The sequence below is a fragment of the Salvelinus alpinus genome, chromosome 1 (assembly GCF_045679555.1).
Source record: "Salvelinus alpinus chromosome 1, SLU_Salpinus.1, whole genome shotgun sequence".
NCBI classification, from domain to species: domain Eukaryota; kingdom Metazoa; phylum Chordata; class Actinopteri; order Salmoniformes; family Salmonidae; genus Salvelinus; species Salvelinus alpinus.
In genome coordinates, this window is record NC_092086.1 from 37,707,379 (window position 1) to 37,827,727 (window position 120,349).

Sequence of the window (120,349 nt, forward strand, 5' to 3'; positions counted from 1 at the left end):
CCTAACCTTAACATTTTACCCTAACCCTAACTTCTAGACTAGACGTTAGCCACCTAGCTAACATTAGCCATAACAAATTGGAATTCATAACATGTCATAAGTTTAGCAAATGCTTTACATATTGTACGAATTGCAATTTGTAACATTTTACGAATTGCAATTTGTAACATATCATACGAATTGTAATTCATAACATATACGAAATGGATGATGGACATCCACAAATTAATACATACCATAGGAAACGTAACATATCATACTAATTGGAGTGTCAGGATTTACATTTACTATGTTACATCTACCCATGAGTCCAGGTTGCATCCAGAGGAGCCTATCAGCACCAGGCCTGACGATTGCCTGTCTACCAGAAAGCTGGGGAAAGATGACACTGGTGCACATGAGAGTTGGAATCTTCAAGAATGGAATCTTATGAGTTTGTTGCTTTGCTTTAAAAAGGGATTTAAGAAAATGCATAAACAAGTCCATACTGTAGTTTCTAGATGAAACACTGTTTTGGTGTGTGATCAAATTGGATAATTCTGTTACAGAACATGTCTACCAGCAAAAGTGAGCGGTATATTGATGTTCTATGTGAGGAGATCAAATGTTTCCTGTCCAGCTCATATGCTTTAACTTCCCCACTCACACACACATTGGGTAGTGGGTAATACAGGGTCCCATGGAGGTGTGTATATTATCAGCATACAGCCATGTTCATAGCACCAAAGCCTCTCAATATTTTCTATGTATTTATTTAACCTATATTTAACCAGTCAAGTCAGTTAAGGACAAATTCTTATTTACAATGACGGCCTACCAATATATATATCAATATACCAATATACACTGCTCAAAAAAATTAAGGGAACACTTAAACAACACAATGTAACTCCAAGTCAATCACACTTCTGTGAAATCAAACTGTCCACTTAGGAAGCAACACTGATTGACAATACATGTCACATGCTGTTGTGCCAATGGAATAGACAACAGGTGGAAAATATGCTTCCTGGCTGATGTTTTGGTCACTTTTGAATGCTGGCGGTGCTTTCACTCTAGTGGTAGCATGAGACGGAATCTACAACCCACACAAGTGGCTCAGGTAGTGCAGCTCATCCAGGATGGCACATCAATGCGAGCTGTGGCAAGAAGGTTTGCTGTGTCTGTCAGCGTAGTGTCCAGAGCATGGAGGCGCTACCAGGAGACAGGCCAGTACATCAGGAGACGTGGAGGAGGCCGTAGGAGGGCAACATCCCAGCAGCAGGACCGCTACCTCCGCCTTTGTGCAAGGAGGAGCACTGCCAGAGCCCTGCAAAATGACCTCCAGCAGGCCACAAATGTGCATGTGTCTGCTCAAACGGTCAGAAACAGACTCCATGAGGGTGGTATGAGGGCCCGACGTCCACAGGTGGGGGTTGTGCTTACAGCCGAACACCGTGCAGGACGTTTGGCATTTGCCAGAGAACACCAAGATTGGCAAATTCGCTACTGGCGCCCTGTGCTCTTCACAGATGAAAGCAGGTTCACACTGAGCACATGAGCACGTGACAGAGTCTGGAGACGCCGTGGAGAACGTTCTGCTGCCTGCAACATCCTCCAGCATGACCGGTTTGGCGGTGGGTCAGTCATGGTGTGGGGTGGCATTTCTTTGGGGGGCCGCACAGCCCTCCATGTGCTCGCCAGAGGTAGCCTGACTGCCATTAGGTACCGAGATGAGATCCTCAGACCCCTTGTGAGACCATATGCTGGTGCGGTTGGCCCTGGGTTCCTCCTAATGCAAGACAATGCTAGACCTCATGTGGCTGGAGTGTGTCAGCAGTTCCTGCAAGAGGAAGGCATTGATGCTATGGACTGGCCCGCCCGTTCCCCAGACCTGAATCCAATTGAGCACATCTGGGACATCATGTCTCGCTCCATCCACCAAAGCCACGTTGCACCACAGACTGTCCAGGAGTTGGTGGATGCTTTAGTCCAGGTCTGGGAGGAGATCCCTCAGGAGACCATCCGCCACCTCATCAGGAGCATGCCCAGGCATTGTAGGGAGGTCATACAGGCACGTGGAGGCCACACACACTACTGAGCCTCATTTTGACTTGTTTTAAGGACATTACATCAAAGTTGGATCAGCCTGTAGTGTGGTTTTCCACTTTAATTTTGAGTGTGACTCCAAATCCAGACCTCCATGGGTTGATAAATTTGATTTCCATTGATAATTCTTGTGTGATTTTGTTGTCAGCACATTCAACTATGTAAAGAAAAAAGTATTTAATAAGAATATTTCATTCATTCAGATCTAGGATGTGTTATTTTAGTGTTCCCTTTATTTTTTTGAGCAGTGTATAAGGCTCTGCATAGCACTATGGAGTGATGTATGGTGTCAAGGACAGAATATATCACAGGCCACAGATAGCCAAACCAAAATAAATGAGGAAAAGTGAGGATGGCCACATGGGATAGAGGAAAGGGGGGATACTAGACAAATGAGAAAGAAGGTAGAGGATAGAGTGAGTGAAGGGTGAAGAGAGTAAGATAAATCTTACAGACCAATTGGGCTGCCGCCTGCATGCCGGTGGTGCCACATAAATCTCTGGGTTCCCTGTCGCTAAGAAACCAACAATGACACCGTGCGTGGGCAGGGACCCCCGGTTTGGGATATCCTGTGATTACGGAGTATTATGTGGTTTATGTTGCTCTGGCGCAGCTATAGGGAAAACATATTTAGTGCAAACATCTTTAATATCTTTAATGCTGGTTAATGTTTACCTTGTCTGTACCCCTGCTCTGTAAGCACAATGTGGAATACCAAGTCCTATTCCTTCGAGGGCCTACTTAGTCAACTGTTTGTAACTCATGTATACACGGTACACCATGGGGCGGTTTCCCAGACAGTGAATCTCCATTGAAAGTGCGTTTTAGTCCAGGACTAGGCTTAACCTATGCCTGCGAAAACCGCCTCTGTGTATTTATGAGAAAACGTTATCATATATAAGTCATGAACAACAATTCTTATACATTACATTAGTACATGTAGCAAACTATGTAATCATTTTTACAAGAAGTGTATTAGCCATTGCTTAAATTCAGCATTAACAAGCTTGGTAAAGTTCACGTACGAGCTTCATTGCATTTGGGGGTCCTGGGTTGCCAGTGTAAGCAGAGTCACCTTCCAAGTTGCTGGAAAGGTTGCGAAGTTCGTACTGACCCAAAAGCACACATAGAAAAACAGCCACCATGAGAAACGTGAGAGGAGGAAAACACCTGGCTTTTCAATCAGCTGGTAACAGGCTCCTAACAGGACGTCAAAAAAGGGAAATGATCGCAAGGGCATATAAAGCATTACAGTCCCACATACAACTATGCTTCTAAATCTATATGGTACAGTGTGCGTAGTGCGCCATTATTTTAGTCATTTCACCATACCACTATATCATTATCATAACTCGTAACAAATGGAATAAAACACTAGCTATCAGATAACTCAGTGAGTGGACATGCTCCTGTATGGAATATACCGTGGTGGTATTAGTCTATATAATAATGATGCATAGCAACCCTGGGAGTACTGAAAGATCTTCGTGTAATACTCTTTAAGTCCACACACTGACATCGCTGTGGGTGTTGAATGCTGATGTTTATTAGCATACCACATACTCAACATATCTGGTCTTCTGGTGGCCAGCACGAAGCAGGCACTTACACTTCATTAAAATGCCTCTTCTAATAGCTAGATGTCCCCGAACACAGTGACCCAATGAAACACTGTGTCCTGTCAGGAAGTTATTTTGTTACAGAAATACAGAAATCCTCCTGTTTGAAATGATTTGGAGGCAGGTAAGGTGCACCTTCCCAGGCAGTATCTGAGGATGCCGACAGCATGGCTTTTGACATTACAAGCTAGAACACTTCAACACAAGCCCGCAGCCCAAGAATCATACAGTATCTGCAAGGGCAATGCAATCGTCATTCAATAGCTCCGCATTTAGCTCCACACTACACATTCACAATATTCCATCACCTTTCTATAGGCTAGGCCTACTATATTTTTTTCTCAACTTTCTTAATATTAAGCACATTGCTTAACTTTACAACAGGAGATTAGCCTACCTGGCTGTCATGAAAATGAACCACAGGAAAAGCGGTTTCGAGAGAGAGAGAGGTCCATGATATTGGTCCATTCTAAATCAAAACAAATTTCACACATATACACTACCGGTCAAAACGTTTAGAACACCTACTCATTCAAGGTTGTTTAAAAAAAAAACATTCTACATTGTAGAATAATAGTGAAGACATCAAAACTATGAAATAACACAGTTGTAACCAAAAAAGTGTTTAAAAAATCAAAATATATTTGAGATTTGAAATTATTCAATGTAGCCACCCTTTGCCTTGATGACAGCTTTGCACACTCTTGGCATTCTCTCAACCAGCTTCATGAGGTAGTCACCTGGAATGCATTTCAATTCACAGGTGTGCCTTGTTAAAAGTTAATTTGTGAAATTTATTTATTTCTTAATGCATTTGAGCCAATCAGTTGTGTTGTGACATGGTAGGGGTGGTAAACAGAAGATAGCCCTATTTGGTAAAAGACAGAGTCCATATTATGGTAAGAACAGCTCAAATAAGCAAAGAGAAACGACACTATATCATTACTTTAAGACATGAAGGTCAGTCAATCCGGAAAATGTCAAGAACTTTGAAAGTTTCTTCAAGTGCAATCGCAAAAACCATCAAGCACTATGACTAAACTGTCTCTCTGTAACGTCCTGACCAGAGTTATTATGTGTTTTGCTTGTTTAGTGTTGGTCAGGACGTGAGCTGGGTGGGAATTCTATGTTGTGTGTCTAGTTTGTCTGTTTCTGTGTCCAGCCTAATATGGTTCTCAATCAGAGGCAGCTGGTAATCGTTGTCCCTGATTGAGAATCATATATAGGAGGCTTGTTTGGTGTTGGGATTTTGTGGGTGATTGTTTCCTGTCTCTGTGTTTGTCTGCACCAGATAGGTCTGTCTCGGTTTTTTCACATTTGTTATTTTGTATGTTGTTTGTAGTGTTTCACTTGTTCTTTAATTAAACATGTTGAACACTAGCCGCGCTGCACTTTGGTCCTCTCCTTCACCCCTGGAAGAAAGCCGTTACAGAATCACCCACCAAACCCGGACCAAGCAGCGTGGCAACGGGCAGCAGCAACAGCAGCAGCGGTACCAGGAGGAATGGTCATGGGAGGAAATCATGAACGGAAAAGGACCCTGTGCTAAGGTTGGAAAGGATCACCTCCCATGGGAACAGCTGGAGGCAACCGGAGAGAGGAACTGGCGTTATGAAGGTACACGGCTAGCATCCGTCTGCCACGAGCCTTCAGAGCCGCCCGTCTGCCACGAGCCTTCAGAGCCGCCCGTCTGTCCCGAGCCATTAGAGCCGTCTGTCAGTCAGGAGCCGCTAGAGCCGTCTGTCAGTCAGGAGCCGCTAGAGCCGTTTGTCAGTCAGGAGCCGCTAGAGCCGTCCGTCAGTCAGGAGCCGCCAGAGCCGCCTGCCAGTCAGGAGCCGCCAGAGCCCCCAGCCAGTCAGGAGCCGCCAGAGCCGCCAGCCAGTCAGGAGCCGCCAGAGCCGCCAGCCAGTCAGGAGCCGCCAGAGCCGCCAGCCAGTCAGGAGCTGCCAGAGCCGCCAGCCAGTCAGGAGCTGCCAGAGCCGCCAGCCAGTCATGAGCTACCCTCCAGTCATGAGCTGCCCTCTAGTCATGAGCTGCCCTCTAGTCATGAGCTGCCCTACAGTCATGAGCTGCCCTCCAGTCATGAGCTGCCCTCCAGTCATGAGCTGCCCTCCAGTCATGAGCTGCCCTCCAGTCATGAGCTGCCCTCCAGTCATGAGCTGCCCTCCAGTCATGAGCTGCCCTACAGTCATGAGCTGCCCTACAGTCATGAGCTGCCCTACAGTCATGAGCTGCCACTCAGTCCGGAGCTGCCACTCAGTCCAGGACCTGCCACTCAGTCCGGAGCTGCCACTCAGTCCGGAGCTGCCACTCAGTCCGGAGCTGCCCCTCTGTCCGGAGCTGCCCCTCTGTCCGGAGTTGCCTCTCTGTCCTGAGCTACCTCTCTGTCCTGAGCTACCTCTCTGTCCTGAGCTACCTCCTAAATCATGTGGGGGCCTTGGGGAGGATTCTTAGGCCAAGGTCGTGTGCGAGGGTCGCCACTCAAAGGACGCTAAGGAGGGGGACAAAGACAGTGGTGGAGTGGTGTCCTCGTCCTGCGCCGGAGCCGCCACCGCGGACAGATGCCCACCCAGACCCTCCTCTTGAGTTGTAGGGGTGCGTTCGGAGTCCGCACCTCAGGAGGGGGGTACTGTAACGTCCTGACCAGAGTTATTATGTGTTTTGCTTGTTTAGTGTTGGTCAGGACGTGAGCTGGGTGGGAATTCTATGTTGTATGTCTAGTTTGTCTGTTTCTGTGTCCAGCCTAATATGGTTCTCAATCAGAGGCAGCTGGTAATCGTTGTCCCTGATTGAGAATCATATATAGGAGGCTTGTTTGGTGTTGGGATTTTGTGGGTGATTGTTTCCTGTCTCTGTGTTTGTCTGCACCAGATAGGTCTGTCTCGGTTTTTTCACATTTGTTATTTTGTATGTTGTTTGTAGTGTTTCACTTGTTCTTTAATTAAACATGTTGAACACTAGCCGCGCTGCACTTTGGTCCTCTCCTTCACCCCTGGAAGAAAGCCGTTACACTCTCATGAGGGCCGCCACAGGAAAGGAAGATCCAGAGTTGCAGAGGATAAGTTCATTAGAGTTACCAGCCTCAGATTGCAGCCCAAATAAATGCTTCACAGAGTTCAGGTAACCCACACATCTCAACATCAACTGTTCAGAGGAGACTATATGAAACAGGCTTTCATGGTCGAATTACTGCAAAGAAACCACGACTAAAGGACACCAATAATAATAAGAGACTTGCTTGGGCCAAGAAACACGAGCAATGGACATTAGACCGGTGGAAATCTGTCCTTTGGTCTGATGAGTCCAAATTTGAGATTTTTGGTTTCAACCGCTGTGTCTTTGTGAGACGCAGAGTAGGTGAACAGATGATATCCACGTGTGGTTCCCACCGTGAAGCATGGAGGAGGTGTGATGGTGTGGGGGTGCTTTAATGTTGACACTGTCTGTGATTCACTCATGCTGCCAAACATACCCTTGTAAAACTGACCATCCTACCAATCCTCGACTTCGGTGATGTCATTTACAAAATAGCCTCCAAAACCCTACTCAATAAATTGGATGCAGTCTATCACATTTACATTTACATTTAAGTCATTTAGCAGACGCTCTTATCACAGTGCCATCCGTTTTGTCACCAAAGCCCCATATACTACCCACCACTGCGACCTGTACACTCTCGTTGGCTGGCCCTCGCTTCATACTCGTCGCCAAACCCACTGGCTCCAGGTCATCTACAAGACCCTGCTAGGTAAAGTCCCCCCTTATCTCAGCTCGCTGGTCACCATAGCAGCACCTACCTGTAGCACGCGCTCCAGCAGGTATATCTCTCTGGTCACCCCCAAAACCAATTCTTCCTTTGGCCGCCTCTCCTTCCAGTTCTCTGCTGCCAATGACTGGAACGAACTACAAAAATCTCTGAAACTGGAAACACTTATCTCCCTCACTAGCTTTAAACACCAGCTGTCAGAGCAGCTCATAGATTACTGCACCTGTACATAGCCCATCTATAATTTAGCCCAAACAACTACCTCTTTACCTACTGTATTTATTTATTTATTTATTTTGCTCCTTTGCACCCCATTATTTCTATCTCTACTTTACACTTTCTTCCACTGCAAACCAACCATTCCAGTGTTTTTTTTTTTTACTTGCTATATTGTATTTACTTCGCCACCATGGCCTTTTATATTTTTATTTATTTATATATATATTTTGTTTGCCTTCACCTCCCTTATCTCACCTCACTTGCTCACATTGTATATAGACTTATTTTTCACTGTATTATTGACTGTATGTTTGTTTTACTCCATGTGTAACTATGTGTTGTTGTATGTGTCGAACTGCTTTGCTTTATCTTGGCCAGGTCGCAATTGTAAATGAGAACGTGTTCTCAATTTGCCTACCTGGTTAAATAAAGGTGAAATAAATAAATATTTTTATTTATTTAGAATTCAAGGCACACTTAACCAGCATGGCTACCACAGCATTCTGCAGCGATACGCCATCCCATCTGGTTTGGGCTTAGTGGGACTATCATTTGTTTTTCAACAGGACAATGACCCAAAACACACCTCCAGGCTATTTGTGTAAGGGCTATTTGACCAAGAAGGAGAGTGATGGAGGGCTGCATCAGATGACCTGGCCTCCACAATCACCCGATCTCCACCCAATTGGGATGGTTTGGGATGAGTTGGACCGTAGAGTGAAGGAAAAGCAGCCAACAAGTGCTCAGCATATGTGTGAACTCCTTAAAGACTGTTGGAAAAGCATTCCAAGTGAAGCTGGTTGAGAGAATGCCAAGAGTGTGCAAAGCTGTCATCAAGGCAAAGGGTGGCTACTTTGAAGAGTCTAAAATCTTAAATATATTTAGATTTTTTGGTTACTACATGATTCCATATGTGTTATTTCATAGTTTTGATGTCTTATTCTTATTCTTAGTCTTATTCTACAATGTAGAAAATAGTACAAATTAAGAATAACCCTTCAATGAGTAGGTGTGTCCAAACTTTTGACTGGTACTGTATGTAAAAGGAGTATAGTGTTTGTGACATACTGTACAGTGTGTGTTTGCTTGTGTTTTTTGCGCTCTAGAAAGGTTTACTAGGGTTGCAGAAGTTTCAGATGACAGGACCAACCCTTCGGTAACTCCTTACATCCAACTAACCTTCACCAGACACCCCTCATCTCCCAACCTGGGCACCTCCTGTCCTGACCCGTCACCCCCTCCCCATTCTCCCTGAGGAAATAAAAGTGTTCATGGAGAGAGGATCAGCCACTATCTCTGCTGAAGACCATAGGGTACCATGCCATTGCCAAACTACGCTCCAAGCAGTAACGAAATCATGCCTGTGCCAAAGAAAGCAGGTAAGGGTTCATGATCTACTCTGTGAGCTTGCATGTGTCAATACATTATGTAATTGAAAGCGGACAAAAACCCTCTCCCTCTCAGTTGAACAGATTTTTAAAGCAAATGTAATAATCAGTCAATCAGTATTACATTAATATAAAATTTTATTGGATTTCCCAATAAATTATAGAAATTACCATTTTTAATGTATATTCCACATTTTTATAAATTAGCATTCATAATTAATATTCACATTCTCATGAATACATGTTTTGCGTTTTGTTGTGTTATAAATGGTTTTACTTGATCAAACACCAGGCAAATAATGAATCATTTTGGATTGTTTTACTTTATTGACATTGTATTGTTATGTCTCAAATGATTCATTGTAGTTTGTCAGTAACTCAACTAAATAATAAATAGGAAATAATTTCATTACCATTGTGTCATTTTTTATAATACTTTTGAGATGACATTGTACCTAGTGAATAGGGAAATTAGGATTATTGTGGCTGATGTATTTCTGAAAATCAAGTTATTCAAGTTCCTATGCCTTCCTCTCACTGAAAACTACATCCAAATATGGAGTAAGTCCAGTGTCGTACTGTGCAATGATGCCAGTGTTGTTTTTTCCTGACAACCTCAGTTGCAAAAGGCCAGTGCCTCCAGGCTTTTCTGGGCCGCAGGATTAAGAAACGAGTCGTTGTTTTAAGTTAGTGGTGTAGTCTATATGTAGGCTATGGGGCATGGTGGAGTCTATATGTAGGCTATGGGGCAGGGTGGAGTCTATACGTAGGCTATGGGGCATGGTGGAGTCTATATGTAGGCTATGGGGCATGGTGGAGTCTATATGTAGGCTATGGGGCATGGTGGAGTCTATATGTAGGCTATGGGGCATGGTGGAGTCTATATGTAGGCTATGGGGCATGGTGGAGTCTATATGTAGGCTATGGGGCATGGTGGAGTCTATATGTAGGCTATGGGGCATGGTGGAGTCTATATGAGGTTATGGGGCATGGTGGAGTCTATATGTAGGTTATGGGGCATGGTGTAGTCTATATGAGGTTATGGGGCATGGTGGAGTCTATATGTAGGCTATGGGGCATGGTGGAGTCTATATGAGGTTATGGGGCATGGTGGAGTCTATATGAGGTTATGGGGCACGGTGGAGTTTATATGTAGGTTATGGGGCATGGTGTAGTCTATATGTAGGCTATGGGGCATGGTGGAGTCTATATGAGGTTATGGGGCATGGTGTAGTCTATATGAGGTTATGGGGCATGGTGGAGTCTATATGTAGGCTATGGGGCATGGTGGAGTCTATATGAGGTTATGGGGCATGGTGTAGTCTATATGAGGTTATGGGGCACGGTGGAGTCTATATGAGGTTATGGGGCATGGTGGAGTCTATATGAGGTTATGGGGCAGGGTGGAGTCTATATGTAGGCTATGGGGCACGGTGGAGTCTATATGAGGTTATGGGGCACGGTGGAGTCTATATGAGGTTATGGGGCATGGTGGAGTCTATATGTAGGCTATGGGGCATGGTGGAGTTTATATGTAGGTTATGGGGCATGGTGTAGTCTATATGAGGTTATGGGGCACGGTGGAGTCTATATGAGGTTATGGGGCATGGTGGAGTCTATATGTAGGCTACTGTGTGTACTCTGATATTCACACCCTACTTCTTACAGTAGCATTTCTGTGTAGGTTCACTATTATAAGAGTGTTGTTAAGCTACTTGGAATCTTAAGTGTTAACTACTGTTTTGGCTTATGGATTTTATTATAAGGCTAGCTAAGGAGAGAGACAGACACACAAAAAATTACAGACAGAGAGAGAGAGACAGACAGGCAGACAGATAGACAGTGCTCATCACTGGGTGTTTATTATGAATGTATGATGTCGATAACATGTTGTTTATTGGCCACCAGTTACAAGCTGTATCATGTTCTTTTGACAGTCCCACTTTGCCAAGTACCTCTCTCCGCCTGTCTTGCTGCCCAATCTCTCCCCCATCTCATCAATCAGCTCATCAAACTGTTTCCCCCTCTTCTGACATCGTCTCTCCAGACCACAATGTTCCCACCGGATCAAATCCATTCTTTCAGCAGTCAGCTCTCACACAGCCTCACTGGCCCGTTGGCCATGTCAGGTCTCACACCTCATCTCTGTCTGTCACTTTGCTCCATGAAACTAACCTCTCTGAATGCTGCCAATGATCCCGTCCACTTTTTTTTATATATTTCTATATTTCTCATCTTCTTTCTCCCTCTCCAGTTTCCACTCTGTGCTTCTCCATATATCCCTCTGTCCATCGAACCCTGCTATGGATCCTTCACATGTATACAGTCTCAGCCCAGTGTGGCCTCAATGTCCCATCACTCCCTTCTCACTGCCTATCACTGCCATCCTCTGGCTCCCATGGTAATGAAGTGTGAAGTCATGAACAGTAACTCAAGTGCCTGGCTGTGACACACAAAGTTTTATTCATGGCAGTTGGATTCTGTGAAAATCTGACCGCTGAGGTTCGTATCTGATTGCTTCAGTTATATTTCTTCAGATTGACAGATTTAAATTTAGACAGTTGCATTGCTTTTCATGACAATGTACAGCTAAACATTAATTATTACAAAATCAATTGGAGCTAGGTCTTCACGGGTCCGAGTGGATCCGATATACCCGATTTCGGACCAGAGCCTGATCGGGTTCGGGTCTGAAATTCTAACTTGTCCCTCAGGTCCGGATTGGGTCCTGTTTGATTGGACCCGGCCACGGCTCTGCATAGCCTCTAGCATATTTATTTTACGCTAATAAGGTGAATTTATTGACTTATAGAAGGCCTAGCCAACATATACTGTAAAGACCTATTTGTTAACCAGAAGAACAACTTGGCTGATAAACAGGGTTTTTTTGTCACTCGGACCAGTTAGGGTACGGGTTGGGTCTAGGTCGAGTTGTCCTTGGGTCCATTCTGGTCCTGGTCCAACTTTTTAGACCAGTGAAGACCTTTAATTGGAGCCCATCACATTTCATCTCATGTTGAGAACCTCCCAATGACTTTCTACTTCTTTTTCTTCAAGAATGCTGTCATGTATCCTCCTGTTGGTTTGTACATCTTTCTGTCCATACTTTTCCCATCCATCTCCATTTCATCATGCAACACAGCAAGTTTTTTTTAGACACTTCATAACAGAGGGCAAAGGGATGGGTCTGAGCTTTGGCCAGCCCCCTTTACCTCTCTCCGTCACATCTCGTGATCTCCCTATCAGTGGAGATCCCGCTGTTCCCGAACCCGATCCAGGCAGAGAGCTCCATCTCATCCAGGGGGGTCGCGCAGACCACCGACGAGCACGTCCAACATAAGCAGCTTATTTTCTACCAGAGGGGTCATCGTCCTGGCCTCTGAAAGGCATCTACAGATGTCCTCAACATTGCCGACTGGCTTTCCTCCAATTACCAGGGAGGAGTCTTCATTTCATTCTCCGATTAGCTTCTGTCCATCCGCAGCACACCTATCATATGTCCTGAATGTCGTTGCTACTGTGAATAAACATCATACTCATCTTCAAAAACATCTCTAGAAATTGACAAATGTTGGTTAAATGGACAAACTTTTCCAAGATCAGAAGAAATCTATTCAAATGCTGTCCCCAATACTATTGGACTTCCATTCCAATCCTTCCCCTGCCAATTCAATCCTATGATTTCGCAATTAGATTTATGGTTCAATGGATTCCAATGCATTTGACCCGCATGTTTGACCTGAGGTAGCAACCTCCCTTGTTTGTCATTTTCTGCCACTGTCTCTATGTGCCTGAACATTCATCCACCCGTTTTCTCTTTCTTTAAATGTCTCTATCTCTGTGTCAACTTATCAATCTCTCTGAGTATCTGTTTATCCATCTGTCAATCTGTCCGGGGCTTTGCTGGTGACCCCACTGAGAGCAGCAGGATATCTGGCTGGGCTTATCCTCCACAGGGGAGCCAGAGCCCACTCATATCCCCCCACCGGGCCCCGCTCATAATAACCAGCCAGGGTGATGTCTCTGGATGTCTTCTGGATGTCAGAAACTATTCATACCCTTTCCCTTTTTGCAAAAATTTCTAAAAACCTGTGTTTGCTTTGTCATTATGGGGTATTGTGTGTAGATTGATGAGGGGAAAAAACGATTTAATCCATTTTAGAATCAGGCTGTTATGTAACAAAATGTGGAAAAAGTCAAGGGGTCTGAATACTTTCCCGAATGCACAGTATACTGCCTGTGTAACATTCTCTTCAAATGAGGATCAGACACTTTTCAAATAGCAAGATTGCCTGTCAAATGCTCCATCACATTACTGTGCTAGCAAAACATTTTAGCAGCCCCCCTCTTGACAGCGTTTTAGAGTTAAGTTCGTGCAATTCCACACATTTTGACACGGGGCGTAGAGAAAATGTTGACGTTTTAAAGCAAGTTTGCTGCAATTCTACACATTTTACCATGTGGCAGAGAGACGATTTAGCAATTTTATAACTCATTTCATGTAATTGTACTCATTTTGACATGGGGCGGAGAGAAAATATTGTCTGTTTGACAGCTAATTTCCTACAATTCTATACAGTTTTCCAAAGGGTGCAGAGAAACGTTTGCAGGTTTTATGATTTCTGAGTGAGACTGACTAACAAAATCACTTACTAACAAAATCAATGGGGGCCCCCCAGACAATAATTCGACCATGATTACTAAGTAGATAGCTGGCCGCTAGACTAATTTGCCAATATACAAATGTTTTGCTGACATGGGCTAATTGAGTGACTATCAGTGTCTGACATAACAAGAGAAAAACTGCTGATGCACAACCAAATTTCAAAATTGCACCTTGTGTATTCTACTATTTTAACTTGCAACAGTAAGGCTAATTACATTTTTTGGGGGGGAGCTGCCAATTGCCCATCCCTGCTTTAAAATGTATATTTAAATCTCTCTACCCTCGCAATGATTCTCCTGAATCCCTTGGTGACACCCTCCATCAATGTCTTACTTTTGCCATCTACTAACTATCCTTGGTTATCCCATTAGCCGACTCTTGCTATTTTTCTCTGTGTCCCTCCCTCTCCCATCGCTCTGTCCCTATAAGGGAGGATTCCGGGAGAGTATGGGGAGGGATGACGGATTAAGTGACCTGTCATCAACCCTTTTCCTTCCTACTGCCCATGTCCCGACTCCCGAGATCAGATGTCCTTCTCCCTTTCTCTCTTGCCAAACCTTCCCTGATCATTACTTCTACTTGTTGTTCAGCACAGTATACATTATATGCATACCTTTCCGTCAAAGTCATTTTAATCTCTTTTGGGCAGTGTGCAGCTGTTCAGTCTTCAGGACAGATACAGTGGAGTGTAAGTCACAAACATGGAAGCTTGATTGGAAAGACCAGTGGATCAGAGTTCAGCCAACCACGATGGGAAGTTGTTGAAAGACATCATAACCTCTAAACTGGGCATACAGTAATGTGGCAGCTTCTTTGGTACACACGCTTCAAGCAAGGAAGATAGTGAAGTTCTCAGCCTTATTCTTCCTTTGCTCATCCTCCCAGTTTCGCTTGGCCTCTACTGATGTTCTAACAAGCTCACATTTACCTCATGGTCATCATCCTGTCGGCTCCCTTTCCGCCACTGGGCAGACACATCGCGAAAGCTGGAGAGTTAGGTTTCCCTCAGACAGGTGCCAGCATGGACTGTCCTGCGCAAAAGAGCTGGGCTAAAAGGACAGACTGGCCAATCCTTCCAGCAATGTGTTGGCAGGGCCACCGTGATCAATGACCAGTTGACCACCTGTCCTCTAAAAAGTAATCCATTGGTGTTAGCAAAGGCCCTGGCTTCCTGCAATGGTGCAGACTGTCAGGAAGAACAATTAAGACATATCGCTCACGCTCTCTGCTATCCTCTCCATCACTGAAAGTTTGCTATCCAGCGACATCCTCAAACACGCATTTGGGGCATTTGAGAGCACGTTGGCATCGCAATGGATGTAGAAAAGAAATGGAAACGCTCACTCTATACCTAGTTCTCACGTGGGTGAGTGTGTAGGGGTACACGTGCGTACCGGTATCCTATGTGTGCATGTGTGTGTTATGTAAAGGAGAAAAAACCCAGTATTTTGGAATTCTGCGATTCTGCATATTATACGAGGGGTTGCAAATTTGACCAATCACCACACTGTTACTGTATAAAACAGTCAAATCACAGCAATATTACTGCATAAAACTGTTCAATGACCACACTACAAAAAGAAGGCCCGAAATTCTTACAAATCCCAACACTTTTCCCACAAAAAATGGTTCAATCAAGCCACATAACAAATACCGCTATGCCCTCAGACGAACCATCAAACAGGCAAAGCGTTAATACAGGACTTTTATGCTTGCTTCGAGGCAAGCAACACTGAAGCATGCATGAGAGCACCAGCTGTTCCAGACGACGGTGTGATCACACTCTCCGTAGCCGATGTGAGCAAGACCTTTAAACAGGTCAACATTCACAAAGGCGCGGGGCCAGGTGGATTACCAGGACGTGTACTCAAAGCATGCGCGGACCAACTGGCAAGTGTCTTCACTGACATTTTCAACCTCTCCCTGACTGAGTCTGTAATACCTACATGTTTCAAACAGAACACCATAGTCCCTGTGCCCAAGAAAGCGAAGGTAACCTGCCTAAATGATTACCGCCCCGTAGCACTCACGTCGGTAGCCATGAAGTGCTTTGAAAAGCTGGTCATGGCACACAACACCATCATGTCGGAAACCCTAGACCCACTCCAATTCACATACCGCCCCAACAGATCCACAGATGACACAATCTCAATCGCACTCCACACTGCCCTTTCCCACCTGGACAAAAGGTACACCTACAGTGGGGCAAAAAAGTATTTAGTCAGCCACCAATTGTGCAAGTTCTCCCACTTAAAAAGATGAGAGAGGCCTGTAATATTCATCATATGTACACTTCAACTATGACAGACAAAATGAGGGACAAAAATCCAGAAAATCATATTGTAGGATTTTTTATGAATTTATTTGCAAATTATGGTGGAAAATAAGTATTTGGTCACCTACAAACAAGCAAGATTTCTGGCTCTCACAGACCTGTAACTTCTTCTTTAAGAGGCTCCTCTGTCCTCCACTCTTTACATGTATTAATGGCACCTGTTTGAACTTGTTATCAGTATAAAAGACACCTGTCCACAACCTCAAACAGTCACACTCCAAACTCCACTATGGCCAAGACCAAAGAGCTGTCAAAGGACACTAGAAACAAAATTGTAGACCTGCACCAGGCTGGGAAGACTGAATCTGCAATAGGTAAGCAGCTTGGTTTGAAGAAATCAACTGTGGGAGCAATTATTAGGAAATGGAAGACATACAAGACCACTGATAATCTCCCTCGATCTGGGGCTCCACGCAAGATCTCACCCCGTGGGGTCAAAATGATCACAAGAACGGTGAGCAAAAATCCCAGAACCACACGGGGGGACCTAGTGAATGACCTGCAGAGAGCTGGGACCAAAGTAACAAAGCCTACCATCAGTAACACACTACGCCGCCAGGGACTCAAATCCTGCAGTGCCAGACGTGTCCCCCTGCTTAAGCCAGTACGTCCAGGCCCGTCTGAAGTTTGCTAGAGAGCATTTGGATGATCCAGAAGAAGATTGGGAGAATGTCATATGGTCAAATGAAACCAAAATAGAACTTTTTGGTAAAAACTCAACTCGTCGTGTTTGGAGGACAAAGAATGCTGAGTTGCATCCAAAGAACACCATACCTACTGTGAAGCATGATGGTGGAAACATCATGCTTTGGGGCTGTTTTTCTGCAAAGGGACCAGGACGACTGATCCGTGTAAAGGAAAGAATGAATGGGGCCATGTATCGTGAGATTTTGAGTGAAAACCTCCTTCCATCAGCAAGGGCATTGAAGATGAAACGTGGCTGGGTCTTTCAGCATGACAATGATCCCAAACACACCGCCCGGGCAACGAAGGAGTGGCTTCGTAAGAAGCATTTCAAGGTCCTGGAGTGGCCTAGCCAGTCTCCAGATCTCAACCCCATAGAAAATCTTTGGAGGGAGTTGAAAGACCGTGTTGCCCAGCAACAGCCCCAAAACATCACTGCTCTAGAGGAGATCTGCATGGAGGAATGGGCCAAAATACCAGCAACAGTGTGTGAAAACCTTGTGAAGACTTACAGAAAACGTTTGACCTCTGTCATTGCCAACAAAGGGTATATAACAAAGTATTGAGATAAACTTTTGTTATTGACCAAATACTTATTTTCCACCATAATTTGCAAATAAATTCATTAAAAATCCTACAATGTGATTTTCTGGATTTTTTTTTCTCATTTTGTCTGTCATAGTTGAAGTGTACCTATGATGAAAATTACAGGCCTCTCTCATCTTTTTAAGTGGGAGAACTTGCACAATTGGTGGCTGACTAAATACTTTTTTGCCCCACTCTATGTGAGAATGCTGTTCATTGACAACAGCTCAGTGTTCAACACCATAGTGCCCACAAATCTCATCACTAAGCTAAGGACCCTGGGACTAAACACCTACCTCTGCAACTGGATCCTGGACTTCCTGACGGGCTGCCCCCAACGATGAGACAGTCTATAGGGAGGAGGTCAGAGACCTGTCAGGACAACACCCTCTCCCTCAATGTGAACAAGACAAAGGAGCTGATCATGGACTATAGGAAAAGGAGGGCCGAACAGGCCCCCGTTAACATCGACGGGCTGAAGTGGAGCGGGTCGAGAGTTTAAAGTTCCTGGTCATGGTCTAAACACATCAAGGCAGTTGTGAAGAGGGCATGACAACACCTTTTCCCCTCAGGAGAATGACAAGATTTGGCATGGGTCCCCAGATCCTCAAAAAGTTCTACAGCTGCACCATCGAGAGCATCCTGATGGGTTGCATCACCGCCTGGTATGGCAACTGCTCAGCATCTGACCATAAGGCGCTATAGAGGGTAGTGCGTACGGCCCAGTACATCACTGGGGCCAAGCTTCCTGACATCCAGGACCTATATACTAGGCGGTGTCAGAGGAAGGCCCCAAAAATTGTCAAAGACTCCAGTCACCCAAGTCATAGACTGTTCTCTCTGCTACCGCACGGCAAGCGGTACCGGAGTGCCAAGTCTAGGACCAAAAGGCTCCTTAACAGCTTCAACCCCCAAGCCATAAGACTGCTGAACAATTAATCAAATGGCCACCCGGACTATTTACATTGACTCCCTCCCTTTGTTTTATACTGTTGCTACTTGCTGTTTATTATCTATGCACAGTCACTTTACAAATTACCTCGACTAACTGGTACCCTCCCACATTGACTCAGTACCGGTACCCCCTGTATATAGCCATGTTATTGTTATGTAATTTTCTTGTGTTACTTTTTGACTCAAATTATTATATATTTTTTAACTTTATTTAGTAAATATTTTCTTAACTCTATTTCTTGATCTGCATTGTTGGTTAAGGGCTTGTAATTAAGCATATTACGGTAAGGTCTACACCTGTTGTATTCGGCGCATGTTACAAATAAAATTGGATTTGATTTGACATGTCAACAAACTTTTACCCCAGTCAGTGCATTTTCAAACCTATGGTTGACTTCTTCTGAGCCCTAGTACAGATAACATGAATTTGTGTGTGAATGGGTCCCTTGAGAGATACTGGTAGATGAAAAGTAAGAGTCCACAAAACCCAGTGAACTTGAAATAAATGAAGAACAGGACTCAAGTATCTGAGAACACCCTTGTATTGTAAGCCATCACAAGGTATCACAATAAATATTTGGACCAATCAAAATGACATGAACAAAGCCACATTTAGCATAACTTTGGACCACATTTGCAACAACTTCCGCTTTACTGTTTCATTGACATTTCGCAATGAGTTATCTAAGTAAACAAACCATTTACCGCAAATCAAGCATATACCTGATGACCAAACTGTCAACCGCTGGCATGTCAAAGAGGTACAGTGCCTTGCAAAAGTATTCACCCCCTTGGTGTTTTTCCTATTTTGTTGCATTACAATGTATTACATTGGATTACATGTAATGGACATACACAAAATAGTCCAAATTGGTGAAGTGAAATGAAAAAAAGAATTTGTTTCAAAAATAAAAAATAAAATAAAAACGGAAGTGGTGTGTTCACCCCCTTTCCTGTGAAGCCCCTAAATAAGATCTGGTGCAACCAATTAACTTCAGAAGTCACATATTTAATTAAATAAAGTCCACCTGTGTGCAATCTAAGTGTCACATGATCTCAGAATATATACACCTGTTCCGAAAGGCCCCAGAGTCTGCAACACCACTAAGCAAGGGACACCACCAAGCACCATGAAGACCAAGGAGCTCTCCAAATACGTAGGTCAGGGACAAAGTTGTGGAGAAGTACAGATCAGGGTTGGGTTATAAAAAAATATCTGAAACTTTGAACATCCCACGGAGCACCATTAAATCCATTATAAAAAAAATGGAAGGAATATGGCACCACAACAAACCTGCCAAGAGAGGGTCGCCCACCAAAACTCAGACCAGGCAAGGAGGGCATTAATCAGAGAGGCAACAAAGAGACCAAAGATAACCCTGAAGGAGCTGCAAAGCTCCACAGCGGAGATTGGTGTATCTGTCCATAGGACCACATTAAGCCGTACACTCCACAGAGCTGGGCTTTACAGAAGAGTGGCCAGAAAAAAGCCATTGCTTAAAGAGAAAAATAAGCAAACACGTTTGGTGTTCGCCAAAGGGCATGTGGGAGACTCCCCAAACATATGGAAGAAGGTACTCTGGTCAGATGAGACTAAAATGTAGCTTTTTGGCCATCAAGGAAAATGCTATGTCTGGCGCAAACCCAACACCTCCCATCACCCCAAGAACCCCATCCCCACAGTGAATTATGGTGGTGGCAGCATCATGCTGTGGGGGTGTTTTTCATCGGCAGGGACTGGGAAACTGGTCAGAATTGAAGGAATGATGGATGGCGCTAAATACAGGGAAATACTTGAGGGAAACCTGTTTCAGTCTTCCAGAGATTTGAGATTGGGAAGGAGATTCACCTTCCAGCAGGACAATGACCCTAAGCATACTGCTAAAGCAACACTCGAGTGGTTTAAGGGAAAACATTTAAATGTCTTGGAATGGCCTAGTCAAAGCCCAGACCTCAATCCAATTGAGAATCTGTGGTATGATTTAAAGATTGCTGTACACCAGCGGAACCCATCCAACTTGAAGGAGCTGGAGCAGTTTTGCCTTGAAGAATGGGCAAAAATCCCAGTGGCTAGATGTGCCAAGCTTATAGAGACATACCCCAAGAGACTTGCAGCTGTAATTGCTGCAAAAGGTGGCTCATCAAAGTATTGACTTTGGGGGGGGGAATAGTTACGAACGCTCAAGTGTTCCGTTTTTTTGTAATTTCTTGTTTGTTTCACAATAAAAAAATATTTTGCATCTTAAAAGTAGTAGGCATGTTATTTAAATCAAATGATACAAACCCCCCAAAAATCTATTTTTATTCCAGGTTGTAAGGCAACAAAATAGGAAAAATGCCAAGGGGGGTGAATACTTTCGCAAGCCACTGTATATCAAGGAACTTTAATGTGAACCTTGTTGAGGCAATTAAAACAGATTAAGTCTGATAGGTGAAAATGAGCGATGAGCTGAAACAATGGAAGACCCTGTGAAAATCAAGTAATTTGAGCTAATGTCGCCCATAGACGAAAGGAGACTGACGGACGGTGACAGTCCGAGTGGAAACAGCAATAGCACCCAGTTCTCTGAGAAAGTGAGATGACAAATGAATGGACAGGAGGGAGAACCAGAGATTAAACAACAGTCGGAGTACTTCAGCAGCAGAGACAAACATGCTGTCAGTGTCGTGAAATAACGTCCATCACACACAACTTGTAATCTTATAATGGCCTGACCCCTGGTGTCAGCGGCTGTGATGTGTGTCCTTAGCGGATGTAAAGCCGTAACCCAAACCTGGACTGGTATGGGTAAACTACATTAATCAGTACTAAGAAAAAAGACTCAGAATAGCATACACACTCCAAAGTGATATATGGCATTCAGGCAAATAGTGGGAGGGAGGGGGGGTGAAGGGAGAGAGTGACAGGAGCAGGGAGATAGAGGCAAGGGAAGGAGAGATGAAGAGAAGGAAGGGAGAGAAGTAATCATGGACAGTAACTGCACCTAGCACAACCTCTACAAACTGCACCTAGCACAACCTCTACAAACTGCACCTAGCACAACCTCTACAAACTGCAACTAGCACAACCTCTACAAACTGCAGCTAGCACAACCTCTACAAACTGCACCTAGCACAACCTCTACAAACTGCAGCTAGCACAACCTCTACAAACTGCAACTAGCACAACCTCTACAAACTGCAACTAGCACAACCTCTACAAACTGCACCTAGCACAACCTCTACAAACTGCAACTAGCACAACCTCTACAAACTGCAGCTAGCACAACCTCTACAAACTGCACCTAGCACAACCTCTACAAACTGCAGCTAGCACAACCTCTACAAACTGCAACTAGCACAACCTCTACAAACTGCAACTAGCACAACCTCTACAAACTGCACCTAGCACAACGTCTACAAACTGCACCTAGCACAACCTCTACAAACTGCAACTAGCACAACCTCTGCAAATGCACAGTGAATAAATACATAACACCAATCTGACACAAGATAATTTTCTATTTGGGAAAGATAATTCATTTTTTGCCTCTTTTCTGTAGGAAGAAAATCCCAGGCAGCTCCTGCAGGTATGGTTTCTGTAATACTGAATGTATAAGTACTGAAAAGCCTTTGTAAATCCTGACTAACAATGGCATCCCAGGAATTACATTAGACCGGTGATGTAATTCAAACTGGATTATCTCATCAGTATACCGTTAATGGATTTCACACTTTATCTCTCTCTCTCCTCATAACAGAGGTGCCGCCGGTGTACGAGCCCAATATTCATGATCCCACCACCAGGACTGACCTCATGAAATGTAAGGCCATGTAATTGGCTCTTTATCACTTTGGGCCTCACTCTCTGTAAAGCATTTGATGCTAAATCCTGCTTGCCCACAGCCTATACAATGTTGAAATGCACAATTATGACCTGGCTTACAGTATATCCGCTTTACGGCCTACACACAAGAGATTGTACATATCTCATTAATATCACAGTACTCATCTGACCTTATCTGTTTTCCGACCCTTTCATCTCATCCATATTCATCCAACCACTCAACTCAATTCCTCTCTCTTTACCTCATCGTTTCTCTTTCTCCCCTCAGACTGGATCCCCCTCTCCCTGGATGACAAGACGGCCCAGAAGCTGCTGTGGATATCCGAGAGCAACCTCAAGGTGTTGCGTATGTCAGAGGAGGTGTGTCCATACCCCATGAGACCGGAGAGATATGAGCATTCGCCACAGGTTGGTCTGCCATCCTCAGTTACAGGGCACACATCATAGTGCCATTGTGTAACTAAAGTGTGCCCACTGTTTTGGACATGCCATCAGCGCATGCCTGGCTCTAAAACATCTCTAATCTACCCTTTCTACTATCCACTCTCTACTCTGTGCAGGTGCTGTGTAAGGAGGGTCTGTTGGGGCAGAGAGGGTACTGGGAGGTGGACTATGGCGGCTGGGTGGTGATTGGAGCAGTGTACGAGAGCATGGGCCGGAAGAATGGGCCATGTGGGCTGGGGGAGAACGAAAGCTCATGGGGTGCAGGCTGGGCCGGCTCCTGCTACCACGTCTGGCACAACGGGGAGAACGTGGAGGTCGAGCTCCCTTTGTGCAACACCATGAGCATATACCTGGACCAGCCCGCTGGCATCATCAAATTCTTCATCGTGGAAGGAGAAGGGGAGGCGGAGAAGGCGGTGCGACTGATACACAAGTTCAAAACTGACCTCAAAGAGAAGATTCTGCCTTGTTTCTGGGTTGGCAGTAAATCCTTCTGTTGGATCCGGAAGAAAGAGGGACAGTAACAAGAAGGGTGTAGGAAAGGAGAGATGGAATAACAGGTCAGGGATTTTGTAAGAGAGGGAGGTAAAGTGAACGAGAAGATATATGTTTCTAATATTTGGAGAACAAGCACTGGTGTCAGAATGCAGAATTGAAGCAGAGAATAATGGAATCTTCACAACATGAAATTAGTTGTAATCTGTAAGATTCACATCATGTCTATGGTTTTAAGTGTTGCTGTTATCCCTCTGTTGCATGAGGACAACATACATATGAATTACTAGGTTATATTATAATATTTAGAATGACAATTATATTGACTATTTCTATTTATTAGTACTGTCAGTAGTTTTTGTTCCAGCACTAGTTTGTTAGTGTTAAAGTAGGGTGTGTAGTTTAAATTCATAGCTTGTATCATTTTATATCTGATTGAACCATGGTCATGTATGAATGTGATGAATAAATACAACTGTATAACAATAGAGTTCAACTATTTATAGTGAAAAAATATATAAACACAACAAGCAACAATTTCAACAATTTTACTGAGTTACAGTTCATATAAGGAAATAACTCAATTGAAATAAATTCATTAGGCCCTAATCTATGGATTTCACATGACTGGGAATACAGATATGCATCTGTTGGTCACAGATACCTTAAAAAAAAGGTAGGAGTGTGGATCAGGAGGTATCTGGTGTGACCACCATTTGCTTCATGCAGCGCGACACATCTCCTTCGCATAGAGTTGATCAGGCTGTTGCTTGTGGCCTGTGGAATGTTGTCCCAATCCTCTCCAATGGCTGTGCAAAGTTGCTGGATATTGGCAGGAACTGGAACACGCTGTCGCACACGTCGATCCAGAGCATCCCAAACATACTCAATGGGTGACATGTCTGGTGAGTATGCAGACCATGGAAAAACTGGGAAATTTTCAGCTTCCAGGAATTGTTTACAGATCCTTGTGACATGGGGCTATGCATTATCATAATGAAACATGGCTGTGGATGAATGGCACGACAATGGACCTCAGGGTCTCATCACAGTATGTCTATGCATTCAAATTGCCATAGATAAAATGCAATTGTGTTCATTGTCCGTAACTTATGCCTGCCCATACAATAACCCCACCATGGGGCACTCGGTTCACAACGTTGACATCAGCTCATCCACACGACGCCATACACACTGTCTGCCATCTGCCTGCTATAGTTGATACCGGGATTCATCCGTGAAGAGCATACTTCTCCTGCGTGCCAGTGGCCGTTGGAGGCTAGCATTTACCTACTTTAGTCAGTCAGGTCAAGACCCTGGTAAGAATGACAAGCACGCAGATGAGCTTCCCCGAGACGGTTTCTGACATAAATTATTCAGTTGTGCAAAGCCACAGTTTCATCAGTTGTCCGGGTAGCCGGTCTCAGACGATCCCGCAGGTGAAGGAGCCAGATGTGGAGGTCATGTGCTGGCGTGGTTACATGTGGTCTGCAGTTGTGAGGCCGGTTGGATGTGGTTACATGTGGTCTGCAGTTGTGAGGCCGGTTGGACGTGGTTACATGTGGTCTGCAGTTGTGAGGCCGGTTGGACGTGGTTACATGTGGTCTGCAGTTGTGAGGCCGGTTGGACGTGGTTACATGTGGTCTGCAGTTGTGAGGCCGGTTGGACGTGGTTACATGTGGTCTGCAGTTGTGAGGCCGGTTGGACGTGGTTACATGTGGTCTGCAGTTGTGAGGCCGGTTGGACGTACTATCAAATTCTCTAAAATGATGTTGGCAGCGGCTTATGGTAGGGAAATTACGATTAAATTCTCTGGCAACAGCTCTGGTGGACATTCCTGCAGTCAGCATGCCAATTGCACGCTCCCTCAACTTGAGACATCTGTGGCATTGTGTTGTGTGACAAAACTAAACATTTTAGAGTTGCCTTTCACTGTCCCCAGCACAATGTGCACCTGTGAAATGATATTGCTGTTTAATTATCTTCTTATGTCACACCTGTGGATGGATTATCTTGTGTACACAAAATGAGAGAAACTTTTTGTGCGTATGGAAAAATTTTGGGACCTTTTATTTCAGCTCATGAAACATGAGACCAACACTTGACATGTTGTGTTTATTTCTGTTCAGGATAGTTCTTAATCTGATACTGCCCTCTCTAGGACAGCCATTATACTGCATCCAAATAATATTCAGTGTCAGAACCAACAGCCTGATTCACGGATGTTGCTCCATAATTTAAATCATACAGCTACTCAAATTAAAACATTTATCTGCTTTTGAAAAGTTGGGAGATGATAGATACATCTCTGTTCGCCTCCTCCGCTTTCTCTCGCTCTCACAGTCAACACATTTGGAGGACATTATTATTATAATAGTGTCAATATCAGAGATTGTACACTTACTATCGTTCTACCAGTCAGTCATTCATTGGCAAGGTAGAAGTACAAAAGGCATGTTTCATGGAGACATGGTGCCCTTCACTCACAATTTGAAAAGCTACAGGCTTCATGTTAAAAAGCCCCCTAGAGCAAACCATTTCTAGAAGGGTGACCCATCCTCCACGAATCTACTTGGCAAAGTCCCACAACAGTCAACACCTGTGTCAGTTAGAAACATTTCAATATGTTAGTGTCCATGTTGGTCCGTACAGTGGGTCACTATGAGCACATTTGAAGTTAAGTTGTGTGTAGTGAGTTGTCTTGTAGTGTTTAAGTGTGTACGGGTGTAATGTAATGTGTTGAAAATGATCTCAGTGTGTATACGAGCATATGTTATGTCAATTAATCCTCTCTGGGTTCACTGTTGTTACTACCAAATTTGGGGTTAGTGATTAGCTAATACACAGGGGTACTTTTCTGCCTGCCAGCCAATCAATTGGCTCTCTTTCATCCACAGACACTCTCTCACTCCTTCATCCCCTCACTTTCTTTGGCTCTCTCAGTGTTTGAGGGAGAAGTCTCCCGTGTTGAGGCGAGGGCGAGGTAGTCCTCCAAACATTTCTGTTCCGTCGTTGGCTCCAGGGGCCAACAGGGCCTTCATGCTGGCAGCAATATGATCCAGGTCAGCTACACCAGCCTGCAACACAGAGACAGTTAGTGGGTATGTGTGTCAGAATGACTGACTGACAGAGAGAGCTGTATGTTTTTAAATAAAGGTTGACTGACCCGTTCCCCACTGTGGCCTTCTCCCTGGTGGGGTCTGTTGCCCTTGAATCCCCACACAGGAACAGACACGGGGAGGGAGCGGGCCATGTTCATGGGGTTGGGGTGTCGGGATGAGAACGACTGCCCCATGGCCATGCTGCGCGGGGGAGGAGGACAGTCCTCACTTAACGAGCCTGGAGCAGAGAGGAGGCACATATTAAGAGCATTAGATCATCATTAACTCATATTACTACACACATACACTCACCATCAGTGCTCTCCTCCTCTCCATCGGACTCAAAGAATGGTTCACAGTCACGAGACAGCGAGTCCTCATCCATGGAAAACACTCCTGAAGCAGAGAGAGATGAATATTTACAAAGTCATTCAGACCTGGAGATAAAAAAAATAGTCCCACAGAGCTGTGCTCACCTGCAGTCTCATTCAGATTACGGCTCCTTTCGTCCATGTCCTCCTCTTCCTCACACTCTTCCTCCAAGTCCCCAATTCCAGGAATGTCTCTCCCTCGTCCAGCCTCCTCTATCATCACAGCCATTTCTCGCTCCCTCTCTCCATTCCCATGCTGCCCAGCAGCTTGGCCAATGACAGCCCCTGAGTGGTAGATTGATGGGTAGCTTTGCGAATAGAGTGTGGTATTGGGACTGATGGTTCCCACCCCACCCTCACCTGTTAGGCCCTGTGGAAGAGAAGTTCAGAACTTTACGATCACACACAGCACTATGAATGACAGTCACATTGAATGGAACAAAATGACTGACAGTCAGTCTACTCACCGCCCTGTCAGTGGGCATGTCCACTACCAGTTTAGCTCCTCCGTCTCCTGCACTTAGACGTGTATATCTATGCGCCGTTAGCATAGATGTGGAGTGCAGCACCGCAATGTCGTCCATGTAGCGCCGCGAAGACTCAGCCAAAGCCCCCTGACCCCACACGTGATAGGAGAAATCCCACTTCCGGCCTCCGGCAGGCAAGCCACTTTCCCTTTTCCTCTCATCTCCCTCCACTACAGATGGCCAGAACTTCTTACAGGCTGTAAGAATAGCCAGGTCGCAGCCTGACTTCTGACAATATCCCTCCGCTGCGGCAAGTAGTGCCAGCCAGCTCTCTTTGTGGTTGTCTGGGATCTCGGGCTCAGATGATTGGGTGATGGAGGCCATGATGGGTAAACAGGACTGCCAATGACTGTTGGATGTGTTTAATTTATTAGGGCTAGCTTTTATGGAACGTATAGATGCTTTGTAACTGTTTTTATTGATCAATAGCTAAAATGGTTTAGGTTAGTGTAATCAGGCACCTGTAGGACTCAGCCAGCAGTTTGATATGAAATACTATATATTTTTGTTAACAAGTCTTGTGATAAGTTTACCTTTTTTCTCACTGGAATGTAGGCTGTAGTGTTGATGTGTTTTTGGAATCTGCTTTTGGCTAATCTGAGGAAACGTTAGGATCCTTTTTCTATTGCTGGTTTGGTTTAAGCTAAGAATAAAACTATCCTTAGTTGTTATAAAGCAGGTTTGAGGCACAAGGTGATTGTTTAATATTATTAATGTCAGTGTGCCTGAGAGAACTAGGGGAGAGATAAATGAAAATGTTGCTGGTTTTACCTGGAAAAAACAAAATGGAGAAATAAAGCTTGAGTTGCTCGAAAAAAAAAAAGTTTGCATTGTTAGTCATTATAGCAATATTAGCTGATGTCACTAGCTAGGCACTATTTAGATTATCACTAAACCAGAATTCAGATAATCTCATAAAATTATGCATGTTGAAACTTCATGAAATTAGATTACACTAAACTCAAGCATAGAATTTGTCAAATGCACATGATCCAAATACTGTACATACATTTCAATTCCATATAACTTTTCTGACGTCAGACTGCCTTGTTGCATGACTTGAGTTCATGGTCAATATCTTAGTGGTCAATATCTCAGTGGCAGGTTGAGGATGTTCCAAAATAGACCTATGCTAACCGTGGGAAGACGTTGTCCACCTGTCGTTACGTCTCGCGAACTGTCGCAGTTCAACGTCGTCGTCCCCCCTTCCTCAATCTCGTGCATTCGTTAGCATACGAACTAGCTCTGCCAAAACCTTGTGGGGTGACTGCCTGTTCTAGACTTACCCAGCTCGTTTCTAAATGTCATCCCTGTGATTATTACTACCAGGAAAGCACTTAAATGAAAATGCAATTTTCATGACTGCGGATTGTTTGTGCTTGTTTGTTTGCTAACATGCTAGCCAACTGGTCTCCTGTGCACTCTCCTCCCAACATGAACACATTTCACCTCCATTTCTCGCATTTGCAGAGACACTAGCACACACAGACACAAATAAACAGAAAGAACAGAAGTCAGCTTACACATTCAGTTCCTTATTTCGTCTGTTGCAAGCGTTTTTCTAGTTCTAACTGTTTCTTTATCCCTCTTTGTCTGATTCTTCATCTCTCAAGAATAGTCTCCCCTAGACTCCGACGTTGCTGTTTAGAGACGCTAGACGAGACGCACGTTTTACACGTGACTGTGGGCGGGCTCGTACTCGTCTTGTTTTGGACGCGCTTTTGGACGAGGCTTGGGGCTGGCTGCATCTCAATAGTTTATCATGGTTTCTTCTACTGGTATAATTTACTTCATCCTCACCGATCTGACATGATGGAGAGCTTGACAGGTGAAAGCAAATGCTTTTGGTAGGCTTTTCAATCTCTATATTATTCCCGCCTAATCTGTCTTCTAATTTTGCAGTGCAGATGAAGGAAAGAGAGGAGAGTAAAACGTTACATTTTTATTTAACTAGGCAAGTCAGTTAATTAAGAACAAATTCTTATTTACAATGACAGCCTACCCCGGCCAAACCCTAACGACGCTGGGCCAATTGTGCACCGCCCTATGGGACTCCCAATCACGACCGGTTGTGATACAGCCTGGAATCGAACCAGAGTCTGTAATGACGCCTCTAGCCCTGAGATAAAATCAAATGTATTTATATAGCCAGATGCAGTGCCTTAGACCCCCTGTGCCACTCGGGAGTCCTAAAACTGGGATGCAACTTTGAGAAGACAGACAACAACAACCACTTGCTGCCTTCATCAGCCTCCCTGTCTAAATTATCTCTGTCCTAACCACTTGTTTTTCAGTGTGATTTTTCTGTTCTTTGCTACATTGGTGGCAGCACCAGGATACTCACTGTCACTCATACATTTGTTAGAAGTGTTTCACTATACGCATTGGGGTTTTAATTACCACCACTGATGCCTAATAAACTGCCATTTTCATAATTACATGAAACTGACAAATATTGCAAGAATAGAGCCCCACAGTGGAGGTGTCATAACAGTAGTAGGCCTGATTACCCACAATAAGGAGACAGCCTACAAGGAGGAGGTGAGGGCCCTGGCGGAGTGGTGCCAAGAAAATAACCTCTCCCTCAACATCAACAAAACAAAGGAGTTGATCGTGGACTTCAGGAGACAGTAGAGGGAGCACGCCCGCATCCACATCGACGGGACTGCAGTGTAGAAGGTGAAAAGCTTCAAGTTACTCGATGTACACATCACTGATAATCTGAAATGGTCCACCTACACAGACAGTTTGGTGAAGAAGACGCATCAGCATCTCTTCAACTTCAGGAGGCTGAAGAAATTTGGTTACGCTCCTAAAACCCTCACAAACTTTTACAGAAGCACATTTGAGAGCATCCTGTCGGCTGTATCACTGCCTGGAATGGCAACTGCACCGCCTGCAACTGCAGGGCTCTCCAGTGGGTGGTGCGGTCTGCCCAACGCATCACCAGTGGCACGCTGCCTGCCCTCCAGGAAACCAACAGAATCCGATGGCACAGGAAGGCCAAAAAGATCATCAAGGACATCCACCACCCGAGCCACGGCCTGTTCGACCGCTATCATCCAGAAGGCGAGGTCAGTACAGGTGCATCAAAGCTGGGACTGAGAGACTGAAAAATAGCTTCTATTTCAAGGCCATCAGACTGTTAAATAGCCATCAATAGCTGGCCTCCACCCAGTACCCTGCCCTGCGCCTTAGAGGCTGCTGCCCTATGTACATAGAATCACATGTCACTTTAATAATGGAACACTGGTCACTTTAATCATTTTTACATACTGTTTTATTCATTTCATATGTATATAATGTATTCCAGCGGTTTAAGGCACTGCATCTCAGTGCTTGAGGCGTTACTACAGACGTCTGGTTCGAATCCAGGCTGTATCACAACCGGCTGTGATTGGGAGTCCCATAGGGCGGCGCACAATTGGCCCAGCGTCGTCCGGGTTTGGCCGTCATTGTAAATAAGAATTTGTTCTTAACTGACTTGCCTAGTTAAATAAAGGTGAAAGAAAATATAAAGAAATAAAATCTAGCCAATGCCACTCCGACATTGCTCGTCCTTATATTTATATATTTCTTTATTCCATTATTTTACTTTGAGATGTGTGTATTGTTCGATACTACTGCACTGTTGGAGCTAGGAACACAAGCATTTCGCTACACCCGCAATAACATCTGCTAAATATATGTATGTGACCAATACAATTTCATTTGAATACCCATAAAACCTAGTTGTCAAACAGAGAAATGGTTCCAATCGTTTTTCCACCATACATTTTTCCCATATGGGATTTCAGAAACACATAAGGGCTGTGTTCGTGTATGCTTACCCTGGTGTGACGTTTTGATAATCATGTAAATCTCGTACAAGTTGACTTATCAGTATATTCGGCTCTATTTACTCTCAGATTCGAAAATGCTAATTAGCATCAAGGTGGACATCATGCAAAACTACAAATCCCTGCAAGCTCCTGCACATCATCGCTAGCTGACACCCTTGTTAACAGCTATTGTGTCAATTTAAAACTTGCACAAGACAGTTCACAATATTGTCCATTTAAAGAAATTTAGCCAATTTATTCATTACTACATTTAGATAGTTAATCCAGAGATTTTTACCTTTGCCTCAATTCAGCAGTCTCATCCAGATTATCATGGCATTTGTAGTTCTTTATAATAGCCTCATTAGCGTTTCCTTTTTGGGGGGTAAATACAGGCGAAAATATTGATAAGTCACCTTGTCCTAGAGAGATTCACGCAGTTATCAAAACGTCACACCAGGGTAATCCTAAATGAAATACAGGCCTTGTTTTAAGTGTTTCTAAAATCCCCAATGGGAAAAAAATTATGGTGGGAAAAAGATTGGAACCATTCTTGCCACGTTAAAAACAACTGGGAAAATACGTCAAATCCTGACGTCGGTGAGCTCTGATCTTCAGGTCGGAAAGTCGGAGCTCTAGAAAGAGGCCCGACTTCCCGAGTTGGAATTCCGAGTTGGATAACTGTTCTAATCGTTTTTTCCGAGTCGGAGCTCGTTTTTTCCGAGTCGGAGCTCGTTTTTTCCGAGTCGGAGCTCGTATTTTCCGAGTTGGAGCTCGTTTTTTCCGAGTTCCCTGTTGTTTTGAACGCACTGAAGTCGGAAGTCGGAGATTTCTGATTCCCCAGTTCTGAGTTCCCCGTTGTTTTGAACGCGGCATCTATTCCAATTTAGACGTGCCACCACCTATGATTGCTTGATGTTCCTGACCACCTGACTGACGTATAACGTAGACGGTGCAGTATATGAAGGCGGAAGTCTTCTCCTGACGACATTTGTTTTGGGAAAAAGGCTAGTGGAAGAAAAATGGAGCCAAAGGCTGAGACTAGTCACAAGGTAAGCGCAATGTATTGAAGTTTAGATTTCGTCTTCGTCTGATTCGGTCTGTATTAAAGGGCCGCCAACTAAATAAACTCTTATCACCATTGTAGCTAGACTATCACCTTCACAACAAAGTCGTGTGATATTTGGGGACGCTGACGTAACTACAGTAACAGTTAGCTAGCTAACGTTATAACAACAAACAAACAAGCTAGCTCCATAATTATTTCCAGATTAAATTGATATTTGCTGCCGTGATATATTACTTGTTCAATAAATTGGTCACGAGAAATATCATCATAGCTGTGCTATTTTCCACGGCAGACTTCAATATGTAAAGCAATATGCACTGCTGGTTCTCTAACAGCTACTAATAGTAGTTAGACCTGTTTACAGTGAAGAAAGGGTCCGGAGGCCGAGGATCCCCATTCCATAGAATTAGCATTGTAAACGTCCCTGTGAATGTGATTACGGTATCTAGCTAACTAAACGTTTGAGCAGTTCGTTGGTGGAGGATGGCTTATGTAATATTTCACCGGAATTGATGTCACAGCTGTCAAATTATTATTGATTATATATTCAGGATAGATATGATGGTATATTGTATTTGTATGGAAGCTAGCTAGATCTATCCATTTGGGTTCAGTCAGTTTAAGTCCAGTAGGGTAATTCGATTCTGAGCTGCAGTAGACACAAATCAAGTGTTATTTGTCACATGCGCCGAATACAAATGGTGTAGACTTTACCGTGAAACGCTTGCTTACGAGCCCTTCCCAACAATGCCGAGTTAAAAAATATAATGGTAACACGAGGAAAAAAATACACAGGAATGGAGCTATAGACAGGGAGTACCAGTACCAGACACTACCTGGGAGAAACCCCTGGCAGGCACACAGGTGGAATCACTGTGTGAGTGACTCTATTTTGAGTGTTCATGTGACTCTATTTTGAAGGCTACAGTAAAGTCAGCTAACTCATCCTCTTTGGGATGTCATATGATTGTCATTCCCCACCCCATTCCCACTCGATCACACTTTCTGATTCATTGCACTGGAATCCATGACATGACATTTTGCCATTAGTTTTCACAGCAAATTATATTCTATTAATAGCATATGTTGTTTTGTCACACAGCTGGTGTTTGAGAAGGAGGGGGTGTACCTTCACACCAATGCCAAGAGGAGCAACCAGGACACCACAATCCCAGGATTCATCCGTATAGTGGAACGGGTAAGTTGGGCTTCTCCCATAGACACCATATTTACAGTGAGCTCCAAAAGGGGTGGGTATAATTTGTGGAACGTTCCAAAAGGAATCTGTCCAAAAACTAAGTAAAGTACAAGGAGGTTGCCAACAAACAATGCATACAAAGTAGCATGATCAATTCACCTAGCTAACTATCTGCCGAATAGGCATCAGCTCACCACGTAGCGTATTCTTAATGTTTGTCCATAGACTACCAGAGTGAGGACAGACATTTTTTGTAAAAAACGTGGTAAGTGAAAAACGTAATGAAATGGCCCACTCCCTACCCGGGCATCTTATTCTGCCGCTATACAACTTTGTAAGCGTTGTTTGTTGGCAACTTTGTTATTTACAACGTTTTTGGGAAGATTCCTGTTGGAACGTTCCACAAATTATACCCACCCCTCCAAAAGTATTGGGACAGTGACACATTTATTGTTTTGGCTCTGTACTCCAGCTCTTTGGATTTGAAATGATACAATGAAAATGAGGTTAAGGTGCAGACTCTGTCAGCTTTAATTTGAGGGTATTTTCACCCGCTTAGGAGTTACAGCACTTTTTTTAGGTGACCAAAAGTATTGGGACAAATTCCCTTATGTGTATTAAAGTAGTCAACATTTTAGTATTTGGTCCCATATTCCTAGCATGCAATCATTACATTAAGCTTGTGAACCTACAAACGTATTGGATAGATTTGCTGTTTGTTTTGGTTGTGTTTCAGATTAGATTCAGATTTTGTGCCCAATAGAAATTTATGGTAAATAATGTATTTTGTCATTTTGGAGTCACTTTTTTATTGTAAATAAGAATACAATATGTTTCTAAACACCTCACATTATTGTGGATGCTACTATGATCACGGATAATCCTTAATGAGTTGTGAATAATGATGAGTGAGAAAGTTAGATGCATAAATATCATATCCCCTCAAAAATGCTAACATCTCCTGTTACTGTAATGGTGAGAGGTTAGCATGTTTTGGGGGTATGATAACTTTCTAACTCATCATTGTATCATTTCAAGTCCAAAGTGCTGGAGAAGAAAGCCAAAACAACAACAAATTGTCACTGTCCCAATACTTTTGGAGCTCACTGTATATGAAAATATTGCCCCCAGAGTGGCAAAGCAATCTAAGGCACTGCATCGCAGTGCTAGTGGCGTCACTGCAGACCCGGGTTCGATCCCAGGCTGTGTTGCAGCCGGCCGTGACCGGGAGACCCATGAGGCGGCGCACAATTGGCCCAGTGTCGTCTGGGTTAGGGGAGGGTTTGGCTGGCTGGGATGTCCTTGTCCTATCGCGCTCTAGCGACTCCTTGTGACGGGCCGGGCACATGCGCACTGACATCGGTCGCCAGCTGGACGATGTTTCCTCCGACACGTTGGTGAGGCTGGCTTCTGGGTTAAGCGAGCGGTGTGTCAAGAAGCAGTGTGGCTTGGCGGGGTCATGTTTCGGAGGACGCATGGCTCTCGACCTTCGCCTCTACCGAGTCCGTACGGGAGTTACAGCGATGGGACAAGACTGTAACTACCAATGTATATCACAAAAAAGGGGTACAAATAAATAAAAATATGACTATTGGTTGATCGAAAACCAATTCTAGTCATATTCAAAGTGTACTCATCCCTGTGGTGGAAGTCTTTGTCATCAGTAACTTTGTTTTGCTTCCTTTAGTCAAACACATAGGCCTATAGATCACATACAGTATGTCCTTTCTTCTTAGCTTTAGGCTATCACACATTATTCTGGACTAGACTAAGGTGTTTGTCTATGTTTACAGGGTGGGGAGCCAGCTTTGGAGTGGAGCGCACTAGAGGACGAGGGCCGCAATGCGGCTGCTGTATTCTACACTAAAAAGGTGAGCGCTTGTTTAATACACTAGTGACACACATCACTCTGTTTTCTTCATGTTCTTTATATACAGCCTGTCTTCCTGTTAGGATGGAGAAGGAGGGGTGGAGGACACCAACTTTGACCCTGGCTACGAGCCAGACTGGGCAGTCATCAGCACAGTGAAGAGAGACCGAATCAGAGAGCACCCCCCCGTCAAAGAGACAAGTACGTAGACTTTTATAACTTGCCTTCTGCGTTTGTAGTTCTCATACTAGGCTATACTCACAAGTGTGGTGCAGCAAGTGTATAGTGCTATTGTTGATGTCTCCATCTCTGTTCCCAGGCCAGTGGTCGTTCTCCCTGCCTCTATCGGAGCTGTACTCTCTGCGACGGTCCCGTTTCTCCCTGGGCCGTAACTTCCTGGTTTTTACCAGCAGGGGTGGCCACCCCCTCCCTCCTCTGCACTTCCACAGGGGGGGTACCAGGGAGCTGTTGAGGGCCCTGCAGCGTTACATCATCCTGGCCCCGTGAGTACCAGCAGACAGCCAGCTCTCCCTCTCTCTCTCAGATCAATGCCTCGGAGGAATTCAAGGCATTTCACTGGGATTTAACTGGACTCTGAACAGTAGAGTTTAGCAGCTGTTGTACCCAACCCCTTACTACATATATTTTGAAGCGTCTTTTTCATACTATCTCTCTCTTTCTTTCTTGCTAGCGTTTTCTTTTATTCTGAGCTTCTATATCTTCTCTGTCGCTGTCTGTGTCTCTTACTATCTGCCTGACTGTGTTTTTCTCTTGTTTTAGATCACCTGTAGATGGTCGTCTCTTCCTAGCGTATCCCCATGAATCTGGGGCTCTCTCTCAGTCCTTTGATGAGCTGCACCTCTTTGACGATGGAAGCTCCGACCTCGTCTCTGTAAGTCTTGTGTTTTGTGTGTGCTATTCTTTGAGAAGGTGTAATGTGTGTGTTTATAATTTTATTAATCTCTTTGTTCCCAGCGGTTTATTCAGGACCCTTATGCCACCACCTTTGGGGGATTCTCCAAGGTCACCAATTTCTTCAGAGGGGCTCTACGACCACCAGATTCCCCCTTCCACCCCCGTGGCCCTCAGGACCACCATGGGCCCCCCTCAGCTGACGACGAACCAGGCTTTGAGCTCATCACCTGTGTAAGTGGGGGGGGTGGGGGTGGAGATGTAAACTCATCACTAGCCCTGACATCTGTGGAGTAGATGGAGAAGAGGACCTCACTTTATAGCATCCAGATGTTGTCTGTAACCTACGGATGGCGATAGCATCCAGATGTTGGCTATAAATTACAGATGGCGATATCAATGGTGAGTTCTCTTTTTGGTGGCACCAGGGGGTGGAGCTTGGCCCTAAACCAGACGTAACCAGGGGACAGCCTCTCGACAAATGGGAGGAGTTCCTGGACCCAGAGGGGCGTGTGAAGGACCCACAGCAAATCAAAGAGCTGGTCTTCAGGGGGGTAAGACCTTACAGTATAATTCCTCTCTTGTAAAAAACACCTGACACCATCTTCCATCCAAATGTGTTTTGCTGTACAGTGTCTACACCATGTCATTCAAACCATCCCTCCTTTCCCTCTCCTAGGGTATCACACCATCCCTGAGGAAGGACGTGTGGAAGTTTCTGCTGGGTTTCTATCCCTGGAATAGTACCGTGAAAGAGAGGGAGGACATTCTGAGGATGAAAACGTTAGTCTCTTATTATCTCCCTCGCTTGTTATGGCTCTCTTACCACAGACTGGGACTGTTGTCTAAACGGGAGTGTGTAAATTAATCTCAACGCCTCTGTGTTTCTCTGTCTTCAGAGATGAGTATTTCAGAATGAAGGTTCAGTGGAAGTCAGTCAGTGAAGAGCAGGAGATGAGGAACTCCCTCCTCAGAGGATATCGCAGCCTGATAGGTCGGTGTTGCTGTCTGTTAAACATGATCTCACGCGTCATTGGTTGACACACATTTTATGATTTGTTACTTATCTGTTCATGTTGTTTTGATTGGACAGAAAGGGACGTGAGTCGGACGGACAGACACAACACCTTCTTCTCTGGCAACGACAACCCAGGCCTGACTCTTCTCAATGACGTGCTGATGACATACTGCATGTTCAACTTTGATCTGGGTAAGCCACTCCCCTTGTCCTTACACTTGAAAGTAAAAAGCCAATGTATCACATTTCAACTGTATTTATTATCAATATCTCACACCTGACTCTCCTCTCTCCTTGTGGTTCCTGTTGTCTCTCTCTTTCTCTCCCTGCAGGCTATGTCCAGGGGATGAGTGACCTCTTGGCTCCTCTCCTTTTTGTCACTCAGAACGAAGTGGAGTCCTTCTGGTGTCTGACAGGTTTTATGGAGATGGTGGTAAGCACCTTACTCTCTTGTTAAATACTCATATATTACCACATAAGAGTGTTAAAACATAACATTATACATTTATACACTCTTTTAATGTTCTCTCTCTCTCCGGCCCTCAGCACCAGAACTTTGAGGAGTCTCAGGAGGCCATGAAGCTGCAGCTCCTTCAGCTCAGCCTGCTGATGAAGGCTCTGGACCCTGAGCTCCTTGACTACCTGGGTAAACAATGACTATCACTCAGTTACTGTGTTTCTCTCACACTTCACCATAACCCAAACGTGTTATTACTCAGTGAGGTAGACATTCATCATGCAGTCAATTCTCCAATCAGCCAATTGGTTATATTTGACCTTAACTCAAGGTGTGTTATGTAACTACCTGGATGCGTAATCCATTGACATAGTCAAATCTTCACATTGTTATGTTATTATGTTGTCTCTCTTTCAGACTCCCAGGACAGTGGCTCTCTGTGCTTCTGTTTCCGTTGGTTACTGATCTGGTTTAAGAGAGAGTTCTCCTTCGAGGACATCCTGTCCCTTTGGGAGGTGAGTGGGTGGATACTACTCAACACACAACACTCATTAGAAACACTTGCATGTAGCCTAGGCTCTACACACTATATGGAAAAAACACCCTTCTTTTTACAGTATATGTAAGTAAACACACAGTGAACGCACTGTTCTGTACTAGGTTCTTTGGACTCGTCTGCCCTGTGAAAACTTCCATCTGCTGATGGCCGCTTCCATTCTGGAATCACAGAGGGGGGAGTTTATCGGCTCTGACCACGACTTCAACACTATTTTGAAGGTTTGTTGGAAATGTTTGAAGTTATTTTTCTTAATGATGTCTATTTGTTTGTGTGTACAGTACTAACGACTGTGTATGTTTCTCTATGTGCAGCACATCAATGAACTGACCATGAAGCTGGATCTGCAGACAGTCCTACGAGGAGCAGAAGCTAACTACCTACAGCTGGCCTGCTGCAAAGTAGGGAATATCTTAGAGGAGGATACATTCATTTGGACATGATATATTTAACATATTGTGTATTGTCATCTAACTGATCTAACCTCTCCTCTCTCCATTCCTTCTCTGTCTCTCAGGAGCTGCCGGTGAAGGTGCAGGAGGTCATTGGTCTGTACGTTCCCCCCAGCCCTGATGACGAGACGAGCCCAGAATCAGAGTCACACGAGACACAGCAGCTTCTCAGCCAATCACAGGCAGCAGCTACGGAAACGAGCCAGTCAAGTAACAGCACTGCTGCTGCAGCAGCACGCCCTCGCCCTACCTACCCGTAACTCTGAACGACAGGGTGATTGACATGAGGAGAGAAAGCCATTAACCAATGTGAGGTGTTTCATATAGGAAGATTACGCCCAATGGCCAGGTTTTTAAACATTTTTTTTTATATTTTTTTTAGGTACACCCATCTAGTACTGGGTTGGACACCCTTTTGCCTCCATAACAGCTTGAATCATTCGGGACATGGACACGTTGCTCAATTGATATCAAGGGACCTAACATGTGCGAAGGAAAACATTCCCCATGCCATTACTTTACCCGCCACCAGTCTGTACCGTTGACACCAGGCAGGATGGGTCCATGGACTCCCGCTGCTTACACCAAATCCTGACTCTGTCGTCAGCATGATGCAACAGGAATCGTGATTTGTCGGACCAGGCAATGTTTTTCTACTCCTCAATTGTCCAGTGTTGGTGATTGCGTGCCCACTGGAGCCGCTTCTTCTTGTTTTTAACTGATAGGAGTGGAACCCGGTGTGGTTGCAATAGCCCATCCGTGACAAGGACCGACGAGTTCAGCGGTTCAAGATGCCGTTCTGCACACCGCTGTTGTATTGCGCCGTTATTTGCCTGTTAGCTTGCATGATTCTTGCCATTCTCCTTCGACCTCTCCTCAACGAGCTGTTTTTGCCCACAGGACTGCTGCTGACTGGATGTTCTTTGTTTGTCGCACCATTCTCGGTAAACCCTAGACACTGTCCTGCACAAAACGCCCAGGAGGGTGGCCGTTTCTGAGAAACTGGAACCGGTGCACCTGGCAACAACGGTCATACCGCACTCAAAGTCGCTTAGGTCACTTGTTTTGCCCATTCTAACATTCAATGGAACAGTAACTGAATGCCTGTCTGCCTGCCTGCTTTATATAGCAGGCCATGACACTCACTGTCTGTAGGAGCTAACCATTTTTTTGAATGTGGTGGTGTACCTAATAAACTGGCCACTGATTGTATATTGGATGATATGGGGCATAGGAGAGAGAGTTTGATAATGTACTGTAGTACACGATGAGGGTTGCAGACTGTTACCATCTCTGACAGACGGGGCATTATCCAGTGAACGGTGAGAGCTTGTTTTTTCATCAATGTAACTATCCCAAAATATTGAAATGGTCTATATATGCAGTGCTTTGTCTTTATATAAATACCGCAATACATTTTTTTGTTTCCCTGAACTTGGATTCACACAAAATACTTATGTCCAGTCATTTATATTTCCATTTGTGTACCTGTCTCGTGAGAATTTCTTTGTCTTTAAAAAAAGATTCTTACAAATTCTTCTTTGTGTGAAATGCTTCCATTTTTAAATTGTCTGTTAGAAAGACAGGGATAAAACAATTTATCTCAGCACATTTGTCTATTTTTAATGGTGTATCATTGTGGTCCAAACTGCATTAGTTCTCCTGTTCCTTCCTTCTATCCGTGCTCTCCTCTCTATTACTGTCCTTCTCACGCTAAGTCATTCTAAATATAATATGAAGAATAATCTTACTGACAGAGCATTACAAGTACTATAAAATGCCTGCCTTAGAGTGTTATACATGCAGTACTATAATGTTTAAGGTTTTTAACTACCGGTATTATGTCATAATATTTTCACTTACCTGAAATTGCTGAATCTTACCAAATAAAGGGTACAAAAACAATCAATTACTGGTGAAATTGACCATTTCTTTCAAATGTGGTTTACTAGTCATATGTTCCCACCAGACAGTGTGACCCCCCCCCCCCCCCCCAATTCTGTTAACCCTCCACTACCCTCCCAAACTATTCATCCTAACACTCCCATGAATCTTAATGCATGACTGGTCCATGCCCTCTCCCTCATCTCAGTTCCATATGAAGTTTTAGATGTGGAAATGCTAGTACGTATAAGAGAGAGATCGAATTGCAAACAATGAAAGATTTACCGGAAACCTAAAATACAAGTATTTATTTGAAGTGGGGTAACTGTTTGTTGGGGTAACTGTTTGATTGTATTACTATTTATTGATTGCATTTCATATTTTAATAATGGTATTTTATGTGTTCTGCAGGGCTCATTTGGAAAAGAGGCCTGTATCTTAATGACTTCCTGTTGAAGTAAAGGTTCATTCAAATATTGTCTTGTCAGATGGTCTGTGAGTTTTGATACTATTGTTGTTTACACTGTAGTTATTGTTGTAAACTAATAAAGTTAAGTTTAAAACACAGCTCATTTGCCAGAAATGTGTCAAAAGCACCTAGTTGGTTGACTTAGTTCTGAGTGATAAAGTGTTGTTAATCAGTTCTGTAGGATGGTTTATGCACTGTGTTAACTGAGTGAGCAGACCCCCTTCCCCTCCCTGTCAGCAGGTGTCTGTGAGGTAAAAAGGGATCTCTGTCCTCCACTGTCCCGGGCAATGAGGTGGAAAATGAGGGGCGGAGAAACACACCCCCCTCTCAAGACCGACTGGGTCGTCCATGCGTCTCTCCGTCCCCCTTTCTCCCTCCTTCCCTCTCCTCTGTCTCAGTTTGAATACAGCTGCAATGTATGAATTTAGCAGGGTACTTAAACAGGCGGGCAATCTGTCACTCTGTTTCTTTTCCCCACGCCCCTCTCTGCCCTCTCTCTCTTCTGACCTGACCTCTTCTGACTCCCACAGCCAAACTCACTCTGGCTCTCATTCAAACTCAATCTGTTTTCAGTGCTAATCCAATCACTGTTTATGGATGATGTCTCTCTCAACAGCCATCATCCCCTCTAATTCTACAATGGTCCCAGTGTGTTGGGGTGATAATCTCTCTTGTTGTGATTGTGTTACCGCTTGGAAGGGTTTTTATCTGGAGTGTTTGAGACCTCAGAGGAGATAAAGTCTGTGGTTTAAATCTCAAGTACCAGATAAGTGTGCTCTTACTAAAGAAGAATGCCTTTTGCGTTCTTCTTGGGGTTTTCCAGCAAATGTGCAGCCATGAATAACACACACACAGATGACTAATGATTAAGAAGGATAGAGGAATATTTCAGCAATGAAAATCTCTTGACTTCGAAGAGATTCAACAAAAGGACTCAGAAATTATGCTTTGACTTTCCACAGTAAATGTTAGTGAGAAACAGAAAATACATTCCAGCTAAACATTTGCATTAAACAGATACTATTTTAAAGGAAAACAAGTCTATTACAACATATCTATTTGAAGGTCTGATCATAGCGATTGATTTAAAGTGGCAATCAGCAGTTGAAACGGTAAACTCCCCGCCCCTGTTTTGGTAAAAATCTAAGGGATGGGGCTGAAAAAATGTAACAACTCTCAAATTCAAAGACAGAGCTATGGATGCAAGGACTGACCATCCATGATATCAATATGATGGGTTTTAACCATGTTTGTTTGCATTTACTTTGTTTACAACCATTGGGATAAAACAAGCTAATATTTTGGGTTCTGATGTGAAGATTTCCCCTTTAATCAAGTAAAAATACAAGCTAACCTTCATTTATGCTTTTGTCTTATGATATTTTAAGGCTGATTCAAGAGGTGTGTAATTGTTTCATTTTCAGTGCTTCCCAAATGTCTCTGTGAAACATAAGCACTCATGTGTCCCTTAAACCACCTGTAGTGACTCACTGTGTCAAATAGAATCTGAATTCACTACTCGTAAGTGTGACCCCATGGTGACCGTCAGGGGAGTCCCTGAGGAGCATGCGAGAGTGTGTCTGCTGTCCAGTGAATGTGTGAAGGGTGTGTGTCAGAGAGAGAGAGAGAGGACCAAGCAGAAGGCCAGGGGCTGGTGTCTGACACTGATTTGTAAAGGAGACAATACGACTCATTGACCTGCCTGCTCTACTGTCTGTTGCTCATACCTCACCCTGTCCTCCCCAGTGGATTCACTGCTCTTTAAACAGGGGGAGCAGATTGCCACAGGCCAGGAAGGGGTGGGGTGGGGTGGTAGAGTAGAGTAGAGTGACGGGACACAGGTTGCTTTGACAATGAGATTCCTCAGAGAGTTCTGGGCACTAGAGAGAGAGAGTTTCATGCCAAAAGTTAGACATTTAGAGGCCGGAAATCTTTATACATATATATTAGTTTGTAGCACAATAAATACTGTATAGCTACAAACAGGACAGGGCAAAAAGATTTATAAAAGGATTTTGTAAAAATGCAACCATTCAACACAGCATAAACCCTCACGTTGCTTTTCCAATTATCCGCAATTATTATCTCTAATTTCTCTATACAGTTTATATTATTTAATGGGAAAGAATTTGGAACTTTCAGTTTGAGAAGATATATTTCCATCTTTTCTCTTTCCCCCTCTATTATTGTAAACAAACAACCTACTCCTCATGTTATCCATTCCCATTGTCAGAGTTTGGAGATGACCTTTTCTCTCCTCCCTTTTCTCCCTTTCTCTTTTTCACTGTTGGGGGCAAGCTGTTGCTCTGTCCCTGCGGGCCCCTCCCTCTCTTGTCTGCACCCTCTCTCCTCCCCTCCCTCTCTCTCCTTCTCTATTTTCTCCCTCTCTCCACCTGTTGATGCCATTGTTGTACAGACAGCATTGTTGTCTTTTTATTATTTTATGTCAGTCACTATGTTACCACCCTCTTTTTCTTTCATTCCCTCTTCAGCACACCCTCTCTGTCACTCTCTTTCTCTGAGGGCTATAAAACCCAGCCAGAGGAGGTTCGGGCTAAGATTCACACCAGCGCCACACAGGAACACACACATACAGAGGGGCGAGGAAATAAAAGGACATCCAACATAGCAGTGACAAGAAGAGAGTTCAATTGAGTTGGATTAGTTGCAGATTTTCAGCACACATATTGGTCCTACATTCTCTCTCCTTACACTGACAGAGTAACATTGACTTGTTGTATCCCACTTTCTGGACCGAGAGGAACACAAACCCACCTAGGTAGTTGTGTGTGTGGGCTGAGCTGAGGGATGTCTGTGTCTGTGTCTCTGTGGTGTGAGGAGGAAGTCCGAGGCCAGCAAGGCCAGGGAGCCCAGCAGGGCCAGGCCAGGGGCCAGTCACAGCTCCGGGCCCCCTGGGACCCCAGCGTGTCTGGGCAGCGGATCATCCAGAGGCTGCTACAGGTGGAGGAGAGATATCTGCCCTCCGGCCTCTACGTCGCCCTCATCCAGAGAGAGCCGGAGCGCAGAGAGGAGCTCGCCAAGTGGGCTATGGAAGTATGAACTTTCATTCTCTGGATTCCATTTTCATCTCTTTTTTCCCCACATTAATGTCTTTGGTATACTGTGATGAGGCACTAATTGATTCTCCTGTTGGTCTCTCTACTAGGTATGCTGTGAGCGTGGCTGTGACGAAACAGTGTTTCCCCTGTCTGTTTCTATGTTGGACCGCTTCCTGTCTGCCTCCCTGTCTCTCCCTGTCTCACCCTACTGCCTGGCTGCAGCCTGCATCCTCATCGCCTCCAAACTAACAGAGTGTGACACAATCTCTGCTGACTCTCTTTGTGCTGCAGCTGAGTACAGCTTCCTGCCCTCCAACATACGGGTAGGTCACCATTTTGATATAGAGGAGAGACACTTTCAAATCTCTATGTGACAATATGGTGGACCTTGTGAATGTAAACCATCTCTGTATTATTATATGCATTGTATTCAGTGGGCTATATAAACAAATGTTTTTACACATAAACACATGTATATTGATGTTCTTGCCCTTTCATCATAAGGAGATGGAACGTGTCATCCTTGCGACTCTTCGATGGGACGTTGCTGCGGTAACCCCTCAGGACTTCATTCCACATTTCCTTCCCCCTGTAGGGGAGAGGAAGGATGGAAAGACAGACACAGAGGAGTTCTTCTCCACACTGCGTCGGCATAGTGACACCCTGGTTGCCATGTGTGTCTGCGACTACCGTTTCCTGGGAGCCCCTCCATCTCTGGTTGCTGCGGCAGCGCTGAACTCTGCCCTCCGGGGGTTGGGCAACAAGGGTCCAGGTCATCTGGGTCATATGAGTGCTACACTGGCAGAACTGTGTCAGACTGACCTGGTGAGTGCCTAGCAGTATCTCTAATATCTCTACATAAAATATCTCACCATATCGGTTGTATTACAGCCAGGAGCTGCAGTTTAACTTTATTCAATAGCAATGCTGAGTGAAAGACTGATTTAGAGGTGAAAATGGGACTGGAAAGAAAGGACCACAGAACTAAGTGTTTGAGTTACAGATTGGTTGTGAACTAAGTGTTTGAGTTACAGATTGGTTGTGAACTAAGTGTTTGAGTTACAGATTGGTTGTGAACTAAGTGTTTGAGTTACAGATTGGTTGTGAACTAAGTGTTTGAGTTACAGATTGGTTGTGAACTAAGTGTTTGAGTTACAGATTGGTTGTGAACTAAGTGTTTGAGTTACAGATTGGTTGTGAACTAAGTGTTTGAGTTACAGATTGGTTGTGAACTAAGTGTTTGAGTTACAGATTGGTTGTGAACTAAGTGTTTGAGTTACAGATTGGTTGTGAACTAAGTGTTTGAGTTACAGATTGGTTGTGAACTAAGTGTTTGAGTTACAGATTGGTTGTGAACTAAGTGTTTGAGTTACAGATTGGTTGTGAACTAAGTGTTTGAGTTACAGATTGGTTGTGAACTAAGTGTTTGAGTTACAGATTGGTTGTGATATGGTTAGTGTGACTGGAAGGAACTAAGTGTTTGAGTTACAGATTGGTTGTGAACTAAGTGTTTGAGTTACAGATTGGTTGTGAACTAAGTGTTTGAGTTACAGATTGGTTGTGAACTAAGTGTTTGAGTTACAGATTGGTTGTGATATGGTTAGTGTGACTGGAAGGAACTAAGTGTTTGAGTTACAGATTGGTTGTGATATGGTTAGTGTGACTGGAAGGAACTAAGTGTTTGAGTTACAGATTGGTTGTGATATGGTTAGTGTGACTGGAAGGGTACTGGTTTTAATCCTAATCTGTGTTTATCTTTCTTCTTTGATCACAGATGGTGTTGCAGTGTTACAGTGAATTGATAGAAGCTGCCCTCAAACAACGGCTCAGAGGTGGACTCCAAGACAGTGCCATGGAGAAGGATGGAGAAATAGAGGATGAAAGAGCAGGCACTCCTACTGATATGAGAGAGATTGATTTCTAAACACTAAATTGTGTGAGGCAAGTGCGAATCAATCAAAGTCCTGCATGTAGCTCATCAGTGAAACTGATATCAACTCTTTATGACCTCAAATGCTCTACAATTTATTATCATATTTTGAAATTACTTTAATTGAATATTGTTTATTTATTCATTGTGTTTCTTGTGCCATATTTATTATCTATTTCATGACTGTGATTCTTTGTCATTATGTTGTTGATAGTATGTCCTTAATCTATTATTTATCAATTTATTTATTATGTGCAATTACATAATGTTAATTTATTTCAATTCACAATTGTTTGTGTTTGTATGTGAAGCGACAAGGTAATTGATTAAATAATATACATAGCTATCTATTTTAATTAAATAAATACATACTTTTTACCTGTTGGAATTTGATATTTTATTTATTTTCTCTTTATATGTGATGTGTGTGATGGACAAACATCCTTATGGAAATAAGACACCCTTACAATGTAAATGAAATACAATTTCACTTATTTATTTATTACCTTATTTAACTTCAAAACAATAACTGTACTTCGCATATGTGGGTGTTTTTCATAAGATAAGGAATAAGGAAGGAAAGGAAATAAGGAAATGTACGTTTTTTTGTATTGGATTGAGACCAAAGATGATCTATTATATTGACAAGACTGACCATTCTAACAACTGAAACATATGTCATCAACGATGGAAGGCAGGAGAAATCAGGTGAGACCATTTTAGCCAATGAGAGGGCAGATACGCGTGTGACCAACAGGCACAACTAAGTTGTTTTTCTCAAAGTTACCGGAATGCCACGTGAATCAAATTCTATAAGTACATTTGTAACGGCCTAAACATGACAAAACTTCTATTCGATTTCGACACCCTCTCATAGCCCTCCATGCAAAAAAGGGCTTATCTCACGCGGACATATTTTGGGCGCAGTAAATCCTCTCGCTTCGCCTCTTCCTCTCTGACGAGACCACTGAACTACAGGATGGGGACGCTGAGGTATAACAATGCCGCGTTCATGTCATAGTCGGAACTAGGAAACTCGAAACTAGCAAACTCGGAAATTTACGAATGTCCTAGTTCCGAATAGTAGTTGAACGCGTTATAAGAACGGATGGGACCCATACAATCAGTCACACATAGTCGCTTCTTTTTGACGTCATTTTCGGCCGCGACGCAAAAATTCATTTCGGAAAGCTTTCGGTAAAGGAAGTAACGTTAGCTGGCTAATACAACGGGCAAGAATTAGCCACCGATCAACAAGTAACGGTAAGCGAGAATCCCTCATGTCACACCGAGTGTACATAATACTACATTTGGCCTGTTGGCATTGCCAGACGTTTTCTAGAGGGATTCGCGCATTTAATATGAAGGGGGGATGCAAGATGGATGGAAGCCTCTCTCTCTCTCATCCGTAGCTAGCTAACGTTAGCCAGCTAACTTGCTGTTGTTCAAGAGGGCGGTAGTGTCTTTGCTGTTGCGTATTGTTGCGCTTTCTATTGAAAAGCTGTATATTGTCACGCGAAATCAGAGCGTAGACCTTTCATTCAGCGTGGTTTCGCGTTAGCCCACAGTGCGTCACTAGCCCGCAGTATCTGATGGTCAGTCTGCCAGTTCCCATATAACGTCCATGCAACAGGATACGCCTCCTGTGATGTGCCTCTGTCTGTCAGATGTCAGCCGTCAAACATCATTCAGTTGATGTTCAGTACCAAGTGACAGATAGCTGAATAATGTCTGAATATATAATTGACATAGACAGATCTTATATGTTCATACTTCTCTTGCAGGAGGATGAACCTGGATCCTGGCTGGCTGCTGCTCCTATCCATGTCTCTGGAGGTTTGGTCAGTGCCCCTCGACCGCAATGCAACCCCCCAGGAAGCACAGCCTCCCCAGGAGGACAAACAGGAGGATAATGTGGTACGCCTTTGTTCTCTGTCTGTCTGTGTGTGTTGTCTGTGTGTGTATCCATGTGTGATGTGTGATGTGTGATGTGTGTGTGTGTGTGTGTGTGTGTGTGTGTGTGTGTGTGTGTGTGTGTGTGTGTGTGTGTGTGTGTGTGTGTGTGTGTGGTTGCCTGTCCGTTGCAGGACACAGGCCTATACTATGACCGGTATCTGAGAGAGGTGATTGAGGTGCTGGAGACAGATCCCCACTTCAGAGAGAAACTCCAGACTGCCAACACAGAGGACATCAAGGTCTGTCTCTCTCTCTCTGTTGTTTTCCCCTTGTCTTATATTTTCTGACCTTAGTAGTTTTTCAAAGTATTAACTCACTAAGTACCCCCTCACCTCCTTGTGTAGTACCTATAATGTTACACAAGTCATATATAGTAGGGATTGGCACGGGTTATTCGAATATTTGAATGAACGTTAGTATTTGATTACTTAATGGTCTATTTTAACAATGAAAATGCTTGGTCTAAAATTTCATAAAAGTATCTATGTGACATTGCTACATAGCCTACAAGGATAGACCATTACATAAAACATTTTAATAACACAACAGTTTTATGAGCGGCCCATAAAAAAGATGCTCCGGTAGCCTTCACACGTGTAGCTTGTTGTTATTGTTGGTCAATCAAAGCGGTGTTACAGTCGGAGGCTCAATGTGTAGCAAAGGAAGTGGGAGATTTCTAATCGATGCAAAATAGAATAAAAATTACGGAATGAAGTTGGCTAAATGAGAAGGAGTAGGCTACAATGATCAACCAACAGGTAGGCTGTTGTTTCATATGAATGGAGTTGTCGTAGACAATTACGAGGAGTGCTGCAAAATAGCCTCAATTAGCCTTTCTGCTTTAGCTTGCTAGCTGACTAACTCAACTGGCTACTGTAGCCAGCTAGCTTCTTTACAATGATTTGGTTCAGTCAAGACCAGTACTACCAGATAGTATGATAGATAACTTGTTGCTGCCATAGGTTTTCTAACTAGCACGAGTCGGTTTGTCTACTTTTTCTCTCTCCCTCTGTGCCACACACACCGGCCCCTGCTCCTCTCTTGCACCTCACTTACCCTTCTGCTGAAACGCGTAGGGTAACGTTTTATTTAAAACATGTATTTCTACAATCCAGATATCTGGAAAAAATATCATATTTGAATAGTGAAATAATTTCAAATGCCCATCCCTAATCTATAGTGTACATACTGTATGTCGAGTGTGTAAATTCTTTGTCTATACATTCTGTCTGTATTCTGTCTGTTTATTGTGGCAGCATCAAGTCACTGGGTCAAGTTCCTGGTACATGTACAGTAAATGTCCTGGCGAATAAAGGTGAATCTGATATGCGTCTGACTGACTGTCCATCTTCTTCAGAATGGTCGTCTCAGTAAGGAGCTGGACCTTGTGGGGCACCATGTTAGAACTCGTCTGGATGAGCTGAAGAGACAGGAGGTGTCTCGCCTCAGGATGCTGCTCAAAGCCAAACTGGACAGCACCAACACACAGAGTGAGGGTTTCTAAAGGCCTGGGAGACCAAGATTATATATGTTTTCTCAGTCACTTGTTAAAACCCCTCTGTTTATCCCCAAGGTTTACAGATGGACCATGCCTCTCTGTTGAAGCAGTTTGAACACCTGGATCCACACAATCAGAACACCTTTGAGGCCAAAGACCTTGAGCTGCTCATCTCAACGGTAATGCAGTGAGCATAGAGTCCAGGGCCTGTATTTTTATTCATAGAACATCTAAGAGTAGGTGCAGATCTAGGATCAGTTTAGCCTTTTCAAATCAAATTTTATTGGTACACATACACATATTTATTGTGTACACACACATATTTATCAGATGTTATTGCGGGTGTAGCAAAATGCTTGTGTTCCTATTTCCAACAGTGCAGTAGTATCTAACAATACACAACAATACACACAAATCTAAAAGTAAAAGAAGGGATTGAAGAAATATATAAATATTAGGACGAGCAATGTCAGAGTGGCATTAACTAAAATGCCATAGAATACAGTATATACATATGAGATGAGTAAAGCAGTATGTAAACATTATTAAAGTGACTAGTGTTCCATTATTAAAGTGGCCAGTGATTCCATGTCTATGTATATAGGGCAGCAGCCTGTAAGGTGCAGGGTTGAGTAACCGGGTGGCAGCCAGCTAGTGATGGCTATTTAACAGTCTGATGGCCTTGAGATAGAAGCTGTTTTTCAGTCTCTCAGTCCCAGCTTTGATGCACCTGTACTGACCTCGCCTTCTGGATGATAGCGGGGTGAACAGGCTGTGGCTCGGGTGGTTGATGTCCTTTTTGGCCTTCCTGTGACATCGGGTGCTGTAGGTGTCCTGGAGGGCAGGCAATGTGCCCCCGGTGATGTGTTGTGCAGACCGCACCACCCTCTGAAGAGCCCTGCGTTTGCGGGCGGAGAAGTTGCCATACCAGGGGGTGAAACAGCCCGACAGGATGCTCTCAATTGTCCATCTGTAAAAGTTTGAGTGTCTTAGGGGCCAAGACAAATTTCTTCAGCCTCCTGAGGTTGAAGAGTAGTTGTTGCTCCTTCTTCTCCACACTGTGTGGGTGGATCATTTCAGATTGTCAGTGATGTGTACGCCGAGGAACTTGAGGGTACTATGGTGTTGAAAGCATTGTTCCGTAGGTATTCCTCTTGTCCAGATGGGATAGGGCAGTGTGCAGTGCGATGGCGATTGCATCGTTTGTGGATCTATTGAGGCGGTAAGCAAATTGAAGTGGGTCTAGGTTGTAAGGTAGCGGTGATATGATCCTTAACTAGTCTCTCAAAGCACTTCATGATGACAGAAGTGAGCGCTACGGGGAAATAGTCATTTAGTTCAGTTACCTTTGCTTTCTTGGGTACAGGAACAATGGTGGACATCTTGAAGGAAGTGGGGTCAGCAGACTGGGATAGGGAGAGATGGAATATGTCTGTAAACACTCCAGACAGCTGGTCTGCACATGCTCTGAGGACGCTTCTAGGGATGCGGTCTGGGCTGGCATTCTTGCGAGGGTTACCACGCTTAAATGTCTTGCTCACGTCAGCCACGGAGAATGGGAGCCTACAGTCCTTGAAAGCAGGCCGTGTTGGTGGCACTGTTATCCTCAAAGCGGGCGAAGAAGGCGTTTAGTTTGTCCGGGAGCAAGACGTCGGTGTCCGCGACGTGGCTGGTTTTCCCTTTGTAATCTGTGATTGTCTGTAGACCCGCCCACATACGTCACGTGTCTGAGCCATTGAATTGCGACTCCACTTTGTCTCTGTACTGACGTTTTGCCTTACGGAGAAAATAACTACACTGTTTGTATTCAACTATATTCCCAGTCACCTTGCCATGGTTAAATGCAGTGGTTCGCGCTTTCAGTTTTGTGCGACTGCTGCCATCTATCCACGGTTTCTGGTTTGGGTAGGTTTTAATAGTCAGTGGGAATAACATCCTCTATACACTTCCTGATGAACTCAGTCACCGTGTCTTTGTATACGTCAATGTTATTCTGAGGTTACCCAGAACATATCCCAGTCTGCTTGATCAAAACAATCTTGAAGCATGGATTCCGATTTGTCAGACCAGCGTTGACTAGACCTTAGCACGGGTACTTCCTGTTTGAGTTTCTGCCTATAGGAAGGGAGGAGCAAAATAGAGTCGTGATCTCATTTGCCGAAGGGAGGGTGGGGGAGGGCCTTGTAGGCATTTCGAAAGAGTTACAGTGGTCGAGTGTTATCAGAGCGAGTACTACAGCCAATGTCTTGATAGAACTTCGGTAGCGTTTTCCTCAAATTTGCTTTGTTAAAGTCCCCAGCTACAATAAATGCGGTCTCAGGATATGTGGTTTCCAGTTTGCATAAAGTCCAGTGTAGTTCCTTGAGGGCTGTCGTGGTATTGGCTTGAGGGGGAATGTACACAACTGTGACTAGAACCGGAGAGAATTCTCTTGGGAGGTAATACGGTCGGCATTTGAATTTGAGGTATTCTAGGTCGGGTGAACAAAAGGACTTGAGTTCCTGTATGTTATCACAATCGCACCATGAGTAGTTAATCATGAAACATACACCACCGCCCTTCTTCCCAGGGAGTTCTTTATTCCTGTCTGCGCAATGTACTGAGAACCCAGCTGGCTGTATTGACGGGGACAGTATATCCCGAGAGACTCTGTTTCACAGAATCATGGCTATGTTACAGTCCCTGATGACTCTATGGAGGGGGATCCTTGCCCTGAGCTCATCTACTTTGTTGTCCAGAGTAATATACTTGGAAGCGGTGGAGGGTGTGCAAGCCTCCTGAGTATTCTGGAAAGTTGTATTCCTGGTCGTAATGCTGATGAGTTACCGCTGCTCCGAATTCCAAAAGTTATTTCCGGCTGTATGTAATAACACAAAAAACATTCTGGGCTAATAATGTAAGAAATAACACACAAAAAAACGAAATACTGCAACGTTGCTTACGCGCCAGAAGCAGAGCTGCCATGTATGTCTGTCGGCGCCATCTTTTATCATAATTAATGCGATTATATTGGGTGCTAATCCTAGATCAGTATTCCTACTCTGGAAAGCGTTATGAATACGGGCCCTGATTCTTATCATAACACTGGTGTTGATGTACTTCATTATCCCCTCGTCCTTGTCCTCTGCCTCCCTGCTAGGCCGATGTACTTCATTATCCCCTCGTCCTTGTCCTCTGCCTCCCTGCTAGGCCGATGTACTTCAGTGTTCCCCTCATCCTTGTCCTCTGTCTCCCTGCTAGGCCAATGTACATCAGTATACCCCTTGTCCTCTGCCTCCGTGCTAGGCCAATGTACAGTACCAGTCAAAAGTTTGGACACACTTACTCATTCAAGGGTTTTTCTTTATTTAAAAAAATATTTTCTACATTGTAGAATAATAGTGAAGACATCAAAACTATGAAATAGCACATATGGAATCATGTAGTCACCAAAAAACGGTTAAAAAAAATCTAAATATTTTAGATTCTTCAAAGTAGCCACCCTTTTCCTTGATGACAGCTTTGCACACTCTTGGCATTCTCTCAACCAGCTTCATGAGGAATGGTTTTCCAACAGTCTTGAAGGAGTTTCCACATATGCTGAGCATTTGTTGGCTGCTTTCCCTTCACTCTGTGGTCCAACTCATCCCAAACCATCTCAATTTGGTTGAGGTTGGGTGATTGTGGAGGCCAGGTCAACTGATGCAGCACTCATCACTCCTTCTTGGTCAAATAGCCCTTACACAGCCTGGAGGTGTGTTTCGGGTCATTGTCCTGTTGAAAAACAAATAATAGTCCCACTAAGCGGAGGGCGTATCGCTGCAGAATGCTGTGGTAGCCATGCTGGTTAAGTGTGCCTTGAATTCTAAATAAATCACAGACAGTGTCACCAGCAATGCACCATCACACCACCTCCTCCATGATTCACAGTGGGAGATCATCTGTTCACCTACTCTGCGTCTCACAAAGACATGGCGGTTGGAACCAAATATCTCAAATTTGGACTCATCAGACCAAAGCACAGATTTCCACCGATCTAATGTACATTGCTCATGTTTCTTGGTCCAAGCAAGTCTCTTCTTTTTGGTGTCCTTTGGTAGTGGTTTCTTTGCAGCAATTCAACTATTTAGGCCTAATTCACGCAGTCTCCTCTGAACAGTTGATGTTGATGTGTCTGTTACTTGAACTCTGTGAATCATTTATTTGGGCTGCAATCTGAGGTGCAGTTAATTAATGCTAATGAATTTATCCTCTGCAGCAGAGGTAACTCTGGGTCTTCCTTTCCTGTGGCGGTCCTCATGAGAGCCAGTTTCATCATAGTACTTGATGTTTTTTCCGACTGCACTTGAAGAAACGTTCATAGTTCTTGAAATGTTCCAGATTGACTGACCTTAATGTCTTAAGGTAATGATGGACTGTTGTTTTCTCTTTGCTCAAATGCATTAAGAAGGAAAGAAATTCCACAAATTAACTTTTAACAAGGCACACCAGTTAATTGAAATGCATTCCAGGTGACTACCTCATGAAGCTGGTTGAGAGAATGCCAAGAGTGTGCAAAGTTGTCATCAAGGCAAAGGGTGGCTACTTTGAAAAATCTCAAATGCATTTTGATTATTGTTTATCACTTTGTGGTTACTACATGATTCCATATGTGTTATTTCATAGTTTGTCTTCACTATTATTGTACATTGTAGAAAATAATTAAGGAGTAGGTGTATCCAAAATGTTGATTGGTACTGTACATCAGTATCCCCCTTGTCCTCTGTCTCCCTGCTAGGCCAATGTACATCAGTATCCCCCTTGTCCTCTGTCTCCCTGCTAGGCCAATGTACATCAGTATCCCCCTTGTCCTCTGTCCCTGCTAGGCCAATGTACATCAGTATCTCCCTCATCCTTGTCCTCTGTCCCTGCTAGGCCAATGTACATCAGTATCTCCCTCATCCTTGTCCTCTGTCCCTGCTAGGCCAATGTACATCAGTATCTCCCTCATCCTTGTCCTCTGTCCCTGCTAGGCCAATGTACATCAGTATCTCCCTCATCCTTGTCCTCTTGTCTCCCTGCTAGGCCACTAAAGACCTAGAGAACTACGATGCAGAGAGACATGATGAGTTCAAACGCTATGAGATGCTGAAGGAGCACGAGAGACGGGAGTACCTCAAGGGTCTAGACCAGGAGAAGAGAGAGAAGGAGGAGAAGAGGATGGAGGAGCTGAAGGATAAACACCGCAAGCACCCTAAGGTCAACGCTCCGGTGAGAGAGAAAGACGGAGAGAGCGAGTAAGATGGAGGGAATGCTTTTTGTATGCGAGACCAGTAGAATGGAATCTCTCTTTTCTATCTCTCCATCAGGGCAGTGTAGCTCAACTGCGTGAGGTATGGGAGGAGACGGATGGACTGGACCCAACAGAGTTTAACCCAAAGACCTTCTTCAAACTGCATGGTCAGTTAAGTTGCACTCTACTATTACATGATGATGACGATTGTATGTGTTCAAATAATGTTTATTTTCCTCCCTGTAGATGCAAATGGAGATGGTGTTTTAGATGAGCAGGAACTAGAGGCCCTCTTTGCCAAAGAGGTAACGCACATTCTTCTCACGTGTGTGTGTGTCCGTGCGGTATAGTAACAGCTCTCTCCTGCCCTCTACCACCAGCTGGAGAAGGTCTACGACCCAAAGAATGAGGAGGATGATATGATGGAGATGGAGGAAGAGAGGCTGAGGATGAGGGAGCATGTCATGAAGAATGTTAGTATTATTTGGATTTCTGTCCTTCTCTGTTTTAACCCTCCATTCATGTTTTTACTTGTTTTTTGTGTCTTTATCCCTCTCTCCTCTCTCTCTGTTCACCTCTCATCCGTTCACTCTCTGTCTGTTCACCTCTCATCCGTTCACTCTCTGTCTGTTTACCTCTCATCCGTTCACTCTCTGTCTGTTCACCTCTCATCCGTTCACTCTCTGTCTGTTTACCTCTCATCCGTTCACTCTCTGTCTGTTCACCTCTCATCCGTTCACTCTCTGTCTGTTCACCTCTCATCCTTTCACTCTCTGTCTGTTCACCTCTCATCCTTTCACTCTCTGTCGGTTCACTCTCTGTCTGTTCACCTCTTCCGTTCACTCTCATCGGTTCACTCTCTATCGGTTCACCTCTCATCCGTTCACTCTGTCGGTTCACCTATCATCCGTTCACTCCCTGTCTGTTCACCTCTCATCCGTTCACTCTCTGTCGGTTCACCTCTCATCCGTTCACTGTCTGTCGGTTCACCTCTCATCCGTTCACTGTCTGTCGGTTCACCTCTCTTCCGTTCACTCTCTCTGTTCACCTCTCATCCGTTCACTCTCTGTCTGTTCACCTCTCATCCTTTCACTCTCTGTCTGTTCACCTCTCATCCTTTCACTCTCTGTCGGTTCACTCTGTCTGTTCACCTCTTCCGTTCACTCTCATCGGTTCACTCTCTATCGGTTCACCTCTCATCCGTTCACTCTGTCGGTTCACCTCTCATCCGTTCACTCCCTGTCTGTTCACCTCTCATCCGTTCACTCTCTGTCGGTTCACCTCTCATCCGTTCACTGTCTGTCGGTTCACCTCTCATCCGTTCACTGTCTGTCGGTTCACCTCTCTTCCGTTCACTCTCTCTGTTCACCTCTCATCCGTTCACTCTCTGTCTGTTCACCTCTCATCCTTTCACTCTCTGTCGGTTCACTCTGTCTGTTCACCTCTCTTCCGTTCACCTCTCATCCGTTCACTCTCTATCGGTTCACTCTCTATCGGTTCACCTCTCATCCGTTCACTCTCTGTCGGTTCACCTCTCATCCGTTCACTCTCTGTCGGTTCACCTCTCATCCGTTCACTCTGTCGGTTCACCTCTCATCCGTTCACTCTGTCGGTTCACCTCTCATCCGTTCACTCTCGGGCTGTTATCTATTACTTTTTTCAGCTGTTTTCTGTTTTGACAGGTGGACATCAATCAAGATCGACTCGTCAGCCTGGAAGAGTTCCTTAAATCAACAGACAAGAAAGAGTTCAACAACCCTAAAGAATGGGATGTAAGTGAGTGAGGGACGTTGGGTCATTTTATAGTTTGTGTTTTGAGTCATGTTAGACTCGTCTTCCCCATCCCTCCAGACTTTAGATGACACCAAGCCGGTGTTCACAGAGGCTGAGCTCCAGCGGTTTGAGGCGGAGCTGCGGACCAAGGAGGAGGAGCTGGGTAGGAGGGCGGAGTCTCTTCGTCAGGAGCAGGATCTGCTGAAGGAGAGGGGCAAGGCCCTGGAGGCCCAGAGACGAGAGTACCAACAGGTAGACAACCACCACTTACTCTGCACAGTGGTATGGAGGACAGCCATACTATGAACAGACAAATACTGCAGAATAAGCCATACTGTCGCTATAGCGATTATATCTTCAATGAAATATGAAACTATGAGTAGCCATATGATGAAATGTTTGTCTGATTCTGTCAGGCAGTGCTAGAGATGTCTCAGAGGAAGGTGAAACAGGCAGTGGAGGGGCAGCCTCCTACGGGTCCTAACGGAGAACTACAGTTCCACCAAGAGATGCAGAAACTGGAAGATCAAGGTAAACGGGATAGACGAGATAAAAAGGGCGGGGATGGAGTGAGTTGGGGACATTTTTGCTTTTGTCTCCTCTGAGGGGTTCTTTCAGTAATGGAATGTTCTCTGGCGCTCTCATTCAGGTGCTAAAGCTCCTGTTGAACAAGAAGTCCAAGAGGCCCAGAATAACCTGCCTGTAGAACCACCACAGAACCTGCCCATACACACCTAATGCAGTACCCTGATACACATAGGGTTGCAATGGGAGGGTATATTACTGGACACTTTCTAAGTTTACCAGTAAACTACCAGAATTTGTGTAACTTTCAAGGAATATATGGAATTTTATCAGATGACATCTAGTGTCTTTTTTTTGGTACTTCAGATTATCACAGGTGTTTGTGAGCATGGTTACATGCGCACCATAATTTGATTTTGTTTAAAACATTTACATGCTTTGCAAGAAGAACGATTTCCCTAACAATCCTGTTTACGTCGGAAATCAGGCTACTGATGGGACTGCAGATAAATTCCAAAAATCAGCAATCTAAAAAATATGTTCGACCACAGTGGCCAAACTGTTTTGCAAAACTTTTTGATTCTGAGTTGGGACATATAAAGTTTGTATGTGAAAACAATTTCTAATATGCATACTTTGTTTTTCCAAATTCACGCATAAGAGGGAGTCTTGTGCTACCGGTGCTGACGCAAATCAAATACACAGCTAGAATGCAGTAATATGAAAGATTGCCTAGAAAACCAGATGTTTTAATCGGCGTATAATAACTTAGATTTTGACCGTACGCAGATTTAAGATAAGCAAAGTAAGGTGTTCACATGACTATTTCCATACTTGGCCTACTGCCATAATCAGTTTAATATCGAATTATTAGTGTGCATGTAAACATACTCATGAATTATCTCTGGCCCTCTGTGTGGCCTTATCAGATGTAAAATATATACAATAATTAAATGAGATGACAAAGGTGTAAAACATCCTAAATATAAACCATCAACGTAGTGAATGTCATTGGTGTTTTAATATGAGGGTTTCAGAATAAAATAGCCTTTGTATCTTACAGACTTGTTTATTTTACTATGTCAATATGTCTTTGTTGTAAATATTTAGGGGTCAAACTGGTGGCAGTTGTGAAAAAATACAATAGTTTGAAAGGTTTGTGGAGTGAATTGAAAACAATGCAATTGTTGATTAGATGCTTTCCCAAAATTATTTAGGCTATTTTTCTCTTGAACCATATAGTCTATCCACTAGAAACTCATGGACATTATGGTCACAGATATAAAAAATGTTATACTATATATGAATAACATTTTTTTTTGTTCAAGTATAAATCACCAAAGTTACCATAGATTACCTGTTATTTACCAAAATTACGGAGGATTCCAGTAACTTTGGTAAAATAGTGGTAGCTGTGCAACCCTAGATACATACACGCTCTCGCAGGAACGCATCTCTTTCACTGACACACATATCCAGATGGGTACAGCAGATGACATCATACAGCACAAACACACAACCCCAGTCAGTCAAGCACATCGTATCGTCCCCTGGCACAGTCCTGGTGTTTACCTATCTCTGTGGTTTACATTTGATCTCAATAAATTATTCAACTCACTGGACCTAGCCTTCTTCATTTTTAAATTCTCTGTCATGCCTGTGAAATGACTGTCTATAGATATTCTGCCCTTATGTTGTCTGTCTGTGTTGTATACCTAGCTTACTATTTCCACTGTTTTCCCCCAAAAGTCACATTTCTGATTTGTGACCCCTAACCCTTTCCCAGATGAGGTACATTGTTTGAATATTTAATTCCCAATCTCTTCTGCCTTCACACTCCTAGTTGACCTTTGACCTCTCCTGCCAGTAACTCATTTGTCTATTGGTCACTGGGATCTTGCATGCTTCTGTACATTGTTGTTATTCCAGCCGTGTCCCTTCTGACATCACCCTTCTTATTTTAAATGTATTTTAAACATTCTGTTGTAGTAATGAATCCCTTCGGTGTCTCTGTACTGTGCTCTCTCTTTTCCTCTGCTGTTGTCCAGTGGTATGGTTCCCTGGGGAGTATGTGCTCATCGTTGTTGTCTCCCATGGAATGGGTCCCCTGGCACACAGTGCATTCCTACCCTGCATTCCACTCACCCCCTGACCCCCGGTGACCTCACTGATGACCTCACTGCCCCTTCTTTCTGGGTGGCGATACAGCTGTTAGCTGTCAATCACTCCGCTGCTGGTGATGTCACTGCTCAGGGATGGACATATCTGTGTGTTTAGCAACATCGGCACTGTCATTTTTCTTCAAAATGTAATATTTTTTATTCTCAGTCTGGCAGTAGGTGAGACAAGTAAGTGACAACATAAAGGAGAGACAGCTGGATGTAATCTCAAGTTATGAGCAACATAAGTTTTATATGTGACTGTTTTGAACATCTATATGGTTGGACAACATGCAGTACCAGAGCAACACAGCAGAGGATGGTAGACACTGATCAAACTGAGTGTCCCTCACACAGAGTTATGTAACTGTCTTTCCTTTTTTATCTATAAAGGAATCATCTTTCAGCTTTGATATTTACAGCTCCTCACCTCCATCTTGGAGTTTGGGGGGGTGGTTACTTCATGAGTTGTTTATGGTGGTGACCCGTGTTACCTTGTTCTTATGTGTCCAATGTCCATAGCCTGAGGCACAGCACAGCCTCTGTTCTCATGTGTTAGTTCTCTGGATAGAACAACTGACTGTCTCTCTGCCTGTGACCTTTGGAACCCCCAATGAACCCCCTGGAACCTGAAGGAATCACCAGATAATAATAGGAAATGATACCATTATGGAATGATCCTATTATTAGATATAGTGCTGATGCTGCTGACACATGTCTTCTTCACCATCATCTCCAGATCAGAGACTCTGTCACATTTTCAACCTCTCCCTGTCTGAGTCTGTAATACCAACATGTGTCAAGCAGACCACCATAGTCCCTGTGCCCAAGAACACTAAGGTAACCTGCCTAAACGACTACAGAGCCTTACCACTCACGTCTGTAGCCATGAAATGCTTTAAAAGGCTGGTCATGGCTCACATCAACACCATCATCCCAGAAACCCTAGACCCACTCCAATTTGCATACCTTCCACCTATGATGGATCCACCTATGATGCAATCACTATTGCACTCCACACTGCCCTTTCCCACCTGGACAAAAGGAAAACCTATGTGAGAATGCTATTAATTGACTACAGCTCAGCGTTCAACACCATAGTGCCCTCAAAGCTCATCACTAAGCTAAGGACCCTGGGACTAAACACCTTCCTCTGCAACTGGATCCTAGACTTCCTGAAGGGCCGACCCCAGGTGGTAAGGGTAGGTAACAACACATCCGCAACGCTGATCCTCAACACTGGGGCCCCTCAGGGGTGCGTGCTCAGTCCCCTCCTGTACTCCCTGTTCACTCATGACTGCACGGCCAGGCACGACTCCAACACCATCATTAAGTTTGCTGATGACACAACAGTGGTAGGCCTGATCACAGACAACGATGAGACAGCCTATAGGGAGGAGGTCAGAGACCTGGCCGTGTGGTGCCAGTACAACAACCTCTCCCTCAACGTGATCAAGACAAAGGAGATGATTGTGGACTACAGGAAAAGGAGGAACGAGCACACCCCCATTCTCATTGACGGAGCTGTCGTGGAGCAGGTTGAGCGCTTCAAGTTCCTTGGCGTCCACATCACCAACAAAGTAACATGGTCCAAGCACACCAAGACAGCCGTGAAGAGGGCACGACAAAACCTATTCCCCCTCAGGAGACTGAAAAGATTTGGCATGGGTCCTCAGATCTTCAAAAGGTTTTACAGCTGCACCATCGAGAGCATCCTGATGGGTTGCATCACTGCCTGGTATGGCAAGTGCTCGGCCTCCGACTGCTAGGCTCTACAGAGGGTAGTGCGTACGGCCCAGTACATCACCGAGGCCAAGCTTCCTGCCATCCAGGACCTCAGATGTCAGAGGAAGGCCCTAAAAATTGTCAAAGACTCCAGCCACCCTAGTCATAGACTGTTCTCTCTGCTACCGCACGACAAGTGGTACCAGAGCGCCGGTACTAGGTCCAAGAGGCTTCTAAACAGTTCTACTCCCAAGCCAAAAGACTCCTGAACATCTATTCAAATGGCTGCCCAGACTATTTGCATTGCCCCCCCCCCCCCCCCCCTCTTATACGCTGCTGCTACTCTGTTATTATTTATGCATAGTCACTTTAATAACTCTACCTACATGTACATATTACCTCAATTATCTCGACACCGGTGCCCTGCACATTGACTCTGTACCGGTACCCCTGTTTATAGCCTCGCTACTGTTATTTACTGCTGCTCTTCAATTATTCGTTATTCTTATCGTTTACTTTTTTTGTGTATTTTCTTAAACTGCATTTTTGGTTAAGGGCTTGTAAGTAAGCATTTCACTGTAAAGTCTACACCTGTTGTATTTGGCGCATGTATTTTTATTTTATTTTATTTGTAATTAGGCCATGGTGCAGTATCCATATTTACCTGCAGAGGGAGACATTGAGTCAGTGCAGAAACAGCACAAATGTGGAAAGATATGGACACAGAGTTCTTTCTGTCATTTGCCTCACTCTCCTATTGAGAGCTTTGTAGAAAAACACCCATACCTTTGGGCTGTTTACCAAACCAATATGCCTACAGATCAATACAATTTAATTCTGTCCAGTTCTGCACTTTAATCCTGCAAATGGGCTTTCTGTTAGACATTGTGCTGAGCTTTCACTAATAGACCATTCAGATAAAGGTAGTTTAAAAAGCACATACATTTTCCAATTCCCAGTGTGTGGGTGAACTTCTCATCTGGTCTGGTGTCTTCTGAGGGGAGGCATCAGTGTCAGCCAGTCCTCTCCATGCAACAGCAAGGTATAAGACAGAGAGTTGCTGAAACCTGTTATGTCATATGTGTCCTATCCATTGTCACTATCTGCACACTGTGGAATCTCAGAGAGCAAGTCTTTGGAATAATAACAGTATTTGTGATTTGGCATGAGTTGGATGAGGGATTTAAATGTTGATAATGGGCAGGCAGATCAAGTGTCTTTTCAATAAGGTCTTTGTCATCTCCCGTCTGGATTACTGCAACTCGCTGTTGGCTGGGCTCCCTGCCTGTGCCATTAAACCCCTACAACTCATCCAGAACGCCGCAGCCCGTCTGGTGTTCAACTTTCCCAAGTTCTCTCACGTCACCCCGCTCCTCCGCTCTCTCCACTGGCTTCCAGTTGAAGCTCGCATCCGCTACAAGACCATGGTGCTTGCCTACGGAGCTGTGAGGGAACGGCACCTCCGTACCTTCAGGCTCTGATCAGGCCCTACACCCAAACAAGGGCACTGCGTTCATCCACCTCTGGCCTGCTCGCCTCCCTACCTCTGAGGAAGTACAGTTCCCGCTCAGCCCAGTCAAAACTGTTCGCTGCTCTGGCACCCCAATGGTGGAACAAACTCCCTCACGACGCCAGGTCAGCGGAGTCAATCACCACCTTCCGGAGACACCTGAAACCCCACCTCTTTAAGGAATACCTAGGATAGGATAAAGTAATCCTTCTAACCCCCCCCCCCTTAAAAGAGTTAGATGCACTATTGTAAAGTGGTTGTTCCACTGGATATCATAAGGTGAATGCACCAATTTGTAAGTCGCTCTGGATAAGAGCGTCTGCTAAATGACTTAAATGTAATGTAAATGTCTTTGGCCAAAGAGTGGTGGATTACGAATGTATCTTAAGGAAAGAAGAGAAAGGGCATCATGGGAGACAGGGACTGAGGATCTGTTTGGCTCTCTATGAGGTCAGACTGCTGCCACCTCTGGTCTGACCCTGACCTTAGTCTGACCTGGAAGGAGAGAGGGAGAGATGTGCATGTTTTATATGATAAACTATGCAATGGACTCACTTTTCTGTCTGACAATTATTGTTCTTGACATCACATCTGTACTTATCTGAAGTGGGGACCCACAGACTTACTCAGACTATTAACACATTCATTCTACTAAGTGTCTCGATGATGCAATAGCTTTCTGTCTCTTCTCCAAAGGAAAGAGTATTGCCTATTTGAATGCTCTCTCTGTGCATTACAATGACATCATCCTCGAAGAGAAAATTACGTCATCCCTTCCGGGACCCTTCTTACCGCCCCAACCAATTGAGCTGAAACCAATTTAAATGTTTTCTATTGGCCCTGCCAGTTCCAGAAAACGCCTTCTATTGCCTTCGGTTGGTTGAAGTGTAACCGATGCCCTGTGGTGATTGGTGCCAACTGCACATCTGTCTGTGCGTCCGACCATGAGAAGAATACAGAGGTGGAGATGACTAGCGGGTAATTTGGTTTTGACATGTATAGACGATTTGCATTTCTGTAGAAATACGTTCAAAATCCATGATATACACAGTTGAAAATGGAAAGATCTGAAAATAACACATTATTTTATCATAAACCATATTTAGGCCTAAACATTTAACGACCCACTTTGCACAACAAAACATTAAAAGGTGAAATATGTTGAAGACAAAAAGGAATATTTGTGATATACATAGTTTATTATGGGGGGTCACGGTCAAAAAGCCAGTGTGAGCAATAAGTGAGTTTTGAGCTGTGAATGACGCAGTTCTCATACTAGACACCAGAGGGGGAGAATGTTTCACTGTAGCCTACAATATGAGGCTATATTAGTCATTCTCTGATTTCCATACATGCCGGGTCTAACATTGAATGTGAGTGTAATTTTAATGTGTGTCAATGTAAAATGAAATCACAACTGTGCCCTCATGAGTGTGTGCGCGCGCGCTCCCATGCATGATCAATTAATTGTATAGCCCCGCGTGCGTGAGTGGGCGCGTGATAGCTGCGAGTTTGTTTCTTAAAGACCCAGCACCTTTTTATCCGAGGGAGGGAGGGATGGATGGAGAGAATGAGGAGAGAGAGAAAGACGGGGGTTGTTTATGGTGAGGTGTAACGTCGCTCGCGCCCAGTGCCATCGTTTACATGTGTGAGAAGGGAGAGGGGAGGGGGTTGCTTGCTGGCTGGCTGGCAACTGGGTTTTCACGGCGATACGACTTTTAACCGGGAGATGCCCGGATGGGGTAAATGGGAATTATGTATGTTTTGCTTTCGACGATGACCAGGGTGAGATAAGAATATTAATACAACATTGGTATCTGACATTTATTGAATGTTGTGAGATGGAGCTGTGCATGATCTGCCAGCTGTTTTTGAGGAGGGGGATGGAGAGGGGGCGAGGCGGTGGGGTGTAACGCCTAACATTGGGTGTAACGGGATGCTTCATTGCCTACAATATAATTGGGGCATTTAAGAATAGAAGAATGCATAATCTTTCATTTTGTGCGTATAGCCTTTATTTCGTTTTCAGAATGATTTGCAGAGGCCATTGGAAGGGAATCGGATGGGAAGAGGCTATAGGCTACATAGCCTAAATACATGACATCTTCTGTTTTATTTTATTCACGTCGCTTTTCTGTTGTGACTGTGGTTTTCATTTATTAGGCCTAACATAGACCCTTCTCGCTAAATATATTTTCAGATTGTAGCATACATGACAGTGTGAGACAGAGGTTATTATGAGACAGAGATATATACCCTTCTACAGACTACACATAGTCCATAATTACAATGATGACAATTTAAATTCAAATACGTTATGAGACTGCCCCGCATAAATACATGTCTGTTTGTCTATCTCTGTAGACTATTAAGGGATACATCCGGCTCGCTTATTTTACCCATGATCCCCCTACTGAACGAGATGGCCAGGCTAAGGCTACAGCGTAACCCTCCATGACTCTCATTTCCGTGTATAACGCGCATCCATGATTAGCATTATGACTAATCGGCTGTATGGACAGATAAGAGCAGAGCCCGATGGATACATAGCTTCAGACAGACGTGTGCAACGGAGTAGGTTGCCGTGGATGCCGGACAGAATTAATGCAATAGGCTCCAACTATGTATTCTCCTGATTAGTCATTGTGGTGGAACAGAGATAGGTGTGTGTGTGTTTGATGTCCAATGAATGTGTGAAGTGTGTGTGAGAGAGATGAGAGAGAGCGAGCGTTTGTTTGTGTGCATGCCTGCATGCGTGTGGAGGTTGATTAAACAGATTTTATTTCATCAAGTCAAATGCTTTCATTGTGCAATACATAAACTACAGTAGGTGTCATAATTGTCTGGCCTGCTCTGTAAACAGCTGCTTCCAACTGGCTATGACAGATTTGATTGAGTCATTATCATCTGGTTTTGTGTCTGTACTGGCCACTCCATCATCTCACCTGGTCCACCCACATCTCAGAAAAGGGGTTCTCCACTTCCTCCTCTTCCGGCCTGGATTGTTTTTATGATGTTGGTTACTAACAAACTGTTCTCTAAAATCTGTTGCATTATTAGATCCAAGGATGAGGCTCTTTCAACTTGTCAATTACAATTATATAAGTTGATTGAGAGCCTTGAGAGTTTAGTGGAAAACAAAATTTCTCTCTTCCTTTCCCCTGTTTCTCTATTATTGTCCCCTGTTTCTCTCTTCCCTTCCCCGGTTTCTGATCATCTTGTTCTCTATTTTCCAGCTGCTTCTCTCATCTGTCTGAAGACCACCCTGGTGTGTCTGAGGCCCTCCACTACACCTGCCCTCCCTCTTGCCCCTTCCCTAAACTCTTAGACACCCCCATGGACTCCTCCTAACTCGTCCTACCACTCTAGACCTTGCCTTTTGAAACCTAACTGCACCCCACCCAAAGACACACACCGCACCCCAAAGGTACCTCACAATTACCTGGGCCCTGTCACTCAGCCAGACTCACTGAGACAACCAATCAGTTGTTATCACCACAAGCAGAGAGCCAATCAGGTGTTTGCCAGACACAGCAGAGCTATTCCTATTGTAGCAATACATCCAAAGGAGCTAATTCGGTGAAGCCAGGAAGTAGAGATGAGGAAGTAGCAAGGTACAGAGTGACAAGCCGTTAACCAACCAAACACAGGCCTGTTAGTGATGACTGTGACGTCTTATTCATAGAGAGGTGAGGTACAGAGGAGAGAGAAGGGTAACAGAGTGCCACCATTCTGCTTGCCTCTCTACCAACCTCTCTCACATAGTAACAGGAGAAAAGGACAAGGACACAAACAAAAGAGAGAGACCAAGGGCCAAAGCTAGGCAGAGAGAAATAGAGAGAGAGAGACAAAAGAGAATAGAGTGCCCTTCACACCTTACCTCATACAAGCATACACACTTGAAAAAAAAATCTGTGGGCTCTTTGAAGCAAATTCTCCCAGAACAATCCCACACTCTCCACCGACACCCACCAACTTTCAGCTAACACCCCACACACTCTCCGGCCTCAAGATGATGTGCGAGGTGATGCCCACCATCTCTGAGGATGGGCGTGGCGGGAGTGGGGGAGGGCCTTCCTCTCCGGGAGGGAGTGGCGGGGGAATGGGAGGCGGTATGGGGGGTATGGGGGGTGGGTACGGGGGCAGAGGAGAGCCCCGGGGCGGAGGTGACGAGGGGGGCAGCACAGGGAATCTGGAGTCTCTGATGGTGAACATGCTGACGGAGAGGGAGAGGCTGCTGGACAGCCTGAGGGAGACCCAGGACAGTCTGGGGACAGCCCAGCTTCGACTCCGAGACCTGGGCCATGAGAAGGACTCCCTCTCGAGACAGCTGTCCATCGCCCTACCACAGGTACACACGGGGAGGGGGTGTGTATCTGTGTCTGTGTGTGTGTGTGTGTGTACATTCGTGCGTCCGTGTCTGCATGTGCACTTGCGTATGTGGCTGCCTGTGTGTGTGTGTTTCTGTGTGTGTTGTATGTGTGTTTACATACTAAGTGTGAGATCTGGACAAAGAATCTATAGAGACCTTCCTGTTGCCTGCAAACACGTTGTGAGTGTGAACAAGAGAGAGTGAGTGTATACTGTGCATTCGGAAAATATTCAGACCCCTTGACTTTTTTCACATTATGTTACCTTACAGCCTTATTCTAAAATAGATTAAATTAAATATTTCCCTCATCAATCTACACATATCTCATAATGACAAAGTGAAAACAGGTTTTTAGAATAAAAAAACTGAAATACCTTATTTACATAAGTATTCAGACCCTTTGCTATGAGACTCCATCCTGTTTGTTTGGGCTCAGGTGCATCCTGTTTCCATTGATCATCCTTGAGGTGTTTCTACAACTTGATTGGAGTCCACCTGTGGTAAATTGAATTGGACATGATTTGGAAAGGCACACACATGTCTATATAAGGTCCCATAGTTGATAGTGGCCTCCATCATTATTAAATGGAAGAAGTTTGGAACCATCAAGACTCTTCCTAGAGCTGGCCGCCCGGCCAAACTGAGCAATCGGAGAAGGGCCTTGGTCAGGGAGGTGACCAAGAACCCGATGGTCACTCTGACAGAGCTCCAGAGTTCCTCTGTGGAGAAGGGAGGACCTTCCAGAAGGACAACCATCTCTGCAGCACCACCAATCAGACCTTTATGGTAGAGTGGCCAGACGAAGCCACTCCTCAGTAAAAGGCACATGACAGCCCGCTTGGAGTTTGCCAAAAGGCACCCGAAAGGACTCTCAGACCACGAGAAACAAGATTCTCTGGTCTGATGAAACCAAGATTGAACTCTTCGGCCTGAATGCCAAGTGTCACGTCTGGAGGAAACCTGGCACAATCCCTACGGTAAAGCATGGTGGTTGCAGCATCATGCTGTGGGGATGTTTTTCAGTGACATGGACTGGGAGACTAGTCAGGATCGAGGGAAAGATAAACAGAGCAAAGTACAGAAAACCTGCTCCAGAGCGCTCAGGACCTCAGACTGGGGAAAAGGTTCACCTTCCAACAGGACAACGACCCTAAGCACACAGCCAAGACTACGCAGGAGTGGCTTCGGGACAACTCTCTGAATGTCCTTGAGTGGCCCAGCCAGAGCCCGGACTCGAACCTGATCGAACATCTCTGGAGAGACCTGAAAATAGCTGTGCAGCGACGCTCCCCATCCAACCTGACAGAACTTCGGATGATCTGCAGAGAAGAATGGGAGAAACTCCCCAAATACAGGTGTGCCAAGCTTGTAGTGCCATACCCAAGAAGACTCGAGGCTGTAATCGCTGCCAAAGGTGCTTCAACAAAGTACTGAGTAAAGGGTCTGAATACTTATGTAAATGTTATATTTCATTTTTTTATGCTCAGATTTTAACATGGTTCTGGTTTTATGTTGCTTCTCTTATTCATACTGAGCTATCCTGCTATCTACTGGACTCACCAATGAGCTGTTCAGTTTTTTACTGAGTTGTTCCATCTGTACTTAGCTGTTCCGTCTGTTCTTGTTGGTATGTGGTTGTTCCTGCTCCTACGGACCACTTCTGGTGCATACTGAGCAGGGCTGTGGCTGAATCATGACTTAGACATGATGACAGACTGTTACATATTATTGGCGGTTCCATTCGATTGAGTAAAGACCTCTATAATACCCAGGCCAATATTAGCCCACATCCTTATGCCCGTGGCGGAATCATTCTAGTGTGACTGACGCCACTGAACATGCGAAAAGGACTCCATCTTGGATTTCAGACAGGCAGTCTCCCATGATGCCTAAGGGGAGTGATGCGGTTTATTTTGTTAGAACCCATATGTTCTCTGAACTATTGAAAGCAATAACAGATGTGATAGGACAATGTGTTCTTACTGAGAATGACTGGACATTAAAGGGCCATATTACCTCACTGAGAGGGGGATCAATATGGTGCACACATCTACGGACACACACATACACACATGATGCGAGCAGCACAGAGCGCTGTGATAGATTCAACACTAGGGCTAGCAGCACAGAGCGCTGTGATAGATTCAACACTAGAGCTAGCAGCACAGAGTGCTGTGATAGATTCAACACTAGGGCTAGCAGCACAGAGTGCTGTGATAGATTCAACACTAGAGCTAGCAGCACAGAGCGCTGTGATAGATTCAACACTAGAGCTAGCAGCACAGAGCGCTGTGATAGATTCAACACTAGAGCTAGCAGCACAGAGCGCTGTGATAGATTCAACACTAGAGCTAGCAGCACAGAGCGCTGTGATAGATTCAACACTAGAGCTAGCAGCACAGAGTGCTGTGATAGATTCAACACTAGAGCTAGCAGCACAGAGCGCTGTGATAGATTCAACACTAGGGCTAGCAGCACAGAGCGCTGTGATAGATTCAACACTAGAGCTAGCAGCACAGAGCGCTGTGATAGATTCAACACTAGAGCTAGCAGCACAGAGCGCTGTGATAGATTCAACACTAGAGCTAGCAGCACAGAGCGCTGTGATAGATTCAACACTAGAGCTAGCAGCACAGAGCGCTGTGATAGATTCAACACTAGAGCTAGCAGCACAGAGCGCTGTGATAGATTCAACACTAGAGCTAGCAGCACAGAGCGCTGTGATAGATTCAACACTAGAGCTAGCAGCACAGAGCGCTGTGATAGATTCAACACTAGAGCTAGCAGCACAGAGCGCTGTGATAGATTCAACACTAGAGCTAGCAGCACAGAGCGATGTGATAGATTCAACACTAGAGCTAGCAGCACAGAGCGCTGTGATAGATTCAACACTAGAGCTAGCAGCACAGAGCGCTGTGATAGATTCAACACTAGAGCTAGCAGCACAGAGCGCTGTGATAGATTCAACACTAGAGCTAGCAGCACAGAGCGCTGTGATAGATTCAACACTAGGGCTAGCAGCACAGAGCGCTGTGATAGATTCAACACTAGAGCTAGCAGCACAGAGTGCTGTGATAGATTCAACACTAGAGCTAGCAGCACAGAGCGCTGTGATAGATTAAACACTAGCAGGGTTCATTGAGTGCGTATGTTCAGAGTGTGCCGCCACTGCCGAGAGAGAGAGAGAGGGAGAGTGGAGAGACAGATTGATAGAGAGGGCTGCAGAGTGAGAATAAGAGCATGGTACAGAGAGAGAACTGGTGGTATGAAACACACACACAGACTAACGAATCAGGCCAATTTGCATATTGCTGCATACTAATGATGGAGCTTCTGGCGTCTATTCTTAGGTGTTCTGGGTTATCACATGGAGAGATAGAGATGGATGAAGGATTGTGAGGATGAGAGCGAGTAGGCCATGTGAGAGGATGAGAGGGAGAGATGGAGGCTTGGTACAGTCGAGAGACACCTTGAGGTAGTTTATGATCACATTGTGTCTTGGACTGTGGAGGGGGAGTGAGACAAGGATAGAAAGAGAGAACTCTAGAGAGAGAAAGCATATAATTGTGGGATATTGGTGCCAAAAGCTGTCTTTTCAGCTAGAATCAATCCCAGAATTCCACATTTCTATGGGTCTGCTGTGTACTATCTGTACATGACTCTCCCTTTTCCTCTGTCTTCTTTTTCCCTTTTCCCCTGTCGTCTTTTTCCCTTTTCCCCTGTCGTCTTTTTCCCTTTTCCCCTGTCGTCTTTTTCCCTTTTCCCCTGTCGTCTTTTTCCCTTTTCCCCTGTCGTCTTTTTCCCTTTTCCCCTGTCGTCTTTTTCCCTTTTCCCCTGTCTTCCTTTTCCCTTTTCCTACTGTCTTCTTTTTCCCTTTTCCCCTGTCTTCCTTTTCCCTTTTCCTACTGTCTTCTTTTTCCCTTTTCCCCTGTCGTCTTTTTCCCTTTTCCCCTGTCGTCTTTTTCCCTTTTCCTACTGTCTTCTTTTTCCCTTTTCCCCTGTCTTCTTTTTCCCTTTTCCCCTGTCTTCCTTTTCCCTTTTCCTACTGTCTTCTTTTTCCCTTTTCCCCTGTCTTCTTTTTCCCTTTTCCCCTGTCGTCTTTTTCCCTTTTCCTCTGTCTTCCTTTTCCCCTTTCCCCTGTCGTCTTTTTCCCTTTTCCCCTGTCTTCCTTTTCCCTTTTCCTCCTGTCTTCTTTTTCCCTTTTCCTACTGTCTTCTTTTTCCCTTTTCCCCTGTCGACTTTTTCTCTTTTTCCCCTGTCTTCCTTTTCCCTTTTCCTCCTGTCTTCTTTCCCCCCTTTCTCCTCTATCAGTAGTTACCACTGATGTGCACACTGACAGCCCAGTCCCTATTATTCCTACCAGTCCACTGAACACAATAATCAACAGTGTTATGTTATAATGCTCCAGGGCATGTAGAATTACACCATATACTGGAAGAGCTGGACTGAGCACCAATGCCTCTCAGTGGCTTGTGGGAACGCCCATGATTCAGTCTTCACATGCTCCAGGACACGGGCGGTTGCATGCCTTTCCTTACTGTGACACTGATAGTGAATGTGTGTCACGGCTTGGTCACGCATGGGTAAAGTCCATCTGAGCCAAGATGGCCGACAGAACAGAGGATGGTACAGTGTCATATGTGGCCATATGTCAGCCTAGCCTACACAACATGGCTGGCCCCGCCATGGCCACAACAGAATGGCCATGAGGTGTTCACTGGAGGGTTATGAGCAACCCAGACCAGGAACATAGACATTATCTGCTCCCAGATATACGTAGTTGGAAACTCAATGTCATACTATAGTCGACTCAGTGATGGGGGGGTCAGTGGAGGCTGGTGGAAGGAGCTATAGGAGGACGGGCTCATTCTAATGGCTGGAATGGAATGCATGGAATGGAGTCAAATGTGGTTTCCATATCTTTGTCTGTGATCCCCTTCTATTTATCCCATTCTAGCCATTACAATGAGCTCGTCCTCCTATAGCTCCTCCCACCAGCCTCCACTGTGTGTGTATGTGTCACACCAGTGTGTCACAGGTCTGTAATTTAAATGTTTGTTTTTTCTTGTTGAAATGTTTTTGTGCTTAATTGTGTCTTGTTGAACTGTTTGTAATTGTGCTGTATGTATGTGTGCTAATGTACTGTATATGATTATGGCTACATACAGTGTATCGTGAGTAACGCCGCCCCCTTGTGTCTCTGCAGGAGTTTGCAGTGCTGACCAAAGAGCTGAATGTCTGCCGGGAGCAGCTGCTGGAGAGAGAGGAGGAGATAGCAGAACTCAAGGCAGAGAGGAACAACACACGGGTTAGGCTGTTTCTCTGTGTGTGTGTGTGTGTGTGTGTGTGTGTGTGTGTGTGTGTGTGTGTGTGTGTGTGTGTGTGTGTGTGTGTGTGTGTGTGTGTGTGTGTGTGTGTGTGTGTGTGTGTGTGTGTGTTGAATTGTGGGCTTGAGTGTACGTCTTTGTGTCTATTGATGTGTACATGTCTATTCATGCATATGTTTACGCTTGAGTATGTCTGTATACCTATATGTTATACAGTTCAGTTTGTATTTGTATTTATTATGGATCCCTATTAGCTGCTGCTTTGGCAGCAGCTACTCTTCCTGGGGTCCAGCAAGATTAAGGCAGTTTATACAATTTTAAAAACATTACAATACATTCAATGTTTGTTGCTTCACAGTCCCCGCTGTTCCATAAGGTGTTTTTTTAATCAGTTTTTAAAATATAATTTTGCTGCTTGCGTCAGTTACTTGATGTGGAATAGAGTTCTATGTAGGCATGGCTCTATGTAGTACTGTGTGCCTCAAATAGTCTGTTCTGGACTTGGGGACTGTGAAGAGACCTCTTGTGGGGTATGCATGGGTGTCCGAGCTGTGTGCCAGTAGTTTAGGCTGACAGCTCGGTGCATTCAACATACCTCAATACCTCTCATAAATAAAAGTAGTGATGAAGTCAATCTCTCCTCCACTTTCAGCCAGGAGAGATTGACATGGATATTATTAATATTAGCTCTCTGTGTACATCCAAGCGTCAGTCGTGCTGCCCTGTTCTGAGCCAATTGCAATTTTCCTAAGTCCTTTTTTGTGGCACCTGACCACACGACTGAACAGTAGTCAAGGTGCGACAAAACTAGGACCTGTAGGACCTGCCTTGTTGATAGTGTTGTTAAGAAGGCAGAGCATCGCTTTATTATAGACAGACTTCTCCCCATCTTAGCTACTACTGCATCAATATGTTTTGACCATGACCGTTTACAATCTAGGGTTACTCCAAGCAATTTAGTCATCTCAACTTGCTCAATTTCCACATACAATATTTAGTTGAGGTTTAGGGTTTAGTGAGTGTTTTGTTCCAAATACAATGCTTTTAGTTTTAGAAATATTTAGGGCTAACTTATTCCTTGCCACCCGCTCTGAAACTAACTGCAGCTCTTTGTTGAGTGTTGCAGTCATTTCAGTCGCTGTAGTAGCTGACGTCTATACTGTTGAGTCATCTGCATACATAGACACTCTGGCTTTACTCAAAGTCCGTGGCATGACATTAGTAAAAAATTGAAAACAGCTACCCGGGGGAATTCCTGATTCTAACTGGATTATATTTGAGAGGCTTCCATTAAAGAACACCCTCTGGGTTCTGTTAGACAAGTAACTCTTTATCCACATTATAGCAGAGATGTAAAGCCATAACACATACGTTTTTCCAGCAGCAGACTATGATCGATAATGTCAAAAGCTGCACTGAAGTCTAACAAGACAGCCCCCACAATCATTTTATCATCAATTTCTCTCAGCCAGTCATCACTCATTTGTGTAAGTGCTGTGCTTGTTGAGTGTCCTTCCCTATAAGCATGCTGAAATTCTGTTGTCATGTAGCTCAGATCCTTATTCCAAGTGGCCCCTGCTCTCTGTGTGTCTAGCTGCTGCTGGAGCATCTGGAGTGCCTGGTGTCTCGTCATGAGCGCAGTCTGAGGATGACAGTGGTGAAGAGGCAGGCCCAGTCTCCTGCTGGGGTCTCCAGCGAGGTGGAGGTCCTCAAGGCCCTCAAGTCCCTGTTCGAACACCACAAAGCCCTGGACGAGAAGGTGTGTGTGTGTGTGTGTGTGTGTGTGTGTGTGTGTGTGTGTGTGTGTGTGTGTGTGTGTGTGTGTGTGTGTGTGTGTGTGTGTGTGTGTGTGTGTGTGTGTGTGTGTGTGTGTGTGTGTGGTAAAGGGCTGGACAAGAAGGACAGTCTGGGTGCTAAATGGAGGAGTGAGTGGGCTGGCTCCACAGGATTTATTCTTAACCTTCTGTACTAACATCGACCTCTCTCTCTCCCCTTCACTCCCACTCTCTTTCTCTCTTTCCACTGTCTCGTCTTTCTCTCCCCCTTTGTCTGTCTGGGACTTCCTTAGGTGCGAGAGAGGTTACGTGTGGCTCTGGAGCGAGTGACTGTTTTAGAGGAAGAGCTGGAGTCCTCCTCAAATGAGGTGAGTTATCCTCCTCTGCTCGTTCTCCTTTTCCTCTCTCTGCAGATAAAGCATATTTTCTAAACCTTTCTGTTCTCCATCTCTACCTAGTGCCATTCTCTACGAGACCAAATCAAAAGACGCCAACAAGGCTTAGAAAATGGGAAAGAGGTGAGGGGATTTATGCTGTATTGGCTGAAGTAAATGTTGAAGTATTAGTGTCTTATGTGCTGCATAGTTTGCTTGGAGTTTAAGGAGCATCACATTTCCATCTTTACATGATATTGTCTTTTCCTTGTCGTTTTCCTCTCCTTCTTCCTTTCACAGCGGCTGCCCAATGGACCCTCTTCCATCCTGGAGGATGGAGAGATTGACAGAGAGAAACAGAGAGAAACAGAGATAGAGCGGCAGAGAGCAGAGCTGGCCCAGCTGAAAGAAAGACTGGCCCTCATGTGCAGACAGGTGAGTGACAAATAGAGATAACTAACAGTTTGAGTCATACATACACCAGACATACATGTGTTTTAAGGAATAGGACTTTCATAGATGTGATACTGACCCAGATGGTGGCTTCTTGTGTGTAACTATTATGTCACCCTCCAGGTTGGGGATATCGAGGAACAGCTGACTGCAGCTAGGAGGGAGGTGACCAAGTCAGAGGAAGCCAATCAGAAACTGCAGAGGGATGTGAAAGAGGTGAGCTCTACTTTTCAATTGGTTGAAAATACACGTGTGTGTCAGCATCTCATTGCGCTAGAGAGAAATTTGTGTCTGTTTTCCCTACTCTATTAGAGAAATGTAACAGTTTCCTGTGGCAAAAGAGCCATTTTCCTACTTGACAGCAATAACTGCAACTGTACTGTACTGTATGTGTGAGACTTGCCCTGTAGCCATGGCGACAGTATCACTAGTAAACAGGCAAGCGCGTGGATAGAAGCTGGCGCTGTCACTCACACAGCTGATTGGTGGCTTGGGACTGGGAGGAACTTTGGGACTAGTGGTCCCAGAGCCACCCAGTCACCACACCCCCTACCACCTCCTCCCTCCTCCTCTCCCTCCCATTCCTCCTCCTCCTTCTTCCCTCCTCCCCCCCTCCTCTCCCTCCTCTCCCTCCTCCTCCCTCTTCCTCCCTCCTCCTCTCCCTCCCATTCGTCCTCCTCCTTCTTCCCTCCTCCCTCCTCCTCTCCCTCCCATTCTTCCTCCTCCTTCTTCCCTCCTCCCCCACTCTTCTACCTCCTCTCCCTCTTCCTCCCTCCTCCTCTCCCTCCCATTCCTCCTCCTCCTTCTTCCCTCCTCCCCCACTCCTCTACCTCCTCTCCCTCCTCCTCCCTCTTCCTCCCTCCTCCTCTCCCTCCCATTCCTCCTCCTCCTTCTTCCCTCCTCCCCCACTCCTCTACCTCCTCTACCACCTCCTCCCTCCTCCTCTCCCTCCCATTCCTCCTCCTCCTTCTTCCCTCCTCCCCCACTCCTCTACCTCCTCTCCCTCCTCCTCCCTCTTCCTCTCCCTCCCATTCCTCCTCCTCCTCCTTCCCTCCTCCCCCCTCCTCTACCTCCTCCTCCCTCTTCCTCCCTCCTCCTCTCCCTCCCAATCCTCCTCCTCCTTCTTCCCTCCTCCCCCACTCCTCTACCTCCTCTCCCTCCTCCTCCCTCTTCCTCCCTCCTCCTCTCCCTCCCATTCCTCCTCCTCCTTCTTCCCTCCTCCCCCCCTCCTCTACCTCCTCTCCCTCCTCCTCCCTCTTTCTCCCTCCTCCTCTCCCTCCCATTCCTCCTCCTCCTTCGCCCCCCCAGGACTTGTGCAATAACATCTGTCACTTGGCAGAGACATGTTTCCTCTGTCAACAACTTCCTTCAACTAACCATTATCATACTTCAGCTACAGTTATAGTGGTTTAGCCAGCAGCGCCAAGTCCCTTTGATCATGCCCGACTTTTATGTTATTTTCTCCCTGTTTCTATTTATCTCTTTTCCTCTGTCTGTCTGTCCCTCCCCCTTTCTCCTCTCTATCAGGCTCTTTGTCAGAGAGAGGACATGGAGGAGAGAATAACTACTTTAGAACGCAGGTAAATACAACTGTCTATCCACCCCCCCTGAATACACCAGGGAATGTCTTTTGCCATAGGCAATTGTGTCTGTTGTGTTCAGTTGTAAGACACTGCCTTCAAAATGTGTCTGCTATATGTCATTGTGCTGTGTGCCTGCAGGTACCTAAGTGCCCAGAGGGAGGCGACGTCTCTCCACGACATTAAAGACAGGCTGGAGAATGACCTGGCCAGTAAAGACTCCCTCTACAGGCAGGTGGGTGAAGCGACCTGCTTTCTCCTGGTTTTTTCTGCTAGTGGAGAGGATTGGTAGTTTAGCAATGATAAAAGCTCTGCATTTTGCGTTCAGGGTTAAGAATTATTTTTGTTACTGACTGTGAGGGTCAATTCCTTCTTCTCCTCCTCTTCCTCCTCATCTTACCTCTCCCTCTTCCTCCTCCTCCTCGTCCTCCTCCACTCCTGCAGAGTGAGGAGAAGAACAGGCAGCTCCAGGAGCGTCTAGACGATGCCAAGCAGAAGCTGCAGCAGACCCTGCAGAGGGCCGAGACGCTGCCTGAGATAGAAGCCCAGCTCGCCCAGAGAGTGGCTGCACTCAACAAGGTACACCACCTCCACTGTGTGTGTGCGTGTGTGTGTGCGTGTGTGTGTGTGTGTGTGTGTGTGTGTGTGTGTGTGTGTGTGTGTGTGTGTGTGTGTGTGTGTGTGTGTGTGTGTGTGTGTGTGTGTGTGTGTGTGTGTGTGTGTGTGTGTGTGCGTGAGTACATCCAAGCGTGCATTTGTGTGTAAAATTGACAGCACGCTCAAATCAAATAAATATCAAATCTGAAATAAATAAATAGCTGCTACGAGCCCTGCATGATAATGGATGCGACTTCATCACACTATTCATCATACTGTTCACATTGTAGTTCAGCCTCAGGTGCAGAACATGTCAAGAGCTGTATGATAATTAATTGCTTGCATCATAAAGCTGTCATTTATTATAAACATGATTGTCAAGGAGATGTAAATGTCTCAATCATCAGCATAACCCTAAAGAACCAATTATGTAGTACTTGTTGAGGCAAGATGGCTGAAATGTCACTCCAAATAAGATTCATGTACACTGACATCAGTGGAGGCTCCTCAGAGGAGGAAGGGGAGGACCATCCTCCTCAGTGAATTTCATAAAAAATAAAAATTGTAAAACATTTAAGTTATCATTTTTAGATAAAACTATACTAAATATAATCACATGTCACCAAATAATTGATTAAAACACATTATTTTGCAATAACATCACTCTGTAATGTAGCACCATGGTGTAGCTGGGGGACAGCTAGCTTCTATTTTCCTCTGGGTACATTGACTTCAATACAAACCCCCCAAAATGGTTCTCACCCCCTTCCATAGACTTACACAGTAATTATGACAACTTCCGGAGAACATCCTCCAACCTATGAGAGCTAATTGCCACCGGGGCCCGCCGGTGTAACATTACTGCATGATTGTAGCGGGTTTGCTATTGTGTTAGTTGTATTAGCTATGTTGACTATGTTACTTTAGCTAATATGGTGACAACATGTAGGCTATGAGTAGCGGTTATGATATGGTTTGGCTTGGAAAGGTTTTTTCGCATGGTCACATAGGGGGACAAGGTGCGAGGAGGAGAGCGCATGGATGCAAGAAGGAATACAAAGTGGCTGCTATGAAAGTGAACTGTGTTTACGCGTGATCAGGGGTGTATTCATTCCGCCGATTCTGTTGGAAAATGGAACCAAACCGGGATGAACATACCTGAATTTGTTCAATAGGAACTCTTGTTTGCAACTGTTGGACTAATGATTACACCCTAGATCAGCTAGATGCAGGCAAGAGTGTGGAAGGCAGTATTGAATGTGTCACTGTCTGTCCATGTGTCACTGTCTGTCACCTCAACATTTTCTCTCGACCTGTGTGCACCTACGTTGTAAACTTTCATTCATAGGCTAGGTTGTAGCAACATCATGATGGGTATAGGTAAAATGTGAGTATCCTATAGTAGCCTAAACCTATCGCTGTTACATTGAACTGGCTAAATGGAATATGAATGACAGTCATCCAATATGCTGTAATAGAAATAAGGCCATGCTCATGAAAAACTCAATCTTAAACAGCACTGACAGCCACTGACTGACATCTGCAAACAGATCAGAAGGGAATGTGTATGCTAGAAAACATCCTACTGTGTTTGACTATCTGCACAGACAGGGGCTCACTTAAATCAAAAGGTTGACCCAACCCAAGGTTGCGCAGTCATAATTATGTTCTATCAACATTCTGACATGCTGCCTGTTTTGACTCCCCACCCTCCTCCTCTTGCATCACAGGCTGAGGAGCGTCATGGTAACTTTGAGGAGCGACTGCGACAGATGGAGGCGCAACTAGAGGAGAAGAATCAGGAGTTACAGAGGGTGAGTCATGCTCGCTCTCCCTTTTTATTTTTCTCCCTTCCACCCCCTCTTTCATACCATTCCTTTATCACTCTTTACTCTACAATGGCATACTAATTTTCTAAACCCTCTATTTGTCAGTCTGTATTCAGATCCCAATCTCCTTCTCTCTCTCTCTCTCTCTCTCTCTCTCAGTCAAGCAGAAAGGTCGCTGGTAACTCTCCTTCCACCCTCCGTCCTTCCATTTTTCTATTTTACTCTCTCCCTGCCTCAGGGCAAGGGAGGCACACAGAGTTTCCCAACTGGAGAGGCCTTGTCCAAGATGGTAGCAGGATCAACAGTAGAAACAATAACAGACATGAAAATACCTCACTATTTAGCTCCCTAATCTCTTTTCTCTTTCTCTTTTTTTTCTCTCTCTCTCTCTCTCTCTCTCTCTCTCTCTCTCTCTCTCTCTCTCTCTCTCTTTCTCCTTTCCCTAGGCGAGGCAGAGGGAGAGGATGAATGATGAACACAACAAGCGTCTGTCTGACACGGTGGACAAGCTGCTGTCTGAGTCTAACGAAAGGCTTCAGCTCCATCTCAAGGAGAGGATGGCTGCCCTGGAGGACAAGGTACTACTTACCGGCCCACTCACACCCACTCACACGTCTTCACACTTAGCATATTTCCCACTCAAAACAGTCAACACTTCAACCAAAACCCATACCCCTTCATTTCACACACACCTGAGTTCCCACTCAAAACTGTCAACACAATCCTCTTCATCCAGTTTCTATTCAAGACTGTTGTCACTTCAATATTAAACCCACTCTGGCTCTAAACAGCTACTATGGAATACAGTTCGGACCTCATGGCATTGATAATGTGTAATTACAGATTACAGATATGCAGTAGACCTAATAAAGTTTTTTTTAATGGTGATCCTTTCAGAATGCTCTCTCTGAGGAACTTTCTAACATGAAGAAGATCCAGGACGACCTTCTAGCAAACAAGGTATATCAAGAGATAATTCAATTTTTACATACTTTAATTAAATATTTCAATTGTATTAACTTATTCTCTCTTTCTTTCCCTGTTTCAGGACCAGCTGATAGCCGAGCTGGAGAGGATTCAGCTGGAGTTGGACCAGCTCAGACTGAGACCCGGCGGGTCCTGCTATTCCAGGTCTCCCTCCCTTCCTCAACACACCTCCTACACATCAACCTACACACCTCCAACACACCTCATACAGCTGCTGCCTATGAATGTGGCTGGCAGTATTGTAACCAAGTAGTATAAGTGGTTTGCAGTGTTATGTGCTTCCTATAACCTCTCTCCTAGTCTCAGTATAGGTCCAGGTGTGGCCTATACATATGGAGCAGAGAGGCTGGATGAATGTACATTCCAGTTATCTCTCCCACTCACTGTCTATATCAGTCTATCTTTCTCTTCTCTCTCTCTCTCTCTCTCTCTCTCTCTCTCTCTCTCTCTCTCTCTCTCTCTCTCTCTCTCTCTCTCTCTCTCTCTCTCTCTCCCCTCCCCTCCCCTCCCCTCCCCTCCCCTCCCTCTCCCTCTCCCTCTCTCCTTCCCTACCTCTCTCAGGTCTCTCCCAGGCAGTGCCCTGGAGCTGAGGTACTCCCATGGGGGCGGCTCCCTCCCCACGGGCTCCACCGCTCACCTGGATCACTACGGTAACGCCAACACCGTGGCCGTGGTCAGGCGGACTCACCGCGGGCGCTGGAGCACAGCCCGGGAGGACACCAGCAAGGTCAGAGGTCACATGATCACATGATCACCTTTGACGTGTCTAATATTGATAATGATATAGTCACATTGATATAGTTGATATAGTCACAAGCATCACAACCCAACAAACTGAACCTTCTCTGTGTGTATGTGTGTGTGCATGCTTGCTTGCATGTGTGTGTGTGTGTGTGTATGTGTGCAGTACGGGGACTGGGACAGTGGGTCAGCGCTGCTGAGGACCGGGTTTGAGGGGGGTGTGGACCACGGTTGCTCTGACGATGAGGACGACAGAGAGACACTGTTTGGCTCGGAGCTGTTGTCTCCCAGCGGACAGACTGACGTCCAGACACTGGCCATCATGCTGCAGGAACAACTAGAGGCAATCAACAAGGAGATCAAGTAAGGGAGGTGGAGGAAGGGATGCAGGTAGAGAGGGTGCTGTGATTGTGTACAAGCAGTTTAGGTCAAATGCAGGTGGAGAAGATTCATCTGAGGTTTCTTTTCATTTTCTCATTCAAGACCAACATTCATTGGTCTTCCGTCTGACATGCTCCTAAATCTCCCGTCTTTCCCTCTTCTCCCCTTTTCACTTTCCTCTGTTTACCCTCTCTCTCTCCGACCCATTTGTTTGTCTATCTCTCTCTCTCCCTACCTCTTTCCCTGCCCCCCCCCCCCCCCCCCCCTCTCTTTGTCAGGTTGATCCAGGAAGAGAAGGAGAGTACAGAGTTGCGGGCGGAGGAGATCGAGAGCAGGGTTAGCAGTGTGGCTCTGGACGGTTCCCCCATCCCACCCTCCTCCCTGGGGAGGGACAGTATGGGGCGCGGCTTCATCCCTCAGTCCCTCACCTCCTCCACCCTGGCCTCCCCTTCTCCCCCCAGTTCTGGGGTCTCCACCCCTCGCCTGTCCCACTCCCCTCACCGCGAGACAGATAGACAGGTACAGCTGCTCTGTCTGTGTGTCTGTCTGTGTGTGGGTGTGTTGGGAATGTGTGAGTCTTTGTGTGTGTGTGTCAGTGGAGGCTGCTGAGGGGAGGACGGCTCATAATAATGTCTGGAACAGAGTGAATGAAATGGCATTAAACAAACACATTTTTGATAACATATTTACAGTACTTAACTTTTTAATGTGTATAGTATTGCTTACTAGGTGTTGTCTAATGAATGCTGTAACCACTCCCTCTTTAAATCAGGGTTTATTGGAAAAAGCTGTTCAAAAGAGGACATTGTATTATCATTTCTTTGTACTCCCTGACGAAGGCCATGCAGCCGAAACGCATCAGAGTTTTTCAACTTTGTTTCCATTGAACATGCCATACAAATAAAGGCATTTTAATTAATTATATGAAGAGTGCCTTGGTCCTCCTTTCTTTTTGATGACCCATTTACCCCTTTTACCAAAGAGCACCTTCTGTCTACCAAATGTACTATTGTGTACTTGTACCCTTCCTCCTTTTTCTACATAGAAACCATGCTTGGAAGTATTTGATATCATTCCACTCATTTCGCTCCAGCCATTACCACAAGCTCATCCTCCCCAATTAAGGGGTCACCAACCTCCTGCGGTGTGTGAACATGCGTACAGTATACATACTGTATAAGGCCCCTAAATGTGTTCCAACTTTACCCTCCAGAACAACAAAGAGGATGATCGGTCCCTTGCCCTTCTTGACTCCACCCCTCCACCCACCCCCCGAGCGCTGCGACTAGACAGGATGACCCTCACCCACCCAGGGGCCATGATGGACGACCCCAGGGAATTCCGCAGGTATGACAGCCAATCATCATCGAGGAAACCCTGTAGTGCTCGTATTGTTCGTTCCTTCCCTGTTTCTCTTATTCCTTCTGTCTCTTCTGTCTCTCAGTCTGTCAGCAGACGGCAGCAGTTCCAACAGCAGTCAGGACTCTCTCCACAAAGCCAGTAAAAAGAAAAGCATCAAGTCTTCCATCGGCCGCCTTTTTGGGAAGAAGGAAAAGGGAAGGATGGGCCCGGCTGGGCGAGAGTCTGCCTCTCTGGGTGAGAGAGAGAATTGAAATTATACTCGAAAAACTACATATCCCATGACTTTGCTTTAAATGTGTTTGAACTGCAACAGGTCAAAGTCCACCTGGTGTTGACACCCATATTTGTAGTCTTTGTAACCCCTGACCCCCTGTGTCTCTCAGCCTCTACGCCTTCTGAGGACCTGGGTACTGGGGATTCTATGGGACTGACCAAGGGAAGCATGACAGGAACTGTTGACAACCGCCGCAGCAAAAAGAAGTGAGTCTCAGGGAATATCACCCTCCGATTCATTTCTCTCCTGAAGTCATTTCTCTTTCCACTCTCTGTTCCACTGCTTTTCTTCCACTCTTTCAGAAAGCACTTTTCCTTTTATGGTTATTCAACCTTTGTTTCCCCCGGTCTCTCTCTCCCAGACATGAGCTGCTGGAGGAGGCGTGTCGTCAGGGTCTTCCCTTTGCATCCTGGGATGGACCCACTGTGGTCTCCTGGCTAGAGGTAATCATAGATGTTTGATAGATAGATGGGAAACCTTTATAGCCATATAAACCCTCACGATCACTACATTCTAGCCAATCTGTTTCTAGCTCACCTCTTTCCCTCTCTACTCCAGCTGTGGGTGGGAATGCCAGCGTGGTACGTGGCAGCCTGTCGTGCCAACGTGAAGAGTGGCGCCATCATGGCCAACCTGTCTGACACAGAGATCCAGAGGGAGATTGGCATCAGTAACCCCCTGCACCGCCTCAAACTGAGACTGGCCATCCAGGAGATGGTGTCCCTCACCAGCCCATCTGCCCCGGCCAGCAATCGCTCTGTTAGTAGTCTCACTAGTACACACTCACAGAACACAAACCATGTAGACACAATTATAGAGGTACACATGATACTATATTGATATACACACATATACAGTGGGGAGAACAAGTATTTGATTCACTTGCTGATTTTGCAGGTTTTCCTACTTACAAAGCATGTAGAAGTCTGTAATTTTTATCATAGGTACACTTCAACTGTGAGAGACGGAGTCTAAAACAAGAATCCAGAAAATCACATTGTATGATTTTTAAGTAATTAATTTGCATTTTATTGCATGACATAAGTATTTGATCACCTACCAACCAGTAAGAACTCCAACTCTCACAGACCTGTTAGTTTTTCTTTAAGAAGCCCTCCTGTTCTCCACTCATTACCTGTATTAACTACACCTGTTTGAACTCGTTACCTGTATAAAAGACACCTGTCCACACACTCAATCAAACAGACTCCAACCTCTCCACAATGGCCAAGACCAGAGAGCTGTGTAAGGACATCAGGGATAAAATTGTAGACCTGCACAAGGCTGGGTTGGGCTACAGGACAATAGGCAAGCAGCTTGGTGAGAAGGCAACAACTGTTGGCGCAATTATTAGAAAATGGAAGAAGTTCAAGATGACGGTCAATCACCCTCGGTCTGGGGCTCCATGCAAGATCTCACCTCGTGGGGCATCAGTGATCATGAGGAAGGTGAGGGATCAACCCAGAACTACACGGCAGGACCTGGTCAATGACCTGAAGAGAGCTGGGACCACAGTCTCAAAGAAAACCATTAGTAACACACTACGCCGTCATGGATTAAAATCCACAAAGCCATTTTTCCAGCCAAAGAGAGGAGTCACAAAAAGCAGAAATAAAGATAAAATGAATTACTAACCTTTGATGATCTTCATCAGATGACACTCATAGGACTTCATGTTACACAATACATGTATGTTTTGTTCGATAAAGTTCATATTTATATGCAAAGATCTGAGTTTACATTGGCGCGTTACGTTCAGTAGTTCCAAAACATCCGGTGATTTTGCAGAGAGCTACATCAATTTACAGAAATACTCATAACAAACATTGATAAAAGATACAACTATTATGCATGGAATTATAGATACACTTCTCCTTAATGCAACCGCTGTGTCAGATTTCAAAAAAGCTTTACCGAAAAAGCACACCATGCAATAATCTGAGTACAGCGCTCAGACAACAAATCAAGCCATACAGATATCCGCCATGTTGTGGAGTCAACAAAGTCAGAAATAGTATTATAAATATTCACTTACCTTTGATGATCTTCATCAGAATGCACTCCCAGGAATCCTAGTTCCACAATAAATGTTTGATTTGTTCGATAAAGTCCATCATTTATGTCCAAATACCTCCTTTTTGTTCACGCGTTTAGCCCAGTTATCCAAATTCATGAGGCGCGATCACTAGGTGCAGACGAAAAGTCAAAAAGTTCTGTTACAGTCCGTAGAAACATGTCAAACGATGTATAGAATCAATCTTTAGGATGTTTTTATCATAAATCTTCAATAATGTTCCAACCGGAGAATTCCTTTGTCTTCAGAAATGCAATGGAACACAAGCTAACTCTCACGTGAACACACGTGGTCAGCTCATGGCACTCTGCCAGACCCCTGACTCAAAGAGCCCTCATTCCCCCCTCCTTCACAGTAGAAGCATCAAACAAGGTTCTAAAGACTGTTGACGTGGAAGCCTTAGGAAGTGCAATATGACCAATATCCCACTGTATATTCGATAGGCGATTCGTTGAAAAACTACAAACCTCAGATTTCCCACTTCATGGTTGGATTTTTTTCTCAGGTTTTTGCCTGCCATATGAGTTCTGTTATACTCACAGACATCATTCAAACAGTTTTAGAAACTTCAGAGTGTTTCTATCCATATATACTAATAATATGCATATCTTAGCTTCTGGGACTGAGTAGCAGGCAGTTTACTCTGGGCACCTTATTCATCCAAGCTACTCAATTCTGCCTCCAGCCATAAGAAGTTAACTCAGGAACCACACCTGTGTGGTAGCACCTGCTTTCAATATACTTTGTGTCCCTCATTTACTGAAGTGGTTCCATTATTTTGGCAGTTACCTGTATATACACATTTACATTATGTGCAGAGATTAACATACAAATGTTACATGCATTCACAGCAGACTCATAAACACACAAACAATTTAAAAAAATTGATGATCATGTTTTCTTTCTTTCCTGTCTTGTGACCACAGTCGACCAGTAACGTGTGGATGACCCATGCTGAGATGGAGTCGTTAAACGCAGCCACCAAACCGGTAAGTATGTCCTGTTATGTTAATGTCTCAACATTTTCGAGACATTTAACATTAACGTTCATCTAACATTGACATATATCACAGGAGGTTGGTGGCACCTTAATTGAGGAGGACGGGCTCATAGTAATGGCTGGAACGGAATGAGTGGAATGGTGTCGAACACATCAAACACATGTTTCCATGTGTTTGATACCATTCCATTTACTACATTCGTCACATTATTATGAGCAGTCCTCCCCTCAGCAGCCTCCTGTGATCTACAGTGCATTCGGAAAGTATCCAGATCCCTTCACTTTTTCCACATTTTGTTAAATTACAACCTTATTCTAAAATGGATTAAATTATTATTTTTCCTCATCAATCTACACACAATACCCCATAATGACAAAGCGAAACAAGCTATTAGAAATGTTTGCAAATGTATTAAAAATAAAAAACTGAAATACCTTATTTACATAAGTATTTAGACCCTTTGCTATGAGACTCGAAATTGAGCTCAGGTGCATCCTGTTTCCATTGATCATCCTTGAGATGTTTCTACAACTTGATTGGAGTCCACCTATGATAAATTCAATTGATTGTACATGATTTGTAAGGGCACACCTGTTTATGTAAGGTCCCACAGTTGACAGTGCATGTCAGAGCAAAAACCAAGCCATGAGGTTGAAGGAATTGTCTGTAGAGCTCCGAGACAGGATTGTGTCGAGGCACAGATCTGGGAAAGGGTACCAAAACATTTCTGCAGCATTGAAGGTCCCCAAGACCACAGTGGCCTCCATCATTATTAAATGGAAGAAGTTTGGAACTACCAAGACTCTTCCTAGAGTTGGCTGCTTGGCCAAACTGAGCAATGGTCAATCTGACAGAGCTCCAGAGTTCCTCTGTGGAGATGGGAGAACCTTCCAGAAGGACAACCATCTCTGCAGAACTCCACCAATCAGGCCTTTATGGTAGACTGGCCAGACGGAAGCCACTCCTCAGTAAAAGGCACATGACAGCCCACTTGGAGTTTGCCAAAAGGCACCTAAAGGACTTTCAGACCATGAGAAACAAGATTATCTGGTCTGATTAAACCAAGATTGAACTCTTTGGCCTGAATGCCAAGCGTCACGTCTGGAGGAAACCTGGCACCATCCCTAAGGTGAAGCATGGTGGTGGCAGCATCATGCTGTGGGGATGTTTTTCAGCAGCAGGGACTGGGAGTCTAGTCAGGATCGAGGGGAAGATGAACAGAGCAAAGTACTGAGAGATCCTTGATGAAGACCTGCACCAGAGCGCTCAGGACCTCAGACTGGGGTGAAGGTTCACCTTTCAACAGGATAACAACCCTAAGCACACAGCCAAGACAATGCAGGAGTGGCTTCGAGACAAGTCTCTGAATGTCTTTGAGTGGCCCAGCCAGAGAAGAATGTGAGAAACTCCCCAAATACAGGTGTGCCAAGCTTGAGGCTGTAATCGCTGCCAAAAGTGTCTGAATACTTATGTAAATGTGATATTTCAGTTTTTTATTTGTAATAAATTTGCAAACATTTCTAAAAACCTGTTTTGATTTGTCATTATGGGGTACTGTGTGTAGATTGACGAGGAAAAAAAACTATTTAATAAATGTTTGAATAACCTTGTAACGTAACAAAATGTGGAAAAGGTCAAGGGGTCTGACTACTTTCTGAATGCACTGTACATATATATTGCTCTACAGTTATAACTTATACTGCTCAGTTAGGAGTCAAACTCTTTTTCTCTCTCCCTCTGACCCTCCCTCTCTCATTCTCTCTCTCTCTCTCTCTCTCTCTCTCTCTCTCTCTCTCTCTCTCTCTCTCTCTCTCTCTCTCTCTCTCTCTCTCTCTCTTTCTGAGTTTGTGGGACTACTAGGCCTTGGTGTTGAGCATCTTCTTCTCTCCCTCTAGTTTCTGTTTCTGTGTAAACTGCTTCACACTAATGACCCGTTCACTAAACTGCTTCACACTAATGACCCGTTCACTAACACACTCTCCCTCCCTTTGTCTTCTCCTACCTGTTTACTCTCTTCTCCCCTCCTCCCTCTGCTTTTCCTCCATCCATCTGTCTTGTCTGCTCCCCCTATCCTGCTCTGCCTCTGTTCTCTCGGTCTTTCTGCCCATGTCTCTCTCTCCCCTGTCTATCTGCTGCATCTAAGGAGCTGAAAGAGATTAGCTGGGATCAGGTAAGGAATGGAACCACTGTATTAAATGGCATCAACATATAACACACTAATTACACTATTGTATGTGACCATTGAAAAACAAATGATTCATACAGAAAAGTACTATAAGTAATAGTCGAACTACAACTGAAACAAATGAGACACTAGTGAAGGAGTCCTCTTCTGCATCTCAGATCCTGGCCTATGGGGATATGAACCATGAGTGGGTGGGTAATGACTGGCTGCCCAGCCTGGGTCTGCCCCAGTACCGCTCCTACTTCATGGAGTCCCTGGTGGACGCCCGCATGCTGGACCACCTGACCAAGAAGGAGCTGAGGGGACAGCTCAAAATGGTGGACAGCTTTCATAGGTACGTATGGCCTGCTCTCGTCTGTCTGTCTCTCGCTCTCACTCTCTCTCTTTCTGTTGCTGTTATTAACCTCGGCACCTGGGTGGGTAGGCGTTTTCTGCCTCGAGGGGGTGGTGAAAAGCAAATAGACAAAATTCCAGTTTCTGCAAATGAACAATGAATTCTTCTTCTGCAACTGTTTCCCACTCCCACTTCACTCACTGCCTTTCCTTTTCTGTCCGTCATTCTTTCTCTCCCTTCCTCTGTTGACACACTAGCTCTCTCTCTGGTGTGTGAGTATGTGTGTTCATGGCATGGGAAACGTGCAGGTGTTAAAGGATATGTTGAAAGATTTCCTGCTGTTGAGACACTCTCACTCTGCAGGTGTGTCTCCAGGCCTTCTCAGGGTCAAAGACACCGGAGTGCTCAAATACTTTCTCTGAGTACAGGTGAGAGTCAGTCGCCATGCCCTCTATTAACCGCCTGACCTTTTGACCTCTCTTGACCTTTCTCAGGGTTAGTTTGCATTATGGCATAATGTGTCTGAAGCGCTTGAACTACGACCGCAAAGAGCTAGAGAGGAGGAGAGAAGACAGCCAGCACCAGAACAAAGGTGTGTTCCTCCTCTCTGACATTAAATCCTTTGTTCCAATTTAGTGCTTCTCATCCATCCATCCAACCTCCATCCATCCATCCAACCCTCCATCCATCCATCCAACCCTCCATTCAGTAACAATCAAAGCCTCGGTTGATGGTTAGTAGAATCAGGTGTTTCACTGCTTGGCTTGAGCAAAAGTCTGCACCCACATTGGCCCTGTCAGTGTAAGATCCAGTCACCCTGTGGGTTTCTTTGAGTGAGAATCAGGTGTTTTCTGACAGATGTCTTCGTTCCACTACCCCTCTGTGTAGATGTGATGGTGTGGTCCAACGAGCGTGTGATGTGCTGGGTGCAGAACATCGGGCTGAAGGAGTACGCTGACAACCTGACAGAGAGCGGGGTCCATGGGGCCCTCCTGGCTCTGGACGACACCTTCGACTACACCGACTTGGCCCTGCTGCTGCAGATACCCAATCAGAACACACAGGTACTCACCCATCTAACCAATCAGAACACACAGGTACTCACCCATCTAACCAATCAGGACACACAGGTACTCACCCATCTAACCAATCAGAATACACAGGCATGCACAAGCCTCACCCCACCCACTAATCAGAAGTGATTAAATGCCTTCCCCTGCTCAGATGTTGCATGCAACAACCGATGGTTGCTGTAATATATGATGTGGTTAGCAGATACTTCAAAATAAAAGTTTATTGGTCACGTACACAGATTTGCAGATGTTATCGCAGGTGCAGCGAAATGCTTGACACACTTAAAATACCTATCCAGGCATTGTAATATATGTCATGCGTCAGCAACGCCTGGACAGAGAAACACGTCCATAAATTGGATTCTTACTGCACCTGTATCTCAGTAACAGTGTCCCCAGGCTAACTGCTGGCTGGTAGATGACAGTTGTATCTCAGTAACAGTGTCCCCAGGCTAACTGCTGGCTGGTGGATGACAGTTGTATCTCAGTAACAGTGTCCCCAGGCTAACTGCTGGCTGGTGGATGACAGTTGTATCTCAGTAACAGTGTCCCCAGGCTAACTGCTGGCTGGTGGATGACAGTTGTATCTCAGTAACAGTGTCCCCAGGCTAACTGCTGGCTGGTGGATGACAGTTGTATCTCAGGCATGCAGGTGAAACTGATAGTAGTGTATATCAAATGAAGTGACTTGCCTGATTCTAATCTGTACTCCCCCCTCTCACATCTCTCCTCTAGGCCAGACAACTCCTAGAGAAGGAATACAACTCCCTCATCTCTATGGGAACAGAGAGAAGACCAGATGAGGTATTAAAGAACACAGTACGCTTAGTTCAGAAACTATGTGAAGACCGCATTTTCCACCTCATTCAAGTCATTCTTTGTAACTTGACAGTTTGACAATGTTGACAGACATAATTTATTTTTTCTCTCTCTCTTTTTCTCTCTCCCTCCCCCCTATTTTCTCTCCTCATTTCCCCCCTTCTCTCTACCCCCCCTCCATTAGGATGGGACTAAGACGTTCACCCGCTCCCCTTCCTGGAGGAAGATGTTCAGGGAGAAGGACCTTAGGGGGGTGACCTCGGACTCATCGGAGAACCTGCCTGCTAACTTCCGTGCCTCCGCCATCTCCACGCCCTCCGTGACCCTGAGAAAGGTTCAGAGTGACGGTGAGAAGGATGAACTCTCCCCCTAACCTCTGACCCCTCCCTTTGGCCACGCTCTCAGATTCTTATTTGTTACGCTTCTTACACCTCCAGGGCTATTCTTCTATTATCACACAGAAGGTCACGCTTTGGACAATTTATGACCCCTTAAAACCCTGGATAACACATATTTACTATGGGCTAGTCATACTGATTTATTAATCGAGAAAAACAACTACATTTGTCTTGAAGCGGTTTGTATGTTACGTAAGAGAAGAAATGTAAGACCAGTGTCACATGCGAGTATGTTCCGATGTACCCCATTCATAGAAGCTTACTAACTTTTGCGATTGATGATAGTATTTTCTGTCTAGGGAAGTTTTGTTAAAAGCCCTGACGCTTGCTCTAAACGTTAACACGCATCGCTTGCGGTAAAGTTTTGGAAACATAAGGAAATTGTCTTTCATATCAGCGAGAAATAATTTTCTAAAAACAAAAGGTTAAATTACTACACACATTTATAGGGTTCCCACACGGCCACATTTCCAATGTTACAGCACTTGACAGAGAAGACTAACTAGACTACCTGTGCTAATTAGCATTCGGCGTCTTAGAACAACTGTGTGTAAAAGGAAAACGGACGCCACAAACGTGTTGTCACTGAAAGATACTGTCGGCTCAACTGTTTTAAAACCAGTTAAAATAGTCTACAGTAAGTGTATATTTAGCATTTGTGAAATAATTTTGATGTGACATGAAAGTAGAGGGCGTTGTGTTTCTAAAATCTTATCACAATTGAGAGTCAAATCACGTTTAGATGAAGTATTTTGCCTATAAACAGAACATGTAAGGTCCTAGGACTATAAGGAGTAACATTAGGCTCCTTTAGTCCATTATTGGGCTAGTTCCAACACTGATGGCATTAGCTTGGATATTCATATGCAAAACCTCCAGTGGCTCGCTCCTACAGGACACAGCAGGTTCAGAGGGCAAGACTACCACAATTTCCTCCTCCCACAACTTTATAATAGTACATCATGGAAAAGTTCTATGCTATTTAGTCGTTATTTTGATAATGTTTCTCTCCTTCTCTCTTAGTGAACTCTGGGCCTCGCGGTGAGGCAGCCTCAGTCAGGACATACTCTTGCTGAAAGACACGGAGGTGAGAAGCCCTCAACCCACACATTAAACACACACGTAGCTAGTTAGAGTTCTCTCATGGTTTGATTTGCAACAAAACCTTCAGGCATGCCAGATAGCTTGCATGTGTGCATATTGAAGTGGTTTGACTTGTTTTCAAGCTACATTGTTTGTTGTGGTGCTGTGTTCTGAGCTTTGGTTATATCATTGTTTGTGGGTGAGGTCTATAGCGGTGGGCTTGGTTCATTGGTTGGTGGGGATTTGGTTTGAGTGAAGTCAGGAGGACAGTGGTGTGTGTGAGTAATCCTGTTTCTCCTCAGGGCCATGGTGACTGGATCACGACTGGACTGCCCTCCTCTCATTCATTCACAGGAGGGGAAAGCAGCAGAGAAGCAATGAATATATACATTTATTAAATATAAATCTATTGGTCTGACCATTCTGCAATAACAGAGATAAAGAAGAAATGACGAAGATGGAGAAACAACAAAGGGAAAAGGACATGAAGAATGTATGAAATATTGAGAGGATATATACTGTACGTACATGGATAGAAGGGTAGGATGAGGCAGGACGACTGTTTTATCTCTCTCTTTGTTCTGTCTCAATATGTGACTGTGCGATGTGGAGTTGTGCGCTGAGGAGGAGGAGACTGATATCCAATGTCACCCATTGAACTCTCTATCTGTTAGCTTCTATGGTGCTGTCAGGGGTTCTCCTAAGTTGGTTAGAGTGCTGCAGTAAAACCATGTCCCCATTCAGGCCACCATCTTGGCTACAGCCACATCAGAGGGGCAGCAAGCCGCTCCTCTACTCATGGTTTATCCATTGGCACCTTGAAAGCTGAGAGGCACTAGGCTCTAGTGTAATCTCTTTTGAATGGAATCTATTGTGGAGATCAAAGGCCGGGCCACAGCAGCAAGGATACGATGGGATGGGGGGCCACAGCAGCAAGGATACGATGGGATGGGGGGCCACAGCAGCAAGGATGGGGGTCCACAGCAGCGGGGATATGATGGGATGGGGGGCTACAGCAGTGAGGATGGGATGGGGGGCCACAGCAGCGAGGATACGATGGGATGGGGGGGCCACAGCAGCGGGGATACGATGGGATGGGGGGCCACACAGGCATTGTGTTAAATGGCTGTGATGTCATTTAGTCATTTGTAGGTATCCACTAAAGCCAGTTAAATTAGAGTGGGGGGACATGTTGAGGCCAGGTTACATACTGCAGGTCTAGTACAAAGCCCAGGGTAATGGCTTTCTAGATGTGGTGGACTTTACGGCTCTCATCATCAGCTCAGGTTCATTGGGTGCCCCTGAAAGACGAGGGGAAAGATGGAGGTGTGACGAAGGCGAGATAAAACAGTCAAAGTGACCGGAAGAAAAGAGGATGGAGACGATTCATTTACTGCACGCAAGCCATAACAGAAACCAAGAGAGGAAGGATGATAAGCAGATCCAGGAAGAGAGAAGAAGAGACCGTTGGAAGTCAAGAAAAACCTTTAGCTTCTGTGTTACGATGCATGTCAAACAACCAAGATGACAACGAAGTCAACTTTGGGGGGTGAAGATGATACACATATATCTGTAGAAATCATCTAACCTATGAGGATGAAAGCCTGGGGAACAATTTGTAAAATGTGTGTATTTTTAATTTAATTTTTTATGTTTTTATGATAACTATATTTATTTTCGTTATGTATGTATGTATTGAATAATTGTATGTACATGTTCATTTAATACTTAATTCTTACTAATTTAATTTGACCTAATTTGAAAAGTAAATATGAAACATTAAAAATGGTCATTAAAATATGCTACTGTATGTGTACATTTTGAAAACAAATTGTGTTATGATTGGAAAAAAAATATGAATGATGAAGATAATACAAATTAAAAATAACACCTGCAAAAAAAACAGTAATGAAGATGATGGTGATAAAAAGACAAAATAAAGTGGACTCGTGGTACTACACATCCCAATGTGTGTGTTCTCACTTTGTGTACCTGGGGTTGGCACGTGTGTAGACAACAGGAGAGTGTGTAAGGGGAGGAGAGGCAGTGGTTTGTGTATTTGTGAGAAGCATGTTCAGCATGTATATACTGTATGTGTATATGACAGAAAGAGACAACACATACCGATAGATCACACCATTGACACTTGCCGGAAGACCATTATGCATAAGAATCATGATAAAATAAGTTGTAATAGTTTATCTTTTACTTATGGAATAAGAAACAGGCCTTTACAATATACATACATGTATTACAAAAAGCCAGATGTATAAATATGTTGTACTGCATATACTATAGAGTGCAGAGTTCAAACTGAGGCGAATGGAATTCTTCAATCATCTAATGATCTAACTACAGGGAGAGATAGAGATAAAATGCTTCTGTGGTTGTCACACTGCTGCATGGTTTCTATTGGTCACTCAAATGTTCTGATCACATATGACTGGCTACACTGTAAATGGATTGTTGCTCTCATGACAACAGTATGGGCATCATGATGACACCCAGCATTATGCTCACAGTATACATGGCTCAATTCTCCTCTCTATCTTACTATTAAAGCACTCAGTGATAATGTTCTCTGTGAGACTTCACAAAGGAGGACTGGGGATGGTCAGTGCTCAGTATGGAGTGTTGAGCAGTATCAGGCTTAATCACTAGGTGCTGCCAGTCCCTTCCTCTCCCATTCAGAGCAGAGGCTGGAATCATGTAACAACAACAAACCTATCATTCCACATAACTTTTTCTATAAATATACATACTTTCATACATAAAAGCATACTGTTCACATATTGTACACATATATAAAGAAATATATTAATTTAAAACTCATGCTTACATACAGTATTACTCAGCAATACCATGTATGATATGAAAACAATTATGAAACAAACAGTACTTTTCTAAAATCACTATTTTGATATGATAGTTTTCCCTAAGTTGTAGTGTTGAGGTTTTATTGTTTTAGTGTAGTCACTCTCACTGAGCCCGTGATGGGTGGAGGGGTTGTCTCGCCTACACTCTTTTAAAAAAGTGCTATCTAGAACCTAAGGGTTCTTTGGCTGTCCCCATAGGAGAACCCTTTGAAGAACCCATTTTGGTTCCAGGTAGAACCCTTTTGAGTTCCATGTAGAACCCTTTCCACAGAGGGTTCTACATAGAACCTCAAAAAGGGTTCTACCTAGAACCAAAAACAGCCAAAGAACCCTTTTGGAACCCTTTTTTGTAAGAGTGCAGCTATCATAAGAAGAATGCACTAATGTAAGTCGCTCTGGATAAGAGGCACCCTGGCCTATAAAGTAACACCTACTGTCTCGTTGACATTACATCCAATGTCCCAAACATGATCTGTGTTAACATTTCTTCCACATTATCCTCTCCACCTTTCCTCCATCTCCTGCCCTCACTCCCTTCCTCTGTTTTTCCTGGTTACTCTGGACAGTAGGACACACACGCAGGACGAGTTGATGCGGACCCACCTCCAGCCCTGCAGACCGATGTTGTCAACAGTGAGGGCTCGGACATATGTGTCCTTGGCCTTACACTGACTCACCCATTGCCTGATGTCCACGCCCCGGCAGCTGGCCCCGGACACACCTACGGCCCCTGTCACTGTGCCCGCTGCCGAGGCCCCTGCCCCCCGCTGCGGCCCACCACCCCTCTGCTGCCCCTCCTGGCGGCAGCGAGTCTCATAGAAGTACTGCTTAAGCGCCCCCTTGACTGTCTTGATCTCTGGCACGATGTTGACTGTCTTACCCTTATCGTCGATGACCGTCGTCTTGTCCGTTACCCACACGCTCTCCGGCTCGCACACCGGCATCTCACCCCGCCTGGTGTGGGACAAGTGCGAGCGCTTGTGCCTGGGGGCGGGGCGAGGGGGCTCCCTGGCCCCCCTGAGAGTGTCCACCCAGCTCAGCGGCACACTCCTGTCCGTCTCTCTGTCCCCATGACCCTCCATGTGTCCGTCTGCGTCCGACACTTCCTCCTCCTCCTCCTGCTTGTCCTCCTTGTCCTCTCCTTCTATGGGCAACATGCCTGACTCCAGCATGAGGAGGAGGGGCGGGTGCTCTGGAGGAGAGGCAGAGAAAAGGACCCGCGGGTGTGCATCTAAAAACAGCAGCTCTTGCTTCTCCTTTACACCTCCCAGCCCCTGACCCAGCCCTAACCCTAGTCCTACTTCCATTCCTTCCTCTGACAGATCCGGACCTTTCCCAGCCCCTGCCCCAGGCCCACCCTTCCTCCCGTCCTCTCCCCTGTTATCACTGCTCTCTGTCCTAGCCTCTGCTCTCTGCGGGGTCCTCTGACTGGAGGGATCTGGCCCAGTTTTACTTTGGTGTCCAGCATTAGTGGAAGGTTTGTAAGTTTCCACCACATACATGTTGGGAGGTCTGAGATCCTGTTCATCGGTCCTGGGGTCTAGAGAGTGATGATGGTTTTCCTTCTGAGCCATGTCTCTAAAGCTGCTGTCATCACCAGCTCTGCTGCTGTCTGTTTTATAGTCCCCTAGTACATAGTTCTCCTGGGAGGGGTAGTCCTGATGACTGCTGCTATTGGTGCTCCTGAGTTTTCCTCCATCAGTGTTAGAATATTTATTTAAACCAACGCTGTTCATGTTTTCTGTATGAAAATTGCTTTTTGACAGATAACTTTGTTGTTTTCGCTTCCCTTTCAAAGTTTGCACCTCCTCTTTAATTATGGAGGGGTTATTGTAGTCTTTCTTGACACCCGTCACGCTGAGGTGTTTTGTACTGTCTGCTCTTCCAGAATCAGCAGTCACATTGTAGTCCTTGAGTGAGGCATTGCTGTGGGAGTTGTAGTTCACAGAGGCCTGAGGAGCTGGAAGTGTGGAGTAAGATCCGGGGGAGCGACTGGAAGAGTCATCGATGTCCTCTGTGTGGTTGTCCAGGCTACTGCCAGGCTCTGTCATCGCAGCAACAGTACTGGTCACAGGGCTGTGAGGGAAGGGCAGGGCCGAGGCAATCACCATGGCAACCAGGGGAAGCCAGTGCATCACTCCCAACACGTATCAACTGAGGATGGAGAGACGAGTATGGGGAGAGAGAGAGAGAGGAGAGAGAAAGAGAAATGGGGTTAAAACAGTGTTCAATACAGTAAATGTGGAAGTCTCATGAAAAGGTAAAACAAGCCTTTTTACTGGTGCTAACCTGTAGCTTAACTGTTAACTCTAGAAGTGTAGAGGTAGCTTTATAATCTTAGCAGAACTCATGGAAAATGGGGAAAATTGCAGAAAGCTCAGTTTATCCATGGGAGGAGACTGTGGAACAATGGACATGCAGCAGAACAGATCCCCTGCCTGCCCGGTTGGCTGCCCGGTTGTTGGCCTTCAAATGGAGCCTCTATAATCCTGCTATGTGTGTAGAATGTGGGTCATACATCTCACAGCCAAAGGAAATTAATTACAACTCAAGCAGTCATAATGAGGCCTTAGGGTTTCGAAATGCTTTTTTCAATTTTTAAGGGCGTAAAACATCAAATGTTTGTAGTTGCAGTTGGTCCTCTGTGCACAATCTATGGTTGTGTGAGAAGTAGTCCCTTTGGCCAATTCTATAAACAGATTTGGTTTGGTGCATATCAGTTTGCAAAAACATACATGTGCATACGAGTAAATACGTAAGCTTTGATCCAATAAATGTTTTGCCTTGTGGCAGAAAATAAGGAATTTCACAGTAATAACTGAACTAATCACTTAATTGTTGTTGTGACAGATGCTGAACTTAGACTTGGAAACATAAAAAAAGTGAAACCAGAAATACTTGAAGAACAGTTTTTCTTCTCAAAAGCTCCAGAAAATCCTAGCACTTGGCCAATTCTCTGAAAGTTTACATCACAAACTCCTTTGAACACAATGATGATTGATGAGTGATACCAGAGAAACCTTTAACCGCTTCCCTAGTACTTCCAGAGAAGCTAAACACCTTCTTAGCCCGCTTTGAGGATAACACAGTGCCACCGACGTGGCCTGCTACCAAGGACTGTGGGCTCTCCTTCTCCGTGCCCAATTTGAGTAAGACTTTTAAGCGTGTTAACCCTTGCAAGGCTGCCTGCCCAGACCGCATCCCAAGCCGCGTCCTCAGAGCATGTGCAGACCAGCTGGCTGGAGTGTTTACGGACATATTCAAACTCTCCCTATCCCATTCTGCTGTCCCCACTTCCTTCAAGACCATTGTTCCTGTACCCAAGAAATCAAAGGTAACTGAACTAAATGACTATCGCCCCGTAGCACTCACTTCTGTCATCATGAAGTGCTTTGAGAGACTAGTCAAGGATCATATCACTTCTACCTTACCTGACACCCTAGACCCACTTAAATTTGCTTACCGCCCCAATAGATCCACAGATGATGCAATCGCCATCGCACTGCCCTATCCCATCTGGACAAGAGGAATACCTACGGAAGAATGCTGTTCATTGACTATAGCTCAGCATTTAACACCATAGTACCCTCCAAGCTCATCATTAAGCTTAGGGCCCCCAGGTTTGAAGGTAGGAAACAACACCTCCACTTCGCTGATCCTCAACACAGGGGCCCCACAAGGGTGTGTGCTCAGCCCCCTCCTATACTCCATGTTCACACATGACTGCGTGGCCACGCACGCCTCCAACTCAATCATCAAGTTTGCAGATGACACAACAGTAGTAGGACTGATTACCAACAATGACGAGACAACCTACAGGGAGGAGGTGAGGGCCCTGGGAGTGTGGTGCCAGGAAAATAACCTCTCACGTAACGTCAACAAAACTGAGTGTGGACTTTAGGAAACAGCAGCGGGAGCACCACCCTATCCACATTGACGGGACCGCAGTGGAGAAGGTGGAAAGCTTCAAGTTCCTCGGCGTACACGTCACTGACAAACTGAAATGGTCCACCCACACAGACATTGTAGTGAAGAAGGCGCAACAGCGCCTCTTCAACCTCAGGAGGCTGAAGAAATTTGGCTTGATACCTAAAACCCTCACAAACTTTTACAGATGCATCCTGTCGGGCTGTATCACCACCTGGTACGGCAACTGCACCGCACGCAACCGCAGGGCTCTTCAGAGGGTGGTGCGGTCTGCCCAACGCATCATCAGGAGCAAACTATCATCCAGAAGGCGAGCTCAGTACAGGTGCATCAAAGCTGGGACCGAGAGACTGAAAAACAGCTTCTATCTCAAGGCCATCAGACTGTTAAATACTGTAGCCATCAGTAGCACCTTAGAGGCTGCTGCCCTATATACATAGACTTGAAATCCCTGGCCACTTTAATAAGGGAACACTGGTCACTTTAATAATGTTTACATATTGCATTACTCATCTCATATGTATATACTGTATTCTATTCTATTATGCTGTATCTTAGTCTATGCTGCTCCGACATTGCTTGTCCAAATATTTATATATTCTTAATTCCATTCCTTTACTTTGGATTTGTGTGTATTGTTTTGTATTGTTGTGAAATTGTTAGATATTACTTGTAAGATATTACTGCACTGTTGGCACTAGATACACAAGCATTTCGCTACACCCGCAATAACATCTGCTAAACACGTGTATGTGACCAATAAAATTTGATTTTAACCAATTCCCTGATCCTCTGTCCTCTCACTCACACCTGCCACCAGAGGGCAAAGCAGACCATCATATTCAACTTGATACCTTTTCAAGATAATATGGTACTACAATAATAATCTATTGACTGAGCTTCAATGTCATATTAGTATGTCAAATATGGCATTGGATTGGCAGTTTCATGTAAAAGTGTAACATTAAGGATTTTTTTGAAAGGACATTCTACTCCAAAATGTAATTATGTTCTCTTCCTTTAGAACTCTTCTGAAAATCGAGGACAGTTTCCTTTTATCTCATGACATCAATGACATCACCAGCCAATTCTATATGAACCCTAAAAATAATTTAGCTAGCGTAAAGTTACTGTATCATAATTATTACATACATCTACATATGTAGGATCTTAATTTGAGCCAGTTTGCTACAGCAGGAAAAGAATCCTGCAGCAACAGGAAATGTAAATTATTAAGTTGATTATAATTGTCCTGCAGCAACAGGAATTTTAAATTATTATGTGGATTATAATTAATGGACATTTTTGTAAGGGTTCATGATTTTATCCTGCAAGTTATCCTGCAACAGGGTAATCAAATTAAGATCCTACATCTGTATTAATAGGGTTGGCTCATAGAGATAGTTAGAGGACTCAACATTGTATCTGTCCCATTATGGCGTCTGTGAGAGCATGGACAGCGCCATTGAGGCCATCTCCATTTTGAAATAATTAATTTTCTTCTTCTACTACTTCTGAGTTGGTAAACAAACTGAAAAAGTGCATACTGACACCTGGAGTGTGTTGTTTGAACAGGTATAAAGCCAAGGTTGGTGATTTACTGTCACCTGCAGTTATGGCTGATCCCCCCCCCCCTCCCCCCTGATGACCTGGATGGAATTATGTGATCATTCCATAGGAAGTCCCACCCAGTTGACTACTTCAAAATGATAAACGTCCTCAATGGCGCTGCCATGCTCAAACTGGATTTTGGGCACTAGAGTCCTCTCTAGTTGGTCTCTAGTTGGTCTCTAGTTGGTCTCTATGGTCTCTATGGTTGGCTGCACTTCCAGGATTACAAACTAGCTAGCTAGTTACCTGGGAGGTTTCTTGGAAGATCTGATGAGAATCTGAGGAAGATATGTAACTTGTTATAACTTGTCGCTCTGAACTTGTCACTCTGAACTTGGCGCCAACAATTTAGCAGCGGCTATGCGCCACTGTTAAAGGAATATAAGGGAAACACTGATCAGTACAGCAACAACACATGCCTTCCTCTGGTTCGCGGTTTGTCTGAAGAGGCCTGCTACATATGTGGCATATCATGAGGGTGTCACACATCATGTAGGACTAGTCAACCATGATTATGAGGATTCCTCTGGGAGAGCATATGGCCTCCACCCAGAAAAAGATGAACCCACTTCCAAGACTGAGTCATGTGTCACTTCTATTTATCTGTTGTTGTGTGAAAAAGAGGAGGAGGACATTTAGAAAGAGTTAAAAAAGGTAGAATGCTCAGAATGTCTGTGATGTGGGTTTACTGCTACCTTCAGGTGTCCCCAGACCAGACAACAGACTGAGAAAGGGGAAGGGGGAGACTGAGAAAGGGGGAGGGAGAGAGAGATAGATAGAGATGGGAGGTAGATAGGAGGTGAGAGAGAAAGACAGAGAGGGAGAAAGAAAGATACAGTGAGAGAAAGAGAAATGACAGGAAATTCACTACACCTGACCACACCTGGGACACAATGCAGTAGTGATTAGTAAACCAGGGACATTGGATGACTCATCAGCCATGCATTTATGCTTGCATGCTGTGGGCCTCGTTCCCTAGTGATAAGTAAATCACATCAAAGGACTCGTTTCCTGTTTTCTCTTATTGGCACAGGGCCATCCGTAAGTTCGTAAACAAAATTGTCCTGAAGTGCCATTCTGGGTTCTGGTTAGTTCCAGCCCAGACAGATGGTGAGCTGCAGAAGAGCACTGTCAATTATAGATGAACATGCACTGTGCCATGTGGCAACAGACAACACAGACAGAGATAGAGACAGAGACAGAGAGAGGTGAACAACAGTCAATTATTCAATCAGTGGCATTATGATCCCCATGTATTTTTATATATGGGGATCATGTATATAAAAAAAAACATTTTAAGGCTGTGTGTGTGTTTAGTGGAAGAGCTGGTTGTAAAGTTTTCTGAGAACACACACCAGACAGGCAGGCAGACACATGCGCTGGAGACCATATCAGCGAGCGATGTGTACTCTGTGGCACAGGAGCTTTTCATCATCATGCTCCATTTGCTACAATGACACGCGCCATTTACACTCCCTGCATGGCCAGACAAGGACCTCCTCACTCCTCAGCTGTCTGGATAAGACCCAAACACTGTCCCAACCAGCAAATCTCAAACAATCTCACAAATTAATAGACAACCCAATCCCCCAAACGAACACACTCGGTCTATAGAAAAAACATCCCAAAACCACAGATTCAAAACTATAAGAAAACATAAGACTTTCCCAAATCATTTACAAAACATCCAAACATTATCCAAACAAACAATCCAAACCCCAAACCCTGTCAAAACAAACCTTCTAACCCCAAACCAAAACACTCCCCCAAGTTCCTACAGAAAACCAAACTGCCCAACAGTTCAAAAACACACTCATTTTTAAAAGTATCTTCAAATAAACAGACACAATGTAACACTGCTACAACAAAGTCATACGTACAATTTACAGCTAGGCCTAAATCTCACAAATAAACCTGGTGATTAGGGATAGGTGCCTTATGGTTGTTGGTGTGACTTATCTTTTAGATGGTTACCAGAGAAGTGTATTGTGGGTCTGAAATGACAGAGAAGGAGGAGTGAGAGAGAGGATGGAGAGGAATGAGACTGGGAAGCTAGAATTAGTCTGGGAGGCTCTGTTAGGAAACAGTGAGAAGAGAAATCCATTAAGCTGGCTCCACACCTGGCAGTGGCTACTGTGCAATTATCCTGTTAACAACTAATCCCCTTCATGTGTGTGTAATGGGCCGGATGTCCATTGTCCATCTGAGAGGATTCATTATTTCAAGGCCCAGACCAGTTGGGATAATCATATCTTTTTGGAGTCAACACGTAACCTTATGGACATTTGTGTGTGTACTGAAATCATCCGTCCATAGACCAGATTAGTCAGTGCAATGTGTGGACTTCTTTATAGCCTAACTGTGACAGAGGTCAACTTCACACCTGTGACACCTGCTGTGCCTAGAGCAGAGGAAACACTACAGCAGGTTAATGTTTGTCTTTGTTTTTCTCTGTCTCTGTATGGCCTGAGACTGAGTAAAAGCCTTGTGCTCATGAGTTTTGAGCACGTAACAGTGCTTAGCTGTCCTTCTGTGCAAACAGCCCATTAATTGGGATTCTATGATTGTGTCATTCCACGCTTTAGTCTAACTGGGTATCTATTCCGGGCTCTCTCTGGCCTTGGCTCTATGTACAGCTTTTTCAGTTCACATTTCCACACACACACACACACACACACACACACACACACACACACACACACACACACACACACACACACACACACACACACACACACACACACACACACACACACACAGAATCTTAATTTGAGCCAGTTTGCTATAACAGGAAAATAGTCCTGTAGAAACACAAAATGTGAATTATTAGGTGGATTATAAATAATGGGATTTTTTTTGTAGGGGTTGATACATTTTTCATTAGGACACACACACCCCACACACAAAAAAGCACACACACACTGCATAAACATGAATATGCAAGGACCTGTCAAATCTAATCAGGCACTGACCCAAAGGATAAATGACAGTCAATCTGATCATAGGAAGAAAGGAGAGCAGCAGTGCAGTGTGAACAAAGCTGTCTACCAGAAGGGAGCCTCCATGAAGGAAACATTCCATATGGTACCATGTTCTTACCTAATCCTCATTGAAAAACCTATAACGTTTTCCTTAAGCATTTAACCAACTGAAGGTGGTGCACATTATATTATTTACATGCAAAGGGCCACGTTTGCACGGCAAATTAAAAGCATAATCTGGAAGATTTCCTGCTGTTCTTTGGTTATTTTTATTTCAATGAATGATATAACCATTGATTCTTGTATATAATGTATTATTCCTCATCAGTTTAGTATAACTGTCTTCTTACTCCATCACAACACAACATATAAGGTTGTAGACCTTATTTACTTCAGTAAACAAACAATGTATTGCTGCAAAATGTTTTAAACTATCATGCATGCAATAGATTGTCAGTACTTGCATTCAAAGCCCCACTATGAATACGAGAGTGGTTACATTTCCTAAACCCCATATCTCAGCTTCCTACCAAACCAAGTGAGGGTCTGCTGTTGGGCTGAAACACATACTCAGGATTGTGGCTTTAATGCACTCCGCTACTGGTAAAGGGACATAGTCATAGTAGTCTAATATTTCAGGGACATTATGCACTTAATGCCATTAATGACTTTGAACACAAGAGGTAAGCAACAACCTAAATCTCCAAAACTCCCACAAAGTAGACTATAGGCAAGATTTCAGTAGATTATGGATCAATTGGCCTGATGACCTGTCAATTTTTGTGATCTCTAGCATACACCTGCAGATTAGGATTAGGTTATATCCGTAGCCTATTATCATTCTGAATACTTGTGAAAGAAAAAAAAACAGTGATGGAGAATTAAATTAGGCTATCCAATAATGAGCTGTGGCAAACCGAACAGTAGATGTATTAACCGAAAAGTGTCCATAGCTCGTGTTAATACATATGCAAACAAATGAACATATACATGAACTGCAGCTTGTAAAAAGGACACGACAAGTAAATGTGTACCGTTTAGGTGAGATCCGGACCACGCGTCCTTCCAGTTGACACCACATTGGTTAAAGACTAATGGTCCGAGAGAGTTGGCGAAGTGGTAAAACTCTCAATATTGGTTTAAATGAAAAAGTTACGTATTCATATTCAATTCAAATTAACTTCCCGCGTCACAATAATTCTATCAGTTAGCCAAAAAACGACGGGAAGAAAAAATAAAAATGCAAAAACCGCTCCGTCCTAACCGCGCTTTCAACAAGACAGACAACGCGAAGTTTGATAAAAGAAAAAAGAAAGATCTATGCATGATTCGGTCAAGATCTCATCCTCCTGACGTTGTTCTTCATATTCCTTGAAAAGAGGAACTGTAATGTATTTAAATTGAAGTCGACACACACAGTAAACTAATCGATGTTTCTATAACGACTGGCAGCGAAGCGCTGCGGTCCGTTTAGGCTATGTTGGGATCAACAAAGTTTGTCAAATTCTTTCCAGTTCTCAAAAACTCCGCCTGTAGCCTAAACGCGAATAGTTTCTGGTTGCTTTTGGAGCGGAGGAGAGGGAGGACAAGACGGGGCGAGCGAGTTTTTTGAAAGGGGTAAAGGACAGAGGGGGAAAGAAAGCACAGAAGAAACAACAGGACGAGGAACAGCTGTGAGACGGATATCGAATGCCAAGTTTTCTCAATACAAAATCTATAGCCCCAAACAGCCTAACTGCTGTTTATTAGGGATAAAGAAAACATTATTATAGATTTAATATAATAATTTAAGCAATGATTTACCTTTACCTCAGCCTTCCTTTCCCTGTGAAATCATGAGGCTAAACTGGGTTAAGGTTCATAACTCGTCAGTCAGCTAGGCCTACTGTCTAGTACATATAACACATCATAACATACCAATAAGTACTGTACCTAATCAGAATTTGAGGTAATTGGATGAGGTGGGACATTTTGGGTGCGGATGAGTATGAGTCAGGTTAACTAGTGCATATAACACATCATAACCTAACTGTAAATACTGTACCTAATCAGAATTTGAGGTGTTTGGATGACATTGGACAGCTATCTTCTGATTGTTTGAAGATAGCTGACATATACCAGACCACATGTCTAGTATACTAGGCTACTGTGTAGGTCTTTAGGCCAACGTTTGAGGTTTGACCGACTCGACAACAAACTGGTGAAGATGAAACCATGGCTGAGAGCTGAGACCTAGGCTACTGCGAAGACAATGGAGTTGTGACAGACAGTTAATCTAGATGGGTCTTCGCACCAGCTGAGTATGTAGCCTATGTGCACTTCTTTTGACCTTGGAGAACAGCGCATCCACTGAGTCAGTCCACCTTGAAGTTTTGTGTTGAAAAGGAAACCATAAGTTGGTAGATGAGCAGAGGAAGGCTTTACCTTTTCCCTGTGTCTGCGTCTCTCAGACACTCTTTCTTTACCTTTTCCCTGTGTCTGTGTCTCTCAGACACTCTTTCTTTACCTTTTCCCTGTGTCTGTGTCTCTCAGACACTCTTTCTTTACCTTTTCCCTGTGTCTGCGTCTCTCAGACACTCTTTCTTTACCTTTTCCCTGTGTCTGCGTCTCTCAGACACTCTTTCTTTACCTTTTCCCTGTCTGTGTCTCTCAGACACTCTTTCTTGACCTTTTCCCTGTGTCTGCGTCTCTCAGACACTCTTTCTTTACCTTTTGTCTGTGTCTCTCAGACACTCTTTCTTTACCTTTTCCCTGTGTCTGCGTCTCTCAGACACTCTTTCTTTACCTTTTCCCTGTGTCTGTGTCTCTCAGACACTCTTTCTTTACCTTTTCCCTGTGTCTGTGTCTCTCAGACACTCTTTCTTTACCTTTTCCCTGTGTCTGTGTCTCTCAGACACTCTTTCTTTACCTTTTCCCTGTGTCTGTGTCTCTCAGACACTCTTTCTTTACCTTTTCCCTGTGTCTGTGTCTCTCAGACACTCTTTCTTTACCTTTTCCCTGTGTCTGTGTCTCTCAGACACTCTTTCTTTACCTTTTCCCTGTGTCTGCATCTCTCAGACACTCTTTCTTTACCTTTTCCCTGTGTCTGTGTCTCTCAGACACTCTTTCTTTACCTTTTCCCTGTGTCTGCGTCTCTCAGACACTCTTTCTTTACCAAGTAGTGGTTTCCATCTCACTAAAACCTTTTTTCCATGAATGTTTAAAAAGATGAAAGGATAAGGAAAAGAATGGAGACAAAAGAGAGGAGGCTTGTGTTACAACCCTGCCCCTGTGAGATTGCTCATGAAAGAGTTTTGGGATGGGAGAGATGGGGACAGAAAAGGAGACAGAGAAAGAGGGGGAGAATGAAAATAACTTTTCAAACTCCAACTGCTACACGGGTCAGTTGTGTATAGTGGAACTAGCTAAAATGCAGAACTCACTCAAAGACGGGGGTACTTACCACTGTCAATACAGTCAGACCTAAAGGGATGTTGATAGATAGCACTCTGTAACTGACTGCTACTGTTTTCCCCCAACACACACATGCACACAGCCGCACACACTCCATCAAATACACTCAGTCTCTCTCACACATACAGGAGCAGCCCTAAAATAAGATTTGGATGTTATTACCTCTTCATATCCTCACCCTCTTTGCTGTTCTTCCCCGGTGTCTCCCTCATGGCATTCCTCCCTCTCAGCATTTAGTGTCAGTCATTGCCAGTCCTTGGAACCCTCCCACCATTCTCTCTGCTTTTTTTGTCTGAACTTGTTCTGTGCACACTTAGATATTTCTGCCCGAGGTTACATCAGTGAGAGGGAGAGCGAGAGAGAGTTAGCAAGGTATTGACAGAGATGACAGTCAAACAAAGACGGTGAGAGTAAGGTCAACACACACGAATGTAGGGACAAAAGTTATTTCACTCTCTCTCGCTCTCTCTCTCTCTCTCTCTCTCTCTCTCTCTCTCTCTCTCTCTCTCTCTCTCTCTCTCTCTCTCTCTCTCTCTCTCTCTCTCTCTCTCTCTCTCTCTCTCTCTCTCTCTCTCTCTCTCTCTCTCTCTCTCTCTCTCTCTCTCCCAGAACCACATCAATAGGCACAGATATAGCTTTAAAAAAAAAAACTTTCACCTGGAGCATTTTTCTGTCACATGAAACACATATCACATTATCCAAACATTCTCTGCTAATAGATTTAGAGACCGTGCTGCTTCAATGCATGCCACATTTTAAAATGCACACACAGACACATGAAATGTCATAAATAAATAAATGACTCTCGTGATCCATTGGTCTTTCATTCATCTCGTGTACATGTAGCTAATTGGCATCAATAACTAACAAACGAACATAACAATACAATCATGTTATTACAATTTGCACCAATCCAATAACCTCAAAAAACACAGAAACATTTAAAACTGGAAATGCACCAACATCATCTGATACACGTTCACACACCCCTAGGCTGTGTATCTAATTCCAAATAAACCCTAATGTTTCAGATTCAACCAATCAGTCTACCTTTCTCTTCCTCACACAAAATGTCATCAAACATGGATTTATTACTATAGCAATGAATATCCCGTCAATTTGACCTCAGCCAAATATCAGTGTAATTGTGGCAATTATTCCAAATAGCTGAGCTGTCAGGGTGGAGGTTATACAGTCTGATTGCCACCACCAGAGACCAGGGGCATGAAGGCAGACGCGTCAGACTTAACTTCAATTATTGAACTCACCCTTTCCCCCAGGCGGTGTCAATCTTTCATTAACTCTCATTCCTTCTCCCCCTACTCTCTCTAACCCACCCACTATATTTCCATGTCTCTCTCCCTTCATATCATGTCTCTCTGCCTCTCTCTTTCCATTTCTCTCTCCTTTCATATCATGTCTCTCTGCCTCTCTCTTTCCATGTCTCTCTCCCTTCATATCATGTCTCTCTGCCTCTCTCTTTCCATGTCTCTCTCCTTTCATATCATGTCTCTCTGCCTCTCTCTTTCCATGTCTCTCTCCCTTCATATCATGTCTCTCTGCCTCTCTCTTTCCATGTCTCTCTCCCTTCATATCATGTCTCTCTGCCTCTCTCTTTCCATGTCTCTCTCCCTTCATATCATGTCTCTCTGCCTCTCTCTTTCCATGTCTCTCTCCCTTCATATCATGTCTCTCTGCCTCTCTCTTTCCATGTCTCTCTCCCTTCATATCATGTCTCTCTCCCCTCTCACTTTGTTCACTTTATCTCCTCACATCTCACTATTCCCATTTCTCCTTCATTCACATTCTCTCCTCAACTCTCACTCTCTTACTACATCTAAACTCTCTCTTCATGAACCTCACCATCCCCCGTTCCTCCTCTTTTTCAGACTTGGGTACAAAGAGCGGGCACATGTGTTTCCAATTTCAGGCGTAATGCTCCACTCACCGCAATCTGACCCAATTAGCCTGCAACTCCTGGAAACGCCCCAGTCACCCTCACCGGCCACGCTACTACCCTGCCTCTGTGGCACGGAGGTAAAGGGTCGGGTCACTGAGGGGATGGGGGGATACTATCTCATGATGAATGTGTGACTGGCTCTGTCTGGGTGGAGGTAGGGAGAGAGGGGGGGGGGGGCATCTCACCTCACCCCCCAGCAGTAAGTGAGCTCTGCTTCACAGACGTCCGACCATAATGCAGACATATCTGAGGAATAATCCCTCAAGCCTGAAATTGAATTTCACAGGAAAGGGAGGGTCAGAGAGGCTGTGTGATGGGGTTCCAAAGCAGACCAGACATAGCCTACACACTAACACACCAGTGATGGTCGGTGCCGTTTAACATTAGGGAGGACGATTTCTTTTTTTTAATGAGCATGGCCTTATTTCTATTATAGCATATTGAATGACTGTCTGTCATTCATATTCCATTCACCCAGTTCCGTGAAACAGTGATAGGTTTAGGCTACTGCCTGATACTGAAATTTGCCCTATACCCATCATGAGGTTTGCTACAACCTAGCCTACAAATGAACGTTTATAACATAGGTCAAGAGACAAATTGGAGTAATCAAGGTGACAGACACATTCAATACCGCCTTGCACACTTTAGCTGATCTAGGGTGTAGTCATTAGTCCAAGTGGTTTTCAAAACGTTACGTTTTGCAACTAAAACGAGAGTTTCTATTGGACAAATTCAGGTAGGTCCATCCCCCGTTGAGTTTGTTTCCGTTTAAGAAATGTTTTGCAACAGAATTGGCGGAATTAATACACCCCTGATCACACAGTTCACTTTCATAGCAACCATACAAACAGCATCATCACATCTACGTGCTCTCCTCCTCTCACATTTTCTCTTCCCTTGTGGACAAAACCTCTCCAAGTCAAACCTTCAAACCTTCATACCTCATACCATAATCACTGCACACAGCATACAAAGTTGTCACCATATTAGCTAATGTCATAGTCAGCATAGCTACTATCAATCCAATCCATGTGTACAATCATGCAGTAGTGTACAGCAATCAGTTTAGCAGTTACACCGGTGGCTTACCTTGAATTGGAAGTGTTGGATAGCCTTAGCCAGCTAGCTACATTAATATAGTTCCTCTATGTATACAACGAAATACAACAACACTTCTCTCCCTCTCTTTCTCTCTGCTCTTTCTCCTTAATTTTTGAATAAATGAATTTGTTCAAAACTGTTCAACTATTGTCTTTCTCTCTCTTTGAGTCAACTACTCATCACATTTTATGCACTGCAGTGCTATAGCTAACTGTAGCTTATGCGATCTTTCTCTGATCCTTTGTTTGGATGGACAACATGTCAGTTCATGCTGCAAGAGCTCTGATAGGTTGGATGACTTCCTCTGGAAGTCCGCATAATTACTGTGTAAGTCTATGGAAGGGGGTGAGAAGGCTACCGCAGACCTTCAATGCAAAACAGTGTGTTTTAATCAGTTATTTGGTAACATGTGAATATATTTAGTATAGTTGTATCTAAAAATGATAACTTTCTTAATGTTTCACTATTTTCATTTTTATGAAATTCACAGAGTCCTCCCTTTTCTCCTCCGAGGAGCCGCCACTGAAACACACACACACACACACACACACACACACACACACACACACACACACACACACACACACACACACACACACACACACACACACACACACACACACACACACACACTCATAAAAACATTTATACACATACTCGCTCATAAAAACATTTAACACAGCTACACGAACACACAGAAAGCCTCAAGTCTATATCCTGTATGTAATATTCACCTTTGGGAGAAAGTGTGGGAGAGCGAGAGAGCTAGGGGAATTTTAAAAAATCAGAGGAGTTGGATGTAAGGAATGTCTTAATTATGGGAACAGAGGACTAACTTCAGTGTAATCCTTAATGAGAAACAGGTTTGAATGGGAGAGAAACTAGAGCTGAGGGGAGAGAGGGCTCTGCATTACATTATCTGGCAACCCACGCTACAGATGTAGGATCTTAATTTGAGCCAGTTTGCCACAGCAGGAAAATAATCCTGCAGCAACAGGAAACGGGAAATATTATGTGGATTATTATTAATGTAAATTTTGTAGGGGTTAATATATTTTTCGTAAGTCAAAATCAAGTATGACATTTCTAAATGGAAATTACGAACTTCAGAAGCCTTTTTAAACCTCAAATACACTACAAGTTCTCCTGCAACAGGGTGATCAAATTCAGATCCTAGATCTGTATATACTGTAGTTGACAGTTGATTCTCACTCATAACGGTATCAATGCAAAATATGATGTCTCTTCATGTTGTTTGTACCTCGATTCTATCTCTCCCTTACGCATCTCCACTTCTCCGTTATGCGTACATCTCCGGCCTTTTCTCTCCATCCCCTTATCCATCTGTCTTTTCTCCCTCTCTCTTTCTGCCAGAGGAACATTGTTACACATTGTAAACTTTACTCACTGAACGACACCCGGCAGTATAGGGTTTCACAGGCAGACTTTGTATGTGAACCGCTCTGGCAATTAGTAGAGGATAGACTTACAGCGTACCCACTGCACAAAGGAAGGACAGGCCCAATTCCACAAGCCTCTGTCCCTGTTCTGTTCCTCTGCCCCTTTCCATCTGTCAGTCCCACAGGACAGGGTGTGTGTGTATGTGTGTATGTATGTATGAATGTGTGTGTGTGTGTGTGTGTGTGTGTGTGTGTGTGTGTGTGTGTGTGTGTGTGTGTGTGTGTGTGTGCGTGTGTGTCTGTGTAGACGGTTCATGTGTGCGTGTGTTTGTGTGTGTTGTAGGAGGTTTGTGTGTGTATCTTTGCATGTGGCAGAGGATTTGTGTGTCCCTGTGTCAGAAGGTGTGTCAGCCATGTGACATTGCATGTACGTGTGTATGCATACAGAGCAGAGGTCAGGGTTTTCTGTGATGCGCTTACTTACATCACCCTGTCATTATCCTTATCCCTTGTACCTTGTCACGGACTTGTTATTACATCAAACAAGACAGAATGTAGCACACACTGCTTTAATAATGCTGACATAGTGCTTGGTTGACATAGTGCTTGGTTGACATAGTGCTTGGATGACATAGTGCTTGGTTGACATAGTGCTTTGTTGACATAGTGCTTGGTCTGTTCAGTAACACTACTGACATCATGGCTATTTCCCTTTAATTGCATAGTAATGACTTTGAGTGTTTTTTAAATAACACAATAGGGACTGTTCCTTATTCCATTTCTGTAATAAAATGCTAGTATGCAATTACATAACTGTTGCTGTATAATTAATTTCAGCGTTATTATAGATATTATTGTACATCTGATGCTCAAATGCAAACCTCACTTTTATTCATGATTGGAGTATGGGGTAACTGATCCCGATCTGTTGTTAAGTGCAACTTCTATCTTCTACGTACCTACTAGCGAAGGTTGAATCAATGTTTCCCTGCCCTTTATCGCCCCCAAGTGGAAGGGTGGAGGTACACCTGGATGCATCAGAAGTCAAGCGTTAGCCATTGATTGACATGACTAATGAGTATGAGGTAACTCTGCATCTTAATAATCTCTCCTTCCTCCAAAAGTGTGCACTTGTTCACGTCCCTCCATGGATTTATAAGGAAATGACTGGTATATGGAAACTCCCTCTAGCGTGCCTACTCCAATACATTGCTTTTAAATTTGTCGGGAGTAGTGATCAAGTGCACACTTCAGGTGGAAGGAGAGAATATTGGGACAAAACCTCACTCCCACTCTCTTTCAACTGTCTCTTACTGCTAGCTCAATTCTCTTTCTAAATCTCTCTCTCACTTTGTCTCCCTCCCTCCCTCCACAGCCTGCTCTCACTCTCTATGGTAATGAGTATAGTGACAATAAACATTTATTTGTGTTTTATCAGCCCAAAGTTCTTTCCAAATGAGCACTTAAAAGAACCAAAACAAGGGAAAGCTAGTGGCTGTAATACAGCTGATCAGGAGCTCGTAGTCTATCACTAGACGCTGACCTTGAGGAACAACTCAATTTAGCAATTCAGAGAGGGAGTAGAAAAGAAGCATAAAGAGAACTAGAAATAGAGAGAGAGTAAGGAGCAAGCGAGGGGACTCAGAGATCCAAGCTGTTTTATTAATCTGCCAATTTTCTCAGATGACGCAAGGACTGGGATTTTGCCTATTCTTTCTCTCTCTCTACCGCTCCATCCTTTCCTCCCTTCATTGTGTCTCTCCCGATGCCTTGCTCTGGTTGGATGGGAGACGACACACAGCAGGTAGGACTGACTTTACCTCCCTTCTCTTCATTCCTTCTATCCCTTAACCTATCCTCCCTCTGATCTCATCTTCTGAGTGATGTTCTGGACACTTCTTTCATGTTCGTCTCAAATCTTCCCCCACCCATGTGCATAGGATTGACCAGAAATGTAGTTGTACTACCATTGTCAGTGCTATTTTTCATTAACTGAATTGCTATGAATTTGGAGTCCATGTGCTCATGTCACTTTCGCTCTGTTTCTCTCAGTCAGAATGTGCTGCACATTGACTGTCTTTATATCCTGGTACTGCTACCAGTTTGTCTGTGGTGATGTGTGTATATAGGTGTAGGTGTGTGTATATACTGTAGGTGTAGGTGTGTGTGTACATCGTTCATCTTCATTCGATTTTATGGAATGTTCTGTACCATCATTTTTCTTTCACTGGAGTGTAGTCAGTGGTAATGGTTCGATATTAACAGTGCTATGGAACCTCAGAATTAGCTGACTATATGACTATTTACATTCCAATGAAGTGCTTTCCCAGCTGTTGCGTTTCAAATAGTTGTGTTTAGAGTCAGAGAGAGAACAAGAGAGAACCAAGACAGAGTTTGCGTTTGGAGAAAAAAAAAAGGAGAATATTTAAAGGATATATTTGGCAAAAGGAGAGGATGGATATACTGTTCTGGAGGATTGGGAAGAATAAAACTAGGTTCTCCTGGAGGAATTACATTCCAATGACAGATCGAAAGGAAAGAGGAAAGAGAGAGTATGAGGGAGGATTTATAAATAGCAGAGCTTTAGAAGGGTGAAGAGAGCAGATGTGATAGACAGTCTGTGCTTAAAGAGTTCAAACAACAGATTAATACACTCAGATTACAGTCCGAGAGAGAGGAATGGAGGGGCTGCCACACACACACACACACACATACACACACACAGATGCACACACACACAAATGCACACACACTGATGAACAGTCAATGAAAAATACACAAGCTCCCTATTTTTTTCTCTCTGTCATGGTCTATTGACTCCAGAGTTTGTCACTGAGGTTAAAGTGGAGTTTTTCTTCTGATCGACGACCAAATCTGATTAACGTTGAGCCTGAGACAGAGGGTTAATACACTACATACAAACCCACTACATCCATTTTCTCTATATGGTCTGAATATGCCCTTAGCACGTGTGTGTGGGTGTATGTGCATATGCTGTATGAGTAAACTCCTTGAACCTAGAATGAACATTTCTGAGGTGAGATTATGTGTGATGCCTGCCTGCATGCCTGTGTGCGCATGTGTGTGTGCTGCACACACTATTCAGTGTATGTGTGTATTTTTTAAATTTGTATTGCTTGGTATTACTGCACTGTTGGAGCTAGAAACACAAGGAAACTTTATTTGTCACATGCGCCGAATACAACAAGTGTAGACCTTACCGTGAAATGCTTACTTACAAGCCCTTAACCAACAGCGCAGTTCAAGAAGAGTTAAGAAAATATTTCCCAAATAAACTAATAAATAAATAAACTAAATAATAAAAAGTAACACAATAACATAACAATGACGAGGCTATATACAGGGGGTACCGGTACCCAGTCAGTGTGCGCGGGTACAAGTTAGTCGAGGTAGTTTGTAATTTGTACATGTAGATAGGGGTGAACTGACTATGCATAGATAATAAACAGCGAGTAGCATCAGTGTGCAAAACAAATGGAGGCGTGGGGGGGGGGGGGGGGGGGGGTCAATGTAATAGTCCAGTGGCCATTTGATTAATTGTTCAGCAGTCTTATGGCTTGGGGGTAGAAGCTGTTAAGGAGCCTTTTGGTCCTAGACTTGGAGCTCCAGTATCGCTTGCCGTGAGGTAGCAGAGAAAACAGTCTATGACTTGGGTGACTGGAGTCTCTGACAATTTTATGGTCTTTCCTCTGACACCGCCAATTATATAGGTCCTGGATTGCAGGAAGCTTGGTCCCAGCGATGTACTGGGCCGTACACACTACCCTCTGTAGCGCCTTACAATCAGATGCCGAGCAGTTGCTATACCAGGCGGTGATGCAACCAGTCAGGATGCTCTTGATGGTGCAGCTGTAGAACTTTTTGAGGATCTGGGGACCCATGCTAAATCTTTTCATTCTCCTGAGGGGGTAAAGGTTTTGTCGTGCCCTCTTCACAACTGTCTTGGTGTGATTGGACCATGATAGATCGTTGGTGATGTGGACACTAAGGAACTTGAAACTCTCGACCTGCTCCACTACAGCCCCGTTGATGTTAATGGGGGCCTGTTCGGCCTGCCTTTTCCTGTAGTCCACGATCAGCTCCTTTGTTTTGCTCAGATTGATGGAGAGGTTGTTGTCCTGGCACCACACTGCCAGTACTCTGACCTCCTCCCTATAGACTGTCTCGTCATTGTCGGTGATCAGGCCTACCACTGTTGTGTCGTCAGCAAACTTAATGATGATGTTGGAGTCGTGTTTGGCCACACAGTCGTGGGTGAACAGGGAGTACAGGAGGGGACTAAGTACACACCCCTGAGGGGCCCCAGTGTTGAGGATCAGCGTGGCAGACGTGTTGTTGCCTACCCTTACCACCTGGGGTCGGCCCTTCAAGAAGTCCAGGATCCAGTTGCAGAGGGAGGTGTTTAGTCCCAGGGTCCTTAGCTTAGTGATGAGCTTTATGGGCTCTATGGTGTTGAACGCTGAGCTGTAGTCAATGAGCAGCATTCTCACATAGGTGTTCCTTTTGTCCAGGTGGGAAAGGACAGTGTGGAGTGCGATTGAGATTGCGTCATCTTTGTATCTGTTGGGGCGGTATGCGAATTGGAGTGGGTCTAGGGTATCCGGGAGGATGCTGTTGATGTGAGCCATGACCAGCCTTTCAAAGCACTTCATGGCTACCGACGTGAGTGCTATGAGCGGTAATCATTTAGACAGGTTACCTTCGCTTCCTTGGGCACAGGGACTATGGTGGTCTGTTTGAAACATGTAGGTATTACAGACTCAGTCAGGGAGAGGTTGAAATGTCAGTGAAGACACTTGCCAGTTGGTCCGCGCATGCTTTGAGTACACATCCTGGTAATCCTTCTGGCCCCGCGGCTTTGTGAATGTTGACCTGCTAAAGGTCTTGCTTACATCGGCTATCGAGAGCGTTATCACACATTTGAGCATAAAAGGCATTTAGCTCGTCTGGTAGGCTCACGTCACTGGGCAGCTCACGTCTGAGTTTCCCTTTCTAGTTCGTAATAGTTTTCAAATGCTGCCACAGCCGACGAGCGTCAGAGCCAGTGTAGTAGGATTCAATCTTAATCCTGTATTGATCCTTGCGATAACATCTGCAAATCTGTGCATGCGACCAATAAACTTTGATTTAATGTTTCTATTTGGACTTGTTAACCTATACATATCAGTGCAGTGTTGTAGAGTGTCAAGTTGAAAGTTTCATGACCCCCTCCCTTGTTCTCTCTGGAAGAAGGGACGGGGATATGGGATTATATCTCTTTCCCTGCAAAAATCACACCAAACAGTCAACAAATGGAAATAATTTTCTTCTCCGGCCTGGGTCTGGCCACAATACTTCATCCACATCACAAGATACATTTTCTCTTGCCAAACATCGAGGGAAGTATCTCCTAGCACGGCGTATCCAACCTTGGACAGAGGCAACCTCTATGTCCCCACATGCGTCCTCCATTGCCTGGAGAAGCGGCATGCTGGCATAGGGTTGGCGATCGTACACTTTCCAGCGCCAGGCTGGGAAGAATTCCTCTATGGGATTTAGAAAAGGTGAATATGGGGGTAGGTACAAAACTACAAATTGTGGATGGGTGGCAAACCAGTTTTGGACCAGAACAGCCCGGTGAAAAATAACATTGTCCCATAAAACCACAAATCTAGCAGGCTCCTGATCTGGATCAGGGACAAGCATTGTGTAAATTGCATCCAGAAAAGTGAGCATATGGCCGGTGTTGTACTGTGATGGAGGACCCCGTTTTGAGTGATGGCAGCACACATAGTTATATTACCCCCACGCTGTCCAGGGACATTAGTAATTGCCCTCTGTCCTATTACATTTCTTCCGCGGCGCCTGGTTTTGGTGAGGTTGAAGCCAACCTCATCCACATAAATAAATTCATGGCGAATTACATGGGCATCCAGCTCCAATACTCTCTGTAACAGACAAAAGGATATACAGGTGAGTAAATATGGCATGTCTGAAGTACTGGAAGTAGTGTTGCATACATACCTCTACAAAGTCATGTCGCATATTCTTGACTCTGTCAGAGTTTCTCTCAAATGGCACCTTGTAAAGTTGTTTCATCGTCACTCGGTGCCGTTGGAGGATGCGTTGTATGGTCGACAGGCTTACAGCATTGATGTTGTTAAATATGGTGTCATTATTCAAGATATGCTCTCTTATTTCTCGAATCCTAATTGCATTGTTGGCCAAAACCATATTTATAATTACTGTCTCTTGTACATCTGTAAACAAGCGTTCTCATCCTCCATGATGTCTTTGCCTTTCCACTCTGTACAGAATTCAAACACAGTATGTGTTCAGCATAGGAACTGTAAACAATGTACAAAAAAATGTAGTACAGCATGATAACCAACCTCATTCATTCAATGCAGTGCAGTAAATGGATGGCTTAGAGTTACAAATGTTTATGCAATACTATGCAGTCATACGTATTTTACAGTACATTACTGTAATGCTAAAATAGTCATTAGATAGTTGCATACCTGTTCTCATTTCTGAATGTTCGAATTATGGACGCCACTGTAAATCGACTCAAGTTGGACTCTCAGTCCAGCTTCTCTCATGGTCAAACCGTGGTTGATCACATGATCAACAAGTGTTGCCCTAATCTCATCAGAGATGGCTCTCCTTCCTTCTCTTCTTTGCCCTCGTCCTCTTCTTCCTCTTCCTCTCCCTCCTACTCCTCTTGCTCTCTGTCCATTGTTGGCATCCATTGTTCAAAACAGGTAATCTGACCTTTGACCTATTTATAGGCCTATACTACAGTAAAGCAGTGATTGGTTAGTGATCAGTTAAGCTATTAGTGTTTGCACATGTGAGGAGTGTGTGTGTGACCTGGTGAATAAGTGTAGCATTTTGATTGGTTGTGTTTGGAAAAGGAAAGCAAGTCACTTCCTGTTAGATTTTTGTGTTTTAGGTAGAGAATTGTGTGTAGTGTTTTGAAAAAAGTGTTTTATGCAATTGACAACTGAGTCAAATGCTGAGAAATAGCTTATGGTTTTGGATATTTGGTGTGTAGTTTTGCACTTTGAGTGAGAGGTTTCAAAAATGTAAGCAGTTGGAAAAAACTGTAACTGACTTGCCAAGTTAAATAAAGTTTAAAAAATATATATATACTGTCATTAAAGACCATCATTCACCACTTACACAGTGCCTTCAGAAAGTATTCACACCCCTTGACTTTGTCCACGTTTTGTTGTGCTACAGACTGAATTTAAAATTGATTAAGCTGAGATTTTGTGTCCCTGGCCTACACACAATGTCAAAGTAGAATTATGTTTGAATTATTATTATTTTTATTAAAAAGGAAAAGCTGAAATGTCTTGAGTCAATAAGTATTCAACCCCTTTGTTATGGCAAGCCTAAATAAGTACAGCAGTACAAACTAGCTTAACCAGTAACATAATAAGTTGCATGGATTCACTCTGTGTGCAATAATAGTGTTTAACATGATTTTGAAGGACTACCTCATCTCTGTACCCCATACATACAATTATCTGTACAGTCCCTCAGTCAAGCAGTGAATTTCAAACTCAGATTCAACCACAAAGACCAGGGTTTTCCAATGCCTCGCAAAGAACCTATTGCTAGATGGGTAAAAAAACAAAACAGACATTGAATATCTATGTGACATGACTTCACCATGCTCACATGGTGAAGTCATTCGTTAGTATCAATACACCCAGTCACTACAATGATACATGTGTCCTTCCTAACTCAGCTACCGGAGAGAAAGGAAACCGCTCAGGGATTTCACTTTGAGGCCAATAATGATTTTAAAACAATTACAACGTTTAATGGCTGTAATAGGAGAAAACTTAGGATGGATCAACAACATTGTAGTTACTCCACAATACTAACCTAACTGACAGAGTGAAAAGAAGGATGTCTGTAGAGAATAAAAATATTTGGAAACTGCATCATGTTATGGGTATGCTTGTGATCGACAAGGACTAGGGAGTTTTTTATGATAAAAATAAATGGAATGGAGCTAAGCACAGGCAAAATCCTACAGGAAAACCTGGTTCAGTCTGCTTTCCACCAGACACTGGGAGATGAATTCACCTTTCAGCAGGTCAATAAAACACAAGGACAAATCTACACTGGAGTTGCTTACCAAGAAGACAGTGAATGTTTCTGAGTGGCCGAGTTACAGTTTTGACTTAAATCTACTTGAAAATCTATGGCAAGACCGGAAAATGGTTGTCTAGCAATGATCAACAACCAATTTGACAGAGCTTAAAGAATTTTGAAATAATAATGGGCAAATGTGGCACAATCTAGAGACTTACCCAAAAAGACTCACAGCTTTAATCGCTGCCAAGGTTGCATCTAGAAAGTCCTGACCCAGGCGTGTCAATACTTGTGTAAATTAGATATTTCTGTATTTAATTTTAAATATTTTTGCTAAAATTTCAGAACATTGTTTTCTCTTTGTCACTATGGGGGATTGTGTGCAGATTTCTGAAGACACTGTAGATACTGATCGTCATAGTGACAGTGACAGTGATAGATACTGATCATCATAGTGACAGTGATAGATGCTGATCGTCATAGTGACAGTGACAGTGATAGATACTGATCATCATAGTGACAGTGATAGATGCTGATCGTCACAGTGACCGTGACACTGATAGATACTGATCATCATAGTCACAGTAATAGATACTGATCATCATAGTGACAGTGACAGTGATAGATACTGATCATCATAGTGACAGTGATAGATACTGATCATCATAGTGACAGTCACAGTGATAGATAATGATCATCATAGTGACAGTGACAGTGATAGATGCTGATTGTCATAGTGACAGTGATAGATGCTGATCGTCATAGTGACAGTGACAGTGATAGATGCTGATCATCATAGTGACAGTGACAGTGATAGATGCTGATCATCATAGTGACAGTGACAGTGATAGATGCTGATCATCATAGTGACAGTGACAGTGATAGATGCTGATCGTCATAGTGACAGTGATAGATGCTGATCGTCATAGTGACAGTGATAGATACTGATCATCATAGTGACAGTGACAGTGACAGTGATAGATGCTGATCATCATAGTGACAGTGACAGTGATAGATTCTGATCGTCATAGTGACAGTGATAGATACTGATCGTCATAGTGAAAGTGATAGTCATATTGATAGTGATCGTGATGCTGATAGTGATACTGATAGTGATTGTGAGAGAGATCAGAACATAGGTAGTTTGTTTTCAGATCCAATGTTAATATGTGCATTGATAGCGCAGCGATATTGGATTACATACTATGGTGATGTAAGTCTCTCCTCCTAACCAAAGAGAGAGCGATTAGCTGTCCTGACTTGACTGGCATGACCATTCAGGGGATGTGAGTATCTCTGGAATCTGGATGCATGGAACTAGTTTCACTCTGGTCTTCTTGCTGATCCTGGAGAGCTCAACATGGCACGACACGTAAAGAAAATCACCACTGCCAGTAACACCCCTGCCAGTAAGGATTACAGCTTTCTCTCCCGTTGAGACTTGCTGTCTTTGAAGTATCCTCCTTCATCCCTGGTGCTTTATGTTCATTTCTAACACATGTTTCTGTTCTGAGTGCTTCCCTAAAGCCTTTTCCTGAGGAATACTGTAGCTTTCTTCTCAGAGAGATCATGGCCTTTGAACCTACCTGCCAAGGTTGTAATATCTCTGTCATGTTTGACCAAATCCTGGATTTACCGTAAGGGCTCAGATTTAACAGTGTAAACCCATTGACTGTCTGCTTTTATGTATATAGTATCTTGTAAAAGACTGACAATCATATAGCTAGCAAGCCTGCATTCAAGATA

The 120,349-nt window shown here is 44.3% G+C and overlaps 7 protein-coding genes across 9 annotated transcripts; 5 read left to right on the forward strand and 2 right to left on the reverse strand.

Annotated features, from left to right (window-relative positions):
- Positions 1-8,878: 8,878 nt before the first annotated feature.
- LOC139575030 (tripartite motif-containing protein 16-like protein) lies at positions 8,879-23,555 on the forward strand. Its single transcript, XM_071399955.1, has 5 exons — positions 8,879-9,071; positions 21,847-21,873; positions 22,045-22,107; positions 22,399-22,538; positions 22,691-23,555. Exons 1-5 carry the CDS (start codon positions 9,011-9,013, stop codon positions 23,096-23,098), a joined length of 699 nt encoding a protein of 232 aa, XP_071256056.1. The 5' UTR covers positions 8,879-9,010; the 3' UTR covers positions 23,099-23,555.
- A 1,551-nt stretch (positions 23,556-25,106) lies between these two features.
- Positions 25,107-28,725, reverse strand: LOC139575025 (proline-rich AKT1 substrate 1-like). The gene is made up of 7 exons (XM_071399941.1): positions 28,592-28,725; positions 27,602-27,839; positions 27,009-27,417; positions 26,647-26,911; positions 26,483-26,566; positions 26,236-26,408; positions 25,107-26,146 (listed from the first exon to the last, which is right to left on the reverse strand). The coding sequence occupies exons 3-7, from the start codon at positions 27,390-27,392 to the stop codon at positions 26,009-26,011; spliced, it is 1,044 nt and encodes a 347-aa protein (XP_071256042.1). The 5' UTR covers positions 27,393-27,417; positions 27,602-27,839; positions 28,592-28,725; the 3' UTR covers positions 25,107-26,008.
- Positions 28,726-31,774: 3,049 nt separating this feature from the next.
- Positions 31,775-40,330, forward strand: LOC139575019 (TBC1 domain family member 17-like). Of its 2 annotated transcripts, none has more exons than XM_071399928.1 (18): positions 31,775-31,941; positions 33,061-33,156; positions 34,950-35,027; positions 35,110-35,227; positions 35,346-35,529; positions 35,807-35,918; positions 36,002-36,172; positions 36,367-36,492; positions 36,618-36,721; positions 36,838-36,932; positions 37,032-37,148; positions 37,289-37,389; positions 37,503-37,602; positions 37,831-37,928; positions 38,074-38,190; positions 38,284-38,370; positions 38,487-38,695; positions 38,804-40,330. In XM_071399928.1, exons 1-17 carry the CDS (start codon positions 31,912-31,914, stop codon positions 38,679-38,681), a joined length of 1,929 nt encoding a protein of 642 aa, XP_071256029.1. In that variant the 5' UTR covers positions 31,775-31,911; the 3' UTR covers positions 38,682-38,695; positions 38,804-40,330. The 2 variants fall into 2 exon arrangements, with proteins under 2 accessions (XP_071256029.1, XP_071256020.1); XM_071399919.1 differs by having other exon boundaries at positions 38,487-38,730; positions 38,804-38,943.
- A 3,019-nt stretch (positions 40,331-43,349) lies between these two features.
- On the forward strand, positions 43,350-46,141 carry LOC139567814 (G1/S-specific cyclin-D2-like). Its single transcript, XM_071389359.1, has 4 exons — positions 43,350-43,828; positions 43,941-44,156; positions 44,338-44,658; positions 45,608-46,141. The coding sequence occupies exons 1-4, from the start codon at positions 43,583-43,585 to the stop codon at positions 45,755-45,757; spliced, it is 933 nt and encodes a 310-aa protein (XP_071245460.1). The 5' UTR covers positions 43,350-43,582; the 3' UTR covers positions 45,758-46,141.
- Positions 46,142-46,888: 747 nt separating this feature from the next.
- Positions 46,889-58,388, forward strand: LOC139575036 (nucleobindin-2-like). Its single transcript, XM_071399968.1, has 13 exons — positions 46,889-47,026; positions 47,548-47,680; positions 47,851-47,958; positions 49,077-49,209; positions 49,293-49,396; positions 54,261-54,446; positions 54,545-54,635; positions 54,715-54,773; positions 54,849-54,941; positions 56,151-56,240; positions 56,320-56,493; positions 56,658-56,772; positions 56,891-58,388. The coding sequence occupies exons 2-13, from the start codon at positions 47,552-47,554 to the stop codon at positions 56,977-56,979; spliced, it is 1,371 nt and encodes a 456-aa protein (XP_071256069.1). The 5' UTR covers positions 46,889-47,026; positions 47,548-47,551; the 3' UTR covers positions 56,980-58,388.
- A 5,284-nt stretch (positions 58,389-63,672) lies between these two features.
- LOC139575042 (liprin-alpha-3-like) lies at positions 63,673-93,141 on the forward strand. 2 transcript variants are annotated; one of them, XM_071399991.1, is made up of 32 exons: positions 63,673-63,764; positions 65,397-66,511; positions 71,739-71,840; positions 73,454-73,618; positions 73,928-74,002; positions 74,093-74,152; positions 74,309-74,443; positions 74,585-74,677; positions 75,989-76,041; positions 76,183-76,276; positions 76,486-76,620; positions 78,369-78,452; positions 78,914-79,045; positions 79,365-79,427; positions 79,516-79,598; positions 80,016-80,181; positions 80,362-80,558; positions 80,855-81,095; positions 81,790-81,923; positions 82,021-82,172; positions 82,322-82,418; positions 82,574-82,655; positions 82,771-82,971; positions 85,213-85,275; positions 87,431-87,457; positions 87,631-87,806; positions 88,301-88,398; positions 88,695-88,870; positions 89,615-89,683; positions 89,883-90,045; positions 91,120-91,183; positions 91,482-93,141. In XM_071399991.1, the coding sequence occupies exons 2-31, from the start codon at positions 66,173-66,175 to the stop codon at positions 91,170-91,172; spliced, it is 3,708 nt and encodes a 1,235-aa protein (XP_071256092.1). In that variant the 5' UTR covers positions 63,673-63,764; positions 65,397-66,172; the 3' UTR covers positions 91,173-91,183; positions 91,482-93,141. The 2 variants fall into 2 exon arrangements, with proteins under 2 accessions (XP_071256092.1, XP_071256083.1); XM_071399982.1 differs by having other exon boundaries at positions 63,738-63,945.
- A 222-nt stretch (positions 93,142-93,363) lies between these two features.
- On the reverse strand, positions 93,364-104,168 carry LOC139575048 (uncharacterized). Its single transcript, XM_071400006.1, has 2 exons — positions 103,609-104,168; positions 93,364-96,209 (listed from the first exon to the last, which is right to left on the reverse strand). Exon 2 carries the CDS (start codon positions 96,188-96,190, stop codon positions 94,583-94,585), a length of 1,608 nt encoding a protein of 535 aa, XP_071256107.1. The 5' UTR covers positions 96,191-96,209; positions 103,609-104,168; the 3' UTR covers positions 93,364-94,582.
- Positions 104,169-120,349: the final 16,181 nt, after the last annotated feature.

Coding starts and splice junctions, on each gene's coding strand:
- LOC139575025 (XM_071399941.1), bottom strand. CDS start 27,392: ATGGCCTCCATCACCCAATCATCTGAGCCCGAGATCCCAGACAACCAC. Junction 26,912..27,008: donor ACATGCCCACTGACAGGGCG/GTGAGTAGACTG, acceptor TCTCTTCCACAG/GGCCTAACAGGTGAGGGTGG. Junction 26,147..26,235: donor AAGGCCACAGTGGGGAACGG/GTCAGTCAACCT, acceptor TCTGTGTTGCAG/GCTGGTGTAGCTGACCTGGA.
- LOC139575036 (XM_071399968.1), top strand. CDS start 47,552: ATGAACCTGGATCCTGGCTGGCTGCTGCTCCTATCCATGTCTCTGGAG. Junction 49,210..49,292: donor GGACAGCACCAACACACAGA/GTGAGGGTTTCT, acceptor TTTATCCCCAAG/GTTTACAGATGGACCATGCC. Junction 54,447..54,544: donor ACCCTAAGGTCAACGCTCCG/GTGAGAGAGAAA, acceptor TCTCTCCATCAG/GGCAGTGTAGCTCAACTGCG.
- LOC139575030 (XM_071399955.1), top strand. CDS start 9,011: ATGCCATTGCCAAACTACGCTCCAAGCAGTAACGAAATCATGCCTGTG. Junction 21,874..22,044: donor ATCCCAGGCAGCTCCTGCAG/GTATGGTTTCTG, acceptor TCCTCATAACAG/AGGTGCCGCCGGTGTACGAG. Junction 22,539..22,690: donor GATATGAGCATTCGCCACAG/GTTGGTCTGCCA, acceptor TACTCTGTGCAG/GTGCTGTGTAAGGAGGGTCT.
- LOC139575048 (XM_071400006.1), bottom strand. CDS start 96,190: ATGCACTGGCTTCCCCTGGTTGCCATGGTGATTGCCTCGGCCCTGCCC.
- LOC139575019 (XM_071399928.1), top strand. CDS start 31,912: ATGGAGCCAAAGGCTGAGACTAGTCACAAG. Junction 36,493..36,617: donor AAGAGCTGGTCTTCAGGGGG/GTAAGACCTTAC, acceptor TCCCTCTCCTAG/GGTATCACACCATCCCTGAG. Junction 37,149..37,288: donor CATGTTCAACTTTGATCTGG/GTAAGCCACTCC, acceptor CTCTCCCTGCAG/GCTATGTCCAGGGGATGAGT.
- LOC139567814 (XM_071389359.1), top strand. CDS start 43,583: ATGTCTGTGTCTGTGTCTCTGTGGTGTGAGGAGGAAGTCCGAGGCCAG. Junction 43,829..43,940: donor TCGCCAAGTGGGCTATGGAA/GTATGAACTTTC, acceptor TCTCTCTACTAG/GTATGCTGTGAGCGTGGCTG. Junction 44,659..45,607: donor AACTGTGTCAGACTGACCTG/GTGAGTGCCTAG, acceptor CTTTGATCACAG/ATGGTGTTGCAGTGTTACAG.
- LOC139575042 (XM_071399991.1), top strand. CDS start 66,173: ATGATGTGCGAGGTGATGCCCACCATCTCTGAGGATGGGCGTGGCGGG. Junction 78,453..78,913: donor AGAATCAGGAGTTACAGAGG/GTGAGTCATGCT, acceptor TCCTTTCCCTAG/GCGAGGCAGAGGGAGAGGAT. Junction 88,399..88,694: donor CAGCCAGCACCAGAACAAAG/GTGTGTTCCTCC, acceptor CCCTCTGTGTAG/ATGTGATGGTGTGGTCCAAC.